Below are 130175 nucleotides of genomic sequence, written 5' to 3'. Positions count from 1 at the left end.
CCAGATAATCCAGGCTCATCTCTGTATCTCAAAGCCAGGCGATTAGCAACCTTAATTCTATCTGCAAACCTAATTCCCCTTTGCTTTGTAAACTAACATAACATCCTAATTCCAAGGATTCCGATGTGGATTTTTAGGGGACCTCCCATTATTCTGCCTACCACAGACATGATGGCTGGAGCTTCAGCATCCCTATTAGCAACTGGGCCAAAGCCAGAAACTATGTACTCTTTTTTGTTGTTGTTACATGAGAAAAAAAAAAAAAACATCTGCAATTGTGGTTTTTGTTACCTGTAGCTTCATACCTCTCTACTGGGTAAGGACTCACACATTATATCCCCAGCCAAAGGTTTATTCTTTTTAAACATCAAGCTGGGGTCATTCTCAGATCTGCAAATTCTTGGAACACTTACCACTCAAGACTGTTTTCTAGTAAGGCACACAACAAATGTACTCTGAATAATCAAGAAATGAATAAGGAATTGCATTCTTCATTAGGGAGGTTGTGATTGAGAAAAAGTGGTTGTAATCAGTGAAACTATCTAAAATTGTAAGATAAGTAAAATACAAAACAAAATATAAACCTGCAAAACACTAATAACAGGAAAATTAAGTAATTGAGGGTAATTATGGCAACAAAAGTAAAATGCTCAGTGTAAACATAAAAAGAAAGTCTTTCTTCTTTTTAAAGGAGATTTTAAACTCCAGATTAGCAGCACGCAAAATATGAAAGAGAAATGACAAAGGTAGAGATGTCATCGGTGTTAATTTCTTTCATGCCCATCAAAGGAAGTCAAGAGCTATTGTTGGCATAATTAGGCAAAAATAACTTTAATGTTTTAAGATAATCATGTAAGATTATCTTTAAAATAGAGTGTTAAGGCTGCAAACCGTAGATAAAAGCTAAAAGCAAATGGACATATTTCATTCATCTAAGAAAACATAGATAAAAGATAACAAGGAAGCATTGAAATACAGAAAGGATAATTAAAGTGACAGATGTCAAACCTAGTACAATAGCCTAATAAGCATAATATTCTAGAACTATTTCTATGGTAAGTCAGTGGAATAAGTACATTATGAATTTTCTTCATGTAGTAAGCAACAGAAAATCTCTTCCAATTTTATAATATAATTAAATGAGCTATTGTCTTTTCCATGTCTGGAAATATTTATATAAGTGAGAGAGTATTTGGGGGAACTTGACCCTTTAATTTCTCAAATGAAAATGGAATTGTCAGTGGTGGTACAAAATAATGCTGTTAGCATTGAATATATAATTTTGAAATATTTAAACCATGGAATTAAAATACACATACACATACACACAATTGGAAGAAGAAAATTGCCATCCTTTCCCTGTTCCCCACCTCCTTTCCACCTTTCTCCTCTCTTATCCCGCACCCTCCTAACCCAAGGAATGATAGGAAGATGATGTTGACTTGTCTACAAAATTGATTAGGCTCTTATAAGCAGTAACTTACAGGCTTCATCTGAGTCTTTGTGTAGCTAAAGTAGCAATCACGTAAGGAGATAAAACTTAGAGATGAGATCTCTTTTTATTTATTATAAACCCAAGAGGATACAGTGTGAGATGGGAGATGATTTTTTTAAATCATGGTATATTAACATTCAGATTCAAACAAAATATAGCTTAAAGACTTTAATCACTTGAAATTAAAATATGAAATTGTTTATTTCCATATTGGAAGATAGAGTAAATTTCTTAACCGGATTATATTCATTCATTCCATTCAAAGTAGATTAATGACACAGAGATATTTGATACATAAAATGTTAAACAAAACTAGTGTAGGGGAGCCTGGGTGGCTCAGTTGATTAAGCGTCCGACTTCGGCTCAGGTCACGATCTTGTGGTCTGTGGGTTCAAGCCCTGTGTCAGGCTCTGTCCTGACAGCTCAGCGCCTGGAGCTTGCTTGGGATTCTGTGTCTCTTTCTCTCTCTGTGCCCCTCCCCTGCTTGCATTCTGTTTCTTGCTCTCTCAAAAATAAATAAACATCAAAAAAAATTTTTTTAATTTTAACGTTTTTTATTTATTTTTGAGACAGAGAGAGACAGAGCATGAACGGGGGAGGGGCAGAGAGAGAGGGAGACACAGAATTGGAAGCAGGCTCCAGGCTCTGAGCTATCAGCCCAGAGCCTGATGCGGGGCTCGAACTCACGGACCGTGAGATCGTGACCTGAGCTGAAGTCGGACGCTTAACCGACTGAGCCACCCAGGCGCCCCCCCCCCCCCAAACATTTTTTAAAACAAACATTAAAAAAAAAATCACCCTTAAAAAAAAACTAGTGTAAATTACAGAAATTTCCCATATTAACTCTTATTAAATCTCTACTGACAATACTAACTGCCCCCTTCTTCCCTCCCACAAATCTTTTTATTGCCTCAAAGCAGCTTTGCTAACACTGTCCTCCATAACAGAGTAATGACTAATTTTATTACGGGCAAGGTGGGCTTCCCTAATTGTTAGGTAATTAGATTTTTCCTCCTTGTAATTTTGTTCTGTACTATCTATGGGAATTAATGTTTGGCCTTGTGAGCTGTGCTTTTCTGAATCACTCCAACCTGTTGGATACTAGAAGAAAAAAGTGGCATGTTAATGACTCATGTTGGTTGTAAGATGAGGAAGGAGAACGGATTTAGTGCCACCCTGTATTATTCTCTCAGAGACCCCAGAGTAAACAACTCAGGATTTCCCCCAAAAGAAATTTTAAATACCAGATTAACTTAATGTAATATGTGTAAGAGGAATGGAAAAATGAGATATTAATGTTTACGTTTCTTGAGAAGAAAATCATACTTTTGCTCAAACTAATCTTTCTACCTAGAGGGATTTTCTCTCTTTGTCATCTAGTTCCCTCCTGTTGATTCTTAAAATCTCATCTCAGAGCCCAGAAATAAATCCTCACAAATATGGTCAACTGATTTTCAACAAGTGTGTCAAGACCATTGGATGAGGAAAGGACAATCTTTTCAATAAATACAGTACTGGAAAAACTGGATATCTACTTGCCAAAGACTGAAGTTGGACCCTTACCTTACATTAGATACAAAAATTAATTCAAAATGGGTCAAAGACCTAAACGTAGAAGCTAAAACCATAAAAATCTTAAGAAAACAAAAGGGAAAATCCATGACATTGGATTTGGCAATGATTTCATAGACATGACACCAAAACCATAGGAATCAAAAGAAAAAACAGATACATTGGACTTCGTCAAAAGTAAGAACATTTGTTCCCCAAAGAAGAGATATGGCCAATACAGATGACGAATAAGCACATGAAAAGACACTCAACATCATTTGTCAATTAGGGAAATGCGAATCAAAACCCCAATGAGATACCACTTGACACGTGCTAGGATGGCTATAATTAACAAAATGGACAACAACAAGTGTTGGTGAGGATGTGGAAAGATTGGAACTCGTGGATCACTGATGAGAATGTCAAATAGTGCAGCAACGATGGAAAACATTTTGATGGTTTTCTAAAAAGTTAAACAAAGAGCTACCACCTAACCCAGCAAGTTCATTCCTACGTATATACCCAAAATAATTGAAAGCAGGGACTAGAACAGATATTTGTACATCATGTTCATAGCAGCACTATTCACAATAGTCAGAAGATGGGAGCAACCCAAGCATCTATCGATGAATGGAGAGACAAAAATTGGTATATACACATAATTGAACATTATTCAACCAGAAAAAGGAGCCACATTTCGATATATGCTACAAGGCTGACCTTGAAAATTTTAATTAAAATATGACTTGTTGAAATAAGCCAGATACAAAAAGACAAATAGCTTATGATTCTAGCTTTTTAAAAATTTTTATTCATTTTTGAGAGAGAGAGAGAGAGAGAGAGAGCGCGTGAGCACAATTGGGGGAGGGGCAGAGAGAGAGGGAGACACAGAATCTGAAGCAGGCTCCAGGCTCTGAGTTGTCAGCACAGAGCTCGACACAGGGCTCAAACCCACGAGCTGTGAGATCGTGACCTGAGCTGAAGTCGGACGCTTAACTCACTGAACCACCCAGGTGCCCATGTATAATTCTAGTTTTATAAGGTATCTAGAACAGACAAATTCATAGACGCAGAAAAATAGAATAGAGACTACCAGGGGCTGGGAGAAAGCAAGGAACGGTTATTATTTAATAGGTACAGAGTTTGTGCTGGGAGAGATGAAAAAAATTTGGATATAGATAGTGGTGATAATCACACAGCATTGGGAATGTATTTAATGCCACCAAACTGTGCTTCAAATGATAAATATTAAGTTGTATATATTTTACTACAATAAAAAACCCCACCTCAGCTCACAGATTGCTGTTCCAGGAAAACCTGAAATCCTATTAAAGTCACACATAGAGTCTATGCTTTACTCGCATCACATTTACTCTGGTTTGTAAATATGTATTTACTTGTGCAGTTTTTGAGAAGTTCTTTCTCTCCCCCAGGACTGTGTGCTCCATAATGATTTCCACATCAGACTCCGTTGCTTTTCTCCCGACAATGTCTAGCCCATTGGCATAATTCGGTATAAAAGCTGCTATTGGGTCCATTTTTCTAGTATTAAAGAAGGGCATTAAAATACAATCTTTTCTATTTTACATACATTGCAAATATTTAAATCTTTTGTAGCCATGACATTTGTGAAGTTGACTAAGTTTAATAGGTCATATAAAAATATAATTTAGCAAACATGGCATGATGAGGCCACACTCAAACACAGATAGAGAAACAGTCTAATTATTCTATTGTTACATCACATAATTACCCATGATTAAATTATAGATTGTAGAAGGGATAATTATTCCTAATGGCTTCCAAGAGCCATCATTTTCTTTCATTTGAATCTGGTAGGAATTGAGGGAGGTAGCTGTCCAGCAAAAGGCATAGCAACACATTCGGATTTTCGGTAATTCATTCTGCAGACGAATAACCATGGCCAAGGAAGTTTCCTCTGAGAGTCGATGTGTCTTGGGATGGATTTCAAATACACTAGCAGAGTAGGAAGTATTACAGACTTTTATATCTAATGATCTACAATAGCTTTTGACACAATTGCTGATAGTTCAAGGGATGAACAACAAAAAAAGAGTAAGGCTTTCTCCTATCTTACTTTTTTTTCGTTTCTTGTTTGACTAGAAATTTTAAGATTTTAGGATAGCTTCCTTGGTGAATGCCTTAGATTCTGAACACCCAGAAGAATGTTGACAAAATGTTCTTCTGTCAGCATATTTACGAAGCAATTCTCCTTCCAAACACCCTTTTTCTTTCTCCTTCCTTCCTTCCTTCCTTCCTTCCTTCCTTCCTTCCTTCCTTCCCTCTTTCTTCTCTTTCTTTCTTTCTTTCTTTCTTTCTTTCTTTCTTTCTTTCTTTCCCTTTCTTCTTTCTTTCTTTCTTTCTTTCTTTCTTTCTTTCTTTCTTTCTTTCTTCTTTGTCGTAGTGATAGTGCTACTTACAATGGGGAATTTCTGTAGTTTACACTAATTAAATTGAAGTGATTTTACCCTGTGTCTATTCATAATCGATCTGCTTTGTTAGTGATAAGTGTATTCTCCGGTTATGTCCCTTAGTCTGTTTTTCCAAATGAAAACATTTTCCTGCCTTTGTAAATAAATGATTAAGGCCTTTAAGACTGTTTTTGTTGAGACTGATAAGTTTGTGTATGATTATGATGTGTGCCTTTCTCTGTGATCTAGGGTTTTTTCCATCTGCTAAATGCCATTGAATAATTTCAAAAAAAGGCTGCTAAGAAACTGGTTGGCAGAGAGACAACATTCAAGCGATAGAAGTTAGTATAATATGATAGAGAATATTTTTGGTTTTTCCCTCTTAGCAGCTGCTTTGAATAGTCTCCTTGGGGAAGGTTGTTTTGTTTTGTTTGAAGGAAATGTGTTGGTGAGCTGCGGCAGTGGGGGGAAAGGGTGATTGCAGTGTGCAGGATCCTATACTGCAGGATGCTTCTGTTAACCCAGTGCTAGTGGGGTTGACTGTTATCCCTGACTTTTTTTTTTTTTTTTGGCTGAGTATTGTATGCATATGTAAATTTGGATATAGGGGCCAGTGAGCCGGGCTGAACTGTTTTACATAATAGAGGGATGGGTGCTTAGGGGTTTGTGTTTAATTATTTTTCAAACAGCAATTGGATGGAAATTTCCAGACATCAACGAAAAAAGCGCAGTCAAGGGGAAGGGCAGTCAAGGGGATCAAACTTCCTTTCTTCTCAGTAAAAGGTATTGGTGGTTGTCAGCCCCACTAATCAGGGCTGCTGGCTTCCTCAGTGGCTGGTGGGTAATGATTACAGAGAAATTGGTGGCCCATCAGTGGCCACCTGAAGCTGGATCCTCCACAGGCTCCTAATCTCCCCAAAATGAGAGAGTGTATTGTGGTCATAATTATTACTGTTCCTGGGGGAGGAACTTATGTCTGCTTTCCAAGAGTCTTGTGGGAAAATCCATGAATGATTATTTCTGTCTTATTTGAGATATTAAAAGATAACTGTCTTTCTAATCTCCTGATGAAGCAAAAGTGTAAGCAAACCAGGTTCTTGAAGAAAACATTGGTAGTATCTTGAAGGCAAGGATGCAATGACCCTGAGTTACTTTTCTGTAGATAATGATTATTATCCATTAATTAAGGCCTCTGTTCCTTTCCCCCAAAATGTGAAAATCACCATATACCTTTCCTGAAGAGCCACTTAGAGATCTTCATGTGGAATCTGAGATCGAAGGAAAAGGACCTGGGGAAACAGAAGAGACACAGTAAAGCTGGAAGATGAAGGGAGAAGAGAGACAGAGACAGAGAGAGACAGAGAGAAGAGATTCCAGGGGAAACCATGTGACCAGTCTTCCCCAGTGTTTGCAGTTATAGAGAACCTGTTGTCACCTCCAGGTCAAGAAGCTTAGTAGACAGGAATGTTTATCTATCTCTTTTCTCTTTACTGACTTGATGTAGATGAGTAGAAGAATCCTGGAAGTTACATTGTTAAAAAGGCAGGTGGGGAAACAACAACAACTCCTCAGCCTCTGAATTACTGCTTGGAGAGAGGACTCCTGTCAACCAGAAACAACCACTGAGGACTTAACATAAGCAAGAAATAAACTCCTACCGTGCTTGCGCCACTATGAAGTTTGGAGTTTGCCTGTGACAACAGCTAATGTGTTCTGCTGGTACCTGGAGGAAAGAGATTGTTCTTGTGGGTGCTGGAGTCATTACATCAAAAAAAGTAGTTAATTACCTGAGTCGTATTAAGAGGCCAGGAGATGGAACAGAAGTTTGAATCTCGGCACCTGAAACCCACAACCACTGTTAGGGCTCCTCCTATAACGTGTATGTTTCTGTGTTCCGGAGAAGGGAGAAAAGGGAAGCATTAAATAATACAGAACACACCTGCCTGGGTTCTGGCTTCTGTAACTGGTCATGAGGTTTAAATTTCTAGTCATTGTGACCTTCTTCCACTCTCCATTCCTACCCTCTCCAGCACCTTAGCAGGAAAGAATTCTTTCTTGGGATGAATCACATCTTCGTTCTCAGAGGTGCTGAGTCTGTGAGGTCCCAGCTTCACTGGGTTGTGCCAGCTTTTGTTACTTAGGAATATCAGACAGGAACACATCCCAGGGAATTCTCTGGGTTCCAGGCATAGTCCTGCTTGCCACTATTATGCAACAGCCACCAAATTTCCCTTTGGTCACGGAGATCATTCATTCAAGCTGAGATAGTGACCACCTGATGAAAATACGTCAGAAACATTTACCCGTTATTGCTTACCTTTTCCCCTCATGTTTTCCACCTGTCCTGGGTGTTTGCTTGCTTGAGGTCTAGATTTTTCCAGTGTTTCTCCTGAAATTTTCATGTAATGTCCATGAACACTTTCTTATTCTTTGATTTTTGTTTGTTTTTATGTTATCCGTTTCCTAATGAATGAGTGCAATAGATCCTGAGACTTTCCCGAAGAGAAAAAAAGACACTTACAATTTAATCAATGTCCTTGTCTTTTCTCTGAATGATCTGTTTCCTGAAGTCCATATTTTCTTTGATTGCCTTGGTCTTTCTCTTTTATGAAATTATGTTACTACATAAGTAAGAGTAATTAATGTAACTTGTAACAAACAGTCTTCCAATTTTTAATACCTCAACCCAATAGAAGTCTCTTTGTTTCCTTTTCTTTTCATATGAAGGCCAAAGCATATTTTCCTGGTCAGGAAGCTCACCTGGGCATCTCTCCTAAAAGAGGTGACTCAAAGATCCAGGATGCGAGTGCCCACGCCTTCCCATGGTTGACACAAAAGGTGAGAGAGGGGGGGATCATGTGTTGGAGATTTGGAGTTTGGGGCCAAACCTGGAGACGTCATATGCTTCTGCTCACATCCCACTATTCAGGACTAGTCATTTGGTCCCATCTAGACCCAAGGGGACAGGGAAATGTCATTTTCCTGGAGTCCCAAGAGGATAATAAAGTGGTTTGATAAATCTATAACATTCTCTTTACCACAGCTGCTCTCTTGTTTAAACAAAATGTCTGCTGGCACTCAGTTATCCAACCACATTTATGAAAAAAAAAATGGTGATGATTGCCTGGAGCTGACTCACATTTCTTCCGAAGTGGTGGCCTCTTCCCTGCACGAGAAGACGGGCCACACGCGCTCTGTTTGTGGGCGTGGTGGGTGGGCTGGCAGCCTTCACTGGAAGATAAACAAGCTGGCAACCTCTTCTCTGGAAGCCAGTGCCCGTCTTAGGTCAACACTCTAATTCTTTTGCAGGATGTTTTTCCAGCTTCGTGTTATAGACATGTTCTCTAAACATATTCATACATGTGGAGGTCAGGAAGGAGACTCTGACCCAGAAGCCATTGAATAGATGTTCTTCCACCAACTGTGTTGCATGAGTTCTTTCTCATGTTCTGGCTATGTCCCTGTGGATTCAGGGACTTTGTAGAATGGCCCTGTCTCACTTCCTGCTTTCTCTGCTACCTGTGCTAAGGCGTGTCTCTCTCCATTCTGATTTATGTATCACTCTGGCCATAGCTAGTTTTGATCTTTCAGAAACGCGCAAGATCCTGTTTTGTTAATATTTTCCTTTCGGTATTCAGCAGCCATATTAACTTCTTTTCTTTTGTGAGTCTTTACTAATACCTGTACCTCGGTAGTTCATTGCTTTTTGCTTTTTTCACAGTGAGGAGCGGTAAATGATATTTTTTTCAATCGATCATCTTAAAGTAAAAGCTATACATTTTTCACGTAGCAATAAATGGTTTTGCATGCTAATACAATTATTTTCTGTATCATTAAATAATCTCCTAAAACAAGTCTTGACATATGAAAATTAGTCCATTTTGTATACTATAATGTGCCTTCTAACTTCCTCTGGTTGAACATTTAGCTTATTTTAGTATCGTTTTTGACAATTATAAACAACTCTGCAATGGACGTTCTTATACCTGGGATGTTAAATTTCTGATGATTTTCTTATATCACACTCCTGGAAGTGGGATTGTTGACTCAAGGTCTTTGCCTTTTTAAGACTTTACATAGGTATGCAAACTGTTCTCCAGAAATACCATACTGTCATATAAGCCCATCAGCTGTGCATATGATCATTAAAAAGCTTTTTATCAATTTATTTATACTGGTAGCACTTACTAATTGGGCACCATGGTTTCCTCAGCTGTAAAGTATGGTCTAGGTACTGGAAGTCTTGTAAAGATTAAGACATATACCTCATGCAAACATACGTAATCACAATATAGTACACATACATAATACAGTACACAGCAACTTTTGTTTTGTTTTATTTTATTTTTAAAGATTATTTATTTTGACAGAGACAGACAGACAGACAAAGGGAGTGTGGGGGAGAGGCAGAGAGACAGAGGGAGAGACAGAATCCCAAGCAGACTCTGCACAGTCAGCACAGAGCCCAGCGCACGGCTGGAACTCACAAACTGGGAGATCATGACCTGAGCCGAAATCCAGAGTCGGAAGCTTGTGGGACCCCATAAATTTTGTTTTAAAAGTAAATTATTAAAAAAAAATCAAAGAACCAACTGGCTGTCTTTCAGGGGTGTTATGAGGATTAAATGAGATAATATATGTGAAAATACATAGATAATATATGTGAAATATGTGAGATAATATATGTGAAAATATAGAAGTGGTGCATACAGAGTCTATAAGGGCTAAGTGTTATTGTTCACTCTCCTTCTAATCCAGGCTTCTTGAATGCAAGAGTAATCTAAATCCCAAAGCCCTAGCTAGGACACGGGAAAGCAAGCAAATCATGTGCACAGGCTCTGAGGTTGGGGGCGGGTGGCAGGACTCACCCATCACTAAAGAAGATCAAAGACACCAACAAAGGATTGACCTCAGGAAATTTACTTCCCCTTGGCCAAGCATTCAGATTTCTTTTTGATTACGGATTTATCTGAGCATCTGTGTGTGAGCAACTTATCCACCAGACTGCCATTGTCTCCTCCCTGTACTCCATCCCTGTGGCTAAGTGATTTTCTGCTCACCCCCCACTCCCAGGGAGTGGGGTCTTTGTATGAATATGACCCAGGGACAGAGGGGACACATTTCTGGTTCACTCAAGAGCTCTGGAGGTCTTGATAACAGTTAGCAAGAGGAAGGGATAGAATTTTGAAAAGAATAAAGAGGAGAGAACCAGCATAATAAACTGTGGATATTTAAAGAGATAGTCTTGGATATGGAAAGGTGAATATAGAATTATTAGACAGGTAGGTCCAGAAATTATAGAATGAAGAGAGCTTGAGTTGAACAGGTGAAATGACTGTCCAGATGTGCTTCTGCCTTGAGCTTTTCTGTAAATTTAAGGTCTTTGGGATGAAATATTGCCTGAATGGAACATTTTATTTTAAAAGCCTTATTTTCTTCTCCCTCTTTTCTTCCTTTTCCCTCTGCTTTCCTGTCTGGGGTGCATCCTAGTCAGTGAAATGACACCATTGTTTTGCATCAACGGTCAGCTCTAAAATACATTTGACTAGGAATGAATGCCACTAGACTCACACACGTGATCCTCATGTCCTGCTTTGTTTCCTACATCCGTGCCTGGAAATCAACTCTGAACATCTATCTTCCAAGTGTTGTCTTGTGAAGTAAATGAGGTAGGCAGGTGTCAAAAACAGGAGTGTCCTTTTTGAGTTTATATCAATTAGGTTGTGCATTCTTCTGCCTGTAGGAGATGTTAAATAATCAAACAAAACTTCCTTTGTTTTAATTTACATAGAAGAAGCCCAGAGTGAGGCAGCAGAGAGCTGGTAAAAAGACTGCGGGGGTGGTTTGGGCAAGAAAGAAGTTTATTCTCTTTTGCACGAAAGCCTGAATGTCAGTAGTTCAGGGCAGTTGTAGAAGCTGCGCAGAGCCTAGGACCTGGAACAACTTTCTGCTTTGTGCCCCCAGAGCACTCACTCGTGGTCCAAACGTGAGTGAAGGCATCCCGCTCCGTCACCAAGGAGCAGAACAAAGAAAGGGATCAACTTCCTTTTAGGACTGTCAGTGGAAGTTGCCTACCACACCAGAGCTTACATCCCTGTCACATGATTCGCTATAAGCAAATCTGGAAAAAGTGCTTTTTTAATTCCAAATTTCCATCTGCCCAACTAAATTTAATTTTGGTTTATTAGACAAGAAAAGTGGAGAACAGATACTGGAGGACAACCCGCAGTTTTTGCCACAATGGAATCATTTACTGGTAGACCGCAAGGAAAAATAAAGGGAAAATATGACAGTCAACCCTCCTAAAGAAAGGAGAATTCTGATTCCAGTAAAACCAATAAAAGTTATATAAGAGAGTAACTGTAATTATGCCTGTATGACTTTGCAGTAAACAATTATTTATGAATTCATGACAACACACACTGTTTTAACTTTTCAGCTTTGAGAGTTAAGTTTATAGACAAAATACATAATACTTGACCATGCTACAGAATAGAATGTGGATGGTGTCAGCCTTCACAATGTGACAGTGAAATTATAGATGACAAAGGTAGTGCATGGGAGGAAGGAGAAGAAACAAAGATGAAATTTAGGCTACCAGGGATATCACATTATGAAGTGAGGAGTCTAGGGATAGTATGGATTTTTAAGGGATAAAGGAATATAGATTATAAGGATGTGCCAAGTATGAATATTGTTTACAGGTACAAAAGTAATTAATAGAGAATTTATGTAAACAATAATGTAATTATGTGAGGGTATTGGGCTCAGTTAAGAGAAGGGATAAGTAAACTAAATATTCATCTACGAAGACCGTACCACCACACTCTGGTTAGGTCTCCCTTCCCAGACGAGGATGTCCATTGTTTAATATGACTGCAAGGGGGCCATTCTACGGACTGAGGAGATAGAGAGCAGGGTGTCACCGTGATCTGAATGGATAAGATAAAAGTTATATGCTGGATGAATGGATGAAGGAATGCAGAAATGAGTGAGCAGTTCCTAATGCAGGAGAATTCCTCTTGTTCAAGTGGATGCATCAGATTAACCAGTGGGATATAATAAACCGTCTGAGCCAGCTGTACTCCTCATATGACTTTCCAGTTATCGTCTGCCTTCCTACAATGCCTTCTCCCAAGGAAACTAAGTGCTGCCTAAAGAGCAGTTCCCCGGAACCCACAACGATTTTATTTTTCATTATTGAATTTTAAATTCACAGGTTAGCATTCTAGTTTATCGAGCAACCTTTGAACTTGAATAGCCCCTGAGAGACTGATCCACCTTTTCTGTGCTGGTATGAATTTACGAGCCCGGAAAACTTGGGATTGCAACTTGGGCCACAAGGACTTCACTGAGGGTATGGTGGCACCACAGAGAGATCGTTTGGTGGTCACCAAAGCAGATCTCCTGGAGATGTCCTTACCCTATTACTTCCTTCATCTACCTAGTGTTTTTTTTAAGGGAGTTAAACCCTTACTCTCATAAAACTGGGGAAAGCTGGCTTCTTTGAAGTTGTCTTCTGCCATTGACCAACTGATCCCTTTCTCTGTCCTTCTTGGACATTCTGAGTCCCTTCATATGTCTGTTTGGAGCCAAAGCCTCCTTACAGGGGGGAATACTTTTCTTTCCTCGTTGCCAGCCACTCCTGTCTCAACTACCCCTTATCTTAGGTTCTCAGGCCCTAATTTCTCACTCCATGAATGCTTGGGTTCAAGTCCTGGCTTCACCACTACCAAGCTATGGGTGTCAAGAGACAAAAATTACTTAACAACTTTAGGACTCCTTATTTTCATCCATAAATATAATGGATTGACCTTAATGAACTATGAGGACCTCACCATTGTGGGAATTAATGAATCTATGGGCTCATAGGCAGACTTACCTAGACAAACAGTTCCCAATGTAATCAACTAAAGAGATGATTTTATTTTCGCATACATTTAATTCAAGGGTTCAAAAATGACAGTAATTGTTTTGTTTATTTATTCTAGAGACAATAGCGAATACTTGGTGATCATTTCCCACGTTAGGAGCCAAGTGCTCTCCCGCTTACAGGCCCTGGTGACCACTGCCACTCCTTTAACAAGATCCTCGCAATCACATCCTCCCCAGATCTTCTCTTAGGTGCCTGTGTTTGCTGCCCTGCCTTTAGTTGGAAACTGCTCTGAAGGCCTGGCCCTCTGCCCTCTGCTGATGTGGTTAGCATCACTTGCACCAGCTGCTTTCTTGCTTCCTCCCTCCCTCCCTCCCTCCCTTACTCCTTCCCTTCTTCCTTCCTTCCTTCCTTCCTTCCTTCCTTCCTTCCTTCCTTCCTTCCTTCCCTTTTTCCTTCCTTTCTTCCTTCTCCTTCCTTCTTTCCTTCTCCTTCCTTCCTTCCTTCCATCTCCTTCCTTCCTTTTTTCCTTCCTTCCTTCCTTCTCCTTCCTTCTTTCCTTCTCCTTCCTTCCTTCCTTCCATCTCCTTCCTTCCTTCTTTCCTTCCTTCCTTCCTTCTCCTTCCTTCTTTCCTTCTCCTTCCTTCCTTCCTTCCTTCCTTCCTTCCTTCCATCTCCTTCCTTCCTTCCTTCCTTCTCCTTCCTTCTTTCCTTCCTTCCTTCCTTCCTTCCTTCCTTCCTTCCTTCCTTCTCCTTCCTTCCTTCCTTCCTTTTCCTTCCTTCCTTCCTTCCTTCCTTCCTTCCTTCCTTCCTTCCTTCTCCTTCCTTCCTTCCTTCTCCTTCCTTCCTTCCTTCCTTCCTTCCTTTTCCTTCCTTCCTTCCTTCCTTCCTTCCTTCCTTCCTTCCTTCCTTCCTTTTTTCCTTTTTTATCCTTCCTTTCTTCCTTCTCCTTCCTTCCTTCCTTCTTTTCTTCCTTCCCCTTCCTTCCTTCCTTCCCTCCTTTTTTATCCTTCCTTTCTTCTTTCTCCTTCCTTCCTTCCTTCCTTCCTTCCTTCCTTCCTTCCCCTCCCCCCCATCCCTTTCTATCTATATTCGGCACATTTGGGTTACATTTTATCTAGTCATATATATGCCAGAAGTCACTAACTTATTTATCTATATTGAGCACATCTTATGAATACTGCCAATGTCTCGCAAACTACTTACCTCTACACTTAATTTCTCTGCTTGCTTTCTTGTCTCTCTAACAGATTCTAATGTTCCCATAGTGTTAGATATGTAACGTATGGAAATGTTAGATATGTGCCATTTGTAGGTAGTATGGCACATGCGCATTACAAATTATGTTTTAATGCCTTCTCCCTTGGTTTTTCATTCCACTGATATTTTTGAAGTCTAGACCAGTTGTTCTACACCACCTTCTTTCTTTATCTTCTTATCATTTACTTTCCTTGGACTTGGGACATTGTTCAGAAGAAATATGGGAGTTCACTTGATCTAGACCAGCCTCTGCTATTAGTAAAAATGCCACAACAGGGGCTTCTTCTTCATGTTTTTTTTCTTCTCTAATTATTGTTTCATTAAGCCTAGAGGTAGTGGCCACACCTAGGGCTTTTATGAAATATGCAGAAGCCAGCTCTCCTTTTCTCTCTCAGGGTGTGTGTGTGTGTGTGTGTGTGTGTGTGTGTGCGTGCACGCTTGTCTTGTTTTATATATAATCAGCAGACTGTTTCTGTGGCTATGTCCTTAGAATCTTGTTTTGTATCTAGGATCATAGACTCTGAATCATTCAAAGAATAGGCATGATGTACTTAATAACATTTTTAATGAATTGCACTTAAGGAGATATTATTGGTCATTTAATCAAATTTTCCGTCCATTGTTTGTTGACTCTATCTTCTGGAGGTGGTTCTGAGCATGTTGGCTGATCGCTCTCATCCAGGGGAACATGCTGTCTATAACAATGCCCTCTGCATATAAATGTTTAGGAGGAGGAGGAGAAGGAGTATTTTTGTAGTCTGATTCAACTCACTTTGAACTTTTTTCTCTTTCTCATATTCCCTGATCTCTTCACAACTCTTCCTTTGAGCCTATCTGGCTTCGCTGAGAGACCCTTAGTCCACAAAGTCATTTAGTAATCCTGGAATTCTCAATTTCTGTGAGATTCCCCCTGTCTTTCAAATACCTGACATTCTTAACGCTACAAATGTATACGTCAGCAGAAAAGTCAATCTTGTTGCTTTGTCTTTTGGCTGCCCAACACTCTCGTGAAGAGGAGAATTAAACGTATTTCATCGCTTGCCTCCAATCCGAGCTTTTTCTTGATTCTCTATCCTCGGGGAAGCAAAAGCAAGCATTTACCCCATGTGGCTCTTTGGAGTCAGACTACCTCGGGTTGGCCTCTTCGTTCAACTACCCGCTCATCTGGTGGCCATGGGCAGAATTGTGTAAGTCCGCTGTGCCTCAGCTTTCTTACCTGTGGAGTGGGGTTGATAAGAAAAGCCCCTGGAACGCAGGGTCTTTGTCGGGATAGAGTCCTTAAACATCTCGATGCTGAGAACGGTGCCCGACGAAGCGTAAACACTAACAGGTGGCCGGGAAGGCCTCCGTGCCTCTGCTCAGCGGCAGTGTTGAGTCCCTGCTGTTCTCGCTCCATGATGAGGATTAATGCAGTGGAGTGAATTGAACACACGAGCTTTGTAGTCAGTCGGCGTTAGACCAGCCCAGATGATGCCTGTGTTGTGTGACCTTGGGCAAGGGATTTAGTCCCCTGCTAGTTTTTTTTTTTTTAAATACATGAAATTTATTGTCACATTGGTTTCCATACAACACCCAGTGCTCATCCCAAAAGATGCCCTCTTCGAAAAAAAAAAAAAAGATGCCCTCTTCAATACCCATCACCCACCACCCCCCTCCCACCCCCCCATCAGCCCTCAGTTTGTTCTCAGTTTTTAAGAGTCCCCTGCTAGTTAGATGGAACACCAACTACCCCTCGGGATGACTCAGCTTTACTTTCGGGGCAATAATACGTGAAAACAACTAGCTCGCACCTGAGGCCAGCAACTCCTCACTCTGTGTTATCTGTTAGAAAAAAGAAATTGCCCATGCCCTATACCTCTTTAATCCAGCAACGAAAACACTTGTTTGGGGGATTTCTTTGTCCTTTATTTTCAGTGTGCCTAGGCAGCTTCTTGTACTTCCTAAGACGCTTTCTTTAGTAAGTCTTTACTTTCCGGAATTGTTTCCAACTCGCCTCTGTCTCAACTTGCGTCAGTGAGAGAAACCCCATTATCACGGAGGACCTAACTTTGAACAGAGCGCAGTGAGGGCTGAAGCCGAGGCGTAAGCGCGGCTTTGTCACATCCTCCCAGCTCCCAGGGATGCAGTCAGGGATAAACATCCCTGACGGGTCACGTAATCGTTGCTACTGACGTGACTCATCACAAGTCTGCAGTCTCAGGGTGTGCGGAGAGATGGGGTGCCCTGGCCTCTCCCATCCTGAGCTCGAGTTTTCCACTTTGGGGCACCTGGCTCTGGGAGGGACAGCAGCCGGGCGCCCGGCTTCTCCTTCTGCCTTTCCTCTGAACGGCCGTCCTTTGTGCCTCCTGCCCAGCTTTCCGTGACCCAGGGAAGCCACTCTTGGAGCCCAGGGCACCCTCTTCCACCGCGGCGTGACTCGATTGTCACCCTCCATCCCCTTGGTAGCACACAGGCTCATCCCTGTCGCTGTTGACTCTATGCGGCTGGTGTCTGCTCTGTTGTATATAGTTTTCTCTTTCTGTCGACCGTGTCTCGACATTGGCACCTTTGCCCCATCTCGCCGTCCTCTTTGGCCACCGCCCCTCCCGCCTTTCTGTCCCCTGGCGAGCTCTCAACAGCAGCATGGCAGGAGTGGCCCCGGAGGGTGGCGGGCGCGTCTCCCACCCTGCCTCCGCTCATCATCATCTCAAGTCCACACTCCTCTCGAAATGGTGCTCTGCTGACCCCTTTCACATTCTAGAGATTCGGTGGCTATTCGTGTTCTTTTGTCCAGTGCCCCTCCCCGCCCCCACGTCCATGTAGGAGCTCAGTCTCTCTAGTGCGGAACCCCTCAAGGTCTTAAATCTCACACCTCTTGGGCCAAGCACGGATGCCTTTATTTTACAAGACAGTTCGTCCTCAGCATCTTTTCTCGCAGCACTTCCCATCCACCTATCGTCTCTCCCTGCCTTGGATCATTCGCTCATGCCATCCCTGGCGCCTTTCCCCTAGGCACCCCCAGCTGGACCACCCCATGTCCTGTGGGTGTGAACTATTCTGGCACCTTTTTTAAGATGCTTTTCTCAACAGGTTTTACTATGGACTGAAAAAAAGAAGATGGGGTTCGAGCCTAATGACCTTAATTCATTTAGTTCCCTGCTCAAAATGAGCGGAGTGAGACTCGGGCTCAGTCAATGGTACTCGGTAAGTGTTACATGAATCCCTCTACCTCCAAAAACACAAACCCTGCAAATCAAAGTCTCTCTCGACATTTCCCTCCCCTGCTTTATTTTTCAGAAGCGACTATCATTACCAGTCTGGTGTGCATTTTTCCAGCCCTTTATCTCTCTCTTTATTTGCATCCCTTCCTAACATATAAGCCACAGGGGAATGTATAGCAAGCAATCCATTACTACTGGTTGAATGAATGTGTCTGTGTGCATATGCACACACACGTACAGAGAAGGAGCGGCTTTGTGCATGTTTGTGAGTGTGTTTTGATATAATTCATATTGCTTTATATATATTATTCGGCAACTTGGTGTTTTTTTCTTTTTTTCCACTTAACAGCCTATCTTGGGACAATTTCCATGGTACAACAAATTGCTTTATTTCATTCAACAATACTGCTGCATAGTATGGTATGTTATGGATAGTTATTTCCCATTCCTTTACGGATGGATATTTATGTGTTTCCTACGTCTTGCCACTTATAAGCAACGCCGTTAACATAAATCCTAGCAAAACTTACTGCCTGCAAGTACGTGTGTTTTTACGGAACAGTTTCTTTGAAGTGAATCGTTCCGTCAGTGTTATGTGCATTTTTAGTAAACATTGCCAAATTACCCTCCACAAAGACTACTGCAGTTTACTTTCCAGCTGTGAAAACTGAGTGCATTTCCCCACATGCCCACCAGAGTCAGATATTACTGATTCTTTTCATTTTACCACTTTGCTGAGTGAAATGGTGTTTCTTTGTTTTTTGAAAGCTTCACATTTCACCGATCGTTAGATGAGGCATCTATCTGTACGTCTGTTGACCTTCCTTGTTGCACGTCTATCCGTTAGACATTTTGTGGTTTTTTTTTTCGTATTTCTTGGGCCTCTCCTGGGGCCCAAGAATTAATTGCCTCATGCTTGCCTTGTGTCTCAGTGACCTTCTCTCTTCAGCCTCTTCCATTTTCCTGTCTTCTCAGATTTCCTCCTCTTGGCTTTCGAACATACCCAGATTGCAATTTCCTTGGGATAAAAGACTTGCCTCAACGCTTCTGCCCCCCTTAACCTCTCCCTGTTCTCTCCGCCCGCCTGCTATCGTTCGGGAATGTTCACATCCACCGCCCTGCCCTCACCACCTCTCATCAATGATACCAGTGGTTTGACTCCAGATTTTATTGACCTTTTTATGGCCTTTTAAATATTCTCACCCTCTCTTTCTGGCCACCATCTCCTCCTGGCTCCCAGGTGCCATCCCATTTTTCTTCTTACTTCTAAGACTACCTGCTTCCTTTCTCAAGCTTTTTTTTTTTTTTCCTTTCCTTTGTCAAAAAGTCTGGATTTTCAGCAATTCCTGTTTTTGGAATTGTGTTTGTTCTTTTCTCTCACTTGTTACTTTGTCGATCTCACCTGTTCCAGACCTTTCAATTATTATCTCTATGTAAGTACTCCCCAGTCAGTCCTGATGTCTCACTAAAACTCTGGTCTTTCACCTGGACTTTTCCCTGATGAATTGGGCCACTGTAACTTCAAGATCCGAGCACGAAATTACACTTATCACCCTCCCCAACGATCCTTGTAATTTTACCAATTTTTGTGGGTAACAACAAGGAGAAAAACCTTATTTTCTAACCAGCAGAATTCTCCCTAGATGGAGGCTTAACTTTGTCTACCAGAAGTTTGATGAATCACTTTCAGTGAAGGGGGACAGGGGAGTGGTTAATGCCAGAAACCATGAAGCGTGTGTCAAATGAAGTGACGATGGAACTGCTTTCCAAGGCAAGCTGACCCACGGTTCCACTTTTACAGGCTACCTCTCTTCGTGACCTGAACTGTCTGGGACAGTAACGAGGATGGCTGCGGACAGAAGAGGGAAAAGGTAGCTGGCATCCAGAATGGAGATCTGGCAAAAGAACAAGCACATTTAAGAAGAATTTTATGAAGCTTTCACTTGGTATGGAATTATAGATTTACACTATTTTTCCTTTTTTAAAAAAATTTATTTATTTAAAAAAATTTTAATGTTTTTATTTTATTTTTGAGAGAGAGAAAGGAGAGAGAGAGAGAGAGAGAGAGAGAGAGAGAGAGAGACCAAGCATGAGCAAGGGAGGGACAGAGAGAGAGGGAGACACAATCTGAAGCAGGCTCCAAGCTCTGAGCTGTCAGCACAGAGCCTGATGCGGGGCTCAAAAGCACAACCCATGAGGTCATGACCTGAGCTGAAGTCAGACACTTAACCGACTGAGCCACCCAGGCCCCTATTTTGAGAGAGAGAGAGAGAGAGAGAGAGAGAGAGAGAGAGAGAGCAGGGGAGGAGCAGAGAGGGCAGAGAAAATCCCAAGCACACTCTGCAATGTCATTGCAGAGCCCGATGTGGGGCTTGAACTTACAAACGGTGAGATCATGACCTGAGCCAAAATCAAGAGTCAGATGCTTAACTGACTGAGCCACACAGGCATCCCTAGATTGATACTATTTTTCTATTACTAAAGGTGTTGCTCTACTGTTTTCCTTCTTGCATTGTGTTCATCAAGAAAACTTCTGCTTCCTTCTCTTGTTCCTCTGTATGAAATGGTCTTTATTCTCTGCCTGCTTTTAAGATCTCTATAACAATGTTTTTTTAAAATTTTTAATGTTTATTTTTGAGAAAGAGCGCGCGAGAGAGAGAGTGACAGAGCACAAGCAGGGGAGGGGCAGAGAGAGAGGGAGACACAGAATCTGAAGTAGGTTCCAGGCTCTGAGTTATCGGTGCAGAGCCTGACACGGGGATCGAACCCACAAACTGCTAGATCATGACCTGAGGTTAAGTAGGGCTCATAACCTACTGAGCCACCCAGGTGCCCTCTCTAACAATAGTTTTGAGCAATTTGATTGTGGTATTCTTGGGGGAGGGATATGCATGTCTGTGTGTGTGTGTGTGTGTGTGTGTGTGTGTGTGTAATGCTTGGGTTTTGTCAAGCTTCTTGGATCTGTGGGTTTAGAGTTTTACCAAATTTGGAAAATTTTCAGTCATGATTTCTTGTAATTTTTTTTAATGTTTATTCATTTTTGAGAGAGAGAGAGAGAGCGTGAGCAGGGAAGGAGCACAGAGAGAGGGAGACACAGAATCCGAAGCAGGCTCCAGGCTCCGAGCTGTCAGCACAGAGCCCCATGCGGGGCTTGAACCCACGAACCTGAACCATGAGATCATGACCTAAGCTAAAGTTGGACGCTTAACCGACTGAGCCACCCAGTCTCCCCTTGCAATTTTTTTCCCTTCTTTCCATCACTCTTCTTTTGTAGGGGGGACTCTAATTACAAGTATATTAGGACATTTGAAGTTGTCCTATACCTCACTGTTTATTTTTCAAAAATTCTTTTTCTCTATTCCATTTTGGTTTGTGTTTAATGCTATGTTAGTTCATTAATAGTTTTTTTGTCTGCACCGTCTGATAGGCCATTCATCTATACCAGTGTATTTGTTTTTCATTTCAGATGTTGTAGTTTTCCTCTCGAAGAGTTTGATTTGGGGCTTTTAAAAAAAGATCTTCTATGTCTGTCCTTAACATGCTACATCTTCCCTATAGTCTCTTGAACATATGGGATAACTTATAATAGCCGTGCTAATATCTTTGTTTTTTAATTCTCGTATCCGTGTCAGTTCTGGGTTAGTTCTTATTGATTCATTTTTCTCCTCATCGTGAATTATATTTTTCCTCTTCTTTGCATGCCTGGTAATTTTTTTATGGCATACCATGCGTTGAATTCTACTTTTGTATTGGGATTTTTATATTCCTATAAATATTCTTGGGCTCTATTTTAGAACACAGTTAACTCACTTGGAAACAACTTGGAAACACTTGATTCTTTTGTGTCTGGCTTTAAATATTTGTCAGGTGGGACCAGACCAGCATCTAGGCTAGGGATAATTATTCTCCACCCCTGAGGCAAAACACTTCTGAGTTCTCTACACAATGCTCCGTGAATTTTAAGGTTTTCTGATCTGGCTGGTGAGAATATGCACTATTTCTGGCCCCATGTGAAATCCAGTCACTGTTCTCTTTAATCCTTTTGGATGGTGGTGTTTCCCGTCTCAGATAGTTTCTTTGCATCTGTGCTCTGATCAGCACTCTGCTAAATACTAACCATGTGAAGATCTCTCAAATTCTCTTTCTGGGTGGCTCTCCCTTCGCAGCTCAAAGGGGTTGCTGGTCTCCGCCTGGGTTTCCCCCCTCTTTGCAACAGCCCGGAAATTCTCTCAAAGGAGCAGCTCCGGCAATTATAAAATTCACCTGACTTTTCCTGTTCTTCCTTGCCTGATGTCTAATGTCTTAACCACTATTGTTTTTTTTTTTTAATTTTTAAAAATTTATTTATTTATTTTGAGAGACAGAGAGAATGAGTGGGGTAAGGGCAGAGAGAGGGAGAGAGAATTCCGAGTAGCTTCTGCACTGTCAGCACAGAGCCCGACATGGGACTTGAACTGATAAACCTTGAGATCATGACCTGAGCTGAAATCAAGAATCTGACACTTAACCAACTGAGTCACCTAGGTGCCCCTAACCACTATTGTTTGTTTGTTTGTTTGTTTGTTTATTTATTTATTTATTTATTTATTTATTTATTTATGTATTTGAGAGAGCGTGCAAGTGGGGGAGGAGAGAGAGAGGGGGACAGAGGATCCAAAGCGGGCTCTGTGCTGACATCAGAGAGCCTGATGTGTGGCTTGAACTCACAAACCATGAGATCATGACCTGAGCAGAAGTCGAATGATTCACTGACAGCCACCCGGGGACCCCCTAGCCACTATTGGTTTTTCTATTTTGTCCCTTACTTCATTTTGGTTGGCAGTAGAAAATCAGTTATTTTTTAAAATATTTAAAAAATAAAAATGTCATTTTTACATTTATCACATATTTAGTGTTGACATTTCATCAGTCATATTTGTAGCTGGCTTGCAGTTCATGAGACCCAAATGTTAAATATTCGCAAATATCATGTGCTAGTCGTTAAACCATAGACGGAGTGACTTTGGCCCTGGAGAAAATATTTGTGTTCATGATATTAGTCAGTGCTGTACATGTAAGCTTTTTCCCTCCTTTTTCATCCTAGCCCCCAGCCTTCCCTGACAGCTGCCTTACCAACTCCATCTGGACTTTTCTATTTTTTTCATTCTGCCTGAAAGATATCCTTTAACATTTCTTGTAGTGTGTGTCTCCCAGTACTGAATTGTTTTCGTTCTTGCAAGGCTTTTGCAAGATCTTTTCACCGGCTCCAGGGTCATTGCGGGTGCGATCAGTTGAGTTAGGATGAGGTCCTAGTGGAGCAGCGTGGGCTCCTGATCCGAGAGGACTGGTGTTCTGAAAAGAAGACCACCATGTAAGGGGGGATGTGCAGGGACAGCACCATGTGATGACAGGGGCAGAGTTGGAATTTCGGAGGTAGCTACCAACCAAAGGAGCACCAAACATTGCCAGTAAGCCAACAGAGGTAGGAACGGGCAAGAGAGAATTTCCCTCCACGTTTCAGAGGGAGCATGGCCTTGCCGTCATCTTGATTTTGGACTTCTAAACTCCAGAATTGTGAGACAATAAATTTCTGGTGTTCTAAGCCACACAGTGTGCAGGACTTGGTTACAGTGGCCCAAGGAAACTCATACAGGGGACTAATTGGATACCAGTTTCTTCATCATAGAGGGAAGCAGAACTCTCCAAACTCCTTTACCATTTGCCGTCTGAATGACTTTTCCACCTCTTACCTTCCTCGGTGGATATAAGTTATCGGAAGGCAAGTATCACATCTTATTTATTTTTTTGTTTTCCATAGCACCTCTTTAATGTTGAAGTTAACATGCATGTAAGTTGGCAATGAAATCTGGGACCCCAAGTATGGGTAGGCAAAATAATTTCATTTTCTAAAGTTAATATCATTTTATTTTATTTTTATTAAAAAATTGTTTTAACATTTATTATTTTTGGGGGGTAGAGAGAGACAGAGAGACCCTGTGAGTGGGGAGAGGCAGAGAGAGGGAGACACAGAAATGAAAGCAGGTTCCAGGCACTGACTGCCAGCACGGAGCCTGACATGGGGCTCGAACCCACGAACCATGAGATCATGACCTGAGTCGAAGTCAGATGCTTAACCAACTGAGCCACCCAGATATCCCAATACAATTTTATTTTTAAGTCCCCATTCCATCGGGATACGCCTGGTTTATTTGGGGGTTTGTCAGGTAGGTCATGCTTTTCTCCTCATCCTTCTTCCTGGTGGTATCTAAAGTTATGGAGAACTTACAAAGTGTCAAGGAATTGGAGTGCCTGGGTGGCTCGGTCGGTTAAGCGTTCCACTTCTGCTCAGGTCCTGATCTCAACAGTTGGTGAATTTGAGCCTTGCGTCAGACTCTGTGCTGACAGCTCACAGCCTGGAGCCTGCTTCGGATTCTGTGTGTCCCTCTCTCTCTGCCCCTCCCCTGCTCGTGCTCTGTCTCTCTCTGTCTCTTAAAAATGAATAAACGTTAAAAAAATGAATCGAGAGATGTGTTCTTTGAAAAGTAAAACAAACAACAAAGTGTCAAGGCATTGTCAGGCAGGGTACTCGGTCTTTGGTCATTGTTCATCTTTTCTGCAGAATTCTCATTCATACTGGGTGTTCACCATCTGTCTCCACCTATGTCTGCTCCTCTTTGGTGTGTCTGTTCCTCAACCTCTGCTGATCCATGCAGGACGCTCTATGTCTTTCCTATTTCAACCAGGAGGTCTCTCCAGTCTTGGTGGCTTCTCCCAGTTCATCTGTTCTGACACGAGTGAGAGCGTGGCTATACTGGATCTATCCTGAGTTCCTGGGGGTCCTTAGAGACTGTTTTGGGTCTCTCTGTCAAGAAGCATTGTGGAGACATGTCTTTGTTTTCCATTGCTGCCGTAATAAATTGCCACAAACTTAGTGGCCAAAAACAACGCACATTTATTATCTTACAGCTCCATAATTCAGAAGTTTGACGCAGGTTTTGCTGAGCTAACGCCAAGGTGTCAGCTGGGCTGAGTTCCTTTCTGAAGGTTCTAGAAGAGAATCCATTTCCTGGCCTTTTGCCGTTTCTAGAGGCCATCTGCATTCCTTGGCTCGTGGCCCCCGTCGGCCTTCAAGGCCAGAAGCATAGCATCTCTCCGACCCTGTTTCCATCAGCAAACCTCTTTCTCTTCTGTTTTCCCCTTCCGCGTTTACGATTCTCGTGCTCACATTGGGCACACCTGGATAATCCAAGATAATGTCCCTATTTTACACAAAGCTGATTAGGAACCTTAATTCCCCTTTGCTGTGTAACCCAACATATTCACAGGTTCTGGGAATGAGGACGTTGACAACTTGGCGGGGGCATTACTCTGCTTACCGCAAGCCATTTCTACTTCCCAGTCTGTGACACAGGGGGACCGGGGACCTTGTAGTCCTCACCCTGGAAATTAGAACCACTGTCGTCTGCAAGAAACTTTGAGCTTCTGATTCTGCACCTGTCTCTCATTTCTTCTCCTGATCAGGATGTAGAGGCCAGGGCACAGAGAGAGAGAGAGATCAGAGAAGTTCAGGAACATCTCCTTTGTTGACTCGCCTCCCTTTCCATTAGCCCAAGTTATTTTTAACTCCTTTATAGAGGAACAAATAGATCCTGTAAGAATCTTTCAAATCCATCATTTAGGGAGAGATTTCAGTTTTAAAATGAAAAAGAGAAGAGTTCTATTTATTGTCATTCTCCTCACGCATAAAGCTATATCCTGTCAGTAGTGATTCATTAAGAATCTAGCATGGAGAAAGAAACCCAATATGGTAGCAAGAGGATTTGAGGCGAGGCTTGCCAGAGAGGCGGGCGCCCACCTAAGAAAGTGCCCAGAAGGGCAAGGAGACAGTGTAGTTCAAGCCAGCCTTCAGTTCAGCTTGTCTGGTTGACACCTCCTCGTCTGGGCCCGAGATATGGCTGGTTCCTCCCGCTCGGAGATGGGCGGAAACAGAGCAGAGGACTTGTATTCTCATGCACATTTCAATATATGAATGAATTGGATGAACAAGGAATATTGCAGATGGGGATGGAGAGCGAGGGATATTTTTCTAAGGCATGAACCATATGGAAGGAGCTCCAAGCTACTGAGTTGTGACAGTGATCAGGGAGTCACGAGCCAGCTGGCTGCCCTGATCTGGAGGACACGTCTCTTCGCCCTCCAGTCTGTGGTGCCGTCTCTAGGGAGGAAGGCGGCATTGCTCTCGTGCGTGGTGCTGACACTGAGCCAATGCGGGCGATGAGTTAGCGTCCGCTCTCACGGGCCGTGCGGGGCCCACACGGCCTTAGCTGGTGTGAAAGCCTGCCAGCCCAATGAAAAGATGATGCAGCCTCACCAAGAGGGAGAACAGTTCCCTTCTCCCTGTATCTGCGGCCCCTCTCTGTCTCCCTCCCTTCACTCAAGCAGTACAAATGCTGGGAGCAGACAGGAAGGAGGACAGGAAGGGAGAGAAAAGGAGAAAAGAGGCTGTGGGTATGCATGTGGGCACGTGTCCGTCTTGGGCTTACTCCCTGCAGGCCCGACTTGCATACGTGTTATACTGAGTCCTATCAACAGACATAAAAATGGAGATTGAACAACTAATTGGCTACAGCAATTTTTCATGTGTTCTAAATGTTCACAGGATGCATGCTACGCTTACCACTTGCTTTACCATTATTTAAATAAATACTATAAAAGGATTCATTCAACTGAAAAGGATTTTTTAAAAAAACCCAGAATACAGTCCCACAAATACAGTGTGGCAGCTGAAACTCTGTTAGAAGCCAGAACCCCAGCGTGAACTTTGAACTGTGTTACTCGACCCTGATGAAATGGGACGCATCACAAATGCCCAATGTGCTGCAGGCTCACTCTCCCTGTTGGGTCACTTCTACTGCCTCCTTTCCTAGGTGCTCACCTTAAACCACTCCATCACATGCAACCCAAAGTGATAATTGTTTTGAAAACGAATCGTTCAGGGGACAGAGCACGGCAAAGGAAGAGGGCAGAGGAGGTTCTGAGGCACGCGTCGGCCGTCTTCCCGCCATCTTGGGGTCTTACGACTCATTTCAGCAGAATGAGGTTCTACCAGCTGCCTAGCAGATTCTCAGCCTTAGCTATTATGAACTGATGGTCTGGCAATGCTTCTTGCGTCTCTGTCATTCCCTCAGCCCCCCCACCCCCATCCCACCCCACTGTAAATCTTCTCGTCTACTGCAGGCACAGGCTTTCCCTGGACTTCAAAAAACAGCCAACCCTTGTAAGAGTTGCCTGTACCCGGCAACACGCATCTGTCAACCAGTTTGTAAGTATTATACTCCTTTTACTTTTATAGATGACAGAATTGAAGATCAGGACTTTCTAAGAGTTCCTAAACCAGAAAGAGGTAGGGCTGTGATTTGAACCCCAATCTGTTCGATCCTAAGTCCCCATGACGTTTTCACTACTCGTGTTGCATTTTGGAGCATAAATTAGATCTAGTGAGGTCCTCAGAGGCACACAGAACCCAGGTTCTAACTTTGATGGGTTCAGTAGTTGACTCTGCCTGTCCAGGTCTCAGATTCTGTCTGCCAGGGACGAGGAGGTTGCAGATCCCTCGGTTGGCTGTCAGAACAGCTTCCTTCCCTCAGAACTGAGCCTTTTTTCGCTTTGAATACCCTGAAGACCTAAATCTCTTGAGCTGTGATCCGCTTTGGTCTCCTTTCCAGCCACCCAGGTGACATGTCCTAAAGCCGGTTTCCAGCTTCAGAGACTGAGATCTCTTTTCATCATCCTGTCAGGGTCACACTTTCTCTGATGGTTTCGAAGCCTCTCGATGGTCTCCAGGGGGAGCCAGAGAGTCATCTGTTGTTTACAGGGAAATAATGAGTCATTAAATATATTTACATACTAGGACTTGCAGGATTTCAATAAAGATAACCAGTGCAGGGTAAAGCTGGTTCCCAGGGAGGATGGGGTGAATCATCACACACTTAAGAAAAGACCAGCCTCATTTCCGCCCCAGCTTGAGGGGAAATGAGCGCTCTGTTCTGTGGCAACAGGTCTGCGAGAGGGAGGGGCCCCACAGCCACAGCTCTGGCCCAGATGAGCCCACCCGTACCAGATGAGCCGAGGCTGGCTTGAACTATGTCCTGCTGTCTCCTTGCCCTTCTCCTGGGCACTTTCTTAGGTGGGTACCGCTCTCTCTGGCAAGCCTCCCCTCAAGCCCTCACGCCAACCCCATGCATCCAGAGCCTCAGCTGTCGGATTGACCTCTTTGGTACATTCCTTCCATTTTCTGGAATAAATATGGGACTTGAATCCCAGGGGCTGGCGTGCCGAATCTTAGTTTTCTCTATCCTCTGGGAAGGAGTTGCTCTCGTGGTCTCCCCTTGTCCGGTGTCCCTCTGCGCCCTTGGCCAGAGAGAGGGTGCAGTCTACTCTTTTTGATGGATCCCACGTGCCCGAGCCATGGGAGGGCCTGAGCCTCCCCTATGTCAGGCAGGAAGGCAAGCTTGGCTGGGATCCTCCACTCTAAGTGGCCTTTCACATTTCCCTCAGGTGTCAGCGCTCAGACCATCCACCAATGGCCACCTGTCAGGGTGCAGCTTGTGGGCAGCCCGCTCTCCCTGGAGTGCATCGTGAAGGGGGAATCAAACCCTTATCTATATTGGTACCGGCAGGCCGAGGGAGGGCCCCCCCAGCTGCTCTTCTACTCCCTAAATATTCACCAGGTAGACCCTGAGGCACCACGGAACTTCACAGCCTCCAGGCCCCAGGACGGCCAGTTCATCTTGAGTTCTCAGAAGCTCCTCCTCAGTGACTCTGGCTTCTACCTCTGCGCCTGGGGTCTCACACCGAGCCGGGTGAGGTAGACATCTGTGCAAAAACCCCACCCTCTCCGGGAGCCCTCCCTCTGGGGTTGGGCGGAGGATATTTGGGTTTCTGATTGTCAGCCAATGTGAGAACAACAGAATCCAGCCAGATTCTCCTAAAGAACTTCACTAAGTTCTCAGGGAGAAGAGAAACGTATTCACGTGCGGGCCCCGCGAATCGCACACACACGGTCAGGTCCCCAGTGTACGGATGCCTAAGCCTAGGCTGTTACCCTCCAGCCCTCAAAGTGAGCTGGACCCTGCCTCACACTCTGTTGTCTCAAAGTCCCGTCTGTCCACACTGGGGAGTGAGAGAATCGGGAAACACCTGCAGCAGGATGTGGTGTGGTGGCGGACAGGTGGACAATTACGAAGATGCCGACTCAGGTGACTTACTTGGTTAATTTCAGTCACCTGGAGAGTCTCCTTTTGTTGATCTTTCTGTGGCAAATAGACATCTTGGGGGAGCTTGGGTGAGGCTCTGCGGCGGGGAGGAGCCGAGGCGTTCAGCCGACTGTTCTCGTGTCGGCTAGAAGTGCGCATTTGTTAGTGGCAGAAACCACACTGAGGGATTTTGACTATTGATTTGGATTTTAGGCTTTTTAATTCGTGTTCCACTGTGGCTCATCCCTTCCCTTGTAGCGAAAGAGGGAGCAGAGAAGCAGATGGTGACCAAAGAGATACAAGAGACAGGAAAAGGATGAGGGCACGCGTGTATGATGCTAAAACCCTAAAAAGAGAAATTATTTGGATGAGCATGAAGGAGAGGAAAAGGCTTCTGGGGGTGGCTGGGAAGAGATGCCACGGTTTCCCTGGCAACCAAACTTCCTTCCTCATCCCTGAGTCCCTCATTCGTCCCTCGTCCTCCTTATTCTTAACAAGGTTTTCTTTTCTAATGTCCCTTGTGCTCCACGAGGGGGCACAAGAATCTTAAAATACTCTGTCCCTGGGATCACTTCATCTGGGACAATTCAGACATTTGTTTTTATTTTCAGCATCATTCGATCTGCAGAGGGAAGTCTGAGACACAGACGCGTAGTGTTGGAGACGGTATTTAATAATGCCCCGGGGCTCCTATCGCCCCTTCAGTATCTACTTACGTATTAAGCAGCTATTATGTGCTGGGCACTCTGAGCCATCACAGGGATCAAAAAAGAAAAAAATGGAGTGCACTCAAGACGGTGCTGGGCCTAGTCACAGCATGGTTTTAATCAAGGCTCTTGGTTTGCTTTTTTCCCCATGTGTGAGAATATTAATTGACGAAAGCAATCAGTAATGCCATGACCACAAAAGGAAAGATGCTTTTACGGCACAAGTTTGGTTCACAATGAAGAGTAAACGATGTTTCAAGCCAATGTTTATTTGTTAACTGATTATTGAGCGTTGGTGGAATTGGATCTCTCCCCGAAACAGTGCTGTCTGATAACTTGGAGTTAATAGACTTTAGAACAGGCTTAGTTTCACATAAAAACTGAGCAGATAACAGAGAAAGTTCTCACATTTGTTCCTCTGATCCCCCTGTTTCCTGTTATTAACATCTGACATTGGTGTGGTATATTTGTTACGTTTTTAAAAAATTTTATTTATTTTTGAGAGAGCGCGAGAGAGAAACAGAGTGAGAGTGGGGCAGGGGCAGAGAGAGGGAGACACAGAATCCGAAGCAGGCTCCAGGCTCTGAGCTGTCGGCATAGAGCCCGATGCAGGGCTTGAACCCATCAACCGTGAAATCACGACCTGAGCCGAAGCTGGACACTCAACTGACTGAGCCACCCAGGCGCCCCTGTTACTTTTTATGTCTTACCTGTCTATGGTTTTTGACAAATATACGGTGTCCTGTATTCCCCATGGCAGCGTCCTGTAAACAGTCTTACTGTCCCAGATCTCCTGCACTTCACCTGGTGACTTCTCCCCTCTTTCCCTGATCTTTTCACTGTCTGTATATTTTTAAGGCATTTAGTTTTTGAGGCTAAATTTACTAGTTGTCTTAACCTTGGGTGAATTATATCATTTCTCTTTCCTCAACTGTCAAACTGATTGGATTAAGTATATTAAATGAGGTGATGTCATGTTATAAAGCCCTATTACAGGGTCTGATTTTCAACGGATATTATTTTCCTCTTTTAGCTTACAAGATATTTTGATTCCAACTCACCCAAAAGAAAGACTTATTTTAAAAAAAAAAAACATTAAATTTTAAGCTATGTATTAACTATTTTAAAATGCTGAGCACACTCAGATGGCAAGCCCGCGAAATTTTCATCCTGTGTGGTACCCATTCCGATAGGGGTGCTTCCTGGTGGGGTTTTATGCAGCTGCAGAATCCTTCCTAACTGAAAGGGTTCCAGGTAATCACCGCTCGTCAGGTGGAGTTGGTAGGAGGGTTAAGACAGATTTTTCATTCCTATAAGATATTCAGAAGTTCTGGAAAACCTCACGAGGGGGATAGAATTTTAGCGAGTGTTAGGTTTTTAGGAGTCTAGTATTTAGATAAACAGAATGTCATTCTCAGCCAGAGTCTGTTTCAGTAGAAATGTGGAGGTCCCAGTGGAGATCGTGAGTTCCAGGAAAGCCGTGAGTGAACAGCTCTGATCGTTGCACCGAGCGACAGAGAGACGAGAGGACATGAGTAGGTCAGGGGAGGCTCGTCGAGGAGAGACTCGAAAACCATCCAAATTCATCAAGACAGATTCCTATCCTCCACGTTCCTGCCCTAGTCATGACTATGAGTCCTCGTCCCTAACGGTTTCCCCATGTCTAAGGGCTCGGAGATCTACAGTCGCCTTAATTTCAGGGGACAGAGGAAAGCAGCCCAGACACCATCTCCTGCCAGGAAGTCACCAGTCTCACTTATGCCTGGGGCAGAGGAAGCTGCCTCCTCTCTAGGAGAGGTGCCAGGACCCCGTTCTTGGCGGACTCTGGAGGTTTGTCAGGAAAACCATTCCCACGCTTGTCATTCCTAGGCCACCGACATGTGGAAGACCCCAAGCTACACGCTGGTGGCCAGCAAAACCCCACGCACTCCTGGGACCGATAGGGAGAAAGCCGGGGCCTCTCTCTAGTCAAGGAAGATGGGGAAGGCCCAGGTTTGGGGAGCTGGTGACACTGAAATTGGGCTGCTTCGTCTTTTTGTCCAGGATTATATGCTTCGGGTTGAGCGTGTCCCAGCCCTGTGAGCTGCTGCAAAGCCGGCTTGGCCTGCTGTAGAGCCTGTCATTTCCTAGTCCCTCCTTCAGGGTATTGTCTCTCTCTGGTTTTCTGTTGTCTCTGCACTCAGGTCTCCCTCCTCCTCTTTCCCAGATGGGGTAGAAAATATCTGTCACGCAGACCTCGCAGACCTTAGCAGTAGGGGACGATGCTTCGAGAAACCCAGGGAGTCAGGCACACAGACACCTGCCCAGATACCCAGGGACCGTCCATTTTCAGTCTGTTGATTATCTAGGGCTCTTTTTCCTGTGACTCATTAGCCCCTCTCATTAGATGACTGGAAGGAAGTTGGGGGGGGCACAAGCGGGGGTGGGGGGCCCATTTAGGGGACAGGTGGGAGGAGGGAGTTGCCTGAGGGATGTGGGGCCAGAAGGGACCCCAGTTGGGTCAGAGCAGTTTTGCAAGCTGTTTTCATTCCTCGCTATCTCCAAGGTGCCCCCTGCGGCCTCTGCTGGGGTGGGGGGTCGGGGGGGGGGGGGGCGGTCCGCCTCCAGCAGGTGTAGATGCCGGGTTGGGGGCGGGGAGGTCTGCATGAGACCCTCAGGTGCCTAGATTCCCCCTCCAGAGGGGTTTTCCTCTCCTCTCTGTAGCTGTATTTTCCACCACCAGGGTGCTCGTCTGAGGCCCAGGTAGAAAGAGTGGCAGGGAAGGGGTGGGGGCGGGATGGGGATGTGGTGAGTGTGGTTCTCGTGGTCCTCAGAGGGCGGGTGGTGGGGGGAAGGAGTTTCACAGGCCCCCAGATGCAGGACCTGGTAAATGTCAAACCACATCCTGTTGTGAGTCCCTGAGATGCTCCAGGGGCAGGTGGGTGTCTGTTGTTACTTGGGCTGATGTTGCTCAGAGATAAACAGCTCAGCAGCCCGCACTGGGCTCAGACACCCCCAAACCTGCCCCAGTTGTCTCCTCAAAGACCCCAACCTGCATCTCTTTACTTCCTGCCTTTGATTCCAGGCCACTGTCCTTTCAACACTAGTTTCTTCTCCTCCTTCGGGGCCTGGCCTCTTTCCTGGAGGAGGGCCAGGGAACAGGTGTCAGGCTCCAGGTGCCGGTTGTTAGCACGGGGTTCCCGGGTCAGCCCATCCCCCTCACATCAGAGGCAGCCTCTGAGGCTCGGTGGCTCAGTGAGTGATTTGGGTCTGGGGAGAACTTAGATCCCCTGAGTTATCTCCCTCATGGTGATTCGGGGCCTGCAGACCTCGGATCACCGAATCAGAAGAGCAGAGTTTGAAGATTATTTAGACATCACTCTACCCCATCTCGTTACTTCACAGCCGAGGAGATGGAGGCGCAGGAAGCGACATGAGCTGTCCAGGGCCGCGCGGCTGTGGACGGAGGGGGACCAGAAGCGAATGCTCTGTGTCAGAGCAGCTCCTGGATCTCAGACGAAGCTCAGAGGAACGTGGGCTCCATACTGAGCTGTGATCTCGCTATGAACGTCATGAGCCACTTGTGTAAGGACGAGAAAGGCGCAACGGTCAGACCTGAGTGGCAGTTGGAGGGAGGGGTGAATACGATGACCACAGCTTTAGACTCCTCAGAAACTAGACAGGTTGGAGAGATGAGCTGACCAACTGCGATAAAATGAAACAAGTCTTCCTGTTTCCCCTCCTCCGCCTGCCCCCCTGCCCCAGAAAGAGAAGAGCAAAGGTCTGCACACAGGAAAGCAGCATATGGCTCCTTTGCAAGACCTGTGAGAAAGACCCAGGGTCTGAGTCAAAAGTGAGCTCTGCGAGCGGGGACAGGATGTTGAACATTGCTCTAACGGACCCAGTGTGGACGGCATCGAAACTGAGGAGGCAGAGCTCGCTCTCTCCCCTATGTAGGTCAGAGCCCACCTGGTGCTGCCTTCCGGGCCGAGCACCACGCTTTTAGAAAAGTGGGAGGGTAAAAACAAACATAAATGTTTTCAGAAGAGGGTGGCTGGGCTGGGGAGAGTCGGAAGTGCTCCAAACTGGGCCACCTGAGGAAAACATCCTGTGCGTTGCATAGCGTGTGCGTTAATAAGATGAAGCCACCTTATGAAGTCAGGGTTGTGATTCAGCCCATTTTATAGGAAGGGAAGCTGAGTGTCCAACGTGATCGTATAGCTGATAAGAGCAGAGCTGAGGCTGGAACCTCGGTGTCTTTGGCTTAAAAGTCTATATTCTTTGTTGTCATCCTGTTCTCTCTCTGCTGTATGCTTTCCCTCCACTGCACGCTCAAGCTTTTAAGGGTTCTGTTCATTCTGTCTCTCACAGACGTGTGGACTCAGCTGGGGTGGGCTTGCTAGCTGTCAGAGGAAGTGTTCTCATGGGAGCACCATGATGGCCAACGAGGGGCACTACAATGGGATGGATGGATCCGCGAACAGGATAGAATTCTTCATGAGAGCCATCCGGTGATGAAATGGCCTGCTCAGATAGGGGGTTCTCTGTTCCCGGGACAGGTCAAGCATAACTGGGGGTGGGGGTGGGGTGCAAGACTGCAATGCATGCTTCCTTACCACCCAGAGTGTATATGATTCCCAGCCCCAGTCAAGAAGAAGTCTTACCGTGGGAGTGAGGGTTCCAGAGGACCGAGCTGGAATCGCTGGAGTGGCCCAGGACTTGGGCAGGAGTGGTCATGCCCAGGACCACCCTCAAGCCACTATCTTAAAAACCGCTTCTTTATGTCAATGAGTTTGATCGGGAAGCAGTAGGGCACTGGGTCCACAGGAAGCCCTGGGGTTCAGTCTCCTGTGAAGACCACACTTCATGCTCACGGAGGACAGCTGAGATAAGTTAGAGCTGGCTGATGACACTATCCTGGGGAGATAGTCACAGCCGTGGGCTCATTTTCAGGTCCTTCTTGTTGACATACAGATCCACTCACTGATCTCTGGGACCCCATGTTTCCCAAGGAGGGAACCCTATTAGGAGTGAAGTACAAAAAAGTAAAGATAGTGGGTGGAAATGGAGGAGAGTCCCAATGTAATTGGGACTGTGGGCATGTGGTGAGCAGAGACTATGTCCTCTGTTGGAAGGACATGATTCAGGACATGGTTCGGTGCTGTCACAGTAAACCCTAAAGAGAAACAGACAGGTATATTATGTTAAGGAACCCGGGGACCTCAGCTCCATAAACACAGCTCGAGAGAAGAAAGTCTCCAAGATGGGAGGGGAGGATATCCAACTGTGGACTGAGGCAGGAAACATTTTGTTTGGTTAACATCTCAGATTATGGGGTTATCAAGGCCAAGCAGTCACCCTTCTGGTAACTATGGGAGTCTGCCACAAGCAATGGGAATGAACCATAATTAAAATTGTTGTCCAGGCTTGATGGCCTTCCAGGCTCTGTGTCTTATACGGGCATAGAGTAATTTCCATGGACGGGGCAAAAGTGAACCGGGTGATGAAAGTTTGAGAAGAGGTCAGTGGGTGAACAGAAGAGCAATCCATCCATATGTCAGGCGTCATGCTGAGAATTGATATGGGTGTTGTAGCCATTTGTGATCTCCACCAGCATCTGCTAGCACCCCTAAATGAAAATATGTGTAGGCATGAGCGTGTTTTTGTGGTACACGTATAGTTTCAAGAGAGGGCTCAAGTACCAGTCCTCCGTTCTCACATCCGTGATCTCACGAATGCTCCTCCTACATAGGACATTTAGGGCTGTGTGTCACACTGACTGTTAGGGGCTGAGATCAGTCAGGCTGCCCTTCCCTGGGTCCCTATGGAAGAAGAAAAATAAGGAAACGTCTTATGGCAGGAAATGGATATATTAGTATCTATCAGGATCTTCCCCCCACCTTGTTCTACAATCCTATTCTCTTTCTTCTCCCCCCTCCCTCCTCCCTAGTTATTTACTTCAGAGAGAAAAAACATCTTTGTCTCTTGGATGGTCCCAGCACCTTCTTCCCCCATCCCCGTTGCCCAGCCTGTGTAGCTTGGCCATGAGCCATGCAGTAGGAAGGTGTGTGGGTCTTTGCTGGATACTTGTGCTGATAGAAAAATTCTTCTGGGCAAGTGACAGTGGCTTGAGCAGCACTTCTCCATAGGAATCTCATCCCCCACCAGGATGTTCTTCTGATTACATGACCAGTTGGATGCTCCCTTTTCCCTCTTAATTTCTAAGTAAATCTCTAAAGGTCACAGGGTTGAGGTTCTTCTCCTGGGGAGCTGCCCATGACGAGTCCGGCTGTGTCCCAGCGATGGTGAGAACTTGGGGGCCCTAGACATCCTCCTAGAGATGTTTTGCTTCTAAGTTTCGTCATTCAGTAAGCATGTTTTGCCCCTGTACTGGTCTCACTTGTGGAGTTTGTCCCTAGATTACCTTCTGCCCACAGGTTTCTTCAATGGGATGAAGTTTAAGTGAACCTTGAGTTGGAACAGGCAGACAGGCCTGGGCCAATGATGAGTTGCTTCAGTGGTGTCCCATTACAGGGATAACTCTGAACCCAGAAACTCTTTGGGGGCCCCTTTATTTTTATTTTTTAAAAAATTAAAAAAAATGATTTATTTTTGCGAAAGAGAGAACACAAGCTGGGGAGGGACAGAGAGAGAGGGAGACACAATCTGAAGCAGGCTCCAGGCTCCGAGCTGTCAGCACAGAGCCTGATGCGGGGCTCAAACTCACAGACCACGAGATCATGACCTGAGCTGAAGTCGGATGCTCAACCGACTGAGCCACCAGGCACCCCACTTGGGAGCCCCTTTAATTGGAAAGGCCACATATCCTACTTTGCTGGGACAATCCTTATTCACCTCCTTTGTCCCAGAATCCCGTCTCTCGCTCTCAGTAGTGTCCCCGTTCATGCAATAAATGTTAGGATTGCCTTACATCTAACCTGTCTTTGCTCAGTTTCACCTGGGGAAGGATGGATGGGATGCCCAGTATTGGTTCCGAAAGACCTACTTAGAAACCAGAGAGAGGGACAGAGGCAGAAGAAGTTAACTTCCTAGTGCTGGGAGTTGAATACTGGGGAGCTGGGGGTGTTGTCTGAGGGAGACAAGGAAGCAGCTGTAAAGATTTGGGGAAGGAGGCTCTCCTTGGGTCAAGCGGGCTGTGGGGTGGGGACTAGATGACATTTGTAACTTTCTCCATCTCTATTACGTCTCCTGGAGCGGGCAGGTAGAGGCTCATTCATCTCCAGAGGACATTCCTTGGGTCCTCACCTCCGCCCACATCCTCCCAGCTGCCAGTGCCCCTGCTCAGCAGGCCCCTTATGAGGATCACCAGGCCTGCAGGCCCCATTTCCTATGGGGGGGGGTCTCCTCTTCCCACCTCCCCTCCATCTCTGTCCTGCTCTTGCTCAGTCCCCCTCACTTCTCTGCGCTCACAAATGCCTGTTCTCGATGCCCTGTCCCTGGCCACCCCCTCTGGCCCACACAACACCCTCCTCTCTCTGAGGCACGTTCTTGTCCCTTCTGTGCCTGCTGTCCCTGGCCCACCTTTGTGAGGAAGAGCCATGCCTATCTAAAGCATGGGAGGTGCTGCTCTTGTAGGTACTGGTCTAGGACCTAAACCCCCCCATTTGGGGGCTTCTTAGTCATTATAAAAACAAATGAACAACAACTAAAAAACTGCTGCTGTTTGAGAAATCTAGAAATAATTACAACTGATGGGAAATTGCAGGCGTGTGAGGCATTCCCAGGGTCACCCCCGCCCTGGGCCATGTCCTTTCCCGGCCTGTGTGAGCTGGCTCTAGAGAACCCTTAACCACCCCCCTCCCCGGTTCCTAGACACTCAGTGCAGTGGGATGAATAGCGTCCCCCCAGAATTCATGGCCACCCAGAACCCCAGAATGTGACCCAATTTGTAAACAAGGTCTTTGCAGATGTAAACTTTTCATCTCGGGATGAAATCCTTCTGAATTCAGGGTGTGTCCTAAATCCAACGACTCGTGCTGTAATAGGAAAAAATAAGGGGAAAATCCAGGCCCAAGAACATGGGAAGAAGGTGATGTGCAGACAGGCCTAAAGTTGGAAGGATGCTGTCACAGCCAAGGGCCACCAAGAATGCCAGAGGTGGGAAGAAGCAGAGAAGATTCTCCCCCTGGAGCTTCTAAAAAGGGATGCGGCACTGCCCACGCGTTGGTTTTGGCCTTCTGGCCTCCAGAACAGCGAGAGAATAAATTTCTACTGTTAAAACCATCAAGTTTGTGGTTCTTTGTTACTGTAATGCTAAGGAACAAATACACCCAGGGATCAAGGTCCCTTTACTCTGTTACTGTGGGTCCTGGGCTGGAGGTTGGGGGCAGCTACTCCAACATCACCCGGGGACAGTCACACCCCTCTGGCCACTACTTGGAAAGAGCTTCCTGAATTTCCATCTTCCAAAGAATGTGCCGCAGTTTCCCGGCTTACCAGCCATTTGATCTGCGAACGGTGGCTTCCTTACCAGTGGAGTAGGGAGAATGACACCTGTTTCTAGGGTCACCGTGGGGATGAACTGGGGCACCCTTGTGCCTCGTCCAGCCCCAAGTCTGGAACCAAGCAGGCTACCAAAAAGGGATGCCACCTTCCTCAATCTTTCTCAGCTTTCAGACTTCCTTCTCACCCCTGACTTTCTGCCTAAGCCAGCTTATCTCCAGTCTCTCTCACCAGTCTGTGCCTTCTTTCCCCTGGTGCATTCCTCCCTTCCCCTGGTGCAATGTTCTACCACAGTGACCGTGATTTGCTTGTGAACCCAGAGTTTGCCCCAGGAAGATAACTGTCTCTGCCCAGGCGGATGTGCTTGACAGGCTGCATTTGGAGTGGCCTGCTCTCCATCCCACCAAGCGAAGGGTCACTCAGGTGTCACACCTCAGCCCCTACCGGACCCCACCTCCCTCCCCCCCCCCCCAGGGCCTGCCTCCACATGCCCCACTTCTGTGAGATCTCTGGACTTCACTTATCAGGGGTTTCAACTCTGTGCCTTCTTCGGGATTCTTCTAGATAGGCAGACTGGAGCTAGGTCTGAAGGAGGCATTAAGAACAGACGTGGATAAAACCTAAATGCATAATAAATGAAACTTGAGTCTCGAATTGAGAAATGACCAAGCATTCCAACACACAGGTTGCCCTGCCCTATGCCCCATGCCAAGGTGGGGTTAGGGCTCTCTTGTGCCCAGCCCCTTACCCTGCAGACCAACCCCACACACCGGGAGCCTGGGATGGCTGGTGTGGATCAGGGAGCCCATCCTCCCTCAGGATGAACGGGAGGAAGCAGCATCGCTTAGGAAGAAGGGTCAGTGGTTTCATGTGCCAGAGGGCTGGTGCCTTCGCTAGGTCTTTGGAGGGCAGAACTTCACAGACACTTCTGAGACACAGCCAGGCCTGGCACGATGCTTTTTATTGTTTTAGTCTCTTTCAGTGTCAGGGCTGAGGAGCTCAATCCACAGGGAAGTGGGGCGAAGGGACAGATAACCCGGCAGGAAGGAGATAAGAGGCGGAGAGAGAATCATGCTTTTAGAAACACAGGCTGGACGCATGGAAAGGAGAATCCGGGGTGAGGATTATGAACTCAGGATACGCTTTTGGAGCTGGCCTCAGGAATCCTTTCTCTTGACCTGAGGAAGAGAGGGCATTGTCAGGGTCCCAGGGGCCACGAACAGTAGGAGAACCTGACTCTGCGCCCAACTTGGGGTGCAGCCGCTGGCTCTCCCCATCCTCTGGTGCCGCATCCTGTAACGTTCTCCCCAGTCTGGCAGCCACCTTATAATTTCTTTGAGACGCAGGAAATATCAGGCCCGGGTCGGGCTCTGCGGTCGCCTCACATTCCAGGTTCTACCCTCTCCCTCCAGCCTGCCCGCCCCGTCCTGCCTGCCTCCGTACCTTGGCCATCAGCGCGAGGACGCTGACCAGGATGGCATATAGGGTGGCCTTCCCCAGCAGGATCTCATAGAGGATGGTGGCCGACAGGACCCCCTGCTGGTAGGACGCTGTGGGCGGGAAGGGACAGCACAGAGCTCCCTGTGAGCCAGCGCCCCTGGCTCCCCCTCGCCCCCAGGGTCCAGGGGTGCCCCAGCTCTGGTGCCAGGGAGGCAGAGAGGAAGAGGGGGAGAGGGTCACTCACCCGAAGTGAAGCCACAGTCTGCAAGAGAAAAGGGGGAGGGAAATGGATGAGAGACCCCACCTCCTAAGGCAGAGGAAGAGCTGCTAAGTCGGGCACACCTGAAACTAACCCGGTGTCACCTGTCAACTGTACTCCAGTTAAGAACGACACGAAGGTCACTAACATGACAGGCGGAGTCCGCCTCGCAGGTGGGCACGGACTCCCAGGCTCAGACCAGCCCGCTCTCAGGCTGGACGGTCCCTCCTGTGCTGAGCCAGCGCAGCCTCGTCATCCCTGAAACCCGTGGAACGTGGTGGCACGGGGGTGGGGGCACCCCGCTCGGAGCTGAGCCCCACGGGCTGGGACACTGAGGGGCCCCAGCGGCAAGGCCCTGCGGGGCTGAGGATGCGGGGGGGGGGGGGAGGGGGAGAGGGGGGGAATGAGCCCGAGGGGCCCGCTCACCCTCAGAGTGGGCTTTGGTCTTCCCGCTCTGCCCCACCCCACCCACCCCCCGTTTTCTGCATCCAGTCTTTCTGGTCTCCTGCCTGCCTGCATCCCCCCTTTCTGTGCCCCAACTCACCCCCTGCCCATCCCCCCGGCCCCCCGCTCACCTGCTCTGCCCCAGGTGTCGGCACTGACGTTCTGGGTGACGGGTTTGGCCTCGGGGTAGTCCCACTGGTCATCCTTCCCGAGCCCGTGGAACTGGACCTGGCAGCGGAAGTGGTTCCGAGGGTTGTGCCAGAAGGTGGCGGAGACCCTCAGCCGGCTGCTCAGACAGTAGCTGGAGACATTCGCGCCGGACTGTTCCTTGTAGGGCTCAGGGTCCGTGCTGACCCCGTCGCGCACCTCCTTCCCGTTCACCCACCAGCTCAGCTCCACGTGGTCGGGGTAGAAGCCTGTGGCCAGGCACACGAGCGTGGCCTTCAGGGTCCGGGAGATCTCTGCTTCTGATGGTTCGAACACTGTGACCTTGGGAGGGCTCACCTTTTTCAGGTCCTCTGCAAGGGAAGAGGGGTTGGGGCCAGGCCTGGTCTGAGAGCTGTCTGGGTTTGGAAGGACAGTGTGTGTGTGTGTGTGTGTGTGTGTGTGTGTGTGATGGAGAGGGAGACAGAGAGAGACAGAGAGAGACAGAGACAGAGAGAGCTGGAAATGGGGTCATCCTAAAGCAAAATTATGGAGTTGTAGGTCCTGTGTGTTTGGGGGTCACTGTCCCATTCCTCTGTCATTGTTCTCCTGCCTTTCCTGTCCTTTGTAGTTACCCTACAGACATTTTGAGTAATGTCTCTTCATGAATGTTATTTGATTTCTTCTCCATCAGTAAAAGCTCACCTGTCTACATTTCACCATATTATGTAGTAGTTATTTCAGGGGAGCGAGCACAGGATTGGAATCAGAATAATAGGATCCAAATCCTAAAACTTGACATTGCCCACCACTGTGACTTTGGGATGATGTCTTAATTTCCCTGCATCATTCTTCCTTCTTGTGAAGGGAGGATTAGGACATTGACTCTCCAGAGGGGCTGGGGGGTTTACGTGATGTAAACATTCAGAAGGCTCCCGTCCTGAGCCGGTGAATTGCATCTGAATCTAAGAGGCTCAGGTGTAATGGGGAACTGGGGATAAGGGGGGCATTTGGGGGCTGGGGATTTTCTTCAGATGACAATATACAGATGGCATAGGGTCGTGCACCTGTGTGAGGGTACACTTTTGTTTTATGGTGTGCTCATGAGAATGTGAGATTTTCTGCCTTTTTTTTTTTTTTTTTTTTTGCGGTTCATGAGGTCATCCTGGCCATTCGTCTGCCTTCGGGTACCCCCCAAGGTTCCTAAGCTCAGACGGAGAGCAATGTCTCCTTATGTCAAATTCAAGGATTCCTCAACCTTCTTTGCTCTTTTGCTTCCAAATGTTATCCTTTTTTTTCTACCAGTCAGCTCCCTAAATAAGCATCTGAGATCCTCAGAGCAAATTCTTGCTAGCAGTTGCTTTGAGACAAGTTTTGTCCTGAGCGTCTCCTCTGCAGAGTCGTGGGTAAAGGCCCAGGCCACCTTCTCATCAGCCTGGCTCACTTCTCCTGGGCCTGCTCTCCATTCATGGATCCCACTCCTTTGCTTTCTGCTGATTTTCTCGTTTGTTTCTTGGCAATTCTGTTAAAATGCAAAATCTCACTCTTACGAGAATCTAGTTTAGCTTGGAAGATGGAGAAAATGTTCTTCTAGGGGATGCTTCACATTTCTAGGGCTCTGGCCTAACTTCCAGGGCCAGCCTCATGGGTGTGTGACCCGTGTTCAGGACCCCACGTTTACAAAGGCCCCACTCTTGGCTTCCCGGCTGCTGTCACCGTCTTGAAATTCTTAACAAGAGCCTGGCATTTTCCTTTTGAGCTGATCTGGCCTCCCAACCTGTCAGCTTCCTCTCCCTGCAAACGTCTACTTGCTAACTGCCCCTATGTCCCTAGGTTTTTCCTGGCTGACCCAGCCTGAAGTACTAACAGGCTAACTAATAGCTATACTGCCCGGCTCCATCAACCTCCCTGCTCAGCTTGGCGTCTTCAGTCTTGTCTCAAAGACCCTGGCTCTGGAATTGTACCAGGTTTCCTGGGGCACCCCTCTGACCCCCTCATTGGCAAACACTCAGTCCTTCCTGCAAAATTAATGATGTCCTTTGAGCCACGTGTGATGTTTACTGGCAGGACAAACAGGACCTGGACGGCACTCTAGGGCGCTGTCTACACAGCTCCTTGTGAGGCCGGGTCACTTTATCCTTCCATGTTTGTGAGTCCCTGCGGGGTGTAGGTGAGCTTGCCTAGGTGGGTGTAAGTTTGGTACCAGTGAGCCTCTGTTTGTATCCGCTCTGTGGGTTGGACTAGCCTCAGGCAGATTTGTGACGTTTCTTTCTTGTTCCCAGTCCACCGTCACATATAGCCAGCCCTCCTCTCCATTATCCACAGGTCAAATCCTGTCCCTCCTCTGGCACTGGGCTCACCCTCTGCCCTCACCCCCCAGGGACCACCTAGGGGAAGGGTGGGGAAGAGAAGGGCTGAATGATAACAATCCGCCATTGCCGAGTACTTGACATACAGGGTCCTATGTCATCTGCACAGCAATAGTAAGTGGTAGGTATTGGTGATGACATTGTAGAGGGGACCCAGCTTCACACAGATTCATCTGCCCAAGGTCACCCGCTCACTAGTGAGCCAGGGATTGGGACCCAGTTTTCTCTGGCTCTAAAGCCTGGTCTTTTCCTCACCCCTGCTGATTGCAGGAATCTGGCCTTTCCCTGGGACAAAGTTTAGCCAAGCCCCACTGGCTCCAGCTTAATGACAGTCTAACTCCAAATGGTGCCTGCCGTCATCAAAATAGTCCAGGTTCCTGTACCAGTCTTGTGAGTTTCTTCCCCTCTGTGGCCTCAATATTCTCAGCACCAGGGGATGTTCCATCCAGGTGCTTTCCAGATCTAGGAGCTTGGGATCCCCCTGGGAAGTTTTCTCAACCCACAAACACCAAGTCTGCATTTCAATGTATGTTTGGGACAAATGAACTCCTGCCCACCTGGGCTGTTGAACTTGGTGTGAGGTCTGAGATTTCAGGCTGGGGTGGGGGTGGGGGCAGAGGGAGACATGGCGGGGTGGGGGGGAGTGAATGCACCCCCCGGGGCTGAGGTTCCAGTCCAGCCCAAGGCAGGACTGGTGCTGTAGGCACACCTCAGGGGCCTCCCGCTTAGGAGAGAAAGGCAGGGGGTTAAATCTAATTTTAAATGCTGAACAGTAAATCAGGGAACCCTGCTTGTTTGATGCCTTCCTTCACTATTTTTCTGGCCTCTCTCTTCCTCTCGCGCTTTTCATCCCTTTCCCCCTCTGTCCAGCGGCCTCCCTCCATCGACCCCTCCCAGGAGCCGGCTAGGCCGGGTGCCCGCCATCCCTTGCTGGCCCTGCTTCTCCCCCCTACTCCCCTCCGGCTCCCAGCTCTGCGTAGCAGCTACACCTGCGCCTCCCCCAGCCCGGGGCTTCCCTTCTCTGTCTGGTCCTCTAATCCCGTGGCCCTGAGTCCTAATCAACCCTCTCGTCCCCCACTCACCCTGGCCCTAAGTACCTCCAGAGCAGGAAAAGAGACCTAAAGCCCCCTTTGCCCTCCGCCTGGTTCGCGGCGCGGGAGGACCCGGTCCCCGCCCCCCTTGCAGGGCTGACCCCGCAGATGGACAGCGCGCCCCGGCCCACCCGCCCCTTCCACGGGGACAGAGGGGCTGGGACGGGGACGCCGGGGGGGGGGCGGGGAGCAGACTCCCCAACCTTACCTAAGACGGTGAGCCTGGTGCCGGGGCCGAAATAGCGCTCGTAGGAGCACAGAGGTCCAGCCCCGCACGCAAACCCAGCAGCGCCCACCCCGCCTCGCAGCCCGGGCCGGCGCGGGGAGCCCGGCGGGCGCCCAGCGGGTGCCCAGGGGGTGCCCAGGTGGTGCGCAGGCGGGACCAGCCCCGGGACCCGCCGCCTTCCCTCCCGACCCCGCGACCACTCACCCACGACGCTCAGCCGGCTGCCGGCCGAAGGTCGGGGCGGAGGCTGCACAGCCCCGGCCGCCCCCCGCCGCGCTCACCTAGCACCGACAGCCGGGTTCCGGGGCCGAAGTACAGAGGATTTTGGCTCACAGCCCCCGGGCGCGGCACAAAAACAGGCCCGCCCCCCCTCCCCGGCCCCGTCGCGTTCCCCGGCGCCCCCAGGGCACCCCCGCTTACCTAGCACGGTCAGCCGGGTACCTGTGCCGAAATACTGAGTTTCTGTGCTCACGGCCCAGAGCCCCAGGACAAAAACCCGGCGCTGCCCTCTCCCGCCAGTCCAGCTCCCTTGCGCGCCCCGCACCCCCGGACCCAGGAGTCCCGGCCCTGGCGCTGAGCCCCGCCTCTGAGCGGGACCCCCAGACGGAGCCGGGCAGCTGCCCACCTCTCCATCCCACCCCGCGGAGCGCTCGGTCCTTACCCAGCACGATCAGCTTGGAACCAGCCCCAAAATACAGCTGCCCGGTGTTTGCACGGCCTTGGGAACCCAGACTCAAACCTGCCTTCCCGGACTAGGGCCCAGGAGGGGCCAGCACCCACTCCTTGAGAGCCAGGGTCGGTGGGGGAGGTGTCCAGGCTGGGCAACGCACCCTCCCTCCCACCTGGAGCTTTCTTACCTAGGACAGTGAGCCGGGTCCCTGGCCCAAAGTGCTGCTCATTATTGTAGCACAGTGGGCAGGGGCTGCCAAAAATTTCTGCTTCTTCCTACTTCCTTTGGCACGAGCTGAGGGCGCGCTCTTCTCCTTCCCGGGCTTCTCTCTCCCCACTTACGGAACTAGCCTGACATAGTAACCTGGATACTGCAGGAGGTCATGGCCAATATGCAGAGGAGAATCAGCTTGGCTTGGGGACAAAACAGTGGAGGTGGAAAATGAATGGGGATTGGTGAAGGGTGGTTTGGGCTGGAGTTAGGAAGTGTTCCAGGCTAGACCCCCGTCTCTTAGTACTTATAGGGCCTGCAACTTCTCTGGCCTTAGTTCCTTCATCTGAAAAATGGGATAACATCTCTCCCACGGTGTTGTTGTGAGTTCTTCACAAGTAACACATGTGCAAATAGTCTGTCAAGGGCGAGGTTTGTGAAAAGTGCTGTGTGATGATCCCACTTTGACACTTCCTGGGAAGCTGTCTGCAACAGGGAGATACAGAGGCGTTCCCTGAGTCCAGGTCCACGCAAGCGCCCGTCAGGGACCAGCTCCAGAGACCTCTCCCAGCCACGCCCCATCCAGGAGTGTTCCCTGGGCTGGGTGGGGATATTTGCTGAGGCAGAGCTTTTTGTAAAAGCACCTCCTCTACCTGAATCATTGTGTGCTACTCCCACCCCCACAATGTTACAGCGCGATACAAAAATGTTTCCTTCCCTCTGGCCCCCTCCCCCAACCGCCGGGCAGAGACAGGAAGCACAGGTGGCAGAGGGCTGGTGGGGCAGAGAGGCCCCTTCACGGAGGCACACACCACTCTGAGGAGACCTATGTCGCCGGGTCTCCCCTCTGGGACTCACTGTGCCCACCTGCACAGACTGGCATTTATAGTGAGGCGGGTGGGAGGAGCCAGGAGTGGAATCCACAGAACAGGTGATGGCAGCTTGTGGCATGGGGACAGACAGCTGGGAAACCTCTGTAACCCCCCGGTGCTCCCCGCACAAAGCCCAAGCTCCTCGTCCTTCATGTATTCCACACGCAACACGAGCACCTACTATGTGCCAGGCCTCCTGCTGTTTGCAAGGACCTGAGCCTGCCCTCAGATGAGCCTGCACCGACCTCCCTAACGTCTTTTCCCTGCATTCCCTGAACCTCACCTCTGGCTAAGCACCCACGAGCACCTGGCCCTGTTGTTTCGGCTCTGGTTCATGCCTCTGACTGCCCACCAACACCCACCCACGCGGACGATCAGACCGACTCTTCTCTGAAGGGTTTGCCACCTTCTCAGACTCCTCCCTGATGATCCCAGTGGGAAACCAAGAGCTAGCCTCTGGCTGCATGTTAGCAGACAGCTCACGTTGCCATTTCAAAGCATCACTTTGTATTTCAACGCTTTCTATACATGAGTTCCCCCTTCATGGCCAGGGAAGTGACTTGGATATCTTTATTTTCTTGGGGGTTAATAGAACATTGCAGTGATATAGGCTTAACGAGTGAGTTAGTGCATTTGCACTATTAGTGCACTATTAGTGCATTCATACATATCAGCATATATATATACAATATATATTATATATGTGTTGTAGATACTAAAGGTCCCTAAAACCAAGTATCAGCCCTATCGCTATTTCCAGAAATCCTTTAAGAGGTCTTTGTTGTCTCATAGATATGTATATATAATTGTATGTACATGCGTGTGTGTGTGTGTGTGTGTGTGTGTGTGTTGTATATGTGCACACACACATCTGAGTACCTCATGTGTTGCAACACAGAGAGAAGGCTGTATGTCACAGTCCTGTGAGTGTGGCTACTTCAGACAGGCCTTATGGTGATGTCTTCTCCTGAACTGGGTCACTTGGGGCCCACTCCTTTATGCACTCACTTACTCAAAGATCGTTTGTTGTGTACTCACACTGAACCAAAGTGCTATGCCATATCCCAGGGACACTGTAATAAAGCATGTCCTTGTTCTCAAGGAGCCGAGTGTCAGACGGGGACACTTGAAGGGGTGAAGGGGCAGTGCCCTTCAAGTGTGGCATGTGTCTCATGAAGGCATGTGCACTATGGTAGCCAAGTATAGGATGCATGTGGGCCACCCTCAGGGAGTAAGGGGCAAGGAAGCTCCTGAGAAGGCTTCTTGGGGGACAGATGTTGGAGCTAAAGCTTTAAGAATAAGTAGGAGTCAGAGTACTAGGTCACTCCAGGTAAAGGAGGGCAAAACAGTCCGAGAGCACGTGGCTCAGGGATGCAGGGGGAGACGAGTGAGGTATGCGTGGAGCAAGGAGGCAGAGGACCACTGCCGGGTCCCCTGTGCCATCCTCAGGACAGTGGGCCGCGTCACCATGGTGACAATGAGACCACCAACAGCTCTTAAAGGATTTCTAGAAATAGCAATAGAGCCGATTCTTGGTTTTAGGGGCCTTTATTTTCTACCCTCCCGGGAGGGATCAGGGGACATTTTCACACCCCTCTGCTACTGAGAATACATCTCCAAGTCAGCGTGTTCTCTTCGCGGCCGGAAGCCTGCTTGTCAAGTGAAGACGGTCGTGTCCTCAGTGAGAGGGCGGAAAGGGAGCTGGCCGATATGTGTGAAAGCAAGCTGCATTAGCCGGGGCGACCTGACCAGTCGCGGGTGGACACGCCTGTGGGCGTGGGCTCTTTCTCAGAACACCTTTGTCCAGGGGGGACACGAAGTTCCTGTAAGAAACGTCACCATTTTTCTGGGCTGTTCCCGAGTAAGCCTCTTTTCATCTCATCGCTACCATTCACATTTACTAAAGTTCTCCTGGCAAGGGAGGAGGATTGCCGACCACAGGTTGGGTCCCTCACTTTCCTCGAATACCTGTGGTCTCTCTCCTGACGCGAGTCACATGGGAAGTCAGAGATGGGCGGAAGAGATATCCCGACACTCACAAGGCAGAGTCAAGCCAGAACAGGCCATTTTTATTGATTCAGTCAATTTCGTCACGCGAGGCCCCCCTGGCTTAGGGCAAGTTGAGTCGTGAGCGACCGCGTGTGCATGCACATAAGGGGTAGCTACCGGGGTGAGCAGAGGGATGAAAACAGCTCTTCAGAAGCACTGGCTCTAAGTGGGAAAAGGAGGATCCACATTGGGGCAATGGCCGACTGGAAGCTCAGGACTCCTCCTCCGAGCTGGCTTCAGGAATCCTTTCTCTTGACCTGAGGAAGAGAGGGCATTGTCAGGGTCCCAGGGGCCACGAACAGTAGGAGAACCTGACTCTCGCCCGGCTTGGGGTACAGCCGCTGGCTCTCCCCATCCTCTGGTGCCGCATCCTGTAACGTTCTCCCCAGTCTGGCAGCCACCTTATAATTTCTTTGAGACGCAGGAAATATCAGGCCCGGGTCGGGCTCTGCGGTCGCCTCACATTCCAGGTTCTACCCTCTCCCTCCAGCCTGCCCGCCCCGTCCTGCCTGCCTCCGTACCTTGGCCATCAGCGCGAGGACACTGACCAGGATGGCATATAGGGTGGCCTTCCCCAGCAAGATCTCATAGAGGATGGTGGCCGACAGGACCCCCTGCTGGTAGGACGCTGTGGGCGGGAAGGGACAGCACAGAGCTCCCTGTGAGCCAGCGCCCCTGGCTCCCCCTCGCCCCCAGGGTCCAGGGGTGCCCCAGCTCTGGTGCCAGGGAGGCAGAGAGGAAGCGGGGGAGAGGGTCACTCACCTGAAGTGAAGCCACAGTCTGCAAGAGAAAAGGGGGAGGGAAATGGATGAGAGACCCCACCTCCTAAGGCAGAGGAAGAGCTGCTAAGTCGGGCACACCTGAAACTAACCCGGTGTCACCTGTCAACTGTACTCCAGTTAAGAACGACACGAAGGTCACTAACATGACAGGCGGAGTCCACCTCGCAGGTGGACACGGACTCCCAGGCTCAGACCAGCCCGCTCTCAGGCTGGACGGTCCCTCCTGTGCGGAGCCAGCACAGCCTCGTCATCCCTGAAACCCGTGGAACGTGGTGGCACGGGGGTGGGGGCACCCCGCTCGGAACTGAGCCCCACGGGCTGGGACACTGAGGGGCCCCAGCGGCAAAGCCCTGCGGGGCTGAGGATGCGGGGGGGGGGGAGGGGGAGGGGGGGCAATGAGCCCGAGGGGCCCGCTCACCCTCAGAGTGGGCTTTGGTCTTCCTGCTCTGCCCCACCCCACCCACCCCCCGTTTTCTACATCCAGTCTTTCTGGTCTCCTGCCTGCCTGCATCCCCCCTTTCTGTGCCCCAACTCACCCCCTGCCCATCCCCCCGGCCCCCCGCTCACCTGCTCTGCCCCAGGTGTCGGCACTGACGTTCTGGGTGACGGGTTTGGCCTCGGGGTAGTCCCACTGGTCATCCTTCCCGAGCCCGTGGAACTGGACCTGGCAGCGGAAGTGGTTCCGAGGGTTGTGCCAGAAGGTGGCGGAGACCCTCAGCCGGCTGCTCAGACAGTAGCTGGAGACACTCGCGCCGGACTGTTCCTTGTAGGGCTCAGGGTCCGTGCTGACCCCGTCGCGCACCTCCTTCCCGTTCACCCACCAGCTCAGCTCCACGTGGTCGGGGTAGAAGCCTGTGGCCAGGCACACGAGCGTGGCCTTCAGGGTCCGGGAGATCTCTGCTTCTGATGGTTCGAACACTGTGACCTTGGGAGGGCTCACCTTTTTCAGGTCCTCTGCAAGGGAAGAGGGGTTGGGGCCAGGCCTGGTCTGAGAGCTGTCTGGGTTTGGAAGGACAGTGTGTGTGTGTGTGTGTGTGTGTGTGTGTGTGTGTGTGTGATGGAGAGGGAGACAGAGAGAGACAGAGAGAGACAGAGACAGAGAGAGCTGGAAATGGGGTCATCCTAAAGCAAAATTATGGAGTTGTAGGTCCTGTGTGTTTGGGGGTCACTGTCCTCTGTTGTTATTCTCCCACAACTTCACGATTTTTTTTCTGGGTTCCTCCATGGACGCACACACTTAGACTCCCTGGGCTAAGGTAGCAATGGGTCCTGATTCTCTTGGCTGTCTTTGCAGAGTCTCTTAAACAAGGCCTTGTTCCATATCTATCAAAAGAGTATATGTGTCTCTTTTTCTTCCCCATTCAAAGTCCTCTTCGCCATGTGACTGTCTCTTGTTTTAGATGGAGAAGCAGCTTTAGTAGAGGTGAATGAGACCGGATTGTGAGGCAGAGGGTTCTCTCGCTAGCAACATCATCCTGGAAACCGAGCTGACTTTTCCTAATTGTCATTGTTCTCTTGTACAAGGTGTTGAGTGTCCGTTTAGGGAGGGGGAGCAGGTACTAGAATTAGCCTTTGTTGTCTAGAAGACTCACTGTCCTGTTGCGTCTGACTATACTTTTTCCTAAATGCTTCTTTTCCCAACTCACTTTTTTCCCTTTTCTTCCTTCCCTTTTCTCTTTCTTTCTTTCTTTAGCATAGAACCTGCTTTGAGGAGCCATGAAGTCTCTGGCTATTATCAGATGCTCCACATTCGCTGCACTTATACTGGGGCACATGGGGTATGTGCTAGCTTGCCCGGGTTGGCTATAATCCCATGAAAGATATTGCTCATGGATTGAACCCTTTTTTCCTTCCAATGCCCAGCAAGCCTCCCTGCCAGCTTTGGAAATCCTAGTTCACAGCCAAGCTTCACATTTTTAAAAGCAGCAAAACCTTGCTGGGTATGAACAAATTCCAAAGTCCAAGGGCCATTTCATCTGAGCATTCATGTTGTAAAGTCCTGGGCCCTTTTACATGCCTGACAGATAGGGGAGAATTTCTGGAGTTGTTGGAAGCCATGACCTCATGTAAAGACACACAGGGATAAAAGAAAACACATCCATCTATTAAGCTTCCTTTTTTTTTTTTTTTTAAACCAGAATGGACTCTGCCATCTATGGCTCTATATTGACCAGAGGAATGATTTTTTTTGGAGCGGAAATGTGGGGAACCTGGATGTTTCCACTTTATCCAAATTTGAAAAATGTTTCTAATGGGAAAATTGAGACAGAGGTTGGAAAAAGGCCAAACTCTGACACGTGATGATGACCGCCAGGAGCAGAAAGGATTATCACGATGAGGTGAGCCTTTTATAAAGGTGTCTGTAGAAGTTAGTCCCTAACAACTTAACACCCCCAGAGGCTGGCGCTATTACCCCCATTTTATAGATCTCAGAGATTCTGAGATTTCCACTTTCCGATTGTTCAACCTCCCCCCACCCCCCCACCCCCCACCCCGCCAACTATCCCTTGAGCCCAGGCATTTCGAACCTCAGTAATTTGTACTTTCTACTTATTACACTCACCGGCATGTGCCTCTGTCTCTGCAGGACAGAGTCTGCTCGAGCCAACCAATCTGGTAGGACCAACTCTCCCGTTCTTCCCGCCTTGTCTCTGTTCCCAGCCCAGACTCATCCCATCCCTGCCCTCCCCTCCACCTGCCCCCCTCCTCCGGAGCATGCCAATGGTGTGTTAGCGTTTTGTGATGGGCCCCTTACCCTACCATCCCAGCACAGGTCCTGAGGTCTGGAAAATGGGGCCTCAGCCTCTTTTCTCTTCTTTGTACCTTATCTGTTACTAAGGTGGCCTAAGTTTCCAGTTGTATCAGAAAGTTTATTCACACCTATCTCCTCGGATCCTGCCAAGCACTATGTCCCTCAGACACCCCTTGCATCTTTCATGACACTGAGACGCGCCTTCTGTCCCTGGGGCTCAGAAATGCCCCTTAAACCCCAGCCTTGCCAGTCTATACCCCACCCCCTGTGCCTCCAAAGCCCTAGATCCCTTCAGGAAGACACATATGGGTCTTTGGAGACTGGTGGAGATGGAGAAGGAGGACAGGGAAGGCAAGGGTGGAGTTCTGAGCAGGTGGACGGCGTTAGAAGGATTTTAACATAGAAAACAGACCCATTCGCCCAAGTGGAGTCAACCATGAAGGACTGGAGTTAGCTCAGGAGGGAAAATGGAGAAGATCTGACTCAGATAAAGAAGGGAAAGTAAAACAACCACCCCTGAAAAAGAAGAGAGTGAAAGAAGGCGGCCCGGAGAATGAGAAAACAGCAAGAAAACACAAAGCCCCCAAGACCACGTCTACCCCTGAGGGTCTGAGACAAGCACAGCAGAGCAGCCAGAGAAACTCCCAGAGGGAGGGGGCGGCTCAGACTTCTGTCTGCCACCCTCGTCTCCTTCCTGGACTGATGGGTCACGCATGGGCACCCCCCCACCCGGAGCGCGGCCCCCAACCTGTCACGGTGAGCCTGGTGCCCATCCCAAAGTGGAGGGGTAAGTTATAGGAGCACAGCTGCAGGGAGCTGTGGTAAAACCTGGGGCGGGGGTCTCCTGCCAGAGGGCAGGTCCTAGCTCCCAGGGAACGGGCTCTGCCACCTTCTCCGCCTGGGTGCGTGGCTCTGGACCAGAGGAGACCTGGAGGAAGGTCCAGACATATGATGGGGAAAGAGGAGAAGGCTCAGGGTGGGAAGAGGCAAACACATGAGAAGGAAGGATGAACCGAGGAAAGAGCGAGGAGGTCACATCAAGGACTGAAGACCCAGGGAGGACAAATAGAGGGTCCAGGTGAGCCACACCAAGAGCAATGGCAGCCACAGCTCCCCAGAGAAGGTCCCCAGGATAAGAGAGTTTACCTGACCCCTGACAACCAGCCGTGGGGAGAGACGGGGCCCCGGGTCCCCGGGACCACAGCTCTCTCACCCTGGTCCTGCTCCTTACCTGAGACAGAGTTGAGTCCTATCTCCAAAGTACTGTGCCTGGTTGCTCCACAGCACAGCAAGAGTGTGACAAACCCAGAATTGCTGCTCTGGGGCCTTTCCTTCCAGAAGCTAGCATCCACCCAAACTTCTGGGGGCTCTAGCACCTACTCTGTTCCCCACACTCTCTGCGCCTTTTCCCGCTGTGCCCCCGTCCCCACCCTGTCTCCGGAGTCCTCCTGGGACTGTACTTTTCCAACACACTACCCCCACCCCCCCCAGGGAGGCCGCTTGCTTCCCCAAGACAGAGAGCTTGGCTCCACTTGTGAAAAATTGTCATTGTTACACAACACTGCAGGCTGGTAGGAAAACTGCCCACCTGCGTCCAATTCCTGCCCTTCCCAAGTGTACCTGCCTGCTCTCTTCTCCCTTTCCGTAGCAGAATTTTGGCACTGGGAGGGGGAGAGGGGGCACGCGTATGGCCTGAAATGTCAGGGGACCAATGTGGCCATGTGACCCCCACCCCTTTCTCCCGTGTCCCTCTCTTTTCTGGACGAGGGGGGAAAACAGAAGGACGAAGCTAGCTCTAAGGCTAGAGGCTTCCCATCTACCGTGGCCATGATGGGGTGCGCTCCAAGGAGACGGGAGATGGACACGGTGACCCCAAGACGAGACTACTTGCCTCCCAGCACGGGAACCCAGACTTGGCATGGCCAGTCTGTGAAATTACCAGGGATGGAGGCCGTCCCTTCCTGATCGCCTCAAGGCAAGAATTCAGATCTTTCTGATAAAAATGTACTTTAAGCTAAGCCCCCAGAACGGAGGCTCCATCTGGAGCCCTGCCCCTCCTTGTAGGTTCCCAGCCCTTGAGCCTCGACGAGCTTACCTACAACAGTGAGCCGGCTCCCTTCCCCAAAATAGAGGGTCTCGCCATAGCACAGCCTCTCAGATCTGCTTCAGAACCTCCCCTTGTCTGCTGAGCTCAGCTGGGATTCAGGGACAGATCGGGGTGTTCGTGGATCTCTTCGCTCACAGAGACACCAGCCCTACTTTGCATATCCCCGTGCATATCCCCGTGCATGGACAGTCAGAAAAAAGGAGACAGCGTGGCCTCCTGTGAAATCCAGAGCAAGGGAAGATATGAAACCCCTGCAGAGAGTTCCAGTCAGTGAGGAAGGTGGGCCAGTATCAGGGCTCATTGATTGCCTTCTGGGTTCTCTCTAGGTTTTCTCTGGCAGGTAACTATTCAGAGGGGGCAGTGCTATCTCCTCTCCCTCCTCTGCCGGAACCACCGAGGCGCAGGTCTGAGTTTACAGAGGACCACCGGTGGCTGCGTGGATTTACCCTGACCGGGACCCTCCCAGGTACTGGTTCCCAGATGCACGCATGACATCTCCTTGCCCAGGACCCAGGGGCTGGGTGATCCCTTCCCTCCCACACTTTGCGGGATAGAAGCCTCCCGGTCATGCCCTGCCCGGAGTCCCCACCGCCTTACCGACGACTGTCAGCTTGGTCCCTGGGCCGAAGGTATAATCATAGCACATCAGAATATGGCCACTCTAAAATGGACCTGCCATTTTGGACCTGCTTCCCCTATGAGGGGCTTGGAAAGACCCAGAGTCTAGCTTACCTATAACTGTGAGCCTGGTGCCTGCTCCAAAGAAAAGTTCAGTGTTCACACAGTGACTCCAGGCCAGGAGGCAAACAAATTTGAGGCGTGGAAAGAAACGGGGGCTGTAGTTGGTGTCTGAGGATGCTGGGGTCAGAAATCCCCGCCTGTGTTTTACCGATATTGCATAAAACATTTTCAACTCTGACTCCTGGGGCCACAGAGCATGGCCAGAGTGTATCCAGAGGATCCCACACTACTTTCTTGATTTTTTTCTGAGGGTCCATTAAAAGGACGTGGGTCTGGAGAGAAAGGCAGGGTCCTAGAGCCAGTGACCATATCCACGGAGAGCGGGGATATCTCTGGCTTCTTCCTCTGTGGAATGGGTCACCTCCCATGCACCTTCCCACTGACCTTGTCCTTGGTTCTGTGGGGCTTGGAGTGAAGGAGTCTCCCGAGTCCTTCACCCGAGGGGCCACTGAGACATTCTTCTCGCATCTGGGCTCTCTGCCTGGAAGATTCAGTCCCGATCCAAGCCTGTCCTTATCCATGGTCTTGGCTTGACAGGTGAACAGGGGTGAGGCGGAGGCGTTCTGACCTGAACCACCCTCAGGCCGGTGACCCAGGACAAAAGTGGAGAGACTGTGGGTTGGGAAAGGCAGAAAGGTTTTTGTAAAGCTTTCCCGTAGAGTTGAATCACCGTGGCCCCCCCTGTCCCCACAATGTTACAGCTTTGTACAAAAAACGACCCCTCCCATGGTTCTGCCCATCAGAGCTTGGGAGAAACCACCAGAGCAGCTGCTCCTTCAAGGGCATTGGAGGGCAGGTCAGTGACATCACTCCCCCTGGTGCGAGGCGGTGGCAGGGGTGCAGACCGGGCCGGGGAGGGGCTCCTCCCCACCCCCATGCCCTTCCTTCAGGATGTTCTTGGCTTCTCAGAGCTGTGTGTCTTTGCAAGGCTGGCTGCTGCAGGGGCTGGTTTTCCCTGGTTTCCGCCCCTCTGCAAGATGTCGTCACTGTGGGGACCCACCCTCCCCACCCCCCAACCCAGCAAGAAGCAGCAGCCCCCTTTCAGCCTCAGGCCTGCCTGTGGCTCTGTCACTCACCTTTCATCCGGGAATGGGATCCCGCAATACTCAGACGCTTTGGCCCAACTCCGAACCTCTAGGGTGGTCTGGAGGGGAAGTGACCTTGAGCTACACTGCAGGGACGGGGTGGAGGACAGGGGCGTGTAGGGGTCCCTAGGTAGAGACAAAATAACAGCTAGGAGCTCCAGCATATTTTCAACTGGGTTTGGACATGGGAAGCTCCTGTGTGCATCAGCCCCCCTTCTTGTGGACTTCAGACGTCAGGTTAGGAAAAGGGAGTTGGGGACATGGAAATGAATAGTCAGATGCATAAAGTCGCAGGAACGCTCAAATGCAGTCCTGGACATAGCCTTCTCCTTTTTATCCCCGAGGGGCAGACACATTAAAGCTGCTGGTAGATGTTTTACTTTCCTGCACAAGAAGACCTTGAAATTCAACCTCCAGTTGAGTGGCCTGGATCTTATTTCACTCGGTGGTGTTTCCTTTTATTGCCTTTCAAACTGTGAAGTTTCAAACTATTAAAATCTGGAAGAAGAAGAAAAAAAAAGACAAACTTCACTCCTTAACGATGACACACTTCCGTGGAAAAATAAACGCAGAATCCAAAGAGAAATGACAATATGGGGAGAACAGTTGCAATCTTCCTCATGAGGGCTGATCTCCCCAGTATATAATGAACTCCTAGAAATCAGTAAGAAAATAATCCAGCAGCACAATAAAAATGGCAAAGAACAGATGGTTCAGAGAAAAAGTAACGCAAATGGTGCTTCACCGTAGGAAAAAAATCTTGCAAAGAAAAAGCTGCATTGAAATATCTTTGTTCACCAATGTGACTGACAAAGTTGAATTAGGGAAGACACTCTATTAGCTTGTGCGTCCTGGGATATGCATTTCTACACGTAAAAGGATACCCATCTAAGTGGGGACCAATTTGGAAATATCTATGAAAGCTACAAATGCATTTACTTTTTCACCTGGACATCTCTCACATCTGGGCATTTATCCTGTAGTTATTCTTGCAGACAAATAAAAAATGTTTGTAAAATATTTGCGTTATCTGGGGATAGCAAAGAGATTGGGGAAAGTCCAGTGCCCATCAGGAAGGGACTGGATAAATGATCTGTGATACATCCACAAAATGGAATATTGCTCGATGCTAAAAAAAAAAATACAAATGTTTCATGATACTACAGAAAGCTCTCTAAGATGTATTGTTAAGTGGAAAAAAAGGAAGTTGCAGATTAGCATTGCTGTACATTGCCTTTTGTCCGGCAAAGGAGGGGAATAAGAACTGCTTGCTTGGTTCTGCATAAAGATACACCAGAATGATACAAAAGAAACTGATCAAAGTAACTGCCTACTAAGAATGACCAAAAGTAACATTTTTCAGTCTCAACTTTATTGTGTTGTTTCAGTTTTTGAGCCAGGTGGCTATATGATCTATTTAAAATAAAACTTTAGGGGCGCCTGGGTGGCTCAGTCGGTTGAGCGTCCGACTTCGCTCAGGTCACGATCTCACGGTCCGTGAGTTCGAGCCCCGCATCAGGCTCTGTGCTGACAGCTCAGAGCCTGGAGCCTGCTTCAGATTCTGTGTCTCCCTCTCTCTCTGGTCCTCCCCCCATTCATGCTCTGTCTCTCTCTGTCTCAAAAATAAATAAATGTTAACAAAAAATTTAAAAATAAAAAAATAAAATAAAACTTTAAAAATTTAAAGAAAATACAAAGAAAACATTGCTTTAAGTAATATTTTGAAATGTGCTACTTAAAAAAGAAACCTACTTGTGTAATTTACAAACTCATTGTTTTCTCCAAAGAAGATCAGTTTACCTAAGAAGATATGTTATGGTCCTGACTTGACATACTGGGTTCCCAATCACTCAGGAAGCTTGTGAAAAATGCATATTTCTCAGTAGTCCTTAGGATACGTTGTGTTAAAAATCTCTAGTATTGGAGTTATTATGTATTTAAATAAACAAAACAAGCACAAAATTACCCCAGGTATTTCCATTTCAGCACGGCGCTTGGGATGCACTGCTTGTCCCCTGACCAGGAAAAGCACGGGCGCGAGCCATGAAGAATGTCAGAGTGCTATCTGGTGGTGTCACAAGCTGGGTACAATAGTGTGGCTCTGAGAATTTAGGGAAAAAAGGAAAAGACAGTCTGTGCTTTTTACTCACGAACAGTGCTGGATCTCACAACACTCTGCCAATAACCTGAATAAAAGGTCACGGATGGCCTTTATCGAGTGGAAAGTGGCAAGCTTCCTTCTTTATTCCTTTCCCACACTGAGGATTTCTTTCGTCGATGTAATGATTTATTTTGATCTATTTCCATTTTCCTGCCTTATTGCATATCAGTAATATACCCTCTAGGTAAGTTTCCTTTCGGCCATTTAGCTGGGGACTCTCCACCACACCGGCCTTACAAAGAATACCGCTCTGCCTACTTCCAATCCTGATGGAGTTTGCCCCCCCCCCCGCCCCGTTTGCTACTCAGTCACACTGTCAGTGTGCGTAAATGCCCGTGAAGTTTTTTTTTTTAAGGTTTATTTATTATTTTTGAGAGAGTAAGAGACAGTGTGAGCCAGCGGGGAAGGAACAGAGAGAGAGGGAGACAGGGAATCTTAAGCGGGCTCTGCTCTGTCAGTGCAGATCCTGACTCAGAGTTTGATCTCACAAACCGTAAGAAGTGACCTGAGCTGAAATCAAGAATCCAACACTTGCTTAACCGACTGAGTCGCCAAGGTGTCCCAAAGCTTCCCCCCCCCCCCCGCCCCTCCCCCGCTGTGAGTGGAGTTTAGCTGGTTAGGCAGGTTCCAGTGGGGTCATTCATCATCTTGGGCAGCAGGGGGCAGCCTGTCCTTATTTATTTTAGAGGAAGTCCTTGCCATCTCAGCGTGGCCACTTGAGGGCGTGAGAAGAATGTGGTTCGTGCTGGAGGGGAACCCCCCCCCCCACCCCCAGCGGGAAACTGGGTTACCTGCCTGCCTTTCTCAAGGCTGAGATGTGGGAAGCAGATAAACACATTGCATCTCACATGTGTGTAATTCTTGAAACTTTTCAAGTGAGTTCTAGATTCATCTAAACCCCAAATGTGTCTCCTGATTTCCTCAGATGAAACTGAAATCTGAGGAGGCTAAATGAGTCGCCCCAAGTCATACATAATGAAGTGACAGCTGGCACTGACACCCAGCCCTCCCTAAGTTCTAGGGCTCTGCTGGGGCCACTGCAGGGCACTGAGGCCTCCACCCCTCAAGGAAGCCCGCCTCCTGGAGCCAGACTGCCCGGACTCCCACCCACCCCAGGCCCTCTTCTTATGTCTGTGAGGCCCTGGGCCAGTTACCAAGCCCCTTTAACAATAATACCACCTACCTTATGGAGTTCTTGAGAGATCTGAATCAGATAATACACATAAAGCTTCATTATGGTGGCTGAATATAGTCAGCAAACACGTTAGGGGCTACTGCTTTCACGGAGAGCACTGGCCTAGGGATACCTTTGCTGCATTGGTTCTCACGCTTTAGCGTGCGTCACAAGGACTTGGAAGTCTTGTAAAAATGCAAGAGGCCAAGCTCCATCGCAGAATTTCTGACTCAGGAGATGGGGGAGGGGCGCCAGAATTTGTATGTCTCCTAAATTCCCAGGGGATGCTGGTGCCGCCGGTCCCCCGGCCTGCACTTGGAGAACCATTGTTCTGGAAGGCGCTTTCTTTCTTCTGTACATTTCCTTCCAGTCCTAGCTCATACTTGAGTCATTCAACCACTGGGTGCCTATTCTATTGTAGATGTTGTGTGATCACTAAATGTCCAGGATGAGTAAGACAAGATTACTTGCCTAAGGAGCTCACCGTTGAAGGCCAAGTAGATACAACCACAATTGCTAGGCAGCAGGAGCAGGACTGACCGCTGTAAGCATGTGGCAGGAGGAGGAGGAGGACTCCTTGCTCAGACCACAGGGCCAACGGGGCCAACACAGGGCTGGGGGAGGAGGATCCCGGAGCAGGAGACGTCAGAAATGACTTTCCTAAAGAAGGCAAAGGGGCAGGTGGGAAGGCATCAAGCCAGCTGGACCAGTAACACGCAGAGCTAGAGGTGAGAGGTCCGTGGCGTGTTGGAGGAGCCACCAGGATCTCTGAGCACAGGAGCAGAGACAGAGAGGAGAGGAGAGGAGTGGAGAGAGACCGAGGAAGGAAATACAGGCGGGGCAGAGAAGGAAGACCTTCCCATCTGCAGGGTAAAGAGCTCAGGGTGTATTTTAGAAGTTGTGGGAGGTCGGGAGCCGATGTCACATGCAGGACCTCTGTGACTGCAGTGCTGGGAGATGGTCAGGGACCAGAGCCCCCGTGAAGCACAGGGAGGCAGGGAATGGCCCACAAGTCTGTGAAAGATCAGAGCCCACGGCCAGGTAGCGTCTCAGACCCCAGCAGCAGCAGGAGAGACAGTGAGGTGGGTAGAGAGAGCACAGGCTTCGGGGCCAGGCTAACGAGGAGCCCAAGTCCAGATTTACTATCTGCTGGAGGAGGGACCTGATAAGCCAACAACCTTCTCTGAGCCTTTGCTTTCTTGTCTGTATCACTGGAATAGTAACCACTTCAGAGTCAAGAAGGGACCAGATATAAAAATGTCTGTAACGTGCCCAGTGTGGTAGACACGTGTGGGTCTCATTACGTGGGATGAGTAAGAGGCAGATTTCTTCAGAGTGTGGGGGCTGTTGTCTCCCTTAGACACAGGAGCACGTTGTGGGGGGAGGGTCCAGTGTGGCCTTCTGCTGCCGGGAGGCAGTACGACCTGGGCTAGAAAGAGTATGTGTACAGGGGGCTCAGCAGAGGCCAAGGTGATTGGCGCAGGGTCTCCGAGGTGATTAGCTCTGGGTCCCAGTGAAAGGAGGTAGTGAGACCCTGCAAACTAGGACCTGTGTGGCCCAACACGAGCCCTGCAGTCCAGACCCGGGGGAGTCCCAAGATCAAGGAACCTCTTTAGCACAGCCTTCTGCAAGGTATTGTTCTCTACTAAATAGCCCCCCATTGTCCCCTACTTGTAGGTTTTTAGATTCCTTCTCTTCACATGCTGCTAAACCAGTATTCCACGGAACATATCTCGGGAGCTGGGGCATTCTGTTTGTCTCTAAGGGGTAGAGCACTGTCTGGCCTCAGATGGGAGGATGTCCACAGAGCGAGGGGGCAGGAAGGAGCAGGTGCAGACACAGGCAGTTGTGAGAGGCTCACTTTATTAGGATATGGATGGCAGGGGGCCTGGGGGCTTTAGCTGTTGGCAGCTATCGTCTCCTTAATCCAGTTTGTGAAGTTGCACACCTTGGTGTAGACGCCAGGCTTGTTCTTCTGGGCACAGCCATAGCCCCAGGAGACGATGCCCTGGAGCTCTCCTCTGCAGACCACAGGGCCACCAGAGTCACCCTGGGGAGGAGGCAGATGGGACAAGGGTTAGAAAGGAAAAAAGGGTAAATAGAGCCACACACAGTCTGAACCTTAAAAGACTGCGTTCTGGTCAGATCTGTGGTTCTGCACCCCTCCCATGGTGGCCCGTTCTCTGTTCTCACTCGAAGAGGACTGTCACACAGACAAGCCTTCCTCGCTTCTTTACGAGTCCACTGCACGGAGCCCTCCTCCACCAACCCCACAGCCCTGGCCGGGTGTTCCAATCCTGCTGCTGGGCAAGGGTCTCAGCGTGGGAAGGGGTCGAGTCACCTGGCAGGAGTCCTTGCCTCCCTCGAGGAAGCCAGCGCAAACCATGTTCTCCGTGATCTGCCCGGGGTAGGCGGCTTTACACTGGTCCTGGCTCAGCAGCGGGGCGTCCAGGCACTGTAGCAGCTCGGGGTAGTTGGCTTTGAGGAGCAGGAAGAGATCAAGGAAAGGAAAAACGGGAGTCAGGCCAGGAGAGGGGATAGCCATCCAGTGCTGAACACGGAGGGCGGCCAGGGGAGGACTCCAGGCACGTAAGCCCCAGTGAGGGACAATGGGGTTCGGTTCCCAGAATGATCGCTGCTGACCCCCTCCCTGGACGCGACAGTAGAAAGGGCTATATTTGTCCTATATTTCGATTCTAGGGAGTCAACTCCTTAAAGCTTTGCCTCTTTCTAGCACCCAGCCCCGAGCTCGGAGTGTAGAGGGGTTCAAGCCTAGGGGCATGCTTGGTTCTGGGAAATGCGGGGAAGTCAGAGGGTGAAGCAGTGGGGGTCCCACTCACTGCCAGAGCTCAGGGTGTTGCCCCAGCCGGAGATGAGGCACTGGGTGCCGGCGGGGGCACAGGCGGAGGGCAGCGATATGGTGGACACCCGGCCAGTGAGGGCTGCAGGTGAGGAGAGCTTGATAAGCATGATGTCATAGTCCAGGGTCCAGCTGTTAAATCTGGGGTGCTGGATGACCTTGGTCGAGTTGATGAACTGCTCATCCCCCTCCAGGACTTCGATGTTGTGCTCTCCGAGCCTCACTTGGATGCGACTGTTGGGAAGAGAAGCGTGGGGAAACCCTCTTGTCCATATGCCCACTTTTCCCCAGGGTTCTCCAGGTTCCTGCTCATGGGTAGGACTGTAGCAATATCACCAGGCAGGAGAGGGGTGGTGGGTCGGTGCAGGTGTGAGACCAAGAACTTTCTGCTTGAGAGGTGGGTGGTCATGGAGCAGGGATGAGGTGAAGGGACCCAGTGGGGACTGCTCCTCAGCCTGCTTTCCCCAACAAACCCCCATGCACCTGGCACCACAGGCACAAATGACCTGCTAGAAGCTTCCCATGCATCCCTCAGCCTCTGTCATTTCGCTACCTACACGCAGCGACCTTATTCCCTCCCTTCTCGGTCTGGTAAGTGCCATCATCCTGTATGAGCTCACCCAGTGGTTCTCAAACTGTTGCCCTGGGACCTGCAGCCTCAGCATCACCTGGGAACTTACTAGAAGTACAGAGGGTTGGTCCCCACCCCCGCCCCCACCCCCGGATCTGCTGAATCAGAAGCTCTGGTGTGGGACCCAGCGGTCCATGGTTTAGCAAGCCTTTCAGGTGATTCTGATGGAGAACCCTTGGTCCAGGCAATGATCCTCAGCTCTGCCACAGGGTAGAGTCACCAGAGGTGGAGAGCATTAAAAACTCACCAGTGTTCAAACCCCTCTTCCTGAAAATTCTGAGTTAAGTGCCCTGGGATGGGACCCAGGCGTCACTATTTTTTGAACAGATCTTAGGTGGTTTCGATGAGTAGTCAACTGGCAGAGGAGACTCGTGCAAGGTCCTTGCTGCTTTCCCATTGGACCTCACCACCCCCAAAAGAGTCCCTCCCTACTTTTCTGACCCAGAGCCTTTGCTGTGTCATCCGTTTGTTTTGGATGGGAGAGGCTTTCTATCCAGTGCCCCTCTTTGCCCCCTCACTTCTGTGAGTGGGTGGCTGGTGACAACCTTGCCTCTCCATCCACCCATCTTCTCCAACCTCCGCACTCCCGGGCTGACCCAGCACCCGAGAGGGCTCTGGGTGTGGGGGACCCAGCACTCACGACTTGTAGCAGTGAGCCGCAGACACCACCCACTGGTCACTGATGAGGGAGCCGCCGCAGAAGTGGTAGCCCGAGTTCAGGGACACCTGGTAGGGGATGGAGTTCTCCTCACAGGTATAGCCCCCAACGATCTTGTCATCGTCGTCAGTGGGGAAAGCAACTTGAACGGAGAAAGGAAGGGAGAAGCCAATTCAGCGGATGTGGGCAGGGGGAGCCTGGAGCCCTGTGGTTGGATCATGCTAATCAGGAGTCCTCAACAGGCGCAGAGATGACAGACTGGCAGGCAGGGGGCGTTACATCCCCAGTAGGTTCCCCAAGCGCGTAGCTCTCTCCTGAGCCTCTCCGTGTGTCTGCAGGGCACATAGCCCGGTGCCTGCTGGGGCTCAGGCCCAGACCTCTGCCGGGGGCACCGGGCGAGAACACAGGACATGCCTCACACTGCACTCGGTGTGACACAGGTCTGAATGTGGTTTTCTCATCCACCGAATGCTTCTCATCCATCATTACTCTACTCCTCATGGCTGTTTGAGCTCCAGATTGTCAGGATGGGTTGGCCTAGAGAGGAAAATCTGGCTAAGTAGCCCTGGCTGTACCCAGCTTTTCCCATAGCTAAAAATCTACAGGAGCCCCCAGGCCCATTAGGCAGGACAAAGGCAGACCAACTGTTATTGCCTAATAGAACAGTGATTCCCAACCTTGGCTACACACTTGGGAACCCTAAAGTCTTTTAGGAAATTTAAAAATTCAATATACAGGGGCTACTGGGTGACTCAGTCACGTGTCTGATTCTTGATCCCGGCTCAGGTCATGATCTCACAGTTGTGGGATCGAGCTCCGCAGAGGGCTCTGTGCTCACAGCACAGAGCCTGCTTGGGATGCTCTCTCTCCCTCTGTCTCTGCCCCTTCCCTGCTCACTCTTGCTCTCTTGCTCGCTCTCAAAGATAAATAAACTTAAAAAAATAAAAAATAAAAAAATTCAACGCACAGGCCACACACCAGGCCAACTAAATCAGAATCTCTAAGAATAGGACTCTGGCATGAGTATTCTTTCAACTTCTCTAGGCATACCTGAGGTTGAGAACAGCTATAGGGAAGCTATCCCAGAGTTGCCAGAATGAAGCCTCAAGACCCCCGGTTCATTTCATGGATGACTGGCACCTGGTCTCCCTTTCCAGCCCCTCCCAACAAAGTCCTAAATGGGTCGATGATGGGGTTGGGAGTGAGGTCAGCACAAGGTGGGAGAGTCTTACAGAGAGCCCAAGAATGAGGAGGAGGGCTCCCTGGCAGGGGAGAGAGACTATCAGAACCCAGGTAAACACAGAAGAGCTGCAAAGGTAGAGCAGGTGTCTCTGCCGGGAGAGGGGCGAGTGGGGCCCGAAGCCACGCGTGGGACTCACCAGCAGCTCCCACGAAAGCAAGGATCAGGAGTGGAGTCATGGCGGCAGAAGTAGAACTGAGTGAGTAGTGGGGATGCTTTTATACCTCCCCAAATGAGGGCGAGGGGTGTGTGTGAGGGTGGAGGGTCACCGCTCCTCCTGAGACAAACACACCTGTAACTTTCCCTTCCCGGGGCCTTGCCTCAGCTCTGTGTTTGGCCATCTGTGGATTCGTGACCCGCCGGTGATAAGAAAGCTTACCTTGTGAGGGCAGAGAGGAAGAGCAGCTGACTCCTGGGAGGGTTCTGGGGTGAGGGGAAGAAGCCAAACCCCCATATGTCACAGCTGGACCTTCTTGAGATGAGAGGAGGAGGAAGAATGGCCTGGGCCCTCTGACCTCATGGAGATTTATTGAACTCTAAGCAAGAGCTGGTATTGGAAGAAACTTGGCTGCTGGTAACCTGAAGCCCCCACAAGGGGAGAGAAGTCTTGTCTAAGTCTTGTATCTGTAAGCACGAACACCCTTCTCCCAAGTCTAAACCACTGGGTAGGAAGGCCACACTCAAGGGAACCAGCATCCCAATGTCAAGAGCTGATGAGAAGGGAGAGGCAGAGTTTCTTGGGAATCTGGGCTTTCAGCTGGCTTTCCTTCCTCCCTAGGCTTGTGGACAGGAGCGTTTGGAGGGAGAAATGAAGTAGGCATTTGCCTGATGTATTTGGAGGACAGAAGGCCAACACCATATCCCTCCTCATCGTCCCTATCACGATGCCGATCTTTCTCATCACTCACACTGTCTTGGGTTTTCTCTAAGCAACCTCTTGGTTGTCCTGGGAAGCTGCTCCCGTGTGATGAAAACTTCCCCCACCTGCTGGGGGCTGGCAGCCTGAGGTCCAATTGTGTGCTCCAGATCAGATGCTAAAAAGGGTTTGAAAGTGGTAAACGTGGGTTCTGATCAGAGAACCAGCAGTAGGTAGAGAGATTAGCACATAGTGAAGGGGTCGAGTATTTGATCATCGGGAACAACAAAGGAATGGGGGAATTCTGGAATTTTCCATTTTAGATGCAGTGGGACTATTGTACCGGCCTCAGCCCAGAGTTCATTTTCCCAGGAATGACTTCAGTTTGGGACCTGCCACCACCAAGACACAACCTTGTAACGTATTGAGGCAAAACCTGACCAGAGGGGACTAGAGGTGGAGCCGGTGTCTGTGCTCAAGTGTAATTATGTGAACCAGGTGGAGAAGCCGTCTGGTGAAGACACTTCTCCTTCTCAGCCCCTCTGAGCTCCAGGGTGGTGAAGAGCTGGAGCGGGCATGGTCCATGTTCAAATTCTCTGAAAGGTGGAAGTGAGGAAAGTTTCTGGCGTTGGTGAGCAAGGTGAAAAAGGCCGAGGAGTCTGGTGGTGGGACAGGAAGTAGGCTGGGGGAATGGAGTAAATGGAAACTGGCAGAAGTTGGGGAAAACGCTATCGTGGGACTCGTGGTGTTGGGAGTGGCCCATAGGCCGGTCCGGTGCCTGGCATGGCTGGAGGCCAGCTTCCCCACAACAGGGGAGCCGCTGCTCAGAGCTCTGGCCTTGCCTATGGCACCCCCTCTCATCCTGGTGGGCTCACACCTCTGGGGGAAGGTGCTATATTTGTACAGTGCCTGACAGCTTTTAACGAGCTTTCACACACAAACAGCAGTGGCACGCTGAGCTTCGTTTGTGTTGAGTTTCAAATTTGGCTTTTCACAAATGTTTTAATTGTGAAATGTGCAGAAAGAAATTATTTCCATTCCTAGAGGAAGAGACTGAGAATCAGCAAGGTTCGGTGTTGCCCAAGAACGTACATCTAAAAATGGCAGAGCTGGCCTCAAGGCTACTGGAAGACGTGGAAAGCGTTGGAAGTCTGGGAATTGCTGCAGGTGCCATCTAAGGGAATGTCGATTTGGGATCGAGCCAGAGGCTCCCAGAGGACAAAACGTACCTCCTGATCCCTCCTGATGCTTGGCTCCCTGGCAGAAATAGAAGATTAATTAGTCCTCTACCTGGCACCCGGTCTCAGAGCCTTACCTTGCCACGTCCAAGGCATGGATGGCATATCTCTCTGTGCTCCTGGGTGGCTGCCCCCGGTTGTGGAACCTTGACAGTAGGGGCTTTCCCTGTAACGTCACCAAATATGCTATTTTATCCCTTTGTTGTGGGGTGTTCGTAGGAAGCCCTGCTGTAGTGGATAAAGAGAGGAACACGTCCAGTGTTCCCTGGAGAGGTGCACTAGGAAAAGGGGATCCTTGGTAGGAAACTGGGGAGCAGGGAGAACATTTCTGGATAGGTGCTTGTGGCTTTGACTCTGTCTGAAAGGGAACACCCAAGAGCTTGAGGACTTTCTGTGTTTAAAGCCTCAAGACTAGCTTTTTCCTGATATTTTGTGCTCTTCCTCAGAATAAACTATTACACCCACAACACAGCACGAAGTCAGTTTTCTTGAACGTAGCAGGAATCACCTTCTAGGCAGAGAAAATAGCTGTAAGTGACACTATTACCTTATGCTTTAGGCTCAGGCATGTAGGATGGATTCAGGTGCCCCTTTGCCCAAATTCAATATGGATAAGTCTGTGCAGCTCTTACACTCTTCATTCTGAGCATTTCTCTAAGACATTCTCCTAGTTCGTATTTCACGATTAGCGTATCAAACCACCGGCTTTTAATTACGGTAACAGTGAATAGTTTCCTCGTGCTTACTATCCCAAACATTGTCTCAGTCTTTCATGGACCTTTTTGTTTCACTTTATTATAACAACTACCCATGAGGTTGCCCATTTTGTAGATGATGAAATGAGCCATGTAGAGGTGGAGTAACTTGCTCAAGGTCACACAGCCAGTAAGCTGTAGAGATGGGATTTAAGCACGATAGTTGACTCTAGAACCCGCCTGCTCTACCATAGAATATTCGCTTCCCTTCTTCTTTATTTGATCCGCAGTGCAGCCTCATGAGTTAGGCAACGGACACCGTTTTCTCCGTTTTACCATAAAGAATCTAAAGCTCAGAGGTCAGTGACTTCTCCAGGGTCACCTGGCTGATGAATGTGGAGTTGACACCAGAGGCTTTCCCTACACACGCTAAGTTATTTCCCATTGTGTTGCTACACACTGGGGTCTTTGGGGCATCTCAGTGGTCTGAAAAGTAGATTTTGGTCAGATTCCAAGTCACTAGTTGTGGGTTTGGTTTTTTTTGACACTTTTCTCCCAAGCCCACCCCTACCCCCCACCAGGCTCAGGTATTTCTCCTCCGCTTGTAGTCAACTCCCCCTTCGGCCCAGTGTCCTTCACTGATCGCCAACCACATTGTCCAATTCCGAGCTGTCTTCTCTTTAAACTTCCAGCTTTTTTCTTCCTCCATTATTTTTTTCTAAACCACATATTTTCACGATGGCACAATTTCTCGTCCGATAAGAACTGCTTTCTTGAATATCTGAGCCTGGGAATCACTGACTCTTGATAGTGAAGGGGGGCACTTTGTGTGGCCCAGAAAAACGTGAAGGCTGAGACAGAGGTGTGGAGGCATAGGCTGGCCATAGCTGATTGGCTAAATGGGGGTGTCCACCCTTTCTCTCCCCCTTGTCCTGCTCCCCACCTTGAAGCCAAGGAAGATCAAGTTTTGTGCCCAGAGCAAGGTTCCATTTGCATATTTTATCTATTCTTCAGGTTTCTTTAGAGGGGTAAGTGGGAAGTCTCTGGCAATTAAGGTTTAACACTAGCTAATGAAAGACTGGTTCCTGTAATGTTACGGCCTTCCTGTTCACATTCCCACCCCTCCTTGTCTCGTCCCTGAGCCTATTAGAGCTGCTTAAGTGGCTCCAGTATCTATTGGAGGGTAGTAAGCAGAAGAAAGGCAGGAGAGAGTCCAAAAGGAATAGGCATGTGGGCTGTTATTATTGTAGCAGTCATGACTTGTCCCATGATACTCGGATTTAATTAATGGCATGTGTATTTATCTTTCTAAATCATATTAGATCCAGATTGAGCTCCACAAGCAAAGTTCAGTGATAAGCCCAATCAGTCAGTTGGGCTCCGTCCACTCATTTGGATTATAAAAACTCTAGAATGTGTTGTCCATTTGGAAGGCAGCCGCTAATTTGTCCACTTATCAGCCAACCTGCCCGGACGATCTCCAAGGCTCAGCACGGAGTGCTCACTTCACACAGGCACCTGTACAGTTCCAGTTTGAGGACAATCCACTTCAGAGCCACTGTGTTTGAGCAGGTTCTGGGCTTAGGTCTCTAGAATCCATCACATCTGTTCCCTTTCCCAGCCTTGGGAATGCAGCAGAGGGGACTGGCACATTGTGGGGCCGCCTTTCTCTTCAAACATAAAAGTCAAAGCATCAGTTCGTCCCTGTTAGAACAATTCAGTTCATTTGCTTATGGGATTACATTGTCTAAGCTCTTTTTCTCCTGGGAAATCCATACTGCCTGGCAAAATTTCCTCTTTTCTTTTGAATCATATTTATTTACTCAATATATTCGTTTGCTAGGGCCACCAAAGCAAAATAATACAGACTAGGTGTCTTAAACAACAGAAATCTACTTTCTCACAGTTCTGGGAACTGAAAGTCTAAGATCAAGGTATCAGAAGGATCGGTTTCTCCTGAGGCTGAGGCCTCTCTCCTTGGCTTGTAGACGGCCTTCTCCTCACTGTGTCCTCATGTAGCCTTTCCTCTGTGGGTACAATCCTCGTGTCTCTTCTAGGATGTCCTAATCTCTTCTGATAAGGATACCAGCCAGATTGGATTAGGGCCATCCTCATGGCCCCATTTTTAAGTTAATTAGATCTTTAAAGACCAAATCTCCAAATATAATCACATTCTAAAATACCGGGGCTTAGGGCTGTACTTGTACGAATTTTGGAGCGCATTTGAGTCTGTAACACTCAGTAAATATTGGCTGAATTCCTGAAGCATTCCTGCAGTTTTTCTAAGTTGTAAGGAAATAGCAATGAAGAAGATAGGAAATGTCCTTTCATGGCATTTATGTGCATTTCTGGGTGTGGCTACACATATGTGAGGAGGTATATTTATATCAGATTATGGTGCTTAGGTATTGTTAAAATAGGATAGAGTGGTAATAATTGTGAGCGACTTCTGGGTTCACAAGTGCTATATTAGGTAAGGGGGTCAGGAAAGACCTCTTTGGGGGAGATGAGATTTGAACTTGAGACCTCACATAAGAAGGAGCCAGTCATGGGGTGCCTGGGTGACACAGTCGGTTAGGCGTCTGACTCTAGATCTTGGCTTAGGTCACGATCTCACGTTTCATGAGTTTCAGCCCCGCATCGGGCTCTGTGCTAAAGGTGCAGAGTCCGCTTGGGATTCTGTCTCTTCTTCTCTCTGGACCTTCCCTGATTGTGCGCTCGCACTCTTTCTCTCAAAATAAATAAATCAACTTTAGAAAAATAAAAAAGAAGGGGCCAATCATGTAAAGGCAGAGTAGGGAGGGCTTTCATTATTCCCTGCTGAGTCTGTAACAGAAATAAATCAACACACACACCATTGCTTTTTAAATTAAACAACCCTGTCATCTAGCATATGATACTTACCTTGCCATTGGTTTTAATTGTAAAAATTGACCATCAACATATTGAAATGGTCTTACAAAACTTAATGTAGATTTTTTGACATGAAATGGTATTTGTGGAATATTAAGAGAGTAAGTTATAAAGCAGTATGTGTTGTATGATCTCACTTTATTTAAATGAGTGAGTTTACATTTTGCAAAAATATGCATGGATTTTGTGATTCAAACAGCTAAAAGAAAGAGAAACAATGGCAATAATAAATAAAATGTTCCCAGCGAGGGCAATACCTAACCTTGAGGAAAGAATTACTAGTGGTAAAATATCATATATTATAGTGAGAAAGAAATTTAGGCAGGACTAAATTAATTGTCTGTTTTGTCTCTATCAGGCATAGTCTTCTGTGTTTTATGTGGATGATTTCATCTCATTCTCAATTTCTACAATCATAAGCCCAGGGTCGTGGGATCAAGCCGCGTGTCCGGCTCTGCACTGAGTGTGGGGCCTGCTTAAGATTCTCTCTCTCTCTCTCTCTCTCTCTCCCCCCCTCCCCCTTGCATGCTCTCTCTCTCTAAAATTAAAGAAAACATAAATAATAATAATAAAAACATACAAGGGCAAGATGCTTTCAAAAATGACCGCTCATATTTGTAAAAGGTCCAGGCAGAATTTCTAGAAACAAAAATATAATTTAACTAGACAAGGTCAACTGAAGAGTTAAATGGCTTATTGGAACTGAGGAGTGAATTAGTAAACTGGATGCTGGTTCCAAAGAAATGACCCAGAATGCACCACAGGAAAGCAAAAAGAAGGAAAATGTGAGTGAACAGTTAAAAGGTCTAAATGACAGTGTGAAAGAAATGTGAACACAGGTTAGAACTATACCTCAGGCCGTCTTTCCTCCCATAAAATGGGAACACCTAGATTTAGAGGCTGAAGTTCTGGCCCCTTGAGATGATCATCGTCACCACTCCCTTTCCGACCACACTTGTGTGGCACTGTACTGTTGATTCCAGGGAAACGTGTCACCCGGGCCAGAACACGGGCCCAGGGTTTTTCAGCTGGAACTAGGAAACTCCCATGCAGCCTTGGTGTGGATTGATGGTAAAGATGGGTAGGGTCGGAGCAACCCTGAGACTCACGCTTGCTCTTGAGAGTGAATTGAGACTGGGCTTGTGTATCTACTCTGTGCACGTCTAGCTTTACAGATCCGAGGGGCAGCTAACACACAGTTCTGACTGCCATGATGCGACGTGACACAAAGATCTAGGGTGCTCTCCAAAGGAAAAAACAGCTGTTGGTGGATAGAAGAGTGTGGCTTCGCTCTAAAACTCCTTGCGTCTGCTCAGTGCGTCTCTTACTGGGGAAGGCTGGGGGCACTCCCGTCCCGCCACAGGGACTTGGAGAACGATGGACCTGCCTGGTGTATGACCCGAGGCAGCTTTAATCACAGCCTTGTTCTGTGGAACCCCCTCTCGCACTTCCCTCACCTTACAGATTACACAGCAAATGGACCAGACTGGCACACCCAACTGTGGTATATGGTAACTCCCAAGTCTAGAGAGGCCCTCTCAGCATCACGCCTCTCTCCTTGGCAGACAGTATAAGGTTTAGCAGCTAAGAGGGTATAATCAAACACGTCCCAGACCTTGGACCACTCAAAAGCTCATCAATGTGGCAGGTCCCTGAACTTTTGCAGATTTTACGTTGGTCCGGCCTGCATATGGCATACTGAGGCATCTCGAGTGCTTTATGATTCCAGGTCACCAAGAACAACCAGCAACATGCCATCAGTCTAATGGACCAGTATGATAGCAAGATGGCTAAGAGCCTTCTGAAGTATATCAATAGAAAACGAGCCAAATAGAGCTTTGAGATAAAATAGTTGAAGGGGATTTCTGACCCTGCCCCTTGAAGGCAAACTGTGTCCAATGGTCTTTCCCGAGTACTTCTAAATACTCTTACGAAGGAAATTTTATCCGTAGCCTCCTGACATCTATACTTCCTGTGTCTGTCTGGAGTCCCCCTCCCCCCCCCCCCACCCCCAGTTCGTCCTGCAGATTCTCTCCCTGTGGCCAGTCTTCCCCTTCACACCCAGACCTGCCCACAAGCACAGGAACAGCCAGAGCTGTGGTTTCCCCCTCCCACCTGCCTTGACTGGGGCCTCGGGTTCATCCGGTGGGAGCCAGACAGGAGGGAGCTGGCTGAGGTTCTTGCTCAGACCTCTGATCCGTGCTGAGTACTGTGTCTCCGGCACTACAGAAGTAAAAGCTGCTATCTTCAAGGCTCACGTTGCTTATGGTCATAGTTGAGAACACTAGGGTTGGGCGGCTGATGGGAAACTTGTCCTTGGTAAATCCATGTTCGTAAGTGGCCTCCAGACCCTGGTTTGTGGTTGCCATCAGCACCAAGCTCTGTCCTGGGAGCTGATGGTACCAGAACATCAAGGTGAACTGGGTATCGACCTCACAGTGGATTGTCACGGAGGTCCCGCGTTGACAGATGTCCCTGTGTGGCTTCTGAGAGAGGAGAGCGCTGAACACAGTGTCTAGTTTCAGTGAGAGAGAGAGAGAGAAAGCTGACAAGCTCATCCCCAGGCAGGAAGGTCTTTTCACTATTTGCTTTAATGTCACTTTGGATACCTGGCACGGCCTCCATTTTGTTCTTCCAACTGTTATACCATCAGAATCCACTAATCCACTAATCCAGTTCCCTCATCCTCTGATGGGTGGCCTCAGACCCTCTGCTCCTCCACTGGGCATCAACATTAACCCCAAACTTCCCAGTGGGATCAGACTCATACCTTGTCCCAGGAGAAGTAGCAGGCAAGTCAGCATCTTTAGGTGATAGCCTTTCACCTTCCCTGAGAAAAGGCACTGAGAAGGCAAACTCAAGTTCATCTCTCCTCCCCAGCGTGGTCTTCCTTTCCTACTGCGTCTGTTTCCCTTCTGTAGTAGGAGGAGGAGCCTCTGCAGAATGTGCCGAAAATCCATCTGCCCCCTAGTGGAGCTGTGTGGCTCTTCACTTAGGATGGATCTTCACTCCCAAGGCTTAACATTCACCTGCCATCCATCCGCCACGTATCCACCACGTCCCCACCTGTCATTATGGAGCACCACATAGGTGCTACCCTTTTGGTAATTGTCACTGGTGAAGCCTGAAAGATCACACATAGGCTTTCAACCATTTCTCACCTCCTCACAGAACCTTTGCATTTCCATATACATTTTAGAATAAGCTTTCTAGTTAAACAAACAAACCCCACCAAAATTCAGTTGGTTCAAGAATTGGGATTTTGTTGAATCCATGGATGAATTTGAGGAGAACGCTCATTTTAACAACATCCAGACTTCCAATTTGTGAACATGATCTATCCCACGTTGCAAAGTTGTCTTTCGGGGCACCTGGGTGGTTCAGTCGGTTGAGCCTCCATCCCTTGATTTCAGCTCAGGTCATCATCTCACGGTTTGTGAGTTCGAGCCCCACATCGGGCTCTGCATGACATCGTGGAGGCTGCTTGGGATTCTCTCTCTCTCTCTCTCTCTCTCTCTCTCTCTCTCTCTCTCTCCCCCTCCCTCTCTCTGTACCTCCCCCACTCATGTGCTCTCTCACTCTCAAGATAAATGAAGAAAACCTAAAAAAAATAATAATAAAGTTGTCTCCCATTTTTCTGAGTAACGCTTTTTGCTTCTCAGTATACGTGTCTTGCATGTCTTTTGTTAAATTTGTTCTTAAATACTTTGGGCTTGTTTATATTCTTTTAAATTCAAATTTTAAAACTCATTTATCCCATTGTTTGCCATAGCATATAAACTGCAGTTGATTTTTGCATGTTAATATTATAGCCCATGCGCTTAATAAATTCACTTATTAATTTCATAATTTTGTAGTTTCTTTTGATATTTTAATATAAATGGTGATTTCATCTCTTAAAAGATTTTACCTTATCATTTACTCTTCAGCCTTTTCGTCTTTTTCTTGCCTGGATGTGCTGCCTAGCACCTCCAGTAATGTGGGACAGAAGTGCTGTGCGTGAATGTTATTGACTCGTCTATCATGCTGGGGCTAAAGTGTTGAATATTTCTGCCATTCATTATGCTTTTAATTGTTGGCTGCTTGCAGATGTCCTTCGTTAGACTGAGGAAGTTCGTCCTGTTCTCACTTCTCCGAGTGTTCCTATCAACAATGGATATGGAATTTTATTAAGTGTTTTTTCTATCTCTAGTTATAACTGTTGTAGTTTTTATACATGTGCTAATAAGGTAAATGATAATGACTTATTTTTTTAATTTTTTAATTTATTAAAAAATGTTTTTTAACGTTTATTTATTATTGAGAGACAGAGACAGAGCATGAGCAGGAGACGGGTAGAAAGAGGGAGAGACACAGAATCCGAAGCAGGTTCCAGGCTCTGGGATGTCAGCACAGAGCCTGACATGGGACTCGAACCTGCAAACCGCAGGATCATGACCTGAGCCGAAGTCGGACGCTTAACCGACTGAGAAACCCAGACGCCCCTAATTTTTTAATTTCTATTTTATTTTTTTAATGTTTATTTATTTTTGAGACAGAGACAGAGCATGAACAGGGGAGGGTCAGAGAGAGGGAGACACAGAATCAGAAGCAGTCTCCAGGCTCTGAGCTGTCAGCACAGAGCCCGATGCTGGCCTCGAACTCACGAACCGTGAGACCATGACCTGAGCCGAAGTCGGAGACTCAACCAACTGAGCCACCCAGGTGCCCCTTTAATTTCTATTTTAGAGAGAGAGAGAGACTGAGAGTGCGTGTGCAAGTGGGGGAGGGGCAGAGGGAGAGAGATCATCTCAAGCAGGGCATCCCATGCTCAGTGCAGAGCCAAACCTGGGGATGGACCCCACGACCCTGGGATCATGACCTGAGCTGAAATCAAGAGTCAGACGCTTAACCAACGGAGCCACCCAGGCGCCTCTGCAGTGACTGATTTTTGAGTATTGAGCAAGCTTGTTCCTGGGATAGACCCTATTTAATTATTTGAAAACAATCTATTTTGACTTGTTAACTATTGACATTTCAGGTATCTCTCTATTTTTTTCTTTTAGTGATTGGCTGAAAATTATCATACTCATTTTAAACTTTTTACAGTATACTTATGATTAATATCGTAAAGATTCATTGAAAATATAAAACTTTACGACTACGTGGGCCTGTTCTCTCCAACCTCATCTTTTGTGGTATTGTTGTCATCTTTATTGTGTCTATCTGCCACATGCCCGGCAGTGCAGTGCTGAAATTTTTGCTTTCACCGGTTGTGTGTACTACAAGGAATTAAGAAAAATCTCTAATATGTATCTACACTTCACTATTTCCTGTGCTCTACATTTCTACCTCAAAATCCAAGTTTCCAACAGCTATTGTCTTTTGATATTTATCTACAGACCACTGGAATCTGTTACTCTTTTTGCACATCCCCCCCCCCCGCCCCATTCGCTAGACACTAAAATTTCTATTGCCATAAATTCAAGTTTACTGAATTTTTCTTCTGTTATCTCTAATCTGCTGCAAGCTCATTCAGTGAGGTTTTTTTTTAATTTCAAATATTGCCATTTTAATTCTCAAATTTCCATTTATTTCTTATAGTTTCCATTATTGTGTTGTGAATTCCCATTTGTTTTCTTCATTACAGTAATATTTTCTTTTATGTCCTTGAACATGCTTTAAGTGCCTGTTCGTGAATTCTATCATCCAGGTAAGCTCAAAATATGGCTTCACATCAGGAGTTCAGAGCTTGGAGCCAGGCAGCTGCCATACTGATGTTCTTTTGACTATAGGTCATGTTATTTATTTTCTTTATATACCTAGTAATTTTTTCATTGTGTCTTAGACACTGTCAAGGGTATGTCTGGATTTTGGTTATCTCTCTGAGGGGTGATTGGGTTTTTGTTTTCACTGGCATTTAACTTGCTAAATTCAACCTCTGAATTCTGTTCTCTTCTGTTTGACAAAAATGGAAATTTCTGTTCAGTTCTTTTACCCTTAGCATGGCTGATTGGAGTGCTTCTCTCATGCATAGTTCAGGCATTAACCAGAGACTGGGACAGATTTGCATGCAGAATTTTGGATTGCCATTTTGTGGATATCTTTTTTTCTGAGACATCCTCACTAACTTTTTAGTCAATTCTTCATGGGTTTCTACTTGACTGCGATCTATTTTTTGGCAAAAATCTATAGAAACAGAAAACGTACCTTTCATGCAAGTGTTTACTTCCCCGTAGATTCTGCCTTCTTTTGGTTGTTTTGCAGCCCATTAAGATAAACTTTAAACTTTTTTTTTTTTTTTTTGGTCCAGAGTTCATATTTGTGATTTGTGAAGGATGAGTCTTACAGGAGTTATCATGGCATTACAAGAACTGCCTCATTCTTTTGAATGGCTGTTAGGTAATCAGCAGACTTTTATCGTTTGGTTGGTACCTATATCTGAAGCCTCTGAGTCATCTAGATTATTTTTAAGGAGGTCATCTTCTCCAGGCTGGATCTGGGTTTCTGATCGTGTGAACTGACGCTAGATGATGTTCTGGATGAGTTTCTCATTTAGTGTAGCCACAGTCTGTGTTTTGGCAGTAGCTGAAAATTAACCTTGGAGTCTTCCTGCTTCAGTCTGGCCTGGTTGCTAACTCGTTGCTCCGTACAGTTGTTATCCTGATGCTTTTTTTGGTTGTTGTTATTCTGAGTCAGATTCCCTATTTTCTGAATCCTGCCGTTCCTTCCCTTTTCGACTTTCTCCTGTCGTTTGCTGATACACATTATCCAGGAACTTCCTTAGGAAGAGTGAAATGGAAATAAAGGGTTTAGATCCTGGCAGAAATGAAAATTGCATTTGACTGGTAGCTTGGGTCTGAAACATAGGCTGAAAATTGTTTTCTATCAGAGTTTTGCAATTATCTTTTACACCACCGTGTTCTAGCATTCAGTGTCGCTACTGAGAAATGTGAATCATTCTGTTTCTCATTTCTTTATTTATAACTTGTTTTGACTTTTAACATTTTTCTTTGTCTTGCATCACTTTAGATCATTTTGTCCGCACTGTTCTGAAACTGAATGAAGATATACCTTAGTTTCAGTTGTTTATGTTCATCAAACATATCACTGGCCTTTTTTAATGGCCATCTTTCCTTGTCCATCACTAGGGTGATACCGTTTCTTCTGTCAACACTTCATCGTTCTACTTCAAGGTGGAAGTGTTGAAAGTATATGCTACATCATGGAAGACGTCTTTGGTGCTGGCTATGCTGCTGGCACAGAGGTAGGAGACCCAGATATTTGGCTGTGTGAATTATATCTTTCTACTAACGGTTGGATTTGAGACCCATTGAGCTGAGCTTGGAAATTTACCCACATTGGACTCCATTATCTGATCATTTCAAAAGCAGTATAGGAACACTTATCTCTGCCATTAACTTTCCAGCTGTGTGGCTTTGGGCAAGCTATTTAGATTTAGGTTTTTCATTTATAATTAGTAGGCAGTAATACTTGTATTTCACAGCTGTATGTTACAATAAACTGCTTGGGATATCTCACGCTTGTCTAGGAAAAAGGGGAGATGTTCTCTTCTCTTTCATTGCCCCTGTTTATTAAGAGGCTATCCCCACTTTTCCATCATGTCCTAGCAAAGCCTGTTTATATTTTCATTTAACACAGAACAATTTGCTGTATTTACCCAAGTCACAGAATTTTAAACCTCTCTTTCTTGGAGATTTAGGATGGCATCATTCCTTCTATGAATTTTTCAGTATCTTAATGTGATGTACCTTTATCCAAAATCATGGTTTACATTTTCCGAATGCTTCCTTGTACTCTTGGTAAACATTAGTAATATTTTATGTGCTTTTAAGAGTGTATTCTGTGAACTCTCTTTGGGACACTTTTTTTTTTTCAATTTATTTCTAAACTCAAGCCTCTTATCCGAATCTACAATCCTTTCAACCTCTTTAGATGTCTTGTATAATTCATTTGATGTATGATATTCAATCTCTGCATATTTTCCATTTAAGTCATGTGTTCTACCTCTCTGCTTGGGCGACAGCTCCTTAGCAAGGTAAGATGCCTTTGAAGGAGCAAGTGGAAGCGTGTAAGGACTGAAACCTGGTCTGGGGTGGCGCTCTTTCCACCAGGGTCTCAGTTTAGTTGGGGATGGTCCCAGAAAGCACTGGGAATGCTCATATCTGTTCCCCTCTCTTGAGGTTGATCTTCTGGGTTGGTGCAATGCTTGCTGTGGGAAGCTAATACTTTATGAGAAATTATAGGACTCCCGGACACCCTGAAGGCCCACCGAAAATAGATGTTTGCAGATGTGTTCTGTCGTTTCACACTATTCTGCGAAGAGGTGCTTTCTCTGTTCTAGATGTCGACCTCCATTGGGAGACCTATGATCCCTATCTTTTTTTAGAGAAAGAATGCCACCTTTTCATTCCAGCAGGATCTCTCACAAGAATGTTGCAGGATATTTCTTACTTTTAATACTTCCTCTTGCCTTTACTTTTTATCTAAAATCAGCTCAAACTGGGTGCTATATGTAAGTGATGAATCACTAAATTCTACTCCTGAAACCAATACTACACTATATGTTAACTAACTTGACTTTAAATAGAAACTCCGAAGAGAAAAAAAAAATCAGCTCAAGTCTTAGCTCTCATGTGAACTTAATACTGAATATTGTAATGTGATCGATTTACTTTTTTCTCTGAGTTCTACACCGTAAAAACTTAGCACTGAATCGAAGCATCTAATATGCCTGTTTTGTCTCGTTAATACTTTTGCACTGACATTTGGATTTCCAATATCCTTTACATTTCTTTTGTATTCCCAAAGCAGAATAGGCTCAATTCATATTTACTGACAGGATAGTGTATGTTTCATTCCTAAAACAAACAGATATTTTCTCCAGAGGATTGTGAGTACAGATATAGCATGACTAATTCTTTTTCTTTTAAGCTTTTTAATTTTTAGTTTGAGAGAGCTCTAGAGAGCAAGAAGGGGAGGGGTGGAGAGAGAGGGAGAGAGAGAATTCCAAGCAGGCTCTGTGCTGTCCACACAGAGCCCAACGCGGGGCTCAAACTTACAAACCATGAAATCATGACCTCAGCCAAAACCAACAGTCTGGACATTTAACCGACTGAGGCACCAGGGTGCCCTTAGCCTAATTTTTACCACCTTCTGCATCAAAGTGTATTCCTTCCCTGATCAGAAATTTCCAATCAAACATCATCGCACATTTAGAGAAACTTAAAAAGATCCATTTTTGTCGGTTTTTCTCTTTCTCAACTGAGTAAACAGAAGTCAAACTCCACAAGCTTTCTCTTGAATCAGCACAAAGACAAGAACATTTAGCTAAAAAGTTTAGACTGTGTGAGCGCCCTCTAGCGAAATGTCAATTAAGAACATACGGTGATCCAAGTAGCAAACAGTCTGAGGGAGGAGGAAAGGAGCAGGGAGGAAAGATTGATAAACGGTCATAGGGCAGGGCTGCTCCAGTGTGAATAAGTGAGAGACTTCTCCTGGTTGGGGTGGGGTCTCATGAATTTAGGTTGGGGATGACACATACGGTGGGGCGGGTTAAGTAAGTTCAGAAGGGCCCCCGACTTGGGAAGCGGTGGTGAGTGGGGCCTGAAAAACATCCACGCTCTCCTAGCCAAGATGCGTGCTATGGCCTTGCTTCCCCTTAGAGGCCGCCTTACTTCTAATTGGCACAAATGTGCCGTGGGAGCCAGTGCAGCTCAGCCCTGAGTTGGGGTCACTTCCCCCTGATATCTGCCCTTTCTGAGCAGAGAGGATGTGGCTGTGAGGCACTGTGGATTTACTGCTGGCACAGAGGTACACAGATGTCTGGTTGGTGCTGGCAGAGTCCAGGGTCAGGGGGAAAGCATTCTTCTTCTTCCTGGAGACCCTGTACCCGTCAGGGCATCTCCTTTCTCAGTACTGTCAATATTATATGACCGATGGAGGAGCTGCAGCCCCAGACCTGGGTCTTGTCGATACCAGTACATTGTTTCGTGGTCCATATTCTGCAAACATTCCATCAAAACTTTCGTTCCCACTTTCTCGATGAGATATTTCGGAGTTTGGGTTCCTTGTGTGTCCACAAAGCCTAAGAAGGAAGGACAGATGAGGCGAGAAAAGAGGCCAGGAAGCCTGCTGAGGGATAAATCTTGTATTCAGGGCCTAGGAATAATGGCACAGGGGTCTGCTGCCAACTCCCCAGACTCACCGACTCCCAGGAAACAAAAGGCCACAGCACAGAGGAGCCTGGGCCCCATGGCAGGCTCGAGGCAGGAGTGGCTCTTCTCTCAGGCTCCAGGTTGGTTGTCTGTGCTGTCGCTGTCCCTGCCCACGCTCACGATCCCTTAGTCATCTTCTAGATGCTGGAGACTTTAGAGGTGCCAGAGTGAAAGCCGTCTCTGTTCTGCAGTGTGTGTGTGTGTGTGTGTGTGTGTGCACGTGTGCATGTGCTTGTGGGTGCTTGTGTGTGCATGCATGTGTATGCGTGTGCACGAATGTGTGTGCATGTATGTGTATGTGTGTGCGTGCATGTGTGCGCATGTGTGTGTGTGCATGCACGTGTGCGTGTGTGTGCATGCACGTGTGCATGTGCTTGTGGGTGCTTGTGTATGCATGCATGTGTATGTGTGTGCACGAATGTGTGTGCATGCATGTGTATGTGTGTGTGTGTGCGTGCATGTGTGCTCATGTGTGTGTGTGCATGCACGTGTGCATGTGCTTGTGGGTGCTTGTGTGTGCATGCATGTGTATGTGTGTGCACGAATGTGTGCGTGCATGTGTGTGCACGCATGTGTATGTGTGTGCATGCATGTGTGTGCATGCATGTGTGTGTGCATGCACGTGTGCATGCGCTTGTGGGTACTTGTGTGTGCATGCATGCGTATGTGTGTGCGTGCATGTGTGCGCATGCGTGTGTATGTGTGCGCACAAATGTGTGTGTGCATGCATGTGTGTGCACGCATGTCTATGTGTGTGCGTGCATGTGTGCGCATGCATGTGTGTGTGTGCATGCACATGTGTGTGTGCACATGTGCGTGTGTAGAAAACAGCTGGCAAGGTAGGCCTGAGATGGCCATCCTTAGAAGGACTGGCTTGCAAGGCAGGCATCTGGGCACTGGGACTTCAGGAGCGTTCCCACCACCTAGTAACTGGTAAGTGTAGATCGTTTTGCCTGGACTGCTTGCACAAACAATGTAATGTGTGCTGAACACCTGCTTTGTTTCTTTGGGTGTGGAATTTGGGTACGTATTAGGTAGAGAGTGCCTGTATGGTCAGCTGGATTACTTTTCCTGGACTGCCAGGGTGTTCCACAGACTGGGTGACTCTCCCTACGGAAATGGGGTTTTCTCGATGTTCCGGAAGCCAGAAGTCCAAGATCAAGGTGTGGCCGGGCTGGTTTCCTCAGACGCCTCACCCCTCGACCAGCAGGTGGCCTTCTTCTCCCTCTGTCTTCAGTCTTTCCTCTGTGCGTGTCTGTGTCCTAATTCCCTTTTCTTACGAGGACACCAGTCAGATCGAGAAGGGGCCGCACCAGTGACCTCATTTAATCATCTCAATTAATTACATTAATTACCTCTCTAAAGAGCTCATCTGCAAATATAGTCACATTCGGAGGTCCTGAGGGCTGGGACGTCAACACAGGAAATTTGAGGGGACACAGTTCAGCCCATAACACCAGCTGCCCCACACAGCTGGGATGCTGTGTCTCTAATGGGCCCCCCTGGGCAGAACCCTTGCTCGTAGGTTCTGCGTTTTCCTTGCAGGGGAAGGTATGCATCTTCCTGGGAGGGAGAGAGCATGAGGATGTCTGCATGGATGTGTCCAGACTCCACCTTGTCTCTTTCCGCCACCGCCTGCCTGTGTATCCTAACTCGGTCTGTATGGTAGAGCTCAGCCAGGGGTCCTGATGTGCCGGGTCCTCCTAGTGAGTCTCAGGAAGTGAGTCTCCAAGATGGGGACTTTTTTTCCCTGACTAACTCTGATGGGGGAAAACATTATGTTCTCCCTCCCTCTCTCCCCCCACCCCCTCTTTCTCTCCTCTCCATCTCTCAACATACATTTCCTTCACAACAATTTTAGTTTTTCATACGATCTCACTGAGTAACAATAGTTACCACAATTAGCGCACTGGTTACAAAGGCAGGCTGTGGAGGTGACTGTCTGGGTTTGAAATCCGCTTTGTTGTTCATGTTACTGGTTGTGACCACGGGCAAATTCTGGGCCTCAGTGTCCTTATATGTCAAATGGGACTAATGACAGCACCAACCGCACAGGGTGAATGCAGGAAGGAACAAGTTGGTACCTACGGACCGATCATAAACAGGCAGGGCTCCGTAAGTGTGGCTGGTCAAAGCACTGACTCATCACCACACCGTTGTTTACTGAATACTGATTCTGTGTCAGACAGCATGTTAAAATTCTTCACCCACATGATTTCTTGGACTCATCCTATGTTCCCCTTTTGGGATAAATCTTTGTCTAAAAAGACTTGCTTTCCAAAATATTTCTCCAGGAATTGTTTTCCCAAGAATTCAAATCGACAAAACCAAAACCGCACTTGCTGTTAAACTCTTGATATTATACTCTGGTTCATTACCAAGCGTCCTACACCAGCCCTGCTGTTTCTTCTTTAAGCTTCATGATACTTCTGTAATAGGGACTTCGCCCAGGCAGTGTTCGATCCTGCTTATCCGCTAGGAAGGAAAAGCTTCAAACTCCAGAGTAATTCTGACTCAACCGTCAATATCTTTCCCCTGAATTCCCCGGGAATCTCATAACCAGAAGCGGCCAGAAGAAATATGTCTGACTTCGTGTTCTGGTTCAAATTCCATCTTCCTGTTGTGCTGTTCTCTGCTTTTGAAATGATTAGCTTTAGTGTTTAGGGGATTTTATCAGATCCCTAGTAGCTCCTTGCCATCCTGGGCACATCCTTCTATCCAGGTGGCATCTCGAATTGCAAAGGATCACCAGTCCCCGAGTCCTCATTTCTACATGTCCATCCTTAAGGACACATGTAGTACGCTGAAAGTATTTAGTTGTAGATATTTCTTTTATCTTTTTAATGTTTATTTATTTTTTATTTTTGAGAGAGACACAGAGCGTGCGTGGGAGACGGGCAGAGAGAGAGGGAGACCCAGAGTCCAAAGCAGGCTCCAGGCTCTAAGCAATCAGCACAGAGCCCAACGCGGGGCTGGAACTTACAAATTGCGGATCATGACCTGAGCTGAAGTTGGATGCTTACCTGACTGAGCCACCCAGGCGCCCCTAGTTGTAGATATTTCTGTTCTAATTGTTGTGATTTGCTTCCATAGATGTAGGGACATACAGAGATGTGATTCTTCCCGTGAGTAATAGGCTAATTCCTTCATAAAACACTTGCATTTTCTGTCCTCTGTGTTGGTGGTGGAGACACAGTGGTGCCAGTGCCCACACATGCAGGTCCACCTGGCAGTGTAGTGGATACCATGGGCGACCAATGGTGGAGTTCAGGTGTGGCTGGTTCCAGGTGCAAGCACTAGTGTTACCAGAGGGTGGGAGAGACGCTGGCCCCTGTCTCACGGAGTCAAAGGATGAATCTTGCAGACAACAGAGAGTGAGCAAAGCGGTAGAGTTTATTGAGAGAGCGTATAAAGCTCTCAAGAGTGACAGGGTCCCGACTGGGTAGCCGCCAAGGATTTTTGTCCCTGACTTTTTATTGGGACCTTGTCAGAAAGTTCGTGAGACTCCACGCATGGCACCTAGCCCAGGCGGGTCTGGAATACCTTCATCTTTTTTCTCTCCAAACCCCTCCGTTTCTCCAGCCTCCCACTTGTTGTTGCAACCTGCCTCCCCGAGCCCCCCTTCTCTCTCCCTGCCTAATGTCGCCCTTCCCCATTCAGTAGGAGTGCACTGTCTGCAGAGAAGTAGAAGAGGACAAAGAAGAAGGGGAGTGGGAGGGAGGGAAAAGGGAAGGAAGAAGAACTTCAGAGACATCACAAGCAAATGCATAAGCAGGTATTTAAAAGGGCATTTTCAAGGTAATAGGAGAAATGTGAATATAATTCTGGCAGTATATAATAGTAAGGAATTACAAATAATTTTGTTAGGTAGGTGATACGATATAACAAGGTGTTATTCTTTTTTAGAGCTTACTAAAATCTGGAATAAAATACTGTGATGTCTGGGAAATTGCTTCAAAATGTATCAGCCCAAAATGCTGGGGAAATGGATGATGGTGGGGGGGAGGGGAGTAGCAAAGTGTTAATTATTGAATCTGGGCGATAGGGCTCATTGTATTATTCCTCTCTATTCTTGTGATTAAAATTTTTCATCATAAAAAGCTTGAAAATGTAATACGAGGGGAAACATGGAAAGTACAAATTATTTTCATCTAACGCTTCACCTCCAGCATGCTTTACCACAGTACTAAATTAAGTACCGTTTTCTGTAAAGTAACTGTTTATATTCCTCCAAAGTATTGAATTACAAAGGAAAGCCTGAGGAGAGGTCCAGAGTAAAGAGTACAGGGAAATAGCAGCTAAATACAGAATGTAATTCTGGATTGGAATTACATGGGCCCGAATCTGTTTTTCTGTTTGTTATAAAGGAATCATTTGGACAATTGCCAAATATGAATAATGTAGCAGATACTGATGTAAAAAAAAAAAAGACAATAATAAAATCCAATTAAAAGTTGTTCTGCTTGTGTTCCCACCATGTGCCAGAAATTCTAAACAACTTTGGTGCTAAAAGACTCCTTTTGTGTAATATCTGCCCTTCGGCGACTGCCTTATTTCACTCAGCCCAGTGTCAAATACCTAGAAACAGAAAACAAGCAGTTGCCGGGGCCTGGGGGAGGGGAAGTGGGGAGTCGCTGTTCAGCAGGTACAAAGTTCCAGTCTTGCAAGATGGTTACCTTCTAGAGATCTGTCTACAACATTGTGCCTGTAGTTAACAAGACTGGATTGTACATTTTTTAATGTTTATTTATTTTTGAGAGAGAGAACAAGGGAGGGGCGGAGAGAGAGGCAGACACAGAATCTGAAGCAGGGCTTTGGGCAAATCCAGGGCTATCAGCACAGAGCCCGACGTGGGGCTCGAACCCACAAACTGGAAGATCATGACTTAAATGATTGAGCCATTCAGGCACCCCCAGACTGGATTGTACACTTACATACTTGTTAAAAGGGATTCGTGTTAAGTGCCCTTATCACAGATATGCACACACACACACACACACACAATTTTAAAAAATAACCCTACAGAACAAAACAAATCCTCAACAGGTGATTTTGGGGCACGTTAAGATTTGTAATTATTACATGACTGTTAACAAAAAAAATATTGTGTAGAGGAGGGAATGCTAAAATATTATTTGCTCTGGCAGTTGAATAGGCTTGATACGCCATGGGCAGGAGGCAAAGGATTATAGGACATTTCTGTTACTCATTATGAAGAAGAGAAATCCCAAACTGAGACATACTCCAGTAAAGCTTACTTCCACAGTGCCTCTTTGTCACAGTCTTCTTCCTGAACTCACAATAGCAATTTGGGGCAGAGGGTCAACACGTCGGCTCTGAGCTCAGTGACCCCAGCAGTTCCCATGAAGGGTCTTTCCTCGGGAGAGCTTGCCTCCCCCCTCCCGCCCCCCCTCCCCCCCCATGTCACCATAGCTCCTCTCTGAGGCTGGAGGTGATTATGGAGTCTGTGGCTAGAAAATTCTGTCCCTGAATCTTTAATGGTGAAGCTGTTGCAGAAATGGGGCATGGCTAGCTCAGAGATCAGCAGCATCTATGCTTAATAAGAAAAGCTTGTCTCAGAGAATTTATCCATAAGATTTGTCATCTAAGCTGCTTATTAAAAGGGTGCTTAGCTGGAAAGAGAGATCAGGAAGACAGATCCTGATTAGAATTCTCGAAGGCCTCTTAGAATCCTTGTATTGATATTTCTCGAACGCTTGCTATGTGCCTGGCCCCGGGAAGGCCCTCATGGACCACAGAGGCATGCTCCATGCCTCACGGAGCTTCGATTGGATCCGTGGATCCATCGTGCAGTGCTTCAGGCACAAACTGGAAAGGTACATTACCTTAAATCAAAGAACAGATGGCCCTAAGGAAAGATTTAGAGCAAACAGTAACAACACGGTAAGACGATTGCAGAACTGAGATGTGTAAAAGGTGTGTGTGTCCAGGAAGTGACCAGGGACATTTGGGGGAGCGTGGGAAGCAATCAGGAGATCAGGAGAGCAAGAGGGAGCTTGCCAGGCAGGCCTGGCAGAGGAAACGTCGTGTGCAATTGGATGTTATCCTGGCAGAGAGGTGGCGGCGGCAGCTGAAATGCAGTTATAAAATAACGCCGAATACAATGTTGAGCCTTGGAGAAATGAAGTCTAGAGGCCGACACCTGAAATTAAAAAGGCAGTTTGTCTAGGGATGGAGTGGAGCTGGAAAACGAAATGTGGGCGATGGGGGAGGGAACAGGGCAGTGCAAAGGGCCGGACAGCGGGGGTCCTGGAAGGAGTCCCTGAAGCCCCGCGTGTCTGGGTAGAAAGAAGCTCCCTCTAGCAGGTGCTTGGAGGGAAGCCGAACTGACCGCAGGGGGATCTTCTCAGGTTGCCTGGGCTGCGGAAGCTATGTACAAACCCTGAGGAGGAGGGAGGGAGAGAGGACTGTGACAGCTCATTCCCAGGTGCTGTCCCCCCTCACCGTCTCCCATGTGGGTGCCACCTCCCTGCTGTGACAACCCTTCTGGAGCAGAACAGAAGTGGCTGGGCAGCGCTGTGGGTTAACCGCTGGCAGGCGTGTCTGAGAAGGGCTGGACGTCTGAAGGTTGGGGAGAATGCTCGGTCTTATTTATAAGACACCTTGTCTCTTAGACTTCCCATTTGTTGGTACCCCTGGCACTGAGTAAAAGATTAATTGTAGCCTCACTCCCAGCTCTTGTCTGAATCAGCATATACGGGTCATGGTATGTATTTTGGTCACATCACAGAGTCACCCTTCGTTTCTGACCCTGGGATTTCAGTGGTGCTGGCATTCATGGGCACTGTGGATTGAAAGAGGGTACCTGAAGAGAGAGAGCTTAGGAAGGACGCCAATGTATGACCACCAGAGAAAGGCTTAATGTAGTGGTCTGGCCAACCAAGTTCAAAGACACCTACTGTGCCCATGAACCATCTATCCCAAGGAGGATATCATGGCAGGTGAATTCATGGTAGGGTGTCTGTGTTGGCTCTGCTGTTAGTGTAATGATACCTGGGTACCCCACTTTTAAGGGAAGAACATAGAAATAGTAGTCCACCAAGGACATTGACAATTAGTGAACAAAAATTAATGTAAAAAAAAAACACGTGACTAGGATTCTAAATCTGAAAATTCTCGAACTCTTGTAGATATTTCTTTAGCATGAGTGAGATTGATTGAGGTGTGATTTATGCATCAGAAATAGATTCCATAAAGCAGGCTGTGGGTGCATCCTCTAAGGAATGGTTTAGAACCAGAAATCTCCTGGTCCTAGAATCAAGGGTAACAGAGTAACCTGGTGCCTAAGGCAGGTCCAAGTTAAGAATAAGGGCATCCTAGCTCAGATCCCTAGGTCCTATAATAGAGGGCTAGGTGTGTGGGACTCTGTATAAGTATGAAGGGGTCTGTCTACATCCTTGTCCCATGGGTTCGCATGGGATAAGGGGTCACTTGAGATGACTTCCAGGAAAGAGGTCATTAGATGCAGAACCATTTACAGGAAACAGTCTCTCGTCTTATAATCTCCATTTACATCTCCGATTTAATTAATATAATTGTATTTATACTGAGGATGTGATCAAAGGTATAATGGAAACTCAGCTTAGACTGGAGAAGGAACAAGTTTTGTAGTTTAGAAATGTCTGGGCAAGTCTTTCAAAAAGGAGGGATTGGTCCACTGGAAGCCTATGTGAATAACAGTGTAAGATGCCTCCTTGAGAGAGCTCATCCTTCCGTAAGGGGTGGGGGAATGGCAGGGTGGACCAACCCAGCAATGCAGCCGTAGTTCTTGGAGGGATGAGTGGATTCTGAGCTCAGCTGTTGTATTTTGTCTTGTTTTGTCTTGCCAGATTCTGCATCCTGGATGAGGTTCTCTGTGTTCCATTGTTCCAGGGTGTAACTACTATTTTGCTGGTTGGTGAGGAATGTATGTCATTGCACGAGCCTTTGTGCTAAAGTCTGTGTAAGAGATTGGGGATCGAGATACAGAACTGTAATTTTGCCCTTCCAACACAGAGAAGGGAAGGGAAAAGCCCGGGCAGAATGTTTCCTCTTGTGCTTCATTAATAGAGGTGTCACTCTGCAGGAAACTACCTGGGAGGGATGACAGAGCCCGCTGGCCCCGTTTGGCACATCGTACCGCTTGGCAAATGTAATGGTTCGGAGCAGAAGCAGCAGCGGTGGTGGGCAGGTGTTTTAGGGCCCATCAGAAGAAGAAAAGGATCCTGTGGACACAGTGGTACCCGGAGAGGCAACATCCTTGTCAGGCTGACATATAGCACCGAGTCAACAAGGGGCCGGAATATAATAAAAAACTCTATTAGGGCACATGAGTTGTCTGGCTTGTCTACAGATGTGAAAAACCCTGGAATCTCCCCAAACTATGTGTAGGAGAGAAATTTGCAAGGGGTCTAGATACTGGACTAGTCAGAGAGGCTTTAGAAAGAGGGTCTGAGAGAAGAAGGAGTCACTCATTTACTTAACAAGTCAATGGCAAGTATGGAGATAAAAAAGGTAAACAATATAGGCATGATCCTTGTTCTCATTAACCTTAATATTTATTAGCATAAACTTAAAAAAAAGTTTATTTTGAGAGAGAGCACGCATGAGCGAACTGGGGAGGGGCAGTGAGAGGGGGGGAGAGAGAGAGAGAGAATCCCAAGCAGGCTCCTCCGTTGTCAGTGCAGAGCTTGACGTGGGGCTCGATCCCATGAAACACGAGATCATGACCTGAGTCAAAATCAAGAGTTAGACGCTCAATCGACTGACCCACCCCGGTGCCCCAATTGTGTAAACTTTAAACAGTAAACAGTTGAGCACGTTGATTGCCTTGAGGCTAGCGTGTCAGGCTGTCATAAGAGCAGGGGGCAGAGGCCTCACCCAGCCAGGGCTTCGAGGAAATCTTTCTGGAGGAAATGACTTCTGAATTAGCATGCAGAGGAACGATCGGTCAGCTCTCCGGGTAGGTGGGGAGAGGAAGGGGGCTCTAGGTAGAGTGAACATTACTGGTAAAGACCCAGCAGGGAAGCAGCAAAGGGCATATGTGGGGACCTGTAAGAGATGGAAATGCCCCGTAGTTGTGAGTGAAAGAAAGAGGACTTTCACGTTAGGAAGGTAGAGACAGGTATGCAAAGACCACATCATGGAGAGGCTTGGAAGTCTCCAGTTTATACCGGAGACTTTGGCCAGGTTAAGAAAAGACACTGATGGGTTTCAAGCTGGAGACAGTGGCTTCTGGATGGGGGCAGGTGGCAACCGGGAAGTGGGGGGTGACTACTTGGAAGGTGGTTGAGGAATCCAGGTGAGAGACATTTGGTGGGCCACACTATCATCGGTGAGGTCAGAAACATTGGTAGAATTGGCGAGGGATGGAACATCTAGAAATCTGCGGGGGGTGCGACGGATGGGGGGGTGGAAGGATGGGATGTGAGAGAGGGTGAGGCTGACTCCTGCATTTCTGGCTTGGCCGTCTGGGTGGATGGCGGGACCATGTGCTGAGATGAGGAAAATGGGAGATGGCAGATTTTGTAAACAACTCAGAACGTGCTCTTCCTCCCAGTGGCCAACATCCGGGACCAGGACCTGGAATGTGGGACAAAAGTTGGCGGAGCGACTGGAATGAAGATGGAGGGCTCAGGTTGGGCAGCCCTGAAGCCCGGTGAGGAGAAAGGGCTGCAGCCTGAGCTTGGGGGGGAGCTTGTTCAGGGTCCCCGGATGTGGGGAGTCAGGGAAGGACTTCTGCCCACACTGATGGTGGAGGGAATTTTCCTCCTGCTTGTGGGGTGGGGGGGCTCCCCAGGAAGGAGCCTCCTTACTCTTGTGGTCCTCTTTTTGTGCAGAGAGGATTTACTGCTGGCACAGAGATACAGAGGCGTCTGACTGGTGCTGGTGGACTCCAGGGTCAGGGGGAAATTCCTCTCCTCCTTCCGGGAGACAGCGTACCCATCGGGGGCGTCTCCCTTTTCAATAAAGTCAACATTCCTCGAATAGTAGATCAGCTTCAGACCCAGCCCTGGGTCTTGTCGATTCCAGTACAAAGCGTCATGGTTCATGTCCTGAGAACAACGCACTGTCAACCGCTTTCCAGTCCCCATGATGAGGTGTCTTGGGGTTTGGGTCACCCTGGCTACCACGGGGACTGTGAGGGAGGGAAACAGAGCTAGAGACAGCTGAGGAGGGCATCTGCGGCTCTAGAAAAGGACTTGAGCTGAGACCTGCAAGCTATGGCCAGGTTGTGCACGTCCCGAAACTCACCTGCTCCCAGGAGACAAAGCACGACCCAGCCCAGGGGCCGGAAACCCATGGTGGCTTCACACAGGTGTCTCCTAGTCCCCGGGGCTCTAGTCGGTCTCTGTAATGTCTCCATCTCTGCAGCTTCTTGGCCCTCATTTTCAGGGGTGAAACCACTCGCCTTTCCTCCTAGGGCTGGAGTGAAACCCAGGCAGTCAGTACCGGCCGCTGCGGTCGCTCTCCTTTGAGGCTGTGTATTTCTGCGCACCGGACAACGTCTCATCAGTATCCTCTTGCCCAGCTTGCAAATATTGGTGTCTTTTAAATCTTTGTGATGAAAACTGGTGTAACATGTTGGTCACTCAGATATGCGAGAGCGTGAAACACTGTCATCAAAATTGCACTTTAGAAGTCTTCACTTCTACTCTGCAGAGAAGATTCCAAGTGTTTTCCTGTCCTTGTGTACCCACCGACTAGCCTCCACCGTTTACAAGAGGCTCATGCGTAAAAATCCCGTCAGGTCCCCAGGGCGGATTATTTCACCGGTCTGTATCCAGTTCAACATGTTAGATGCAGGACCCTTTCCCCGTTAGCACAGTACACGTAGTTGTGGGCACGAGTGGCTGCTTTCTTCAAGGTTGGTGTTAGGCATACCTTTCTTCCTTTCCCTCTTCTCTCTCTCCCTAAAGGCAGGGGCGACGTCTGCTGACTTCAATGATCTCACATACTTACCAGCCCACATGGTTTCTTTGTCTGCTATGGACTTACAACCTCTTTCTGGCGGTCTCCTCGTGCCGCTCCGCACGGAAGCATGGATATGTCCCGGATCCTGGCTGTGACTGGCTGTCTATCCGAGTCATGGGAAGTTCTGTCTGTGGCTGGGGCCATCGTGGCGTCTCTTCTGAGTTCCTGCCACACATACTGCTTCCTTTTCCGGGTCACTGTGTCCTCCCTGCATTGAGGTGACTTGCCTGGGGTTGTCCCCAAAACTTCCCCTCTTGGACACCTTTGAGTTTGTTTGTGCTTTGTTGGAGCCAGAGTATTCTTGAGGGGCCCAGGGGAGGAGGAGCGAGAAGAGACTGCCTCATCTCCCCGAAATGCTTCCATCCACGGCTAGGGCTTCCCAGAGATTTTGCCAAATCATTGTCATCCCCAGGCAAGAAGTGGGCCCTCATCCCTGTTTGGGGGCAGTGCCCAAAACTCAGAGATGGCTTTCTTGCCTGAAGTCGCCCTCAAGCTGGGGCTCCAAACTGTCACCATTCTAGGCCAGTGAGAGAGGCGCGCTTGCTCTCAGGACGGTAACTCTGCTCTAAGGAGGCGTGTTCTGTCCTCGTATGTCGCTACCAGTTCTGTTCCTTCCAGGAAAAGCATGACGGGGAGCAGGTTTGGCTCCACTTCAGCCCTTGGTGTTTTCCATTGTCCTGAGAGTATTCAATATCCTAGCTGGGAGACAGGTGTTCTCCAGGAAGGGAAAGCAGTTTTCATTCTCAGGAGCCCTCCTCAAGTCAACAATTTCCTTGTTACTTAGTAAACCTTGTCGTCCTGAATTTCATCTTTAGAAACCTTTCACAGTTTACCCACCTCCACAAAACTAAACCCACTATTTACCTCCCATCCAGTGGGTTTTCCCAGGTTCCATGGTGCTTCCCACATCATGGAGGTGGATAATTACAATTGAAAGATTTATAGTTCATCCCAAGCATTCTCCATGTTAGATTAACCTAAGATTCAGGAGGTATCTGATTCATTTTCTTAAAAATGTTTATTTATGAGAGAGAGAGAAAGAGCAGGGGAGGGGCAGAGAGAGAGGGAGACAGAGGATCTGCACGGATAGTAGAGAGCCCGATGTGGGGCTCGAACTCATGAGCCATGAAATCACAACTTGAGCTGAAGTTAGATGCTTAACCAACTGAGCCACCCAGGCACCCCCAGGAGGCCTCTGATTCTGTCCTCCTTTCCCCCAGTAGCTAATTCACTCTCCTCAGACACAAGCCGCTCCCCTCCACCACACCCCATGGCCAGTGATCTGGTCTCTCTTTTCTTCCTCTACATCAACCCAAGACTCTAAAGCAATGCCACTAACCTGAGTTCCTGATACCCTTAGGTCACGAGCCAGTTCCTATACCTTCCCACCTTTCCTTCTTGAGGCTTCCTTGTGACCTTTCCTTCCCAAAGGCCACCACTTTCAAGAGTTTGGGAGCTTTCTCCCAGTGTGGGGCAAACTTCTATGTCCCTAACAAAGAGACTGGAAGAAAAGAGAATCCTGTAGATGGCCAGGAGCCCTGAAATATCTCCCTCGTCTTTTGTACTTTAATGTAATGCATCTTGCTCTGTGCTGTCCATCTGTCCATGGACTTCTTCAGTGTCTGCTCTCAGCCCCCTCCTCGGGCGCACTACTTAGGAAGTCTGCATCTCCCATGCATTCCTTCTGGGGTAACAGTCTCGGGACAATAATACTTATGCCTGCCTCGGCCACTGAGGAGCCATTTCTTAAAAAGCCCTGTAAGGGAACACGTTTATCCCTTTAAGTGCATGGCAATATCTTTTCTATGGGTGATCCTGAGCCCAGATATAGGCTGTAGAATGGTTACCACACTTCAAATCCTATTTTACTTATGCTGCAGCCATTTTAGTTCTGAGGAATTTGCTCTGCCCTATATATTTCCCTATTATATGATTAACCTTTGAAAGACCTCATGAGAGATATTTGTATACTGGTTCTCTTTAACTGGTGATACAGTGTTCAGTTTTATCAGATTTTCTCATTTATCGTTATTTGAAATGTAGTGTTCGTAATAAGGAATACGCTAGTGCCCTCTAGTGGAATCTTACTGCAATTGGCAGAAAAATAGGCTCAGAAGTTCACACCCCATAAAATGAAAATGTTCAGAGTAGATTACAACAGGGAATTAAGGTTGTAGATACAATGAAGGTTACTAATCAGCAAGCCTTGATCGAGGAGACTATCCTGGGTTATCTGGGAAGCTCAGTCTAATCACATGGGTCTTTAAAAACAGGGAAACTTGGGGCGCCTGGGTGGCATCTGACTTTTGATTTTGGCTTAGGTCATGATCTCGTGGTTCTGAGATCAAGCCCCATGTGGGGTTCTGAGCTGATGGTGCAGAGCCTGCTTGGGATTCTCTCTCTCCCTCTCTCTCTTTGCCCCTCCCTCTCCCTCTTTCTCTCAAGATAAATAAACAAACTTTAAAAGCAGGGAATCTTTTGCAGCTGTGTTTAGAGGGAGATGTGAATGTGTAAGAAGGGTCAGGGAGATAGATAAAGATAAAGGTGGGGAGTAAAGGTAGAAGCGGGGAGTCACAAGGCAAGGGTGCTTGATTTTCTCCTAGAGCCTTCAGAAAGAAATGTAGCCCTACCAATACATTGATTTTAGCTGAATGAGACAGGTATTGGACTTTTTTTTTTTTATGTTTTTTTAAATTTATTTTTGAGAGACAGAGAAAGAGACAGAGCACAAGCAGGTGAGGTGTAGAGAGAGAGGGAGACAGAATCCGAAGCAGGCTCCAGGCTCTGAGCTGTCAGCACAGAGCCCGACGTGGGGCTCAAACTCACAAACCGCAAGATCATGACCTGAGCCGAAGTCGGACGCTTAACCGACTGAGCCACCCAGGCACCCCAGGTATTGGACTTCTAACCTCCGGAACTGTAAGATAACAAATTTGTGTGTGTGTATTAAAAAATATATGTGCTTATTTATTTTGAGAGAAAGAGAAAAAGAGAGAGAGAGAGCGAGTGAGTGTGAGCAGGGGAGGGGCAGAGAGAATTCTAAGCAGGGCTGCTGGGCCACCTTGTGGGTGGGGGTGGGGCTCACGAGGGCAGAGTCACCGTGTACCTTGGGTTTGCCATTTTTTTTTGTTCAGAGGATGTGGCCGCATTGATAAACTGCTGGTGCGGAGGGACTTGGGTGTCTCGGTTACTGCTGGAACATTCCAGGGACGGGGGAGCTCATTCTTTTCCTCCTTTCCCTCTCTCTCCTCTTTCTGTCTCCTTTTCCCTCCCTCTTTCCATCTGCATGCTTGAGTGTGTTTGTGTGGTCACCTTGCAAGTGGGTGGAAGCTTCAAAGCCAAGAGACTTCTGCTGAGATTCACCATAACAGCACATTCTAATCTCCTGCTGTTTGGAACGTGACTTCCTGTGTCCCATGTCACAACCTCCCTGCCTTCTGGGCAGCAGCACCTTGGTGGCTCTGAGCTACTCTGTGCTGGCCACTGACTGTTCACACCAAAGGCAGAATTCTTTCCAAGAGAATAGGCCCCTGAGGCTGGCAGTGAGTCTTCTGGAACATTCTGGTCCAAAGCCTGTGCAGAGGAGGCATTTGCAAACATGGAGCGCGCCAAGAGCAGGAACTGGCAGCATCTGCCTTTAAAAACGGCATCATCTGATTCAACCTCCTGTCCTTATTATCCCTCTGCCTCTTCTTAGGCTTCTCCCGGAGTGACTTTCTTCAACAGCAGCCTTCTTTCAGGGGCTCAGGAGTGGGGCTCTCTCTGTGTTAGTTTCCCGTCACTGCTATACCAAAGTATCACAAACTCAGTGGCTTGAAACAACGTATGTTTAGAAGTTTGGGTTCTCAATGGGTTGAAATCAAGGTGTAGCAGGACCCTATGCTCTTCTGGAGCCTCTAGGTGAGAATCCGTTTCTTTGTCTTTTCTGGCTTCTGGAGGCTACCTGAGCTCCATGGCCCCTTCTTTCCTCTTCATTAAAAAAAAAAAATTATTTAATGTTTATTTATTTTTGAGAGAGAGAGAGAGAGCATGAGCAGGGAAGGGGCAGAGAGAGAGGGAGACACAGAATCCAAAGCAGGCTCCAGGCTCCAGGCTCCGAGCTGTCAGCACAGAGCCTGATGTGGGGCTCAATCCCACAAACCATGAGATCATGATCTGAGCCAAAGTCAGATGCTCAACCCACTGAGCCACTCTGGCGCCCCCTCCATCTTCAAACCCAGTCACAGAAGGTGGAGTCCTTCCCATATCACTCTGTAAGGACCCATGGAACTGCGCCCACCTGGATAATCCAGAATAATCTCACCATCTATCTCAAGGTCAATTGGTGTGCAAATTTAACTGCATCTACAGATGTAATTCTCTTTTGTCATGGAAGGCAATATATTCAGATTCTGAGCATAAGGAAATGAATACTTTGGTGGGGGGGGGGCATTATTAGGCCCACTAGGAACCCTTAACCAGAAAAGGAAGGTAAGGTTGGGAACTGTTTAAACTTAAGGAATGTAATTTTTAGGGGGAGAAGAGGAAGCAAGCCCAGGACCCAGTCACTGTGGACACTGCTGAACCATTTATCCTTTCCTTTAATGGACATATAATGAATACCAATTGGGTGGCAGGATTTAGACTATGTTTTAGACTATGGGAATCCAGGTCCTTTCCTTTAATGGACATATAATGAATACCAATTGGGTGGCAGGATTTAGACTATGTTTTAGACTATGGGAATCCAGGCACGAACAAAAAGGACAATGTTTCTGTCTCTAGGCTGATAATATTTAATATTGATTGTTCACGGTACTTGTATCCCAAGCACAGAGGAAAATTCTGGGGAAGGACTGATGGCAACACGTGTCTTCTTACATTGAAGATTTTGTAGTCCAATGGGAAGTTAGCCATACCAATAATCATTTTAACTTGGCATCTGCAGGAAGGAAGAATTGTGTAAGTAAGGTGTAGTGAGAGTACAGAGGAAGGAGCTCACGATCTTGGGAAAACAAAGCACATTTTAGATAGTGCTATTGTAAGTGATATTTTGAAGAGCAAAATGAGTTGAGGTCATTCAAGGGAAATGCTATGTGCTGCATGTTTGGAAATAGCTGGAGTTCGATGTTGCTAGAGTCAAGTGTGTGAGAACATGAGTGCCGGAAGGTGTGGGTGGATTTTCTAGAAGGGCTGTGATCACACCTTACATATGCAGGAAGTTTTGTCCACCGCCACACATCTCTGTCCTGGGGATTCACTTCTGTGTCTTCCGAAACCCACCACCATACCCAGGACTCTCTTGACCCTTATCAAGCTTGAGAACTAGAAAAAGTTTTAGTAGATGGAAGGAAAAAGAGCACTTGTCAGCATAGTACACATGTGCTTTAAGAACTGGTGAACCTAGGAAGACAGAGGGGCGGGAAATATCTCGAGTTTCATTTGGAGGCCGGATCTAGTCAGGTCATTTGGTTTTCTCCTCCTGTGACAAGACCTGACGATTCTGAAGCACGGACCTCTTCCAGGTACATACAGCACATGGGTAGGTCTTCCCTAATGCCCAACTGTGATGGACCTAATGGAAAAAGAGATCCGTAACTCAAGAGGGAAAAATAAAGAGCTTTTTATCATTATTCTAGACTCTAATGAGAACTTGACATTCTAATGCAAGGATATCTTTCTTGTAAGGTACTTAGTTTCCTTCCTTTCAAATTGTTTAAAAGGATTGTCATAAGTTTTTTTCCCCATGCTAATATATTTAGCTTTTATGTCTGATAGACCACAGAGAGCCACGGACGGATGCAGCGGAAGGGAGTGACATGGCCGGGTTCTTGCAGTCAGGACGATGGCCCTTGGTACTGGGAGGCTTATACCGCATTAGATGGGGGAGGCTGGAGCTGGAGAAATAGCTAAAGAGGCTACTAAATTTACCTGGGGAGCTGACTAGAAGAGCATGAACATGGCAGTGGTTGCACTGAGAGAATGGATGAAGAGAAAGGTTATGTAGGAGTTAGAAATCAAAGCACTTGGAGATGGATTGAGTGAAGGAGAACGAGGGTAAAGGAGAACGAGAAATGTAGGACAACTTCAATCTCAAGCAAGCAAATGCCTCACGCGTCGATTCACCAAATCGGCAAACCAGAAGGGTGGCTGTGGGTCAAAGGTGACACGTTGTGTTTAAACTCCAGGAGGGAGTAGTCAGTTGGTGTCCTGAATGGACTTGAGTTGAAATTAGTAATTGGGGTGGAGGGGACAGATCTAGAACTCATTAATTACAGAGTGGGATTCTTTATGCTCCCAGCCCCCATCTTGGGATGGTGGAAGGCAGCCACCTTGTAGAGAAAGACAAAAGACTGGTAACTTCTCAGAAAGTAGCTTTTCTGTCTAAGAAAGTAACTTTTCTCTCCTCTTCCAATGATCACTCTCCATCTATGGCAGCAGGTGGAATTCAGTCCTGCTTGACTCATTAGTACTTGGGTTACCCTGACAAGAGCTCTGTTGTCTGATCATGGAAGAGTAGGTCAAGTCAGGAGAAAAACAATTTGCTGCCCGAGACACTGATCAGTATCCAGATGATGCTCCAATTTCTTCTCCAGGAAACTTTCGCAAAGTGGCTGATAACGAAACTAAAATCACATCCAATAATGTCCTGCTAACTGGATCCTGATATCTGTTGTTTCCCCGAGGCCCCACATCAAGGTTGTTCACTTTCTGACTCATTGGAATTTCAAGAGATTATACTACCTCCCCCAAACAATCAATAAACTGTTAAGTTATTTCCATGTCAGGTTACCTCAAAATTCATAGTAACAAAGCTTATTACAGATCGCTTTCCCTCTGCCCACCGAGTTTATTCTCTTCAAAAAAGTTCTCTCAACTCTCACTCCATCCTTTTCATGGGCAGCTGTTCTGGTCTCATCTCTTGTCTCTTTTCTCAGCCCAGAGACTAAAACGATATGGTTCTTTAGCCTGAGGCTTTGGTGTCCTTCCAGTAGGAACTAGATCTTTCTTCTTCCCCTTTCCTTCCTGTAACTTCTCTTTGCTCCCTTTACCAAGGGCCACTCCGTTTTACTTTTATTCTGTGTCCTTGATAAAACAATAGGAAGAAAAATTGATCTATTGTGTGTCCAAGACTCAGAAACATCTTTCAAGTAGTTCTGAATTCTAATTTAGTGTATTTGGTTGCATGCTCTCTGAATTTCCTGTCCCGATACTTTTGGTATTTGTTCTCCTTTGGTGTGGTAGACGGAACGCTAAGAACAACGCCCAGGGTCCCTTGCCCACGTATTAGCCCCTCCTCTTTGGGCATAAGTGGTACCTACGGATATGACAACTTGTCGCTCCTATGATTGTTTTACAGTATTTGGCAAAAGGGATATTATCCAGATGACCCCATCTTACTCTAATCACATGAGACCTTTCAAGGCACAGTTTTCTCCAGCTGGTAGCAGAACGAGGGGGTCAAAGAGCTTTCTGGGGGCATACGTAGGATTTGATGTGCATTTCCGTCCTTGAAGATGAAGGGGACCAGAGAGAGAATGCAAGGAACTGAGGGCGACCCCCCAGTGACCACCAACAAGGAAACAGGATCTTATTCCTACCACCGCAAGTAAGTGAATTCTGCCAATAATAAGAATGAGCAGGGAGGAGGAGTGGGCTCCAGAAGGGAGTGCAGCCAGATGACATGGTGGTTTCAGCCGACCTTGAGCAGAGAGCCCAGCCCCACCACCCTCACCTTCCCACATGCCGAGGTGTGGGATGATAAATCGGTACTGTTGCAACCCGTCTAATTTGCAGTGATTTGTTACACCACAACAGAAAATGAATACAGTTGATTATCACCCAACATTTGCCTTTGGGGAACTGCGCAATGAGCCTGCTGCGTCTCTGATCTACCTACTCAGCACCACACGTTTTCGTTTTCAACATGACACCTGCATCTACCCAAGTGAGGTTCTGCTCCCTAACGATCCCTGTGAACAAACACATTTTGTGTCTCTTATTACCTACTGCTCTCCCTTCCACTAACTTTTTCTCCTTCTCGGTAATCCTGAGTTCACGAGTTGTCTGAGAACTTGTCATCACCCTCTGCATCTGCATTACTCACGCTCAGGAGTTCACATCGGAGGAAGCCCCCCTCCCGACTTATTTTCCTGTATGACTCAATTATTGAGAGACGCCATCGTAGAATCTTTGAAGGATCTTTGCAAATCTGAGGGTCTTTTTCTTTACTTGATCAGGCTTCAGTTTTATCAAAATTCCCCTACATCTGTATCTGAAAATTGAAGTTCGCATTAGGAAATATTCACTTTGGGTTAATGCCCTCTGGTCTAGTGTAATATCAACCAGGGGTAAAGATTTTGATTATGACAGGAAAGATGCCTTAGAGGGACAAGAATGGGGAAAAAAAAGGCAGCAAGGAATATTAAAGTCAAGGCAGGGATTCCATACAATCTCGTGTGATAACTTTCCCTAATTTGGGTTGGGAATCTTTTTTTTTTAATTTTACAATTTTTATTCATTTTTGACAGAGAGAGAGAGGGAGAGAATGAGTGGGGGAGGGGCAGAGAGAGAGAGAGAGAGAGAATCCGAAGCAGGTTGGACGCAGGGCTGGAATTCACGAACCACGAGATCACGACCTGAGCCAAAGTCAGAGGCTTCACGGGCTTAGCCACCCAGGTGCCCCACGGTTGGGGAATCTTGAAGGCAGTGTCCCCTCCCTCCTTGGTTCGCCTCTTTCTTGTGCAGAGAGGATGTGGCTGTGCAGCGCTGTGGATAAACTGCTCGCGCAGAAATACACAGATGTCTGATTGGTGCTGGCAGAGTCCAGGGTCAGGGGAAAATATGGCAACTCATTTCGAGAGACGTGATACCCCTCAGGGACGTCTCCTTTTTCAAAGGCTTCAGTACCAGTTGAGTAGTAGATCAGCTGCAGGCCAGATCCAGGGTCTTGGCGATACCAGTACATTGAAAAGTGATTCATATCCTGTGTGCACTGGAGGGTTAATTTCTTTCCTGTCCCCAAGATCTTATGTCTTGGGAACTGTGTGACTACAGCATCCTTGAGGCCTGTGGCAGAAAAAAAAAGTGGTCAAATAAAGGCAGAGCCTGGGGAGGGGAGACTGATGCTACCGTCCTGAAAACACGTTCTCTGGGTGGAGCCTGGGAAGACGGTGACAGGTGCCCAGGACTCACCTACTCTGATGAGACAAGGGACAGCACAGCAGAGGAACCTGGTGCTCATAGCAGGACCTGATGAACGGTGCAGTCTGGTGCTGTGATGAACTTAGTCTCTGAGGCCCACACTTTTTCAGCTGCTTCCTGGCCGGAGACCACACCCTCCTCCCTCACTGCTTCAGAGGAGAATCAAAAGCCCCTTAGGCTTAATAGAATGTGGTTGGTTTCCTTCATTTAGGTCACACAATCATGTATGATGTTCTCTTAAAGCATTAGCATGGCAGGGTTTTTTTTTTTTTTTTTTTACCTCTATGAATTCTAATTTCCCTTATACGATATATCCTTTCTGATATGGTGGGTTCGTGTTTTTAGAATTTTTACCAGACCCGGGGAACCTGGGTGGCTCAGTCAGTTGAGCGTCCAACTTCGGCTCAGGTTGTGATCTCATGGTTCACGAGTTCAAGCCCCACATCAGGCTTGCTGGGTGTCCCCCTGTCTCTCTGCACCTCCCCCAGTAGTGTGCTCTCTCTCTCTCTCTCTCTCTCTCTCTCTCAAATAAAAAATAAAATCAAATAAAAGCATTAGAATTTTTACCAGACCCTTATTGTGAGTTGAGCAGTGTTGCATGAACCCTTGAGGATTTTCTCCAAACACTTCTCTGGAAACTCACTTCCTCATGTAAAACCATGGTACCTCTCTCCGCAGCTTGAAATTTTACTGTAAAAGTACTCTGATTTTAGCCAGGCTTAATGTCTTCATTTCCATGAATTTCCACTATATAATCTCGGCATGCTTTCCCTATAACGCCTGTGTTTCCTGGGCTGTGAGCAGGTTGTGGTGGAGGGAACGGAACAGGAAAAGGTGCACAAACACAGGAAAATCTGGTAGGTGCCTGGAACATGCTCAGAGGTGCTCTGGATCTGTTGTAGGAACCTGTTTTACCAGAGGTTTACCAGTGGGGACAAACACTTTGCAGGCACTGGTAGTTGTTGATCCCTTCGGGTGACCTCGTAACTGCTCTCAAAACTGCTTGCCTGGGGAAAAAACATTTTAGGGAAATTGTGGGATGTGAGTCACCACAGATGAACTGAAGTTCCAATGTCATAGATGTGGCTTTCCGCCGTTTAACGCTATTTCTAGGAAGATCTTTTTTTTTCTCAAATTCTGGGCCACCTGTGGAGGTGGCTGTGGACCGTCATAGAATGCTAGCACAGAGCGCAAAGATGGGTCCAGGGCCTGAAGAAACCTCTTCCTTCTTCCAGGAGGCACTGCACGCATCAGGGAATCTTCTTCGGTGCGGCCAGCAGCAAGTGAGCTGTGGATCAGCTGTAGCCGCAACCCTGGGACTTGGTCACGCCAGAACATTCTGTTACAAGCAAAGTCCTAAAGACATTCAAACAAAAGCTTCCCCCCCCCCCCCCCCCAATTCTGGATTTCCTGAATATTCAAGTGACCTGGGAGAGAAGGAGGCAGAAGTGATAGGCAGGGTCCACCAGGAAGGTCGTTTGGCCATGAAAAAAAAAAAATAAGGTTTATGCCAGAGCCTAGAAATCCCAGTGTGTGAGTTTTCCTTGCGCTGCATGACCTCAACCACTCCCAGGAGACAAAAAGCTGGTTCCTCAGAGGAGCCCGCTCCCCAAGGCATGATAAAAGAAGGGACGTGTCGTCTTCCAGCTCTCGTCAGCCTGTAGGTGGTTTGCCTGTGATGTCACTGTCCCACCCGCGCCCATGGTCCCAGATCCTGCAGAAATGGAGTCCTTCCTTCCCATCACAAAGCATCACCCGGCTAGGCTCCACTCCTCTGGGCAATTCAGATGGGGAGACGTAGTTGTTCTTTTGGGTTTATACATGCTATTCCTTTGCGTTCTTTCTGCCACAGACACAGTTTTTCATCGCCAGCACTCTTTGACGACCACTACTGCCTCTAGGTTAGCGGTTACTATAGAAGGCTCTAGAGGGAAACTGCCTGGATTCGAATACTGGTTCCGCCGCTTACTTTCATCGTAGGTGAGCAAACGAACCGTTTCGTGCCTTAATTTTACTGTCACTAATTCGTGCCAATGAAAGCGTGTGCCTCATGGAGATGCTGTGAAGATCGAATGGGTTAAAATTCAAACGTTAAGAGGTTGTAACAAAGCCCCGTATAAAGTACCCACTCATTAAGATCGAGCTCGCAAAATGGTAAACTAGAAGCGCTGCTACTGATGTTACCGCTACTAACATCATCATTTATTATTGAGTCAAATTTTTGTGCTGGGGGTTGCGTTAGGCAGTCCATGCACGTTTTCTCGACTAAATAAAAACTCTGGGAGATACATATTACTGACTCCGTTCTATAGACTAGGAAATGTCTTTAGAGAGGTTCAGTACCTTGGTAAAACTAGGAAGTGGCCAGGTAAGTCGAATTCCAAAACCTGTATTTTCAACTATTAATAATGAATTTCTCAAGGTTTCTCTCTCTTTCTCTTTCTTTCTCTCTCCTTCTCTTTCTCTCTTAAGAGTTTGACTGGAGTCTTATGCCTTCAGGAATTATTTTTCAATTTACTCTAACTTCTAAAAGTAAAAGCACACTTAGTATGCTATCTCCATCTGCCTGAAATGCAAAATATTCTTTACTCTCTGGTGTCCTAGGCTAACTCTGTCTATTCTTGCTGCAAACCTTGAGCATACTTTCGGCAGATGGCTTGCTCAAGCCCAATTTTTTCTTTCTAAATTCTTGGTGGATCTCTTTTCTTTCTTTCTTTCTTTCTTTCTTTCTTTCTTTCTTTCTTTCTTTCTAAATATATTTTTTAATTTTTTAATTTATTTTTGAGAGAGAGAGAGACAGCATGTGAGCAGGGGAGGGGCAGAGAGACAGGGAGACACAGCATCTGAAGCAGGCTCCAGGCTCTGAGCTGTCAGCAACGGAGCCCAACGCGGGGCTTGAACTCATGAACCTGCGAGGTCGTGACCTGAGCCGAAGTTGGTGGCTTAACTGATTGATCCACCCACGTGCCTCCTATTTCTTATTTCTAAACAAATATCTTCAGCCTTTAGCAAGTCTGAAGTGATTCCAAGTACTTTCTTATCATGCCGAAGCATCCTTGTTAACCAGGTTGGGCTCTTATGATGAGAATTAGGATAGAATTCTGAAGAATTTTGTCCTCATGTAAACATTTCTGTTTATAGTAAATACTTCATCCAACTGATATTTCTGTTGTAGCGATTTCTGTTCCTTTGGCTACCAGTTTGCTTCCAGTAAAGGAGAAAGTTGCAGGGAATGTGATTCTGGGAATGTGCATGCTGCTAAATGCCCCATAAACTCTCTTCCCACCTTTCATTTTTATTGGGGCTGCTTTGTTGCTGGGATGGTGATGGTGCACGTATTTCTCTTAGGGCCATTAGCCACTGTTCTGCTTAGACTTTCTATCTGCATTAGAGTCAGTTTTGTTAGACTGCATTTTCCTAAAATGTGATCCATTTCATTTAGGCTTTGAAGTTATTTGTGGAGAATTGTACAAAATACTGTTTTTAAAAATGTACTCTATTTTGATGATTTCCCCTTGTCATTCCTTATTTAGTATATTTGTTCTCCCTGTCTTTTAGTTGACAAGCAATTTTCTATTTTTCCCAAGAACTTATTATGTATTTCTTAGTTCTACTGTTTCAAAATTTTCTACCTCATTAGCTTCTGCTTTTGTGTTTATCTATCAATCTATATCTATCTATCTAACTACCTACCTACCCACCTACCTATCATTCCCTTTATATTGACTTTTTCAGGTGCTTTTATTTCTTCCTATGGATTCAAGGTACTGTCAGTGTCATTTTCTTTCAGCCTGATGGCCCTAAGATTTTTCTGTAAGGCAACTGTAACTGCTAACTAGTAATCTCCTATTTTTTTGCTTACCTGGGAATGTCTTTATTTCACCTTTGTTTCCAAAGGGTATCTTTGTTGGGTATAGAATTCTTGGCGACTTTTGTTTGTTTCTTGCTGCATGTCACACCATCTTCTGACCTCCATCATTTCAGCCATATTGCTGGTCTCCTACACATGATGAGTCATTTTTCTCTGGTTGATTTCAATATTTTCTCTGTGTATTTTGGCTTTCTGAAGTTTGACTATAATGTCTAGATGAGTATCTCTGTGTTTATTGTACTTAAGAGTCATTAAGTTTCTAGATTCTCTTGATTAACGTTTTCAATGACTAGAGAAATTTTTGGCTATGAATTCTTTGTTCCTCTTTCTCTTGCTCCTCTCTTTCTGAGATTCCCACTTTGCGTATATTGGTAATGTTGGTGGCATCCTATAAATTTCTAAATTTAGTCCATTTTTGTGTAAAGAGCATTTGCATGGGCAACACTGGGGTGTCTCCTGACACATAGCAACAGAGTTCCAAAATGCATGAAGTAAAAACTGACAGAAGACATGAACATATCAAAACTATAGTTGGTGGTTTCAATACTCTACCTTCAAAAATTAAAAAATAATTTTTTTAATGTTTATTCATTTTTGAGAGACAGAGAGAGACGGAGCATGAGTGGGGAAGGGGCATAGACAGAGGGAAACACAGAATCCGAAGCAGGCTCCAGGCTTTGAGCCGTTGGCACAGAGCCCGATGCAGGGCTCGAACTCATGTACTGCGAGATCATGACCTGAGCCGAAGTCAGACGCTCAACCGACTGAGCCACCCAGGTGCCTCTCTACCTTCAAAAATTGATTGCACCAACTAGACAGAGAACAAGTCAGTGTAAAGAGACTGAACAACACTATCAACCAAGTTGATCTAACTGATGGTTTTAGAACACTCTACTCAACGACCAAAGAATATGCATTCTTTTCAAGAATGTATAGAATGTTTTCCAATATAGACCACATATTATGCCATAAAATAATCTCAGCATGTATAAAAGGATCGAGAGAATGTAAAGTATCTTCTCAGATCAAATTACTTAGAAATAAACAACAGAAAGAAATTTGGAAAATTCCCAAATACTTGGAAATTTAACAACGTACTCTTAAATGAATCATGGATTACAGAAGAAATCTCAAAGAAAATTATATTTTTTAACTGAAGAAAGAAATATAAAATATGAAATCACATGGAATGAAGTAGTGATTAAAAGAATATTTATAGCATTAAATGGCTACATTAGAGAATGAAAAAAAAAACAAAGGTCTGCATTCTAAGCTAAATTTCTTCCTTCAGAATCTGTAAAGAGAAGCAAAAAGTATACCAAAAGTAAGAATAGGGAAGGAATAATAAAGATCCCATTTGGGGTCAAATAAACAGAAAACAGAAAAACAATGAGGAAATCCATGGAACTAAAAGTTTGTTTCTTGAAACAATCCACAGAAGTAATGAACCTCTAGTTAGACTGAATAAAAACGCAGGGGACAAGTCAGTCCTCGAATGCGGAATTGGCCATTCCCCATCTTCGTAGAGACTGACCCAGGGTTAGTTTTCTACCCACACCGTCATTCAGACCGCACTGTCTTCTCAGGGCCGAGGAGTCTGGGAAAATCTTCGGTGGCTTTTGTAGTTTCAGATGAGGTTAAGGTGGGGCTTCCTCACTTTTTTATGCAGGCTGTAGGTGCCTGTGTAGCACTGTGGATTCACTGCTGGCACAGAAGTACAGAGATGTCTGTGAGGGGCTGGTGGACTCTAGTGTTAGGGGAAAATCTTCCTTCCTTATTCTAGAGACGGTTGATCCGGAGGAGGCCTCTACTTCCTCCGTGGTATTAATACCATATGAATAATGGATCAGCTGTAGTGCCTTTCCTGGGTCTTGACGATACCAGTACATGCTCTCGTGGCCCATAGTTTGAGAACATTCCAGAGTAATCTTCTTTCCTGTTCCTGAAACGTAGTGTCTTGGGGTCTGGGAGACACTAGCATCCACGAGACCTGAGAAAAGGAGACACAAATTGACGACAGGGTCCTGGGTGGACCTTGATGCTGGAACCAGGTTCAAAGCCAGAACAGGGGAAAATGATTCTTTCTGATTTTAAAGAAATCTGTGTCAGTGACTTACCAGCGCCCAGAAGGTAAAGGGCCACGTAATAGAAGAGCCTGACAGCCATGGCACAGTTAGAGCAGGAAGGGTGTCTCCCAGTTCTGGGGAAGAGGGGTGGGCTCTTGATGAAGTCACCACGTGACAACACAGTCCCTGCAGATCATCTGGGCCCGACAGCCATCCTGTTGACATAGCGGTGTCATCTATCTCCCTTTACCTATCAAAGGACTGATATTTCTGTTTACTTTTCTCACGCCAGTAGGCTCGATGCTTTGCTGGTTTATCTTAAGTCTCTACTCTTTTTGCAAAACATTAGATTGCAACCCTATCACAAGCTATGAAAGGGAGGACTGCAGAGCTTTGAAAGGCCACAACAGGAAGATGTGATCTACTTGGGAAGGTCAGGAAAGGAAGGGCTGTTTGGGGTGAGCTGAAGGATGAGCTGGAATGGACTTTGCAAAGCTGAGAGAAGAGCTCAAAACCAGGGCCCAGGGAACAGGGCGGCTGGATCAGACAGGGCACAAGAGACCGTGTTGGGAGGATTACACGAGGGAACACATTTAGGCCACATGTGGGAAGGGCTTAGGGTGGCAAGCGACATGTGCTGAGTTCTCCGAAAAACGTATGGTCATTGTCAGGTGCTAATTACATTGCTTTCTTGGTCTTATTTCTCATGGACTCGGGGTTCAGATTTTGCTGACTTTATCAACTTAGGCTCCATTTTATCAAGTTCATCTTTCTCTTCACTGCACCGCCAATCATGATAGAATAGAAAATTCAGACCTGCAGTTCTTTCTAATACATGCTTTGGTAACACTGGCTAAAATATTTTGGGTGCTGTCGCAGTAAACAGCATCCACATCAAGTACTGTTCTCTTTCCCCCATTTCTTTTCAACAGAAAAGTCTATAGCTTCAGTCATGAGTCACAAAGATTAATCCCAGGACCCCTTCCCCCTTTCTCTGCCTCTTTTTGCCCTGGTTCACTGGGATTCACAGGTGACAGTCACTCAAAATCTTGCTTAGCTGCTGCTGACCCGGGATTTGGAGCTGACGGATGACCTCTTCAGACTTTATGCATTTTTTTGAGTTTATATATTTATTTTGAGATACAGAGAGAGAGAGAGAGAGAGAGAGAGCTTGAGCATGAGCAGGGGAGGGGCAGGGAGAAAGGAAGAGAAGGCGAATCCCAAGCAGGCTCCACACTGTCAGCGAGAGCCTGATGTGGGGCTTGAACTCGTGAACTGTGATATCGTGAGATCATGACCTGAGCTGAAATCAAGAGTCAGATGCTTAACCAACTGAGCCACCCAGGTGCCCCTGGTCTTTATGTATTTTATGTATGACAACTGCACACTCGTGTTCACTCTTGGTCTCTCATACATCCCAAAAGAATATACCAATTTTGACTTACCAAACCCTGACATCTTCTTGTCCGCGAAAGCCTTCCTTTAGACAAGGGTGATCATTAAAACTGAACAACATTCGGTCTTTGCTTTTACTTTGAAAGCTGGTCTTGCCTTAATAGGTAGCATCTAGGAAGAAAAAAATAATAATGAAATTTTACTGCCCCCTGCTGAAAAAAAATGTGAAAAGGATGAATAAACACTTAGAGATTTGGGAAGGGTTTTCTGATGAATTTTAAAGAAATAGGAAGGGGGGAGGCCCCAAGTGTGAAGATTTAAGAATGAGTGATGAACGGATGAAGATGCCAGCAGTAACTGGGTGTAAAATCTGATTCTCACAGAAGGAATTAAAGAAAGACAGAAGAACTTGGGGCAGGTCTTGGGCTGGGGCAGATATGAGAGGCTCGGGTCCCACTCGGATGAAGGAGTATTTGAAGGCAGAGATGACTCTCCAGCCTTCGTTTCCAGGGCAGGAATAATCCGTGCATGGCCCACCTTCCTGGCATAGTTCAGGAAGTGTCTGGAGCAGCTGCTGAGAATTTCTCAGTGTCAACAAGGAAGGCCACAGCAACGATCAAAGACAATTGTTATGTATGCCTCCACACTTTGGGTCCAGTAAAGCACCTTCTCTCATTTTCCAATGTTCTTAGTCTTCCTCTAGCATTATGCTTAACCAAACTTACTTTCTTTCTTTTGAGAGGACTTGTAGGTGGGGAGTGTGCTGGACTTAAGTAAACATGCCCCAGAACTCAGAAAACGTGCTGCTTGCAAGAAAATCCCAAAGAACTACTTGGAAGACGTATTTGAGTCTATTTTTCTTTCCTTCCTCCCTCCCTTCTTTTCTTCCATCTTTCCTTTGCTAAGTCAGACATTATACACAGTTCTAGGGATATAAAATTGGAGGGACATCAGTCTTCTTTCAAAAAAAAAAATTTAAGTTGATTTATGTATTTTTGAGGGAGATAAGAGTGTGAACAGGGGAGGGGCAGAGAGAGGGGAGAGAGAGAGAATCCCAAGCAGGTCCTGTGCTGTCAGCACAGAGCCAATGCGGGGTTCGAGCTCACAAACCGTGAGATGATGACCTGAGCCAAAAATGAGAGACTCTGAAACCAACTGAGTACGCAGGCACTCCTGGAGGGACATCACTCTTAAACTAGAGAATATATAGACTCGGTGAGAGTCAGTCTAGAATACAGTAAGTATAGTATCTGGAAGGGATAAGAGCTGAATCTTCTCTGTCCATGGGAATCACAATAGCCGTTACAGATAAGCTCATCTCTGAGCTAAGAATTAAAGGCTGTGCAGGAGTGAGCCAGCAGTGAAGAAGTAAGTCCATCTCGGATGAGAGGGAACATTTGCAAAGGTACAGTTGTCCAACTGGCCTTGGCCTCGTCAGGGAAATGTAAGGCAAGGCGTTTCAGCTGAGCTAGAGTCTCAAGGGCTGAAGGGAACGTGGATCATTTGGCTGCATTTTCGGACACAGATCTTTTCATGAAAGGCTTTGTGTACCGTGTGAAGAATGCCACATGCAATCAGGCTGGTGGCAACATCTAAGACCGAGTAAAGCAGAGGAAGTAAGAGGCTGATAGACCGTCAAGAAGGGCACCGAGGTTTTTTTCTGGGGAGTGGATGATGAAAGTCTGCACTGGAGTAGAAGCTCCGAGGAAGGAAAAGAGCAGCTGAATCAGATAAACACGTGTGTTGAAGACTGACGTGTCCCCTGTATCTCCCTTCAGGTGTGAAGGACAGTTTCCCCATCCATTAGGGGTGCTGCTGGCTGACGGCCCTCTTTATGAATGGTCTCAGCCGTCCCCACCACCTGCGGGCGTGCCCTTTCTCAGGGCAACACATTCACACTGACATTGTTGCAAGGAGAGTGGGGTATAAGACCTGGCCCCCTCACCTCCACCTCGGGTGGTTCTCAGGGCCACCCTATGGCTCAGCTAAGGCTTTTGCTAAGGTTGCAGAACAGCCCGGCTTCTTCCTCAGTCCATCCTTCCTTCTTTCCCTTCTACTTATGTTGATCACAATGGCATTTTTTTTTCAATATATGAAATTTATTGTCAAATTGGTTTCCATACAACACCCAGTGCTCATCCCAAAAGGTGCCCTCCTCAATACCCATCACCCACCCTCCTCTCCCTCCCGCCCCCCATCAATCAACAACATTTTCTAATAACCCACCGAACACTGATCTCCCCTAACAAAGTCTGCTTTCTAGAAAACCAAACCTATGACAATATGAAATACAGAAGCAATAGATTTGCAAATGGATTTAATGAGAGCTTATGGAAGGAGGAATCTAGAATGGTGGTTTAAGACTGAGAAGAAACACAGGGTTTGGGCCAGAATGGGTGCATATAGGGGAGAGGGGATGATAAATTCAGCAGTAAATCACTTGAGTTTGAACTGTAGAGCAGGTCCAGGGGACAGTTGAGTCTACCAGTTTGGAACTTGTGAAGAAATTGTCATGATCATGAGTGGGAAGGTTAAGGATGCATATCTATACTAAGGGGAAAAGAAGGCAGAAGAAAAAGTCCTAGGAAAATCTACTAGACATATCTAGTAAATAATTAAAGGGTGCAGTTAATAGTTTATGAGAGAAGAATTATTATTACAGAATGAGGCTTCGATGAAGTGTGCATAGAAAGCAGAGAACAAAACTCTAGCAAACTGACCTTTTAAAGGGAAAGCAGATGAGCTAGAACTCATACAGGAGATTTTTTTTTTTTTTTTAAAAAAAGGTGTGACATTCTTCTCAGATCAGAACATGTAGAAAATGAAATAACTTGGGTTCTTTGAGTGAACTGTCACTGAGTCATGGATTCTTTTGCCAAAATAATTGAGGCTCGTGGAGTACAGAGACAAAGCACATAAGAAAGTCCTCAATTTGATTCTTAGGCAGGTTTTATGCTATGGAGCCCTTGATTGAGTATTTTTGTGCCGGGAGTTCGCTGGCTCCCAGGAGGGTCCCCTCTGCAGGGGACTGGAGGCTTATTCCAGGGCCTTTGAGAGGAAGAGGAATCTCCAAGCTCCGAGCTTTGGCTCCATGCTGGGGAGAAGGCACATTTTGGGGGGATCCAGTACATCCAGATAATGACACGGTCTATCTGCTCCTGCAGGTTAAGATTATTCTCAGCAGAGATCCACATGTGGGGCAGTGGATGAAAGATAACTTTTCTAGATCCCAGTCCTGGTACTTGACAAACTTCACCTTCTGAGTCAGATTTAAATAGTAATGAAATTTATTTAGGATGAAGTTTTAGACAACAAGGTAGTCGGTTTGTTCCTGGTCTAAAGGCACTCAAATACAGAGCTGAAGAATGGCTGGCACTTGGAGGAACCAGGACAGAGAAGGGGACAGCAGGAGGAAGGGGCAGTCGGTAGGAACAGAGTGGAGAGGGGCACAGTGCAAAGTGGGCAGAGGCAAAGGCAAAAGAACCATGAAAAACCACATTGTGTTTGAGCTAATAAGAGATGTTCTTATTGAAAATCATGGTGGGGGCACCTGGGTGGCTCAGTTGGTTGAGCATACAACTCTTGATTTCAGCTCAGGTTATGATCCCAGGGTTGTGGGATTGAACCCTGCATCAGGCTCCTTGCTAAGCGTGGAGCTTGCCTAGGGTTCTCTCTCTCTCTCTCTCTCTCTCTCTCTCTCTCTCTCTCTCTCTCCCCCTCTCCCTCTTCTTCTCCCTCTCCCTCTTCCTCTCCCCACCACACCCCAAAGTAAAAGAAAAAGAAAAACAGAAAATCATGGTGGTATTGACAAATGTCAGGTTCATTCTAGAATGACACTATCGGGCTAGCCCCACTAGAATACAAAAAGAGGGTCAGTGGGCAGGGAGATAGGTTCAGTCCAGCCTGTGGTTTCAGTCACCCCATGGCCTAGGGACATTGATCTAATGTGGCCTCAAGCTTAGATTGAGGCACATGGAGCATAGAACTACTGAGACCTCTAAAGATCCCCACATCTCACACGGGGGAAGCCTTCTGTGCCCCTCTGAGCAAATGTGCCTGTCTTTCTGTATAGAAAGCAGGTGGCCAAGAAGCACTGTGAAAGTCTCTGGTGGCACAGAAGTAAAGAGCTGTCTGTTTGGGAATGGCAGTCTCTAGGAACAGGGAGAATTTCTCTCGCTCCTTTCGAGAGGCACTGTACCCATTGGAGACCTCTCCTTTGTTAATATCGTCGGTACCGTAGGATAAGTAGACCAGCTGTAACCCCAGTTCTGGGTCTTGTCGATACCAGTACATATAGGCATGATCCATAGTCTGAGAACACTCCAGTACAATGCTCTTTCCTGTCTCTATAATCCCATTCCTTGGGGTCTGGGTAATGCCAGCATCCACGGAGCCTGTGAGAAAACAAGACAGAAACCGGAGCCAGAGCTCAGGAAGAGTCCTCTTGCCACAGACTCAAGGGAAAAGCTTCAGCCAGGACCTGGGAGATGTAAGGACTTCCCTATGTTTCCCAAACTCACCTGTTCCCAAGAGACAAAAGGCCACACAGCACAGGAGCAAGAAGAGGTCCATGGTGGGGAGAGGCAAGATGGAGGCGTTTCCAACTTGGAGTGCTGGGGAAACAGGGCACGGAGATAGGAAATGGGAAAAATTCGGTCAGTGATGTCCTTGCCCCTCACAGCTTATCTGGCCTTGGAGAAAGATGCAGCCACACCCCTTTCCCCACCAGGCCTTACCTTCGCTCCCTTATTACTCAGACAGGTGGTGCCTTGGTTTACTTACTGGGGGTCCTACCAGAGGATGTTGAAACTCTTCAACTCCCCCCTCTTCTCTTCCTCCTTCTTCTCTGCCACCGGCCAGAGACTAGTCTCTTCCTCTTCCCACGCCTTAGCTATTTCAGTAGCTCAAGGGCGTGCCCTCATCCCCGTTGAATAGGCTATGGAGTAAATCCAGATTGCTTTCACATAAAGAGAAACTAGTTCCTGTGGAGGTTGTGACACTGTAACATTTCTTTCTTTCTTTCTTTCTTTCTTTCTTTCTTTCTTTCTTTCTTTCTTTCTTTCTTTTCTGCATTTATTCATTTTTTTTTCTCACTCAGGTCTAGGTAGGCTATGCAATTTGAACATATTCACCATAAAGTTTGAGAGTTTTGTCTTTTCCTAGGGGGCCAGTACTATTAACTTGGTTCCAAATTTACATTGCTCTTCAATGATGCTCTTGTTCTGGTCAATGTTTCCTGGGCACAGATCTTTATGGAAAATACAGGCTAATTGTAGGAAGGTATTCTCTTAATGTGGGTATACGCTTTAGAGAATACTTAGCACCTTCCTTCACATTTGAATGAACTGAAAAGAGTTCCGTGAAGAGGTAATTTTAGCTCAACATAAATTGTTTCTGACTTTAGGAGGAAAGTCTTCAGTATTTCATTACGACAAAGTACAAAGACAGCACAACCACGGGCATTGAGGACAGCGCCCGTTGGGATGAGCACTGGGTGTTGTACGGAAACCAATTTGACAATAAATTTCATATTAAAAAACAAAACAAAACAAAGATAGCAGAACCACAAAGATCATGTGAAATATTGATGTGATCAGTTAATCTTCTTTGCCCCTCCAGGTCTGTGCCTCTCCTTGTTCCTTATCCAGGGATATACCAGAGCCTCCTACACTAATCGGTTCGGCTGTATATCACATCAGGAACGTCTCCTTTTTAATAGCTTCTCTTTTGATTATGAAAATTTATAACATGTATAAAACAGATGCTGTCATGATACAATGAGGCTCCCCATACCCCCACGTTACCTGGCTTAAATAATTACCAACTCATGGTCTCTCTTGTTCATTTGCCACCATTTCTCTCTCTCTCTCTCCTGTTATTTTGAATACTCATTGCTTTATTCAGAAGTACGCAGGCACATTTTGCAGCCAGAGTACACGTTCGCTATGACATATTCCAGTGTTCTCTCCCTTCTCTCTCTTTCTGGATAGAGTTCTTCCTTAATCATATCCATAGAAACTTGGGGTTTCCCCCCCAATAAATTGCTTATCCAGGGGCTTGATTAAAATAAACAGGACAATTGTAAGGACGATTGTCATTTGGGTTTGTCCTTAGTGGGAAAATCATCACCCGAATCTGCAATTCTTAACATAAACATGCTGCTTTGCTGTTCCCCCCCCCCCCCTGCTGTGGGCAGTGACTGGAGTGGGAGAGATTTGGGAGGTGAATGTAAACTGTTTTCGGGGGTCCTGTCCGTTGAGGGCTAGTGGAGTCTGACGGGAGAAGTGTGCAGACACGTGGCAAAGAGAAGAGAAACATACATCGTACTGGGAGCAGAATCTGTGCCAGAGGAGGAGTGAACGACCATCATCAGAGGAAGGAACACAGGAGACACATAACTGGGTGGGAACAGAATTAAAAAAGACACTCCAATTTCTGCACACCCCAGATGGTCCTTGATGGCACGGACCAGTATTCGCCCTCCTCTGGGATGGCTCTTATGGCTCTTAAATCTTATTTACAACCCACTTCTCCTCTGACCCCTCTCTCACCACAGGCAGAGCACACATCTCTCAGTCTCCGCCCACACTCTGCTTTTCGCAACGTGCTGTGTGTTCCTGGGTGTGATCCTAGGGACACTGGAAGCTCTCTTCTCATTTGTGAATTATTGATCTGTAGACACATCCTTGGGCGCAAAGAATTTTTACTACTGGTTAGTGCTTTCTGTGTTGTAAGGAAACTCACAAAGATGTTTTCCTGTTTTCTCCCAGAAGGTGTGTAATTACAGCTTTTATACTAGGTCTATGACCCATCTCAAATTGACTTTTGTTTATGGGATGAGGTATCAGTCAAGTATATTTCATTTTACATGATCATCCAATTGTTCCAATGTTATTTGTTGCAAAAACTGCTATCTTAATGCACTGAAATTTCCAATCCATAGACATGATACATCTTTCCATTTTTAATATTTTCTTTAATTTCACTTTGTGATGTTTTGTAGTTGTTCACTGAACATCTTTTGTTAAATTTATTCCTGTTATTCTTACTATCGTATATGGTATTGTCTCCTAACATTTCTTTTTCAATTGTTTGCGATTAGCATAAAAACACTTGATTTTTTTTATATTGACGATGTGTCTTGTCTTGCTACATTCACTAATTATTTCTAGCTGTTGTTTATTGAGTTCCTAATGTTTTTAATATACACAACCATGTGAACTGAAAATAATCATAATTTTATTTATTCCTTTACAATAGTTAGGACTTTTTATTTTTTTTCTCTTATTTTTTTTTCACTTGTCACAAGGTCTGGTTAAGACCCCCAATCTAATGTTGAAGAAAAGTGGTGAGAGTAAACATCGTAGCTTAATCCAACCACAAGAGGAAAGTGTTCAATATTAACCATTAAACTGGACGTTCGCTGTGTGTTCTTTGTTGATCACCTCCAACAGACTGGGAAAATTCTGTTTACCAGTTTGATAAGAGTGCTTACTTTGAACGAGTACTGGATTTTGTCAGATTTTTCTCAGCATCTATTAAGATGATCAAATGAAGGGCGCCTGGGTGGCTCGGTGGGTTAAGCGTTGACTTTGACTCAGGTCATGATCTCACAGTTCGTGAGTTTGAGCCCCGCGACAGGCTCCGTGCTGACAGCTCAGAGCCTGGAGCCTGTTTCAGCTTCAGTGTCTCCCTCTCTTTCTGCCTCTCCCCCATTCATGCTCTGTCTCTCTCAAAACTAAACATTAAAAATAATAAAAAAAAGGTGATCAAATGATTATTCTTCATGATTCTGCTAATAATTCTCCTACAATAAACCTACTTGGTCATGATGTATTACCACTATATATGGATATACACATATGCACACACATCCATATGTATATGCATTTGGATTTGATTTGTTAATATGTTGAAAAGGATTTTTTTTTCATCTACGGTCATAAAAATATCGTTCTGCGATATCTTTGCCAGATTTTGGCATCAGGTTTTTGCTAGCTTCACATAATGAGTTGTGAAGTAGTTCTAAACTAGTAGTTCTAGTTTCTTTTCTTTTCTTTTCTTTTCTTTTCTTTTCTTTTCTTTTCTTTTCTTTAAAATGTTTTTATTTATTTCTGAGACAGAGAGAGACAGAACATGAGTAGGGGAGGGGCAGAGAGAGAGAGAGACACAGAATTGGAAGCAGGCTTCAGGCTCTGAGCTGTCAGCACAGAGCCCGACGCGGGGCTCGAACTCACGTACCGTGAGATCATGACCTGAGCTGAAGTCGGACGCTCAACCGACTGAGCCACCCAGGCGCCCCTAGTTTAGTTTATTTTCTAAAAAAAGTTTCTGTAAAGTTGGTATGATTTTTTTTTCCCCCTTAAATGTTTGCCAGAGTTCACCAAGAAATGAATCTGAGTCCGTAGTTTCCTTTGAGGGGATGTTTTTGATAAGTAATTCAATTTCTTTACATTTCTAATTCCACCCTGAATCAGTTTGGTAAGTTTGTGTTTTTCAGGTAATTTCGTCTAGTTGTAATACTTATATATGATATTCTATTATTTTAAGGTCTGTTGTGTTTATGGAGATATTCTCTTTTTCATCATTGATATGGGAATTTGTGTCTTTCCCCCTTTTGTCTTGACTGCTATGGGTTAATCACTTTTATCAGTCGATCAAATTATGAACATAGTTTCCTGTAAATCCTGGAACATATTTCTATAATAATAATTATTTAAAATCTCTTGTCTGAAATTTCTGTGTTATTTCAGGGTTGGTTTCCATTGCCCATTTCCCTCTATGTATGGGGGATATTTTCCCATTTCTTTCCATGTCTAGTACTTTTTCGTTGCATGACTGAAATTGTGCATGCTGCATGGTTGAGAGTCTAGATTTTTCTTTCTTCTTTCTTTCTTTCTTTCTTCCTTTCTTCCTTTCTTCCTTTCTTCCTTTCTTCCTGCCTTTACTTAGCGAGTGCTATGCAATTTTTCTCTAGAAGCCATTTAATTTATTGACAGATCAGCTAGCTCCCAGGGAGGCTTGTTGAAGTTTGTTAGGGCAGTTGTAGAATGGCTCTTGCTCTTGGACCTGGGTGGCCCCCTTCTTGAAGTGTGACCCCCAGACTTGAGGTGCCAAGTGTATTCCCAGGGGATTCAGTGGGATCGCTCCTCTCTGGCTGGTCAGGATTCACATGGACCCCTGGACTGTGTGGCAGCCAGAATCTCCAGCCCTGCTCTCTGTCAGGCTTCACTGAGGCTCTCTAAGTGTCTGCTATTTGGTATTTGACCCCTGGGCAATATTGGAGCCCTCTGTCTGCCATTTTCCTTCCCTACAGCAGCTCAGCCCTGAACTCTGCTCTCTGTCTCCCTGATGTTGCTCTGCTTGGGTTCCATGCTCTCGTGCTGCAGTTTAGAAGCTGTTCCAATGCACAGACCTGGGGCAATCATGACACCCCCTTTCATCTTCCCTCCTCTCTGTGATGATGGCCCTCCACTGCCTGCTGTCTGATGCCTGAGAGCTGCCTTAAAAAATTCCATCAAGCTTTACAGTAGCTTCTAGATGTAGGCAAGTATGGTAACAACTGTCTGTTCTGACTTGAAGCCAAATTCCTGTTATTCTCATTAAGGTCATATAATTATGACATTGTTTATTGCACTTTTAAGGTTCTGATCCTCTTGTCAAGCTGACACTATTATAAGAAGTTTATAAGAGTAACCCTCTGATAGGGTTCTTGATCAAACTGGATAATACAATTCATCGTTTAAGGGTTCTTAAACACTTTTCACAAGTATTATTTATTTCCAAATTTACATGAGACTTTTTATATTTATATTTTCTCATTCCTTGTTAAATTGTTGGTTTGATCCTTTTCTTAAGTTATTATTATTTTTAATATTTTCCTTTGTGTGATTTTTTTAATGTTTTTTTTGAGGGGCGGGGCACAAGTGGGGTAGGGGCAGAAAGAGAGAGGGAGACACAGAATCCAAAGCAGGTTCCAGGCTCTGAGCTGTCAGCACAGAGCCCAGTGCGGGGCTTGAACCCACAAACTGTGAGATCGTGACATGAGCCGAAGTCAGATGCTTAACCGACTGAGCCACCCAGGTGTCCCCTTTTCTTATATGATTGTATCCATCTTTATAGTAAATGCTGATAGTTTTCTGGGTATCACTTAAAATTTGTTTCCCTAAGTTTATTCCTCAGGAATTTGTTTTAATTTGTCCAAAGAAAAAGCTCTCCCCACAGAGCATATAACATTCTCATGTTTTTGGTAAAAAAAAAAAAAAAATCTATTTGCCATAACTATACATGTTATTTGAAATACACGTATCGTGGCTCTCTTTTTACGCTTCTCTCTTCCCCAGAGACTAAAATTCCACGCAATGTAACTAAAAAATTCCCAGTCTTTTTATGTCTCAGTGACTTAAAATGGTAAAATTAATGTGAATCAGCTATCATATCAAGAGCTCAATGAAATTGGTGATTGCCCTGGATGGCATTTGGTTCTGAAATAGACAAACTGAGGACAAATGTTAAGTCTTTAAGAAAAATGTGTGAATTTCTACTGCTCCTTGCTGTAACCAGCCAGCAGAATCCGGTTAGAAAAAAGAGGGAGAAAAATTCATTTGGTTTCCTCCAGGGGGCAAAAAGCATAGCCGAATGGAGTGAAGCATTTTCTTTTCATTTCTGGATGAAAGGAGGTTGTTGATGGGTGGTAAGCAGTGTGGGGGGCAGCAGTGGTTGGAAATGTTTGTGTGATACCCAATGTGGGGAGTAACAATGGGGGAGAAATAGCGGTGTCTTTCATGTAATGGAGGTAACGTGCACCTGCTCAGAGGAGACCCACCTGTTTCTCTCCATACCTACTGGCTCTTTGAAGTTTGAGACAGGGGTGCACCATATAGGGAGGCGATATTTCAGCTTTATTCTAAAATAAAAAAGGGACTGATATCTACAAACCTTTGAGAAAAATACAGAACTCTCAGTAGAGAAATGGCCGAAGAATACAAATAGACCATTTCGAGAACAGAAATCCAGGACCACCATCTAATGAGGAAGGGCTCAAGTTCATTAGCAGTCAGAAAAAATGCAAATGGGAGAAGTGGGGAGGGAGAGACCATCATCCAGCTTTCTAGATTGTTGCCAGTTGATAGTATAGGAGTGTAAAGTAACTTCTCTCTCTCTTCCTATTAAATTATTGGTTTTATTTATTTTTCTTAAATTGTCATCTGCATTTTTAAGGTAAGCACTGATGGTGTTCTAGGAGAAGGGGGGTGGATAAGAGATTGGAATCTCTTTACCTTCTTAGACCAATAATCTAGACAACTGGATAACGCCATAAGAGGGTAGGGGATATGGGAAGCTTTATGTACTTTTCAGTGAGATTTGAGACTCATACACCAACCTGCAGGGCCCTCTGATGGTATCTAGATACAGAAAATAATGTCCACAAATGGTACTCGGTGTCTCAGCAGTCATGATTCTGGGTATACAATCCTATAAAATGATCCTACAGGTCCAGGAAGGGTTGTATACAAGCACACTCAAAGCTGGCATGACATCAGAGGAAAACTGGGTCTATTCCCGGAGAAACAGGCATGGAGCGCTGTAACTCACTTAGAAGCAACAGACTACAAGTACATACAGAAGAATGAAGTGTTTCACTCACCTGAGCTGAGTGGGGAAAATCTAAAAGGCAGAATTGCATGCATAATAAAGATTTACATGATTTTAAATACATGCGTGCATGCACACGTGGTAAAGGTTGAATGCTCTAGGAGAAGGCTCATGGTTGGGTCATGACCAGGCTATCGTTTCCCCTGGATTTGACCCCAGGTTTAGAACGAGGTGAGCTGGTCGGTAGCATTGCGGTGGAATGATGGCAACTGAACTCGTGACCTTCAGTTACCAATTTATCCTCACCTTCCACCGTGAGGACTGGAAGAAAAGAGAAAGACAGAACACACGGAGAGAAAAACATGAAGTGGACAAAACAAGAAGAAAAGTGAGCCCCGAGAGGCAGTCATTCCAGCCCCTGGCCCAAGTGGTGTTTTTTTCCAGAATTGTCCATCACTCCTTGATGGCTGCTGAACATCCTTTAGCCTCGTATTAAAGCCACTGTGGCTTAGGCTAGCTCCAGCTGACTTGTTGCTTCCTTTCAACCAAATTCGCCACCCGCTTCCTGAGTGGGGTCCACGACGAGTTTGTGCACTAAGAGGAGCTAACACTTCCGCGTTCTGCGATAGCCGCAGAAGTACAGCGCTGAGCCTCCTGGTTCAGAGGACCGGGTTTCCAGGCTGCAGGGTGAGTTTGGGGGACATTTAGCTGAGAATCGCTCCTTGAGCAAGTCGATTTGAGTAAGCACTTTATCGTTCTGAAAGTAAATTAAAAAGCTTAAACTTTTTTTTCTGGGTCTGTTGATATCAGTAAACAAAAGTATGTCCTTTTTCGGGGATACAATCCATCCTTGTTTTCTGTCCTTTGCCTTTGACCAGATGTCCTGGAGTCTGGGTGACTTTGGCATCAAGACAGCCTTTAAGCAGAAGACACAGAAGCTGTAGACAAAGCCCAGGAGGGATCCTGTGAGGGAAGAGCTTGAAGCTGGGAGTTGACAAGTGGGAACTGGATTTTTATTTTGTGCTCAGGACTCACTGGCTCCCAGGTGACAAAGGGCTGCACAGCAGAGGAGCCCTGAGCCCATGGTGGCATCAGAGTAGCAAAAGGATGAGGCTTTTTCAGGCTCCATCAACAACCTTCCTGTGACGTGACTGCTTTGCAGACTCATAATCATCATGAAACTGCTTCGTGTCAATGAGCAAAAACACATCATGGCATCGGAAGGAAAGCTTTTATCCCAGCTCAGTAAATACACCCAGTTTGTGTTTTATTCATTTAGAAATATTCATTTTATTTACTCTTTGTCTTTTTTTTCTTTTTTGAGAGAGAGAGAGTGCAAGCAGGGGAAGAGGGGCATAGGAGGAGAGAGAGAGAGAGAGAGAGAGAGAGAGAGAGAATCCCAAGCAGGTTCTGGCTCAGCACAGAGCCCGACGAGGGGCTCGATCCCACTACTGTGGGATCATGATCTGAGCTGAAATCAAGAGTTGGATGCTCCACTGACTGAGCCACCCAGGAGCCCCTAGAAATACTCACTTAAAAAAAATTTTATATCTAGTTTTGCCAACAGAAACAACATCTATTTTTTAGAAAGTTAGAAAATAAAGATAAAACCACATGACTGCCAAAGATGATGCCTGTTAACACCTTAGTGATGGTCTTTCCAGATCTCTCCTTTCCTCCCCCACTCTGCGTGCATGTGTACATTCTCTTTGATAAAAAGTATATCATTCTGTAAACGCTGTTGTATAACCTTTTAAAAAATTGTACTAACTTAATATAATTTTCATAATCTTTCACTATCGATGCATTTTAATTTTATCTACTACCCAATTTTTATTCAGAGTTTAGCAGCTGTTTGAAAAAAACCCTTTTACATGGATTTAAACACAGTTTCTAACCCAGGACTGGGCATTGCTTTTGATGATTAATTATCTAATTATCTTTCCATTTAATACAGGCCCCTTTTGTTACTGTTGTTTTTGTGATTCTGAGGCTAAACACTGCTTTGCAGAATATTTCACCTTCTTGATATTTTTGGTATGTTTTGGCTTGTTCATTTATTGTGAGATAACCTCTCATTTTCTTCTCTGATTTTTCTATCAACCTTTAATTTAAGTAGTACACTTCTTTTCTTGTGATCTATTTTTGCTTACTTTCTTCCTTCCTTCCTCCCCATCCCCATTCTAGGGAAGTAATGTTAACAGCTTAATGTATACCTTTCCATAGGCTTCTCCTTTCCCCTTCAATTGTTTAATGGAGATTGTTTTCTCCACATTAAAATACTGATATTGAATATATATCCAATAATTTGATAACATACCAATACAATGAGCACTTGAACAAATAACCCCACTCCGGAAATAAAATATTGCCAGCGTCTTTGAAACCTCTTGGTTTTCCCTCCCAGACCTCATGACCTCCCAATACCACCCCTCTATTCTATTCTATTCTATTCTATTCTATTCTATTCTATTCTAATTACTCTCTTCCTAGACTATTAGCTCCTGGCAGAAAGGATGTGTTTCTATTCAATTTTGTATCCTTTGCATTCAGAAAGGGGACCAGACACAGTAACATCTCAAGAAAAGACACAGATAAATGTAAAAGGAGTGATTAAAACCCGGGAGGCACACAGAATTAAGTGTATCCCCTGGGTCTATTTTCTTGAGTGCTTGATTAAGAATCCAGAGAGGGGCGCCTGGGTGGCTTGGTCGGTTAAACGTCCGACTTCAGCTCAGGTCATGATCTCACGGTCCGTGAGTTCGAGCCCTGCGTCGGGCTCTGTGCTGACAGCTTGGAGCCTGGAGCCTGCTTCAGATTCTCTGTCTCCCTCTCTCTCTGCTCCTCCCCCACTCATGCTCTCTCTCTGTCTCAAAAATAAATAAACGTTAAAATAAATAAATAAAAAAGAATCCAGAGAGAGGGTGCCTGGGTGGTTCAGTCAGTTAAGTGTCTGACTTTGGCTCAGGTCATGACCTCAAGGTTTGTGAGTTCAAGCCCTGAGTCTAGGCTGACAGCTCAGAGCCTGGATCCTGCTTCGGGTTCTGTGTCTCCCTCTCTTTCTGTCCCTCCCCCACTTGTGCTCTGTCTCCCTGTCTCTCAACGATAAATAAGGATTAAGAAAAATTTTTTTAAAAATTGCAAAAAAAAAAAAAAATCCAGAGAGTGCAGGAAGGCTACTCGGCAGAGGGGGAGTTTAGAAAGATTACAACAGTGGGGCCGCGGGGCTGCAGCAGGTGTGCGTGCAGGTGGCCAGTGGCCGTGCTCCACTGTGGTGCGCTTCCAGAACAGAGGTACAAGCCTGTTTGGCTGGTGTGCGCCAGCTTCACAGTGAGAGGAAATAGCGCCTTCTCCTCTCGAGAGACACTGTGGCCTTCAGTTATGTCTCCCCTCTGAACATCTTTTTCAACCGTTGAGTAGTAAATCAGCCTCAGACCTCGGCCTGGGTCCTGCCAGTACCAGTCCATTGCATTGCATCGCAAGTTCTGTTTACGCTCCAGGGTCACATGGCGCCCAGCCCTGCTGAGCAGGACTGCCGGCGTCTGGTAGATTTCAGCATGCGTGAGTCCTGTGGGGGAAAGGCTACAAATGCTGAGGATAATGTCCAGAAGGGGGGCCCAATGCTATCGTAAGAAGAAGGTAGCCGAATGGGGGGCTGCACACCCAGGATAGGAATTTGCTGACTGGGTGTTGGGCTCACCTCTTCCCAGGAGAAACAGGGCCACGTAGCAGAGGGCGCAGCTGCCCATCACAGGGGTAGAGTCTTTGTGAAGGTCTAGACACGGACTGAGAGAGCCCAAGGGAGGGGACTAGAACGTAGGGCTCCCCTGACTTAGTATGCAGAAGTTATCACCGCTAGAAGATGAATGACTGTCAAAGCTCATTTTGCAAATGGGTACAGTAAGACTCAGAGATCAAGTCACTTGAGTCTTCTGCCTACGCAGCTCTTTATATCCCTTCTAAAGGGACAAGGTCCTGAGTGGTGAGAGGACCAGGTTCCCCGTTTCCCGGTCAGTCACACCCGATACACCCCGTGCCTCTGTGCTCGCCGTGACAAGAGCTTGGAAAAGAAATGCCTGCAATTTTCAGAGTCTATTGCTTGTCTATCAACTGCCCTGTTCCTGTCAATACTGTTGCAGATACAAGAACATGTTCGAATTGTTCGTGCTTATAAGATAGAGCCAATTCTGCCCATCCTCTGTATTTATTATAATTGATACGGTAGATGGAGCACAGACTCCTCGAGTGATTTTGGCGATAGCAAAGGGTCCTAAGCCCACCCTCCCCTGGGGCCCGGACTAGGGCCTGGGCTTGCGTCCCGGTCCGGACATTTAGTAGTTACCTAAAGGTGGACAAGTCTTGTGCTTCCCTGTAATTTTATTTTCTTATTGGTAAGATGGGTATCATGAGTACCTACTTCAAAAGTTGTTGTGAACTTTATATAAATAAGGAATTTAGGATAGTTCTTCATACAGAATAAGCACCATATTTGCGTTTGCTATTATTATTCTCTGGACCTGGTGTTGTAATCCATGGGATTTGTGGAATTAGTACTATGTCAGAGAAAATCAGACATTTACTGACACAGAATTGTGCTAGCTAACTAAAATATCAGTTTCCAGTATTGAGTTGAAATGTATGCAATTAATGTAAATTCATTGCATAACATAGTTTCTTTTTGAGAGTTTTAGATAAATGAAAATAAATAATTGCAGGTTAATTATTTCTTAAATGCTATTATTTTGGTAGATTAATGGTTTCTTTATTTTTATGTCTGAGGTCATCTGTAATAAAAGAAAATTTCATGGGGCACCTGGGTGGCTCAGTCAGTTAAGCGTCCAACTCTTGGTTTTGCCTCATGATCTCACTGTTCTGGGTTCGAGGCCCTCACCAGACTCTGTGCTGACAGTGTGGGGCTTGCTTGGGATTCTCTCTCTCTCTCTCTCTCTCTGCCCCTCCCCTACTCATGCACTTGCTCTCTCTCTCTCTCTCTCTCCATAGAAATAAATAAACTTAAAAAAAGACACTTTGGGGTGCCTGGGTGGCTCAGTCAACTAAGTGCCCAACTCTTGATCTCAGCTAAGGTTAAAGATCTCACAGTTTGTGAGTTTGAGTCCCCCATGTGGCTCTACATTGATGCCTCGGTGCCTGCTTTGGATTCTGTTGCTCATTTTCTCTGCCCCTTCTCCCCTTATGTGTGCCCTCTCTCTTTCTCAAAATAAATAAATAAACTTTAAAAAAATTTTAAAAAGACACTTTTATGATGAAGCTTAGAAATGGTTGCTGCCTGCTCCTAGAAGAAAGGGGCCTGTGTGTTTGTCCATGTGTGTGTGTGTGGGGGGGGGGGAAGGCAGTGGTATAATGATATAGAATTAGGACCATCAGAAAGTGCAGCAGTGAGTGTAGAACTCGGAGAAAAAATTGCCTCCAATGACCAGGTCTAGGCTTCAAGTTCTCAATCACATCTGCAAAGCTGAGGATCTCATTCCTCATGCAGGGACTCTTAACCTTATTCATACATGGACCCCTTTGGCCATCCAGTGAATCCTAAGGACCCCTTCTCAGAATAATGTATTAAACCCACAAAATAGAATATATTGTATTATGAAGGAAGCCAGTTATTCTGAAATGCAGTTATCAAAATATTTTAAAATAAATTTATGATATGTTAATATGACATCTTTAAAAGTTATTAAAAAATATATTCTGGTGAATTGAAAACTACCCTTATTCAAAGTAGTAATAAGAGTAAATGATATTTATTTTATGTAATGAGGTATAAAAATATCTATGACTTTCATACCAACTGTAATATATGCAAAATATCTATGATTTCTATTATTGCCTTTGTCCAGGTACTGTGAACAGTGCTATGTTTATTAGCTGTATCTATCATGAACTAAGGTCTATAGTTTAGTTAGAGGTTAGTGAAGGTAAAGATAACATTTATCCCATTCAAATTCATGGATTCCCTGAATTCCATCTATGCACACTTTGGAGGTCCATGGGTCACAGATTAGGATTGCTGCTTTTTTTTTATTTTTTCATTTATTTTTGAGAGAGAGAGAGAGCAAGCATGAGCAGGAGAGGGCCACGGAGAGAGGGAGACACAGAATCCGAAGCAGGCTCCAGGCTCTGAGCTGTTAGCACAGAGCCCGACGTGGGGCTCAAACTTGTGAACAGCAAGATCATAACCTGAGCTGAAGTCAGATGCTTAACCCACTGAGCCATCCAGGTGCCCCAGGATGATTGCTTTGAAAGAGGATATGATTCGCATTGCAATATGTGGAAGGAAGCATTAGGAAGCTCATATATTCCCAGAAATAGTTGGCCCACAAGTCTCAGATTTGTCAAAAGTGTCTTGATTTTTTTTTAAAAAGAAGAAAAAATGTAAAGCACTACTTTAGACTGATGTGCAGACCTAAATTTGACCATCATGGGTACTTAGTGTAGTTGTATTCTAGTCCTGAGAATGTGATACAATTTCTATAATCTAGCTTTCTATGTACCATCTTCAATATCAGCTACCTTCCACCTCCCCTTCCTCCTCCTCCTCTTCCTCATCTTCTTTATCACGACGTATATGTGATTCTTGATGGAACTTACCGGAATAGAGAGTGACAGTGACACAGTGTGATAGAGATATAGTTTCTTGCATGGAAGAGTGAGGCTTTATGCAAAGGAACTCTGCAACTGGAAATAATATCTCCAAAATGGAATAGCAAAAAATCTACACAGTATAAACTTTAATATAACCTCTTACAATAGCAAACGTAACTAATTCTGAGACACGTCAGATCCCAATGAATGGTAATATATGCGTGTGCGTGTGTGTGTGTGTATGTATATATATATATATATATACATACACACACACACACGCACACACATATAGTCTTCTTGTTGACCAAATTTAGACCATTCTGGTGCACTCAAGATCCTTGTCACATTCATTGCTAAGCTGTGTCAGGTTTCAGAGGCAGCTCAAAGGAGTAAATAATGAAAAGTCGTATTATTAAACGTCTTTCCCCATATTGCAAAAGATTCCATGGCCTGTTCCCATTCCATGCCTTTGGTGAGGTACTTCACCATCTGGGATGTTTATATATTTTCTTATTTAAAAATTTTTTTCTTTATTCTTATAATTTTTTTTTAATTTAAAAAAATTTTAAATTTATTTTTCATTTAAATCTAAGTTAGTTAACATATAGTGTAATAATGGTTTCAGGAATAGAACTGAGTAATTCATCACTTACATATAATACCCAGTGCTTATTCCGACAAGTGCCCTCCTTAATGCCCATGCCCATTTAGCCCATCTGTCCACCTACTTCCCCTCCAACAACCCTCAGTTTGTTCTCTGTATTTAAGAGTCTTTTAGAGTTTGTCTCTCTCTCTGTTTTTATCTTATTTTTCCTTCCCTTCCCCTACATTCATCTGTTTTATTTCTTAATTCCACATATGAGTGAAATCATGTATTTGTCTTTCTCCAACTGACTTATTTCACTTAGCATAATACATTCTAGTTCCATACGCATTGTTACAAGATTTCATTCTTTTTTGATCACTGAGTAATATTCCATTGTGTGTTGTATCTATCATCTATCTATCTATCTACCACATCTTCTTTATCCATTCATCCATCGATGGACATTTAGGCTCTTTCCGTACTTTGGCTATTGTTGATAGTGCTGCTATAAACATGGGAGTGAATGTGTCCCTTTGAAACAGCACACCTGTATCCCTTGGATAAATGCCTAGTATTGCAATTTCTGGGTCGTAGGGTAGTTCTATTTTTAGTTTTTTGGGGAACCTCCCTACTGTTTTCCAGAGTGGCTGCACCCATTTGCCTTGGGATGTTTATATATTTTCAAAACAAACAGTGAAAGAATAAGCCAGGAGAAAAATAAAAATGGTTACCTAGAAGGGGAAAGAAGAAATAGGGTAAATGGAACACATAGGAAACAATAGCAAGATGTGGCATTTTCACTCAAATATATTAATTCTATTAAAAGTAAGTGGTCTAAACAATCCAATCAAAAAGGAAGAGATTGCTGATCTGGATACTGAAAGCCAGGAACACTGAACTGATTGGGTAGGAAGGAGAGGAGAAAGGTGACCCTGTGCTGCAGGACCAAGGACCTGACAAAATGGCCCCCGAGGGGAACAAGAAGAGGGTTCCCGGCGGGACCAGCAGGGCTGCGGCGCCCCAGCTCCACTCCAAGTCACGTGCTGCAGGTAGAACACACCCTTCTATTATTCTTAACTCCCGGCTTATTTCCACCACCAAACCTCATCTTAGAGGGCACTCTGCAGAAGTTTCACAACTTTTACCAATATGTTTGAACTAGTATGTTTTACCTGACAGCAGAGCTGACTGATACTTAAGTGGTTCACAGAGGAGGTGAGGTTGACATTGTGAGCTCACATACACTTGCTGGTGATCGTCTTCTCGAGAAGGTCTGTCTTTTACGTAATGTACTTACGGCGAGGCATCAGTTGAAAATGCAAAGACTAAACTGAATTGGGCAAATGTGAAATCTTGGTGGAAAATATTTGAATACAGTTCTTATGAATATTAAAAAGCACATTCACAGTATATTTCTTTAAAATGAATAGGAAAAATTCAACAAAATACGTGCAAGGCGCGTCTGATAAAAAAAATTCATAGTGGTGCTGACAGAAATTAGCAAAGGCCTCAATGAAAGAGTTTGGGGGAATGTTTTGGGGAGTAGGAAATGTTCTATATCTTGAATGTCGTGCTGGTCACATGGGTGTCAAAATTGGTCAGAAAGTTTTGAAATCCATACTTAAAATGGATACATTTTATGGTGTGTACGTTTTGCCCCGAGAAAGTTGCTTTTAAAAGTTGCATAATTGTAGTATTCTGGAAGAAGGGGGTTACTGAGTTTCCTACCAAGTTTCTAGGGAAGGGACAGCTGTGAGGAGTTATGAACCCTAACAAGTCTCTGGGTCTGGTTCAAAGAAATGTGTTGGCCCAAATGGTCAGGGTTCACATGAAAGACAGGTGACCTACCCATTATCCTTTGCCAGGTAAAAGCACAGAATTACATATTTTCATAGAGATTGTTAAAACTCCACCAGATTCATGGGGAAAAAAGGTATCTTGGGTCTTTCCTTCTTTTATTTGCCAGATATCCTGCAAAGTGGGGAACCTGAGCCCTTTTTTTACACTTTCCTTCTCTCTCCTTGGGTTTCTGTCCCCATCAGCTGTTTTAAACATCCCTTTCTGCTCACCTAGAGTTGCTGTCTACCGTTTTTTCCTCCTGGTTTATGCTCCTCCACACTGGGTTTCTGTTAGTTCCTACCTACCTAATATACCACATATTTCCTGGGCTGGGTCCATGATGTGTTTGTGTTCTAAGAAAAGCTGACATTCAGCACTGTGGATTTGCTGCTCGCACAGAAATACAGGGCTGAATCCCCTGGCTCAGTGGACTCGATTTTCAGGCTGCAGGGTGAGTTTTTGGGGCATTGAGCCGAAAACTGATCTTCAAACTTCTCTATCTTATCAAGAATATCTTCATTCTGTAAGTAAACCAAAAACTTGAACTCTTCCAACTTTTGTCGATACCAATAAACATAACTGTGTCCTTTTACAGGGATACAATTCATCTTTGCTGACTGTTTCTTCCCTCTGACCAGGTATCTAGGACTCTGGGTGACCTGGGTGTCCATGGAGCCTGTGGAGGAAAGAGACAGAAACTGGAGAAAAAGCCCAGGAGGCAGACTGATACGACAGCCACGGGAGAAAGTCCAGAAACGGAATCCAAGAAGCTTACCTGCTCCCCAGAAAAAAAGGGCCACACAGCAGAGAAGTCTGAAGCACATGGTGGGCTCAGGGGAAAAGCAATGGCCCGCGGCCTTTGCTTTAAGGCTTCCCCGTCCCCATCAGAACCTCCCTGTGACGCGATCGCTTGCCGTTGCCTTCACAGCCACTGTGTGTGCGAGTCCAAAATATTTCACAGGATGTGGGAGGGCAGGGAGAGCTGCTGAAAACCACTAGGGTGAGTTTCAACCTGCGTTCATTTTCTTTCTCCCAGACTCTGTTCTTTTGCTACTTTTTATAAAGTCACTTACACATTATTCACTTCTTTGCTTTTTAACTTGTCAGTTTGCCTTCTCCCTTTCATCTCAGGCAATGAATCACATAGCGTCGTGTATATCAATCATAGTTTTGCCACACTTACACAATCGCTGAGCAGTTACTTTATATGAAAAAATGTTGAACTATACAAAACAATATTTATGACAAACGCGTGATGCATCTAGGGAAACAATAGAATGACTACTCTCGCCTGAGGCAATCAGCTTAGGAAATGGGTTACGATTAAGAATTTATATTCTTCCAGTTGTCATTGTTTTTCTCACCATGTCCAGGTCTCCATTGCCCTTTAGTTTATATTTTTATTCTCTGGCCTTTTGTTATATTTGTAGTACTTAAGTAAACATCTATACATTACAGATTATTTAATGTTGTATGTCTTTGAAATTTATCTCAGGGGGATCATTTTGTTCATATTTTCTCTGTGACATGTTCTTTTTTCCTTCAACATTAAGTCTGTGATATTAATCTATGTTGATGCATATGATTTTAGATAATCCGTTTTCACTAATATGTAGCATTCTACTCTACTCCACTCATTTGCTAAAATTCATTATCCATTCTTGAATAAGCGTTTGTTCTATGTTTTAATGCTACTACAAACAGTGCTCCATTTTCGTACATTTTCCTGCATATCTCGGTGCAAGATTTCCTCTACACCTGGGAATTGAAGACTGAGCCTTAAAGTGTCCATGTCACTTACATAATGTGGCCGGATGCTTTCCACATTAGTCAAGCCACATAAATGGTCCCATCAACAGTTCGTGAGTGTTTTCAAATTCTCCACATCCAAGACTTAAAGAGTAGCTAATATCCTTTTAATGTTGTCAGGTTAAAATGGATCCCACTACACTTCCATTTGGCATCTTTCTGATTGCTAAGGAAGT

General features: G+C 46.4%; 3 protein-coding genes and 2 long non-coding RNA genes across 9 annotated transcripts; 2 read left to right on the top strand and 3 right to left on the bottom strand.

Moving 5' to 3' along the window:
- The first annotated feature begins 26632 nt into the window (after positions 1-26632).
- On the top strand, positions 26633-34021 carry LOC101097801 (T cell receptor beta variable 30). Of its 5 annotated transcripts, none has more exons than XM_023250645.2 (4): positions 26633-26940; positions 27028-27112; positions 28348-28657; positions 33137-34021. In XM_023250645.2, the coding sequence occupies exons 1-4, from the start codon at positions 26938-26940 to the stop codon at positions 33285-33287; spliced, it is 549 nt and encodes a 182-aa protein (XP_023106413.2). In that variant the 5' UTR covers positions 26633-26937; the 3' UTR covers positions 33288-34021. The 5 variants fall into 5 exon arrangements, with proteins under 5 accessions (XP_023106413.2, XP_019681501.2, XP_019681503.2 ...); XM_023250647.2 differs by adding an exon at positions 27849-27976 and having other exon boundaries at positions 26668-27112; XM_019825942.3 differs by having other exon boundaries at positions 26651-27112.
- Positions 34022-39137: 5116 nt separating this feature from the next.
- On the bottom strand, positions 39138-129064 carry LOC101097553 (M1-specific T cell receptor beta chain-like). Its single transcript, XM_045052894.1, has 12 exons — positions 128966-129064; positions 128568-128866; positions 107618-107623; positions 54342-54384; positions 49318-49704; positions 48731-48748; positions 48577-48596; positions 45025-45070; positions 40469-40855; positions 39879-39896; positions 39638-39744; positions 39138-39372 (listed from the first exon to the last, which is right to left on the bottom strand). Exons 1-12 carry the CDS (start codon positions 129012-129014, stop codon positions 39352-39354), a joined length of 1401 nt encoding a protein of 466 aa, XP_044908829.1. The 5' UTR covers positions 129015-129064; the 3' UTR covers positions 39138-39351.
- On the bottom strand, positions 55678-59426 carry LOC123384062. The gene is made up of 3 exons (XR_006594658.1): positions 59255-59426; positions 57402-57536; positions 55678-55933 (listed from the first exon to the last, which is right to left on the bottom strand). It is a non-coding gene; the product is annotated as an uncharacterized LOC123384062 (long non-coding RNA).
- Positions 60617-64430, bottom strand: PRSS2 (serine protease 2). Its single transcript, XM_003983123.4, has 5 exons — positions 64299-64430; positions 62902-63061; positions 61611-61864; positions 61112-61248; positions 60617-60820 (listed from the first exon to the last, which is right to left on the bottom strand). Exons 1-5 carry the CDS (start codon positions 64336-64338, stop codon positions 60668-60670), a joined length of 744 nt encoding a protein of 247 aa, XP_003983172.2. The 5' UTR covers positions 64339-64430; the 3' UTR covers positions 60617-60667.
- Positions 64293-88399, top strand: LOC123384066. Its single transcript, XR_006594663.1, has 3 exons — positions 64293-64358; positions 76992-77107; positions 88165-88399. It is a non-coding gene; the product is annotated as an uncharacterized LOC123384066 (long non-coding RNA).
- Positions 129065-130175: the final 1111 nt, after the last annotated feature.

The sequence above is a fragment of the Felis catus genome, chromosome A2, assembly GCF_018350175.1.
Source record: "Felis catus isolate Fca126 chromosome A2, F.catus_Fca126_mat1.0, whole genome shotgun sequence".
Classification (NCBI taxonomy): domain Eukaryota; kingdom Metazoa; phylum Chordata; class Mammalia; order Carnivora; family Felidae; genus Felis; species Felis catus.
The sequence above is the reverse complement of the archived record's forward strand: the minus strand, read 5'-3'. Positions and strand labels throughout refer to the sequence as shown.

Excerpts from the sequence above, each read along its gene's own strand:
- LOC101097801 (XM_019825942.3), top strand. The coding sequence starts at position 26,938 with ATGGTCTGGCAATGCTTCTTGCGTCTCTGTCATTCCCTCAGCCCCCCC. Across the intron at positions 27,113-28,347 it reads ACGCATCTGTCAACCAGTTT|GTGTCAGCGCTCAGACCATC; the intron begins GTAAGTATTATA and ends CATTTCCCTCAG. Across the intron at positions 28,658-33,136 it reads CTCACACCGAGCCGGGTGAG|CCGAGGAGATGGAGGCGCAG; the intron begins GTAGACATCTGT and ends GTTACTTCACAG.
- PRSS2 (XM_003983123.4), bottom strand. The coding sequence starts at position 64,338 with ATGACTCCACTCCTGATCCTTGCTTTCGTGGGAGCTGCTG. Across the intron at positions 63,062-64,298 it reads TGCTTTCGTGGGAGCTGCTG|TTGCTTTCCCCACTGACGAC; the intron begins GTGAGTCCCACG and ends TCTCCGTTCAAG. Across the intron at positions 60,821-61,111 it reads GAGGCAAGGACTCCTGCCAG|GGTGACTCTGGTGGCCCTGT; the intron begins GTGACTCGACCC and ends CCTCCTCCCCAG.
- LOC101097553 (XM_045052894.1), bottom strand. The coding sequence starts at position 129,014 with ATGTGCTTCAGACTTCTCTGCTGTGTGGCCCTTTTTTTCTGGGGAGCA. Across the intron at positions 128,867-128,965 it reads CCTTTTTTTCTGGGGAGCAG|GCTCCATGGACACCCAGGTC; the intron begins GTAAGCTTCTTG and ends TTTCCTCCACAG. Across the intron at positions 45,071-48,576 it reads CGTCCTACCAGCAGGGGGTC|AATAATGAGCAGCACTTTGG; the intron begins CTGTCGGCCACC and ends CCACTGTGCTAC.